This window comes from Panicum hallii, chromosome 6, assembly GCF_002211085.1.
Source record: "Panicum hallii strain FIL2 chromosome 6, PHallii_v3.1, whole genome shotgun sequence".
Taxonomy (NCBI): Eukaryota; Viridiplantae; Streptophyta; class Magnoliopsida; order Poales; family Poaceae; genus Panicum; species Panicum hallii.
Genome location: NC_038047.1, coordinates 43,403,589 through 43,537,450, shown reverse-complemented (window position 1 = coordinate 43,537,450; position 133,862 = coordinate 43,403,589). Strand labels below are relative to the sequence as shown.

General features: G+C 44.9%; 11 protein-coding genes, 4 long non-coding RNA genes, 2 other non-coding genes and 2 pseudogenes across 27 annotated transcripts; 8 read left to right on the top strand and 11 right to left on the bottom strand.

Moving 5' to 3' along the window:
* The first annotated feature begins 13,524 nt into the window (after positions 1–13,524).
* LOC112897533 (transcription factor bHLH137-like) lies at positions 13,525–15,737 on the top strand. Of its 2 annotated transcripts, none has more exons than XM_025965845.1 (8): positions 13,525–13,926; positions 14,037–14,189; positions 14,316–14,381; positions 14,489–14,557; positions 14,659–14,742; positions 14,842–14,985; positions 15,093–15,246; positions 15,411–15,737. In XM_025965845.1, exons 1-7 carry the CDS (start codon positions 13,636–13,638, stop codon positions 15,192–15,194), a joined length of 909 nt encoding a protein of 302 aa, XP_025821630.1. In that variant the 5' UTR covers positions 13,525–13,635; the 3' UTR covers positions 15,195–15,246; positions 15,411–15,737. The 2 variants fall into 2 exon arrangements, with proteins under 2 accessions (XP_025821630.1, XP_025821629.1); XM_025965844.1 differs by having other exon boundaries at positions 14,839–14,985.
* Positions 15,738–22,829: 7,092 nt separating this feature from the next.
* Positions 22,830–24,053, bottom strand: LOC112897843. The gene is made up of 2 exons (XR_003229777.1): positions 23,932–24,053; positions 22,830–23,087 (listed from the first exon to the last, which is right to left on the bottom strand). It is a non-coding gene; the product is annotated as an uncharacterized LOC112897843 (long non-coding RNA).
* A 1,585-nt stretch (positions 24,054–25,638) lies between these two features.
* On the bottom strand, positions 25,639–25,712 carry TRNAV-AAC. The gene has a single exon. It is a non-coding gene; the product is annotated as a tRNA-Val (tRNA).
* Positions 25,713–25,856: 144 nt separating this feature from the next.
* On the bottom strand, positions 25,857–27,835 carry LOC112898541 (annotated as a pseudogene).
* An 83-nt stretch (positions 27,836–27,918) lies between these two features.
* Positions 27,919–27,992, top strand: TRNAN-GUU. Its single transcript has one exon. It is a non-coding gene; the product is annotated as a tRNA-Asn (tRNA).
* A 6,655-nt stretch (positions 27,993–34,647) lies between these two features.
* Positions 34,648–40,239, top strand: LOC112896560. Its single transcript, XR_003229501.1, has 4 exons — positions 34,648–35,018; positions 36,931–36,998; positions 37,982–39,952; positions 40,080–40,239. It is a non-coding gene; the product is annotated as an uncharacterized LOC112896560 (long non-coding RNA).
* A 7,710-nt stretch (positions 40,240–47,949) lies between these two features.
* LOC112896557 (zinc finger protein CONSTANS-LIKE 14) lies at positions 47,950–52,111 on the top strand. The gene is made up of 4 exons (XM_025964573.1): positions 47,950–49,073; positions 50,080–50,307; positions 51,289–51,533; positions 51,652–52,111. The coding sequence occupies exons 1-4, from the start codon at positions 48,189–48,191 to the stop codon at positions 51,764–51,766; spliced, it is 1,473 nt and encodes a 490-aa protein (XP_025820358.1). The 5' UTR covers positions 47,950–48,188; the 3' UTR covers positions 51,767–52,111.
* Positions 52,112–52,227: 116 nt separating this feature from the next.
* On the bottom strand, positions 52,228–53,168 carry LOC112896559 (CASP-like protein UU-1). Its single transcript, XM_025964574.1, has 2 exons — positions 52,763–53,168; positions 52,228–52,600 (listed from the first exon to the last, which is right to left on the bottom strand). The coding sequence occupies exons 1-2, from the start codon at positions 52,966–52,968 to the stop codon at positions 52,261–52,263; spliced, it is 546 nt and encodes a 181-aa protein (XP_025820359.1). The 5' UTR covers positions 52,969–53,168; the 3' UTR covers positions 52,228–52,260.
* Positions 53,169–54,191: 1,023 nt separating this feature from the next.
* On the bottom strand, positions 54,192–59,345 carry LOC112896537. Of its 2 annotated transcripts, none has more exons than XM_025964550.1 (7): positions 58,932–59,345; positions 56,938–58,412; positions 56,603–56,854; positions 55,808–55,888; positions 55,094–55,265; positions 54,575–55,011; positions 54,192–54,417 (listed from the first exon to the last, which is right to left on the bottom strand). In XM_025964550.1, exons 2-7 carry the CDS (start codon positions 58,087–58,089, stop codon positions 54,361–54,363), a joined length of 2,151 nt encoding a protein of 716 aa, XP_025820335.1. In that variant the 5' UTR covers positions 58,090–58,412; positions 58,932–59,345; the 3' UTR covers positions 54,192–54,360. The 2 variants fall into 2 exon arrangements, with proteins under 2 accessions (XP_025820335.1, XP_025820336.1); XM_025964551.1 differs by having other exon boundaries at positions 55,106–55,265.
* A 7,248-nt stretch (positions 59,346–66,593) lies between these two features.
* Positions 66,594–67,254, bottom strand: LOC112897895. The gene is made up of 2 exons (XR_003229785.1): positions 66,933–67,254; positions 66,594–66,838 (listed from the first exon to the last, which is right to left on the bottom strand). It is a non-coding gene; the product is annotated as an uncharacterized LOC112897895 (long non-coding RNA).
* A 1,435-nt stretch (positions 67,255–68,689) lies between these two features.
* Positions 68,690–74,236, bottom strand: LOC112897218 (pyruvate dehydrogenase E1 component subunit beta-1, mitochondrial). 2 transcript variants are annotated; one of them, XM_025965465.1, is made up of 15 exons: positions 74,040–74,236; positions 73,849–73,920; positions 72,774–72,854; positions 72,670–72,696; positions 72,502–72,564; positions 72,324–72,410; positions 71,519–71,644; positions 71,072–71,205; positions 70,913–70,985; positions 70,740–70,805; positions 70,066–70,104; positions 69,836–69,960; positions 69,646–69,760; positions 68,995–69,101; positions 68,690–68,911 (listed from the first exon to the last, which is right to left on the bottom strand). In XM_025965465.1, the coding sequence occupies exons 1-14, from the start codon at positions 74,076–74,078 to the stop codon at positions 69,033–69,035; spliced, it is 1,116 nt and encodes a 371-aa protein (XP_025821250.1). In that variant the 5' UTR covers positions 74,079–74,236; the 3' UTR covers positions 68,690–68,911; positions 68,995–69,032. The 2 variants fall into 2 exon arrangements, with proteins under 2 accessions (XP_025821250.1, XP_025821249.1); XM_025965464.1 differs by having other exon boundaries at positions 68,690–69,101; positions 74,040–74,233.
* A 2,725-nt stretch (positions 74,237–76,961) lies between these two features.
* Positions 76,962–80,500, bottom strand: LOC112897374. 5 transcript variants are annotated; one of them, XR_003229650.1, is made up of 5 exons: positions 80,240–80,489; positions 80,078–80,141; positions 79,404–80,017; positions 77,422–77,639; positions 76,962–77,345 (listed from the first exon to the last, which is right to left on the bottom strand). It is a non-coding gene; the product is annotated as an uncharacterized LOC112897374 (long non-coding RNA). The 5 variants fall into 5 exon arrangements; XR_003229651.1 differs by having other exon boundaries at positions 79,340–80,141; positions 80,240–80,500; XR_003229653.1 differs by having other exon boundaries at positions 79,365–80,141; positions 80,240–80,499.
* A 792-nt stretch (positions 80,501–81,292) lies between these two features.
* Positions 81,293–83,029, bottom strand: LOC112897372 (annotated as a pseudogene).
* Positions 83,030–87,398: 4,369 nt separating this feature from the next.
* On the bottom strand, positions 87,399–90,827 carry LOC112896601 (NAC domain-containing protein 18-like). Of its 2 annotated transcripts, none has more exons than XM_025964621.1 (3): positions 90,283–90,827; positions 89,847–90,145; positions 87,399–88,094 (listed from the first exon to the last, which is right to left on the bottom strand). In XM_025964621.1, the coding sequence occupies exons 1-3, from the start codon at positions 90,488–90,490 to the stop codon at positions 87,909–87,911; spliced, it is 693 nt and encodes a 230-aa protein (XP_025820406.1). In that variant the 5' UTR covers positions 90,491–90,827; the 3' UTR covers positions 87,399–87,908. The 2 variants fall into 2 exon arrangements, with proteins under 2 accessions (XP_025820406.1, XP_025820407.1); XM_025964622.1 differs by having other exon boundaries at positions 89,847–90,142.
* On the top strand, positions 88,795–107,906 carry LOC112896603 (mitochondrial import inner membrane translocase subunit TIM8-like). Of its 3 annotated transcripts, none has more exons than XM_025964625.1 (3): positions 88,795–88,813; positions 105,576–105,630; positions 107,465–107,906. In XM_025964625.1, exons 2-3 carry the CDS (start codon positions 105,598–105,600, stop codon positions 107,648–107,650), a joined length of 219 nt encoding a protein of 72 aa, XP_025820410.1. In that variant the 5' UTR covers positions 88,795–88,813; positions 105,576–105,597; the 3' UTR covers positions 107,651–107,906. The 3 variants fall into 3 exon arrangements, with proteins under 3 accessions (XP_025820410.1, XP_025820409.1, XP_025820408.1); XM_025964624.1 differs by lacking the exon at positions 88,795–88,813 and adding an exon at positions 92,771–92,789; XM_025964623.1 differs by lacking the exon at positions 88,795–88,813 and adding an exon at positions 92,775–92,793.
* On the bottom strand, positions 101,828–105,194 carry LOC112896599 (glycerophosphodiester phosphodiesterase GDPD1, chloroplastic-like). The gene is made up of 7 exons (XM_025964619.1): positions 104,805–105,194; positions 103,923–103,982; positions 103,732–103,812; positions 103,434–103,634; positions 103,205–103,300; positions 102,483–102,679; positions 101,828–102,373 (listed from the first exon to the last, which is right to left on the bottom strand). Exons 1-7 carry the CDS (start codon positions 105,105–105,107, stop codon positions 102,154–102,156), a joined length of 1,158 nt encoding a protein of 385 aa, XP_025820404.1. The 5' UTR covers positions 105,108–105,194; the 3' UTR covers positions 101,828–102,153.
* Positions 107,907–108,177: 271 nt separating the features above from the next.
* Positions 108,178–111,053, top strand: LOC112896600 (multiple organellar RNA editing factor 8, chloroplastic/mitochondrial-like). The gene is made up of 4 exons (XM_025964620.1): positions 108,178–108,660; positions 109,199–109,296; positions 109,393–109,458; positions 110,235–111,053. The coding sequence occupies exons 1-4, from the start codon at positions 108,272–108,274 to the stop codon at positions 110,804–110,806; spliced, it is 1,125 nt and encodes a 374-aa protein (XP_025820405.1). The 5' UTR covers positions 108,178–108,271; the 3' UTR covers positions 110,807–111,053.
* A 404-nt stretch (positions 111,054–111,457) lies between these two features.
* Positions 111,458–115,143, top strand: LOC112896598 (probable protein S-acyltransferase 7). The gene is made up of 5 exons (XM_025964618.1): positions 111,458–111,785; positions 113,121–113,303; positions 113,519–113,815; positions 113,994–114,227; positions 114,318–115,143. The coding sequence occupies exons 1-5, from the start codon at positions 111,690–111,692 to the stop codon at positions 114,834–114,836; spliced, it is 1,329 nt and encodes a 442-aa protein (XP_025820403.1). The 5' UTR covers positions 111,458–111,689; the 3' UTR covers positions 114,837–115,143.
* A 15,823-nt stretch (positions 115,144–130,966) lies between these two features.
* On the top strand, positions 130,967–133,419 carry LOC112897632 (bidirectional sugar transporter SWEET11-like). Its single transcript, XM_025965979.1, has 4 exons — positions 130,967–131,293; positions 132,149–132,185; positions 132,352–132,844; positions 132,947–133,419. The coding sequence occupies exons 1-4, from the start codon at positions 131,236–131,238 to the stop codon at positions 133,283–133,285; spliced, it is 927 nt and encodes a 308-aa protein (XP_025821764.1). The 5' UTR covers positions 130,967–131,235; the 3' UTR covers positions 133,286–133,419.
* The last annotated feature ends 443 nt before the right edge of the window (positions 133,420–133,862 follow it).

Sequence of the window (133,862 nt, the reverse complement as noted above, 5' to 3'; positions counted from 1 at the left end):
GGAATCTCAATACTTCAATATGCCGATGACACGATTCTATTCATGAAAAATGACTTAGAGGAAGCTAAAAACCTGAAGCTAGTACAATGTGCTTTTGAGAAGTTGTCAGGCATAAGAGTGAGTTGTTCTGCTTCGGCGAAGCATCAGAGGTAGCGCAAGAGTATGTGGAACTTTTTGGGTGTAAGGAAGGCTCCACTCCTTTTAAATACTTGCGTGTGCCAATGAGCCCTCGAAAACTTTCAAACAAGGACTGGAGTGAAGTTTGAAGAAAGGTTTCAAAAAAAGCTAAGTTGCTGGAAAGGTAAACTGCTTTCGGTGGGAGGAAGACTAGTTATAATAAACTCTGTACTATCCAGTTTACCAATATTTATGATGTCAATCTTCCGAACACCTAAAGGTGTGCTGGAAAAACTTGATTATTATAGATCAAGATTTTTCTGGCAGGGGGATGGACATAAGAAGAGGTATAGGCTAGTTAAATGGAGTATTTTGTGCAAGCCAAAGAGTTTGGGTGGTATGGGCATAACTCACCTTGAAACTCAGAACATATGCTTGTTAAGTAAATGGCTGTTTAAGTTAATGAATGAAGATAGGCTTAGGCAGGATATTTTAAGAAAGAAGTACTTAAATAACAAGAGACTGGCTCAGGTAGAAAAGAAACCTGGAGACTCTCAATTTTGGTCGGGTTTAATGGGAGTTAAAATCGATTTTCAAGCAAGGGGCAGATTCTTGGTGCAAGATGGGAACCAGATCAGGTTTTGGGAGGATTTATGGGTAGGGGATAAACCTCTGATGCGAAAATACCCTACTTTATACAACATTGTAAGAAAGAAAAATGTTACAGTGGCTCATGTGCTAAGCACGACACCACTGAACATATCTTTTAAACGTGCTATTGTAGGGAGAAACTTAACTCAATGGCTTGAGCTGGTAGGTAGAGTGGTGCTATTTCAATTTACATAACTCAAGGATGAGTTTGTGTGGACTCTGAATAAGGATTTTTTCTCAGTTAGCTCACTCTACAAGGATCTGATGCAGGAAGTAAATATCTTGGACAATTGCGCCTCCTGGAAGCTAAAACTTCTTTTGAAAATTAAAATTTTCTTGTGGTACTTAAAAAAGGGGGTCATTTTGACTAAGGATAACTTGATTAAATGTAATGGGAAGGGCTGCACTAAATGTTGTTTCTTCAGTTCAGAAGAATCTATGTTTCTTCAGTTCAGAAGAATCTATCCAACACCTATTTTTTGACTGCCATGTGGCTAGGTTTGTTTGGAACATTGTCTCCATTTCTTTTGGTATTCAGACTCCTTCTAGTGTATCTGACATGCTTGGATCTTGGAGAAGCAGCTTTCCCTGTAAATAGATAAGTACCATTCTAATCGGACTGCTCTTTGCTAGGCTTCATGGCTTAGTAGGAATGATGTCATCTTCATAAATTCTATTTCTAACTCTCCTTTGCAGGTAATTTTCAGGGGGGACTATTGGGTCAGGAGCTGGGCAATACTATCTAAAGAGGAAGAGAGGCTCAACCTCATGAAAGGCAGCAAAAGTTTGAAGGTGATAGCAATAGAAGTCTTTAATAACTTTTGCTGGAATATTAGAAGCAGAATCAAGAACTAATCTTTAGGCTTGTCTTGAGTCTTGATTTTGCTCTTTGTGTTTTGTCTGAACTTTAGTCTGTATGGCGTGTTGCAGCCTCAGTACTGCCTTCTTTTGTGCTCTTTGGCTGTGAGCATTCAACCTGTGAATGCAGAGGCCGGAACTATCCTTAATCTAAAACGTAGTACTCCTACTCCACAAGCTCTAGCTGGCTTCTTCATGCCTCCCTATCACACTCGATTGTTCGCATAGTATACGCATGACCGTACTTTCTCCGGATACTATCTTACTATTAATGATTGGAGGCTCCTTTTGAAGCCACCTAGGATACTAGGTGGACACATTTTTTAGAGACATCCTAGAAATTCTTAAAAAAATCAGAAACTTCTGGTCATCAATCCGACAAATCTAATCATAGTAGCCATTGGATTTGTTAATTTTTTTATTAAATTACCCACCTGTCGGTGTTTTACCACCTACGCACCGAGGGGCATACCCGAGGTGGTGAGTTTTAGGTAGGGTGTCGCCGAGATCAGGAACTCGAAGGTGCAAGCAACACAAGGTTTAGACAGGTTCGGGCCACGATGTGCGTAATACCCTACGTCCTGTTTGTTGGTTTGTATTGCCTTAGGTGTTGATGTTTTGAAGGGTCTCTGCCCGCCCTTATATATCCGGGATGACAAGGTTACATGAATCCTAGTTTGACCCTAGCCTAGGAATCGTACTCGAGCACAACTCGAGTAGCTTCCTTCTGTATCGGCCAGATCTACTTCGCATGCGAGTAGAGTATAACATAGATAAGATATAGGATATGTGCTATCCCCTATTCCTTTATGAACTATATTATGTACGTAGTCCCGTAGTCCCGGGTCTGACAAGCCCCTAAGGTCTTCGTAGCTGAGTACTGCAGGCTTCTCGAGTACTTCCGAAGTAGTCTTCGGCTTCTTTTGAAGCTCCTTCTTGAAGTTCTTTTTCGAGTACTTCCTTGGCTGCATCGAAACTATGAGGTGTTCATGCTCCAAATTACTTCTTTGGTATGGGGCGCGACGGAAAATCGCACTCCATATGGAGTAGCCCCCGAGCCTTGAATCGAAGAATCAGACAGAGGGTCACATTAGTCTAGAATCTTCCTTGCTTACTCTTCGAATATATTCGAAAAATAAGTAGTCGATGCCACGTATCCCGCAGCCCCCCGAGCCTTGAATTCAAATCTCTCAGACTTGGAAAAAAGGATCCAATGGTCGTGGCATGCAGTGAAAAAATGTTCCCTTCAAAAATAATTGGTGTGATGGTACAGATGATAGAAGTTAGATTTGGAATTCGAAAAATCCCTTTTTTCGGGACAATTAACCCTGAAAAAATGGTTAATCGAATAAATTATCTAAAAGTCCACCAAATAACCCCCCATCTTTTGAATATTCCCTATGACGACTCTTCAACTTCGAAACAGTAAATCTGTATCCGGCCGCTGGTTATTTAACCCCGCAGTAACTTAGGGTAAAATCCGTTCTTCCAATCTTCAATCCGCCGAGTAATTTCCGAATCCCCAATCAGATCCGTGCTCCGCCTTCACCTCCTTTGACAAGCCCCAAGCTAGCCGAATCTCTCCGCCCCTTCTCTGCAGCCCCCGAGCGCATCCGAGTGAAGCGGCTCGTGACAAACAGATCTGAAATGGCATCCGAGAGATCCAACAAGAAGGATGGGAAGGGGAAGGAATCGCATCGCCTTCTGGGGAGTGGACTTACATTAAGTGCTCCAATAGCGACCTCCTGAATCTTGTTTCTGAGGTTTTGCTTTAGGGGAAAAATCTCGTCAACTGGCGCTCTTCTTTTCGCCAATCTCTTCCCATGGAGAATGTAGATAAAATCGTCTCATTCTACCATTTCTCTGAATGGGGTTTGGCTCTCCCCACCTGTTCCTTCTTCCGTGGCCTTCTTTATTTCTACGGGCTTAAGCTCCATCATCTCAACCCAAACTCGATCTGCCACATTGCTATTTTTATCCACTTTTATGAAGCTTTCCTTGGAATTGAACCCCATTGGAATCTTTTCCGCTATCTCTTCCGTGTAAAACCGCAACCTACCTCTAAAAATCCATCCATTGTAGGGGTGCCGGCATCTAGCTTAGGCAACAGGCCGGTGATAAATATCTTTCCTACAAATTCCCCTCCAACATCCCTGGATGGAAAAACCATTGGTTCTACATCAGAAACCATACCCCCCAACTCCCTGAAAGATCGGGTAAGCCCCCTGTCCTGCGGCCGGAGTGGAACACCAAGCTCTCCAAGGGGGACATGGACCAAGTCGATGAGTTGCTAACTCTCATAGCAGCCTATAAGGAAATGGGGGTGACCGGCGCGTCTGTAATGTTGTCATTCTTCAAATGCTGAATCCAACCCATCCAGCAACGCCATACGCTAGGCTTCGAGTACATGGGTGCTGAAGACCCGTCTCAGATGTGCACAGAGGAATTGATCGACGATGCCGTGCTCATCCGGGTCAAGCGGGTGTTGCTGGATGTGAACACGGTTCACTACGTCCTGGAGCTGTTCTCTGCACAAAATCCTCCAGAGCCGGTAAGTTTTTGACTACTTGGAATAATTTCTGTTGTTCTGGAACTTCCGCTGACTGAGAATCCTCTGCAGGGACACACGGCGTTGTACCGGAGTTATCCGCCACAATCCGACATCCCCCGACCGTACCACCTTCTCCCCAGCACCGCAGCTGAAGCGAAAAGGACACAATCGTCCGATGCTCTGCCCAGCGGCGAAACAACCGAGAGCGAGAGCCTAGCGGGGAAGGTAGCTGACGGGAAGGCGAACAAAAACAACTCCTCCGGATCATCCGTGGAGTTGGTAGAAGCCTTGCCATCGGTCCCTCGGGGTCGTCGGGTGGTACGCAAGCGCAAATCGAACGTAGTCGAATCCACCAGGTATGGGACCGCCGTCTTGTAGAATTATCAATTTTTGTGGTTATTGGATGCTTACTTTGTCTGCGTTGCAGTCCTTCTTCTTCTCCTCCCGACCCTAAGCGCTGAAAGGTGGTTGGGACCGTATTTGCTGGGAATGATGTTCCAGCAGGTGGTTCTGCAGAAATTGCTGGAACGGACCCGTCGACTAGTTCTGCAGGGGTCGTGACCATTGCCGTGGCGGGTACCTCGCCAGGGCATCTCGCGCCCTTGGCTGGTGTGACCCCACCACCGGTAAAGCCATGGGTACTGAGACTTAAGAAGTCCAGCATGGAGAAATCCTCTCTGTGAGTGCAACTCCTTGTTCATAATGTAAATTCTGTTCTTTCAACTTGTTTGATGATATATCTGATTCTGCTTTGTTAGGACTTCGTCTGTTTTGGGGTTGGATGAGCCAGAGCCTATCTCGGCTACTCCAGCCCCCGAGCCGCCAGTCAGACAACCTGAAGCGAAAAGCGCACAACTGCCGCCCGGGAATGAGGACGCGACTCTGCCCGACCCACCACCTCTCGAGCGCCAGCAAATCGAATCCAGCGCTGGTGGTGGTGAACAAGTCAAGGCCACCAATGCCGCTCCTACGGATGGCACAGGTAAGTGTCTGACCCCCTGCGGATAACTGCTTAGATCGCAAGCTTCGTGTACTGAACGCTTTTTCGACTTGCAGGTGCCCCGCAGCCATCAACTGAAGAGGCTGTGGGTACTTCTGGCAGCTCTGGAGCTCTGTTGATGTCTGGGAGAGGATTCAAGAACATCATCACCAACGATCTGTTAGATGATCCTCTCCTCTCGGTCGACAAAATGAGGTATTTCCGGAAGATCTCCAAGGAGATGTACAGGTTTACCCTGGTAAGACACGACTGCTCTTCTGCCATTATGCTTTGTCAAGTTGTTTTGTCTTCTCAGTCTTCCCCCTTGTACAAGATGTGGCCAAATGCTCTCAAGAAAAATCTGAGAAGCTGAAAGCAGTCGAGAGTGGCCAACGTGCAGTGGCTTCGGATTTTCCAATTTGGAGTAAAAGGTTAAGTCCTTTTCCAATGCAGAGAGAGACTCAGAATTGTTGGCCTCCTGAAATTCAGTGGCCGAATTGCGTAGACCGAGCCGTGATCGACTACGCAAGTCCTCAGATTGGAGCGAGTCCGATCCGAGCGTGGTCGTTGCAGCACGGGGTGGAGTCGCGTTGACAACGAACTCCTCCTCGATCTTCATGACAGAGCCGTGGGTCAAAAAGTCGTCGAGATTGTCGACAAACTCGTTGAGCTCGTTGTGGAAACTCGCTGCGAGAGTTTTCGGCTTCATGACGTCGATGGTGAATCGACGGAAATCGCCCGCGCCGTCTGCGATGCAGACCCATGAGCCGAAAACGAGCGTCGTGCCCTCGGGGAGCACAACACTGGTGAACCTGAATGATGCCATCGAGTTCACCGGTGGATCTTCGATGCGCACCCCTATCTGATGCGCCAGCTGTCGGTGTTTTACCGTCTGCCCACCGAGGGGCATACCCGAGGTGGTGAGTTTTAGGTAGGGTGTCGTCGAGATTAGGAACTCGAAGGTGCAAGCAACACAAGGTTTAGACAGGTTCGGATCGCGATGTGCGTAATACCCTACGTCCTGTTTGGTGGTTTGTATTGCCTTGGGTGTTGATATGTTTTGAAGGGGTATACCCTACGTCCTATGCGTAATACCCTACATCCTGTGTATGTTTGGGTAGGTGTATACGTATATCAGGATCCAGAATTATATTCCAGAATACATGCACGTACCAGTACAACCAATTACGTAATTTTATCTTGATGATGTTAGTTTCATTGTGAAAAATATAGATACTTTCATATAGTAGTAGAAGTACAGTACTTTATAACGTCTTTCAATATCACTTTGTTCATGAAAAACATAGCAATCAGTGTTACCTATATGCAGAAACTGTGTCAATATCCAAGATGTCATAAATTTTATTACGAGCGGAGAGAGTATATATTTGTGCAAGGACAATAGAAGGATTAATACATGATCCGATCCAGCAAAGGTCTGGTTTACTTAGGCCGTGTTCGGTTCTATCGGAACGACTAGGAACGAAGTCTATTCCACACCGATTAATTTCATCCGGTTTAAATCTAGCCTAACACAAAATAGTCGTATGTTCGGTTTGGATCGGCATAGAGCCGGCCTTGGTTTTATTCCAACCCCTTTTGACTATTCCGGCCTCTTAGGGTGTGTTCGTTTTCTGGGGTCTAAATTTTAGAGGGGTCACATCAAAGAGAATTTTATCATTTAGAAGCATTAAATAAAGTCTAATTATAAAACTAATTGCAGAACTCCAGTGCTAATTCGCGAGACGAATCTAATAAGATATATTAGTCCATAATTAGCGGATGATTACTGTAGCATCACTATGGCAGATTATGGATTAATTAGGCTCATTAAATTTGTCTCGCGAATTAGCACCCAGCTGTGCAAAAAATTTTATAAACAGATTTTATTTAATACTTCTAAATAGCAAGATTCCCTTTGTGATGGGTCTAAAGTTTAGAGAGTAGGAAACGAACAGGACCTTAGCTACCCAGAATCAATCCCCACGTCTTAACCTCGGGAACGAAACCGTCCTGGATCGAGTGATACAACCGGATCCACTTAGTCCCCTCCAAGAATAAATCCGTTCCATGATTCAATCCGGAACAACCGAACAAGGCCTTAGGGGCCTTAGGGTGGACGCAGTGCTATTTGTGTGCGATTTATGATTCATACGGTACTTGTCATCTATAAGCTGTTAACCTGGTTCCTCCCTAAACTTCTGTCCTGCGTACTGTTTGCAGCATGCCGTATATCGCAATGGTAATAAATTATTCAGCATAAGTACCAGAAACACCCTATCGTGTGCTTTTTCAGATTCAGACTTTTAAGGGCATTTGGCTTTCGAACATCCAAAAATCATCTGTCTAAAAGTGTGGAGAAGCTGGAACAATCACTACCATAGCCCGTTCATAATACGAAACCCCACCTCTAACAGGCAACACGCTATTATTTCCTTTGCTTTGCCCAAACCCTAGATGTGCCTAGCTTAATATTAATATAGACGTACGACGAGCCCATCTATCTTGCTTTACACCCTGCACACGATCCATCCATGATCCATCGATCTCGGCCGGCCAGATGCCTGCCTTCGACTGAGACACGCTGGATCAGATAGATAGATAGATAGATAGATAGATAGATAGATAGATAGGTAGGTCGATCTGCCAGCAGCTCCATGGTGCCATAGTTTATTACACGCAGCAAGCGTGCTCGTCGATGCAAGAGGGTGCGCGTGGCCTCAGCTCGGCCGGCCAGTTTGATGATCCATGCATGGTAATAGAACGTACAAATCTGGCCTGACCTTTTCTTTCAAAAAAAAAATCTGTCCTGGCCTGGACACTGGTCTAGCTACTAGCTCGGCCGAGTGGGAGCTCGCAGCTAGCTGTCTGACACAGTGTGTGTAGGTCTTGGCCGGAAGCAGGAGGTAGCTGCGTGCTACCTAAAAAGAGGCCGGAAAAGGCCTGGCAATGCTGCGTCGTAGTAGATGCCCAGGATCCGCCAAGCGTACGTACGATGACAGGACCTCACACTGATCTCGTCCATGCACGCATGTGAATGATCTCCTCAAACTGAGCTGCGAGCTGATTTGATCAACATCGATCGTCGTTTAACCTGACGAAAGAACCCCTTTCTTCCCATGACATGTACGTACTGCTACGAGTAATGTAAATATGCATGTGTGTATATATATTTTTTGGACCGGCCAGTCCTGTATTTTTTTTGTTACGATTTTAAGTGCTGGGCGTTTCAAAAATCATGGCTCGAATAATGCATGCAAACAGAACGTAGACGAATTGTCTTCTAAAAAAATTAAAAAATTAAAAAATTTCAACGTACATTAGGAGTTGGGTTTATTTCAGGATTTGCACGGAATCTGACAACACAAAGTATAGAAGCAGCAGATGGGCGCCCTTCCTGTAAATTTCTCTTCTCTCAGGCAGCATGCACATGCAGCACCTAGCAGGCTACGTACGCACGTACGTGCACGAGGGAACTCGTGGGTTTAAGTGAAAACTAGCCGTGGCCAGCCTGCACGCATGGCTGCGGATCGGAGATACATTATTAGATCTGTACTACTATATATAGCATCTTGACTCGGAACAACAGTATACGGTAGATAGATATATACACATATATATGGATACATATACGGATATAGTATATACTATACATATATAGAAAAAATCTATTCTACACGCGCTTGTATCTACTCCTATATGTGATGTAAGACGTATCTGACCCAATGAAAGGTATGTACAAGATGTATGTGATTATACTAGACCATCTGTGATGGTGTGTGTGTATATATGAAAAATCTATTCTACATACGCTTGTAGCTACTCCTACATGTGTGCCTCATGATGTAGAGCGTATCTGACCCAATGAAAGGTATATAGGAGGTGTATATCATCATACTAGACCATCTGTCATGTTATATACGTTGGGTATGTGACTATACATAGAGTATGTGGACATACTCAAATTTATATACTAATGCTAAGATATAATAATATATATTTAAAAAATAGGAATGCTTTTGAAATTTTTCGTATATATCCCTTTGAAGTATCTTATTATATAAATATACTCAAAGTGATAAATAAGTATGTGAACATACGCATGATGGTATACTAATGATGAGAGTAGCTACACGCGAGTCTATATATATACATATATATATATATATAAATAAATAAATAAGTATGTCCATATACTCTATGTATGATCACATACCTAATATACATATCATCATAGATGTTCTAGTTTGATCACCTTCCGCTACACCCCCACTGCATATATATACGTATATAACAATGGATGTATTCGGATGGGGTCCAAATTATTGTTCTATTTAATTTTATCCTAAGTTAAATTTCTTTAAACTTGGCCAAGCTTATAGAAACAAAAGCATGAATATCTACATTATCAAATTGGTTTTCATTGCATCCACTATAGTGTATTAATTTGGTATTATAGAACTTATTTTATTTTTAATTTTTTATGTAAACTTGAATAAAGTTAAACAGATTTGACTAGTGACGAAATTAAAGTGAACTATTATTTTGGAAAGGAGGAAATCATGAGACCTAACCTCGTCTCTCCCTACGGCCTACACACCTCGCACACCAGCTATATGATTCCTTTTCTTCTCTGCGAGGAAAGCTACTAGCTATATGGACATATAGCTCTGACAGTATAGCATGTATAGGTGAGTGCCTAATTGGCAATGTATATGTGCATCGGACTTTGCTCGATCGATCCATCAGCGTCGTCAGACACGCACAGATCATTCCTAGCTCCTGCACAGCTACACACATTTGGCCATAGCGGCCTACTGCTGCATGCTATCTACTGATCCATGGTTGGGACTTGGATGCATCGATCTCATCTCGAGGTGTGCAGTGTAAGGTTTATTGATTACTCCATACTCACTGATCCGTGTGTATGTCTGAGAGCTAGCTACACACTGGCCGGCTGCTCAGCTAGCTCTCTCTGAACTTTCTGAAACTGAAATGAGATTTACTGACCCTTCACTGCCATAACCTAGCTTTCTTCTGTGCTGTGCTCTAGCATTCTAGCAATATGTATCTGCGTTGAATCAACATCTTTTTTTAATAACAATTGAATTCTGCACTTGATTGATTAGGATTTGATTAATTTCTGGGAGAAATGATGATAGATATGTCCAGTTTGATCGATCGATCGCATCTAGCTAGCTTGCTCCAGCCGGCCTCCATGGTGGTTGGTGGCTTGGTGGTGGGGAGAAGTTATTGATCCATTAGGTGATGAGGAGCACACTGGCGACCACCAGCCTACTGCATCGGTGGTACATGTACAGTTGCCAGTGTCTCGAAGTCTTGCACTCCCTAGCGTACGGCTGCCGCCCCAGCAGAATCAGCAACAGCTCAGCATTTTTGTGGTTTAAATTACAAACTGTAGCTTTGAACTTAATCTCTACGCACTACAGTTTTAATCCTGTGTGTGTACATTGTTTCATCTGTAAGGTGATTCAGGAACGTTCAAAAGAATAAGCACTGAATTTAATTGCAAACCATGCATGGAATTGGAAGTTTGCATACGTGCTTGTTTTTTCATATGCATGCATGGTTCAGAATCTTCAGAACATGATAGCAGGCACTTGAGTCTTTTGGCGTCTGTTTTGGTCTCTCACCCCCCCCCCCCCCCCCCCCGATCTCTGGTAAAAAACTGATATGCTGCTGCTGCTCTTCTTCAAAAAAATTGAAAGGAAACGAGAGAAAGAAATGCAGTTGGCTATTCATATCACACCATCATCAGCCTTTGGTCGTCTTTGCCCTACCACTGCAACAGAAACCGTCCCACAGACTGGCATGTCTGTGGCTCTGCCTGCAGCTGCAACAACACGTCACAGAAGGCCCACTCCTCAGTGACCACTGGCAATAAATTTGTTAGCACTTTAGTTGGATTAATACCTTACACCGTAATTGCCATCCACTGCCGGGGCCTTGATTTGTTTCAGAAGATATCTGATAGATGAGCCCTGAACTATAAGCTAGCCTGCTCATTTTTCTTTCCATTTTTTTTCACCGACATAATGTTTGTTTCGTATACTCATTATTTCAAGTACTAGTTAGCAACAGCTGCAAAAAGTCTCTCTGTGTAATATACACATTTCCTTACAAAATTCTGTACAGGCAAATTGATTTATTCGCGCACCCGTCGTACGCACCGATGTCGTAAACTGAATTTTTGTACATAGAACAGTGTTAATTAAGTCAGGATGTTGATTTAGGTTTTTCCCAGCAGCTTCTCTGAGGAAAGTTAAAGGCTCTGGGATCAATCAGATTCATAATTCTGCATTGACGCATGCGGCTATCCTTGAGAAACTTCCAAACCACTGTGCAGCGGTTCAGTACCCGTTTTAACTGCTCCACATGGCAAACAATTGCTAGCTACTTGCATGCATTGCTGTCAAGTGATGAACGGCCGGCCTCTTGAGGAAATGATTGTCGTAGCAGCACCATTTTTTCCCAGTGTACTGGTGCTCCCCATCAAAGAAATTTGCATTGGCTCCTGCATGCCCTTCAGCCTTCAGGGCTCAGTACTTGAGAGTTTTGATGCGCTGGCCTGAATATAGAGCTTTTTTTTCTACTGTTGCAGTGCCGTAACAAGGGGCAAATAGTTACTTCAGAGAGGCTGTACGCATGCATTCAGAGTGTTACCGGCCGGCCTTGCAACAATAAGTTGGCAAAGACTTCGCCACTGATGCCGTGGCACACAGTGAAGAGCATTACGCCCTTTGTTGACTAATGATCGGCGATGTTGGCGTTTACTTGTTCCGTGGTACCTGCAGGCACGCTCTAAGCTGACGCTTGTATGCAATGAGAATTCTGAGATGATGGATCCTTGCTGGCACCGTCGTACGCTCTACTAAGTCGACGCTGGGGTATTTGATCGACACTTAATCTCAGTGTCGGCAAAGTAAGCCCCCTGATCAGATGCCTAGATTTTGTAGATGTCTTACTTGTCTACAACAGACGCATGAACGTTTAGTTTCATTGTAGATGATCGTTTAGTCTTATATGCAAAAGGTATCATATTTTTTCTTAACTTTGCAGAAGATATATTTCCATCATATCATCTCACCAGAATTCATAGGCACCCTGTGACAGATCATTCCATTGTAGATTGGGGCTATTCCTGACCAGACTACCAGAGGTCAGCACGTTGCCGCTACTGGGCTTGCAAGAACTCACATGGGATTGTTTACAAACTAAAAAGTCCTAACTAAGGTCTCTTTTATAGCGTATGATACTACCACTTGGTAGTATGTAGTAGATCCAACCGTTCATTAGAAGGTGTAAGATTATCATTAATAACTTAATATAAATTAAAAATAATTTTTATATTTTTTAAAAATTTTATCTATTGCAAGCATTTTTTGCATATTGCAACACTTTTAGCCGTTGCATCAGGTGAATCCTTATAGTGAAATGAATTTTCCCATATTACCCTTATACTACTTATATTACCTAGATATACTACCTCATACTACTAATCAATGTTTCAGTAGTATAGAAAAATCTCGATCGTCCGATGTTTACATACGAGTCTTTTTCACACGGTAGTATATGGTCGTATTGTGCGCAATAAAAATCCTAACTAAAAAAGATTCAACAGAACAAATCAAGTCCCAAATTAAACTGGGCGTCTAAATTTTTTTGATTGCACATTATATTTCTTAAGATAAGTTTTTTTAAAATATGACCACATTTACTTGTGTTTTGCGATATTTTCTCAACGAACATTTTTTTTATAAAAACGAACCTTCTTTTGTATGAAGCTAGAAAAAATGTCCGAGTTTAGAAGAAAAATGTTACGGCTAAGAATTATTCTACCTTCACCAAAAAAATATTCCAACATTTAAAAAATATCCACATTGGATCTTATTTTGTTGAATTAACCATAAGGAGCACAAAGGTTCAAATGGGTTAAAAAGGATACACAGTACATGAGTACATGAGAAGATTAAATTGAAGTTTAAAAAGTGCTAATATGTATCAACAATGTATATGTCGATGCCCCTTCAGTGACTTATGCGCTTCTAGTCACGGCGAGGTGAATAATATTTCATTGTAGATTATACGATTTCTTATATTAGTTTCTCTCTCATCAATATCAATACAAAGACGCGTATTGTATTTTTTTTAAGGAAAAGGGAAACTGGACCTAAAAATGATTACCACATGCAGGCCCTCGACAGTCGACACAGGGTCCCTCTCTTAACACTGCTCACTGCCAACTTATCCATCAATGGAGATTAATGATTTGCTCTTATCATATCTCTCTCTCCGTCGCCCATCTCTCTCACTGTCTTCTCAGCTTTATATAACCCACCATGAGCAGCACGAATGAGCAGCCAGCCTTTCTCTCGTCCACTTCCTGCCAACGACAGAGGTCCTCTTCTCCAAAGAAACCAAACGCCACAGCAAACAGTTGCAGGCACAGAGATCTTCAATGGCGGACTTCTCATCGCACCACTCTCTCCACCTCAAGATGCCTGCAGCTTTGACCAATGGCCACTCCCCCAACCTCTCAAGCCTCTTGTTCTACGGCCAAAACCATGGCCAAGGAGCAACGGCGAACGCAAATGCAGCGTCAGGAACAGCAGCGGCCATGGCGGAGGACGCTTCGCTTGAGAGCTCCTCTGCAGTGGTCGACACCTCCCCGCAGGGAAGTGCATCTCCAATGGACAGGAAGAGGAAGGCCACAGAGGACAGTGCCACACTGAGCTCTGCTCACTCCAAGGTATAATAGCAGCCAGCACACGCAAACAACATTGCCATTTTCTTTGCAACATTGTTTCATGTATACAAGCGTTCATCCTTTTTTTTAAAAAAATGCATTTTGGTCGACAGGATTGCAAGCAGGAGGGAAAGAGCAAGAGGGGGAAGAGGTCCAACAAGGAGGCTGAGGATAAGAGCACCACTGATGACGAGGCCCCCAAGGGGTACATCCATGTGAGGGCAAGGAGGGGTCAGGCAACAGACAGCCACAGCCTTGCAGAAAGGGTACACACCACTCTAATCCAATCCTTGTAGCATTAATTTGACACCTGTTGATGTGGGTATTTTGGTCTCAATTTCTGCACCCTTTCTCTTACATGAGCAGTTCTTGATTTTTTTTTTTCGACTTAGGTGAGGAGAGAGAGGATCAGTGAGAGGATGAGGATGCTGCAAGCACTGGTCCCTGGTTGTGATAAGGTCAGATTAGTTACTTGATAATGCTTCGGTTAGTTATATACAGCATCTGCTAAATGATGTGTCTAAGTACTAATTTGAGAAGGGAAAAAAATGTGTTTTCTGGGCAGGTTACTGGAAAGGCCCTGATTTTGGATGAGATCATCAATTATGTGCAGTCCTTGCAGAACCAAGTTGAGGTAAACCACAAATCAAGAATCCTTATAGTGGTGCTAAAATGTTGCGCTTCAGACAGTTCCAGGCCATAATGTGCAAATTATATTCCGACCTGTTTTTTCAGTTCCTTTCCATGAGGATTGCCTCCATGAGCCCAGTTTTGTATGGGTTTGGACTGGACAGTGATGGCCTTCATGACCATGCACAAGTATGAAACAACAAACTCATTTTCAACAACTGCAATTATGGTTAAATTAATCCTTTGATGCTTAAAATGCTTTGTGTGAAAATGGTGCTGTTTCAGAAGATGGGAGGCATGTTCCAAGAAGCCCTTGCAATGCCTGGTCCAGTGCTGAGCCAAGCTAGCCCAGCTCCATCTCAAGCCATCATAGAGACCACCTCCACCACACCCTTCTCACTCCAGGGCCAGGGTGCCATCTCTTTCTCTCAGGTTGGCATGTTTTTCTCCCGCATATTGTTGAATCATACTACATGCTGCAAATACCCAAACATATCAGCATCCAGCATTTTTTACGCACCTGGGGCCACTCTTTCCAGGACAATGGCAGCACTTACCTGATGCAACAAGCAGTGGGGGAGCCTACAAGGCAGGAGCTGCTCAACCAGTTGGTGTTCAACAACATGTGCTCTTTCCAGTAGGGGAAGAGTGAGAGATTGAGAGAGAGAGAGAGGGGCCCCACATTGACAATAGGTACTATTGCAAGCTAAGTTCATTGATTGAGAGGCCTACTAAAAGTTGCCTCTGGCACCTCTAGCCTCATGTCTGAAAATTACACTTCACCTACTTTGATTCAATTAGTATGTAATTATGCTAATATCCTCTTAATAATGTTTTTTTTTTTGGTCTCTGGACAGGAGGAAATAATGCTGCAAGATTTGGTAGGCGCACCAGATGAGTTTGAGATGTTGGATCTAGTCCATCCCCTTGTCTGGATTTGGAGAGAGCAGCAAGTAGAGTCTGCTGTTCACACATTTTCAGAGACTTTGTAGTATTTCTAGCTCCTTTATTAGGCATTGTCCATGAGGATTTTCTCAGCGGCTGCATCTGTCATCATCGCCATTGTAGACGACCTTGAGCAATCAGTTGTTAATACATAAGAGAGCTATCTTTGTACTCTGAACTGTGATTAACAGAGTCACTCGGTCCCATTTTTAAAAAACAAAGCTTACATTGTTTTTTTTAAAACCAAGAATCTTTACAAAGTGAGGATGTGAGTTCCTACAGCTGTAGTTCAATCATTCCAAATCCAAAGAGTGATGGACGATCAGTTTGCTCCCATGCTCTCTTGCATCAGGTATGGGCAGAGCTGTCGACTGACTTCGTGTCCATGGCTCTCTTTGACTGGCTGGAGATGGTCTTTGTACTGTAGGCTCTTGTCAGAATGAAAAATTCAGCCACACAAATATCATCTCAGGCCTTGTTTAGATCCCTTCCAACTTCCAACTTTTTACACTCTCTCTCCATCACATCAATTTTGGGACACATGCATGGAGCAGTAAATGTATGTAAAAAAAATAACTAATTGCATAGTTTAATTGTACATCACGAGACGAATCTTTTAAGCCTAGTTAGTCTATGATTAGATAAAATTTGTCAAATACAAACGAAAACGCTACAGTAGCAAAAAGTTCCAAAAGTTATAAAAATTTGCGATCTAAACAGGGCCTCATTGGCACCTGGGTTCTTATCAAGTACATTTTTTATGCATATATTTTTGGTAGACCGTGTATAATATCGTGTGCCTTGAGTTGCGGCGATGTTTTCTCCAGCCTAGATGCACAAGATGTGGCGATCTAGAAAAAAAATGTAACAGTGGACTAGGCTATATGCATCACGGGATGCGAAGGCCAGAACACTTTTCTGCTTTTATCTAGAAAAAAATACCATATATACCATAAAATTCGAGTGAAATGAAAAGCGGCAACAATGCCACAAATAAACTGATCATCACGAACAGAAAAAAATAATTAAACTCGATGATACTAGACGATGGACTCTGAACATTAGGCAATGCATGCACGATCCATATATTCAGACTTTGTGTTTTGTACCATGGAAACAGCTTGTTTCTTCCTAAATGCCTGGACAGGAGCTTGATTCAACAATGGAGTGTGGTTCTTGGTGCCATTGAATGTGATTGTCCGCAAAAGCGAGCACACGCCACCAACCATGATGTTGGTTGCACCTGCCAATTGACAAACTGTACTTCAGGAATCAGCTAGGAACCATATGCCAATATGTCCGTTGTCCAAAACATGAGCCTTCAAATTCAAGATACACACAAATTTTCTTTCCAATAAGTTCAAGGATGAATCTAGCTAGGTCTTTTTTATTGTTATGGAGAAAACAGCTAGCTAGGCACTTTAAATTTACACAATTCAGGTCGAAGAGGACTCCAACTTCGATGGCATGGTGAAGTGCACACCACAACTCTAGAGGACTTTCACAGTGCCTTCAAATTGAAGAAAGAAGAGTAAAAATATGTACACATGATTCTTCCTTTTATTGAATTAATGAAATATGTGCTCACACACGTTCACAAAAAAAATTGTACACATCATCAATGAAACCATCCAATTCAATCTAGGCAGCTAATTTGGCTGATCATGTACTGTGAAAGTCTGAAAGATAGATCGACCATGAACAGGACATGCAGGAAATTGAAGTTCGTGGGGGCGATCGAGCTGAGGTCCTGGAGCTAGCTATTACTGTTTTTGTTCTTGCTGCATACGACACAACACTAGTGCATGCAGCATCGATCGACCTGTGGTCCTAGCTCGGTGATGATAGCTGAAAAGACGATGCGTGCATGTTGGGTTGGGTTCCCTCTAGAATTTCAAGCTGCCTTTAACCACGATGCATGTGGCCTTACTGAGCATTTGCCGTGCCCCAGGAAACATCGTTCCTTCTCGGACCTGATCATTCTGTATGTAGCGACGTACATGGAGCTCGATCACATACATACAGGGGTCCCCGTCATCCTTGAATGACGATGTTCTGACAGACGATCCCAATTAATGATAATTTTTACCCTCTTTTTTTTATGTAACTTTGAGACACCACAAAATTGCACATATGTAAAATATTTGGTACCTGTTTAGTTATAATATGATGGTAACTTTTCATCGTACCTCCAAGCACTGTAAAAGCAATTTATCCTAATAACTAATCTGGCCCTCCATTCTAAAATATAAGGTATTGATTTTGTTATAATTCAAACTATTTTAACTTCAATTAAACTTATAAAAGATAATAATATCTACAATATCAAATGAGCATAATTAGATCCATTATAAAACATGTTTTTATAGTTTCACATTTTTCATGTGGTAAATATTAATACTCTTGTCTGGTCAAATTTAGAATACTTTGCTTGACTTAGGTCAGGATTCCTTATACTTTACTAGGATGGAAAGATTATCTTCTACCCCAATAATTCCTATATGAAGATACATTTTAGCTCACACCACTGTATATTAGAACTATACATGCAGTGTAAGGTAATCTGACTAATATGCACACATGCGGATATAGCTCAACGCAATCACTTTCTTTTTTTTGAGATTAACGCAATCACTTTCTAGTGTGATGATAACTTTTGTCATCTTATTGTACGACATCTATAGATCGATTGATTGAGATGAGAATAACGCGCGTGTCAGCGTGAAGAACGGAACCATAAACTGGCCCTGATAATCCTAGCCTGAAGCTTCGAGGAAAAAGGAAGAATCTTTAAGGCGACCGTGTGAGCCCTCAGCAGCCAGCACAAACTGCAATGAATGGAGCGGCCGGCCGATCGATCGACGACGACGACGGGGCGACGGCCAATCAGCCACCGCCATCCGCTACCCAGCACGAACCATCAAGGCGCCAGGAGCGAAGCTCCCGGCCTTCAGACACGGCGCCTTTGCCGGAGACGAAACGGTCACCCGCCACGCGGGCCCACATGCCAGCGACTGTCCCGGCCGTGGAGGTCGCTGACGTGCGTGCGTGCTACTGGCTGCTGCTGATCGACGAGCTTGTGCTGGCCTGCCATTGGATAAGGAGGAGGGAGAATGGAATGCATGGAGGCATGCGTGTGGTGGTTGCCCGTGAAGGCCGCCGCGCGCGAGTGACAAGGATGGCGGCATCCGGGCGGTGCCGCCGTGTAGGGCCAGCCGCCGGTGGGCCGGCCGACCGAGCGCCGGAGCCGGGCCCGGGCCCCGGCAGCGGCGGGGCAGGGCCGCATGGGGCCAACGAGCGGCCATGCATATGCTTGCCCACAAGGATATAATTAGGGGCAAATCAAGCCGCGCGCCTTAACGATAGTGGGGTTTGCAGGCTCAGCAAGCGAGCAAATGGTGTCAGTGATCTGCGCTTAATGCAAGCTGTCCAATAATAGCTCGATGGAACAGTGGCCTTAGCTTCTAAGATACTGAGCCTGCCTGGTCATGTGTTGCTCACATGCGCGTATAGCTGTTGGTGTCTTGCATTGCTGCTGCAGCATGCCACCCCCCCCCCCCCCTCTCTCTCTCTCTGCTCATGATGATGAATGGATGGGTGAACTGATTGATGAGAATATGGGTTAATTATTCCACAATGAAATAGATGAGGATTGGGTTCAGGAATATGGTGATCATTGATCAACCTCCTTCTTGGACCCGGGCCTCTCGCTCATGAATGGATTGTCTCTCAACTCTGAATGCCAGATGAAGATGGGAGGCATGAGTCCATGACAGCTTTTACAACTAATCTGAAGCCTATACCACCTGCAGGTAGCTAGGAGGTCATGTCGATCCTGATACCTCTCATCTTTTCGCAAGCATGCATTGGCCACTGCAGCAACCCAACCTCTGCGTGCATCTTTTAAATAAGGCCAGGGTTGTTCATCTCTCTGGTAGGCAAATGCACGCCCTCGATCTCCATCTATCAATCGTTTTCACACTCACACATTGTTTCCCTGCAGATGAGATCAGAGCCCCCCATCTATCTCCACTACTGGCCACCTGCAACCGCGTTCTTCCCAAGGTCTCACCACCAGCGAAAAATGCTGTTCAACTCAGAAATCTACTCTCATGATAGTACTAGCTCATACAGTGACAGTGACTGAGCGACAGCGTCAAGAGCCGAAGGATTGGCATGGAGCGGCCTGCCTTTTCAGCGCTACTGAAGTTTGCATGGACTTGGCCTGCACCGGCACAGTAAACTGAATGGATCCAGCAGCATTTATGCAAAAGCTGTGAGGCACTCACCCATCAACAGACCTCACCAATTCACCATCCATCTCAGTCTCACCTTGAGATCAGAGAGAGAGAGAGAGAGAGAGAGAGAGAGAGAGAGAGAGAGTGGTCCAGTCAGATGTGGCAATTCAATGTGAGAAAGAAAGCGAGCGAGAGAGAGATGCTACTCCTAGCTAACGGTACCACACTGAAGCTAGCTATGGTGATAGATAGATACTACAATCAAGCCTATGCCGGTGCCCCTGCAGCTAGCTGACGATGTTCGCAATTGGCAAATCATTTGAGTGTGACCAGCTGATGTGACCATCTCCGAAGAGCAGACAGGAGCACTGAAAACCTAATGGCCATGGATCCTCACGATCTCATCATGATCTAGCTAACCACATGGCTAGTGACATCATCAAGCTAAGTCAGGGCTTGTGCTTGCTAATGCCAATCCGATCCATCAGGACCCACAACCTTTCCAATGCACAGGGCCAAGACGACACCGGTACATGGGTGCAAGCAAAGCAAAGCAACAGTCCCCAGCTGCTCGCTGCTGTAGGCTTTCACTTCAGAACAGCTCGACGGTTGCAGGAAGGAAAAAAAAAAAGCTAGCAGAAAAACGCATCCAAATCTCACGATAGATTGGCGTCCGAGACATGTACCAAACAGTCCGCGCTTTGTGGCTGTCGACGGATCTCCCTGCCCATGCGTGTGTGCACGTACACTGCATTTGGCACGAAGATAGGGTTTGGGAGCTAGCTGCCATGCGTAAAAGCAGGAAGGAATGGGAGGTGGAGATCTCGCGGCAGGGGGGACGAAGGGCTGGTGCCCCGGTGGGGCTCGGCCTGCCGGCGACCTGCCGGCCGGCGGGGACCCAGCTGTAGCTGCCATTGTGTGCGGGATTGAAGGCATGGCTTCTTTAGGCCCATGTTGGGACATGGCTTTTGTTTTTTGATTGTTCATTCAAAGGCAGCAATTGCATAATGCAGATCAAGATTGGGTGTGAATGCAAAAAAAAAAAAGAGAGAACGAAAAAACTTATATTTAGTGTGTTCTTTAAAAGAAAGGAACAGTAATTCGTGGTGCATACTCGATGATCCATTTCATGCATGCATGATCATGGAAGGCACATGCATTCCAAGATTCAAACTCTTTATGGTTTTGACCAATAAGGTAACGACTAGATTATCATGTTTTTAGAGTTTGTGTAAAGAAATGGTGGAACCATATTTAAAAGTCCGATCCCATGATGCTCATAGGTATGAGTGCAGGACTTGTCCATAAAGTAGCTAATCCTTACAAACATCTGCCTGATCTTTAGAGCTACTTCTTCCATTTCAGATTATTAGTCGTTTTAACTTTTATAAATTATACATTTATATATATATATTATATCTAGATATTCTAGCAAAATTTACATTTATAGAAAAATTAAAATAATTAATAATAATTTAGAACGGAAGGAGCGAGCAGTACAGGCTAAGGCCGCCGGCACAGAGTCGACAAGTTTCCATCGTCGTCAGTCCGATTCAGACAGAAGAACGCAGTCGGAGGGAAGCCGCCGCCCTCCGACCACCCCCAAGATTCTTCAGCAGCAGCAGGCGGCTGCCGGAGCCTGGCTTCTACGCGGCCCAACCGTGGGTCAGCTGAAGCCCCTCGTAGCGATGGCCCATCCTCTTGATCCAATTGGTTTAGCGGCCCATACGCGGATACCCTCCCTCAGTGCAGGTGTGTTTTTCAGCCCGTTAACAAACAAGCTTGGCCCATGTGCTTAAACCAATTTCATTCTTCTTATTGCTTCACCACGAGTAAAAGGAGAAATTTCGCCATTTTAAAGTTCAAAATCCATTACGGTCATATGTACATTTAGATTTGTTACATGCAAGTTCTAGGAAATTCCAGACAGTAACAGCGATCTGCCAACCTACTACATTTGTTGTCTAGAAAAATCCGTCTTGGGCAGCTAGCTCAACCGATAGGCTTTTTTTTTCTGAAGACGTTTGCTTGCTGCCTATAGATGGACGATATGGTTTTCAGGGGTCTTTTGACTGAATATGGTGCTTGGTAGTGCTGTAAGATTCGTGTCCCTTTTGAAATCAAGCAAGTTCCAGGAAGATTTTTAATAGCTAGAATGATCAAGCGGCGCTGCTGCCTGGCCTGGAGCCCTGCTGGAGCACACAGCATCCAGTACCAACTACAACTACCTGGCCGAACTACTCATCAACAAGATCAACTTCGATTGTTACATGAAAGATCTGAAACATCTAACACCACCCAGCCCAGGAGTCCGGCTACTCGTCAGGCCACCTCCCGCCACCTCACTGACTCCAGTAGCAACAGACTCGCACCGTAATGTTTGCATACTTTGCCCATGGTGATCATTCGACCTGGCTAGTCTGAATCACCGGCAGGCTCTGAACAGGAGATGCCGCCGATTCCTGGTGTGAGTAGAAGAATTCTGCATCCCCTCTGAATTCCTCCTTATTTATCCTCTAGTGTGAGTAGAAGATAGTGTTGCTCTCTCCATGCTCATATATATGCACTCCCTGCTACTAACACTATCAGAAATATCTATGAGTTTGAGTTTCAGTGGTAAAGATGATATGCTGGTTCGAGGTTTGGTATGCTGAAGGGAGGAACTGGTGAAATTAATGCACAAGTGTAGTAATAGCACAGTACTGGATACCAAATGCAATGCAGGTATCGTGTACAAATGCGGTTCAAAGTAAAATGCTCTGATGGTTGTTGGTGCAGTATATATCACTTTTTTCTGAGAATCAAATTATATGCAACTACTTCTTGATTCTGCGTGTTCAACCACCGTGGCATGGCAAATCAATTGATCGCTTTTCTTTCTTTATTTAGATGTTAATAACGGAGCAGAGACTGCCACGGTTTTGTACAAATTGTAAAAGTGGGTAGCAGGGGGAATAGGGACGAACTGGTTTTATTAGTCCATGCAAACTTGATTTGTTACCACCCTGGATCATCCAATCCGTGCCTCAGCTAGTGGTTACTCAGACCTTCAGTATGTTAGACTGACGTGATAACCAACTACACCACAAAACCTTTGATGTTGGGAAATAATTATGAAACATTCAAGCTGGAAAGACAGAAGGATCTGGCGTCCAAATTGTACGCATATACACCTTTATTTTTTTTTATGAAAAACACAAACACTGTCTGGAAGCTTATCAACACTCTTCTCTTATTATTACATCAATTTGAAAACGATAGCTTGGAACTGGATGCCAGTTTGATCACACATCTCAGAATAAGAAGCCGCAGCATTCCTCCAGCACGCAGCAGCAGCAGAGAGCGGCCAAACTGCAGGAGGGAAACAGCAAAACGAGACCATGCATGAGATCGGAGCATTAGGCAAGCAAATGGTGACTGAATAACATGTTTGACTTGTAGAAGTTCTTGGTACTTTGTTTGATCTATCCTAACTCCAACTTTCCTAGCACAAATTAAAGCCACTACAAGCTTCGATTCAGTCAGGCTGGCATGTACAAAGTACTACTCTATTGACTCTCATGAGTCATGAGCAGTCTGATTTGTCAAAAAAATAAAGGATTTACCGGAGTTTGCTCTCTCAAGTGATGTGCATTTCCATATACTGAATCTCCTTATAATAACTGAACCAAAGCCTACTACCATTAGATAATATGTGTGGCTGTTTATTTCTAATGCTATAGCTTTTCATCCAAATGGTAACACCACTGCCTAACTCTTATACTTTAAGGATTGCTAAAATTTGAATCTGTACTACATGATGCAAAATATTGTATTTAGAACAAGCAATGCATCGCCTGAATCGCTAAAACTGAATTTTACTTCAAACCCCACTAATAAGCATCTTCAGCTGATGAGCTCTTTATCAGCCCAAGATGACATTCAACTCGTGCAGACCGTGTTATATATCAACCAGAGATCAGCAGTAAAATCTACTGTCTAGTAGTAGTATTTTAAGTAAAGACTGACCTTGTCTTGCATTCAACACATTCCCGATGCTCAAATAGACCAAAATATAGTTCCACAAATTAATGACCAAAAAATATCCTACCTTAATTCTAACTAGAATTTAGGCAATTATGCTTAGTTAGTACAGTACAGTGCGCACATAAAACAAAAACATAAAAATAATATCCTGATGAGCAGCATATCTTACCATCCTCTGAAGAACCCAGAGCAGCGGCAGCCGCAGCAGCCACAGCAGTGGTCCTCCTCTTCGTAGGGCGGTGGGGATGACGGGTAGTAAGGACCATCGTCATCATCACAGCAATGCCCTGAAATTCCACAAGGAAGCAGCCAAATAGGCATCAACTTGACAGAATCCAGTGGCTTGGCAGCATCCAAATTCAGATAAATTTTTTAGCTTTCTACAATCTTTGGAAAGGTGTGAAGAGGCATCACCAATTGTAACATGAGATTTACTTGAATATCGGCACAACCAAATTTGGTATGTCTAATACTAAAACGGATTATAATTTTGGTATCTCTTGACACAGTCCCAAATAACTAAAGAACCATCATAGCAAAATTCTTGAGAGCACGTAAGAAATAGCAAAAAATGGCAATCTCGGTACGCTTGGCTAGAAGCAGTCGTTGGATTTTAGGCAAAGAATAAGCCTAACATTTACTCCATCCATCCTAAATTATTAGTCGTTTTGACTTTTCTAGATACATAGTTTTTCTATACATTAGGCAGAGGGAGTAACAAAGAGGAGCGAGCTTGCCTACTTTACCGTTTGATCTATACATTAAAGATGACAGCGAAACCACAATCTTGTAACTCCAACACAAATTTGCAAAAGAAGTTGATGATTAGCAAGAGGAGAAGAAGAAATTGCCTGGTGGGGGGTAGTAGGGATCGTGCCGGTCGTAGCTCATGATTCCCCTTTTGCCTTCCCCTTCCTTGCTTGCTGGTTTGTTGTGGGGAGAGGTGCCTGCTGACTTTGGGAACTAGCCATGGCAGACGGCTTTTAATCCGTGATGAGAAGAGAGACTAGCATTTAAAATAATAGGTGTTGAAGAAAACTAAGACCTCGATTTCGCACTAATTACGGAGCGATGCGTTTACATGTCAATGGCTTCATGTTCGACATGTTTCTAGGGATGCTACTTGCATATAATCAAGTAGCATTATTATTTCGGATATGCATAACTCGTAGAACGCATTGGCATCCTACAAGTCGCTTGTACATGTGATTAGAATAATTTAGAATGAAAGAGTACTTTTTTTTTTACTCCATCCGTTCTAAATATAGGTCATTGTGGCTATTCTAGATATATGATCTTTACTACGTATCTAAACATATCGTATATCTAGTTGTATAGTAAAGGTTTTGTATTTAGAAAAGCTAAAAATCTACCAACTTTATATTTGAGATGAAGGGAATACTTGCTTGCTGTCATTCCTTGAGCAAATTAAATTTTGTCGAGGTAAGTAGTACTACTACTACATGCAGGCCACTCTCGCATCAAAGGGGAATATCGTAACGTGGCCGGGGAACAATCTTGCTGACCTGGGAAGAAGCCTCTGTGGAGCTCCAAACAGTGCCAAATCCTTATTATACCCAATCCAGAGGGGAAAGCCACGAGCTGCAGCGTTGACTGCAGCTGGATGGAGCGGCAAGCTCTAGGGCCGGCCCGATTATTGTTGCGCTTGGTCAACGCTCCGCTGCCTTGGTTGGCGAGGCAGCCCGGCAAGGAACACTTGCACATGCAGATTTTCACGTGCTGCGATCAAGGAAGGAGATCGGATCGACTAGCTTGTTTGCGCAGTGCTAATAGAGTAATCAACTGATATAATACTGCAGCAGCCACAGGCAAAAAGGAAAAAAAAAGTATAGGGAAAAAATGAGACAAAAAAGGATGGCTTCGCCCGGACTCGAACCGGAGACCTTCAGTGTGTTAGACTGACGTGATAACCAACTACACCACGAAACCTTTTTGACCATGGTGCTACTATACAACGTGAAATAATTTGAATAATGGTGAATCAAACGAGAGTAGCGGGCTATCTCTGATCATCAGGTGCTAAATTAAACGCAGGGAACCAGTATGTTCTTCCAAAAATCTGGCCTCCGATCCAAATATGAATATCCATGAAGGCTTTATTGTTTTCTAATGGGAAGCATACACAAAGGCGCTGGCGCACGGCGCAATACTGGCCGGTTCTAACACTGATACAATGGCTGAAAGCTCTTGAACACCCTCCTCCAATTAACGCGATGATTTACAAAGACAATTTAGGATATCTCGATACCCTGATGCCCCAGAATGCTAGTAACAATAGTTTGGGACTGAATACCAAGTACTAAGACTAGTAGCAGCTAGATAAGAGGTAACATCTCAGAAGAGGCCGCAGCATTCCTCCAGCACGCAGCAGCAGCAGAGAGCGGCCAAACTGCAGGCAAAACACAGAGCAAAATGAGATCGCGTAACTAAGCAGGGATACATGAGATCAGGCAAACAAATGATGTCTCAAGTATTGCTCGGAAAAAAAAAAGATGTCTCAAGTGATGTACATTAAAGTATGCTGAAACTCCTTACCATAACTGAAAGAACGTCTGTGATTAAAGAGTATATGTCACTGCTTGTTTCCTATGATATAATTTTTAATCTATATGTCAATACCGCTGCCTATCTTACTGCATCATGCAAAATATTACATTTAGATATGTGCCGCATCTTTGAAATTTTCTCATCATAGCCTGAGTTCTACAGATATAGCAACAGCTCCTGATACTACTATTTGAGAAAAAAAAGACTTTCCTTGACAGAAAATGTAAACTTGCAGCACGTCTTACAACAATCTCCATATTAGCACTTAACAAATACGCCAACAATGGTACAGTTAGGGACCAAAAGATAAATAATGTTACAAGGATCTCGCAACTCGCTCTCCTCTACAAAAACACTAGAAATAACTAACTTTAAACCAGACTAAGCTATAAGCATCACCTGATGAGCTCTCTATTAGCTGCCTAGACCAACTTCTCATCCAACTCAGGGTGAATCACAATATGAACCAGAATCAACAGTAACATCGTCTACTATTTCAAGTAAAGATTGACCTCCGCTTCTATTCAACAACATACTATAATCATGCATTCCAAGACTCAGACAGACCAAAACAAAAGTTAAAGAAATCCTACCTTAATTCTAACCAGAAATGTGATTTTTTTTTCTTACTACTATAGCACAGTGCACACTAACACACAAAATGAGATGCCTGACAATAAAATTAATTAACATCAAGCAGTTGTTGCATATATTACCATCCTTTGAGGAACCCGGAGGAGCTGTCCTCTCCATTGTGGTGTTGTTGCTGATATCCCCCATACGGCGGTGGAGGCTGATGCGATGGCGGCGGGTAGTAAGGGCGCTGCTGGTCGTTGAAGTAGCCCTGGTACCCCGGCGGAGGGTAAGGCCCCTGAGGTGGAGGGTACACATCTTGGGGCGGATGGCCATGGCCATGGCCCTGAGGGGGAGGAGGGTACACATCTGGCGGTGGTGGGTACGGATATTGCTGAGACGGACGATACCCTGAAATTGCAGAGGAACCATAATCAATTGTCATGCATCAACTTAACAGAATCCATGCCCTCATCAGAACTTCAGAAACAAATCTGATGAAATCTTTATCATGGCGTAGCATCTTCTCAGCTCGCAAGAACTGGAACCTCTCGAGAAAGTGAGCCCAGAGCAACTAGGAAAACAGGATTAACAGGGACGATGAGTATCCCAGCAGGCTTGGCAAGAAGATAGTCGTAGGATTCACAAACAAGAAGAGCTGACTATCATAGTTGCCGGATTTGTTCCCGACTTAAAATAGCAGAAGGGCCAATCTAGTCAATCAGATGGTAAGTTACGGATTCACAAAGAAGAAGACGAGGAGCAGAAGAATTGCATGCCTGGTGGAGGGTAGGGTTCCTCGTGGGGGGCTCTCTGGTAGCTCATCTAGACTCTTCCTCTTTTCCCTGCAAGCTTGTGGTTGTGGAGATGGCTGTTTCTTGAAACTCTGGAACTGGTACTTGACTGGACAGCGACGACATCATTTGACAGGAAAATCAGGAAGCCATCAAAAAAAATCAGGAACCCAGGTACATATTAGTATATATAAGGGTCCGTATTAACAAAGGCATCATTCGCTGGAATAGCTCAGTTGGTTAGAGCGTGTGGCTGTTAACCACAAGGTCGGAGGTTCAAGCCCTCCTTCTAGCGCTTTATTCGTCATTTTTTCTTCTTCTTGCTCTCCTCGCATCCGCAGCCCAAACCTTCTCCTTTTCCGGCCCAAATTAGCGCTCTCCTCCTCGCAGCCCAATCCGCGCCGGAAACGGGCCCATCCCACCTTCCGATGACCGTTATTACCTGACCGTTTCCGCATCCGGGCCCGTTCCCGTTTCTGTTTCTCCTGCGGTCTCATTTTAACGGCTGCGGCGGGCGGCCAGGCGAGGTAAATTTTTAATCAGGTGCCCTTTGGTGAATTGAATCTCCTGTGAGGTGACTTCTTGTTCATTGATAATTTGGGGAGGTTTGGAACGAAGCAGAAGAGGAACTTCGCCGTCACTAGATATAACGAGCAGTGAAGGTACTCGGGCTGATGCTTGTTTCTGAAAATTGGTGAAACACACACATGTTAGTTGTCTCTACTTTGTTTTCTCTATCCCACAGGGTAAGAGTTCAATTGGACGCTCTTTTGTCCATCTTCTCAGTTGCCAGGTTGCTGATCCCATCTTTCTCTAGGATGAACCGAGGCGTACGTGATGCAGGTAATCTAGCTACATTTTGGTGATCTTGTTCTTGAAAGAACTTATAGTACTGCCACTGGACCATTTTGACAGATCAATGTGCTGAAAGATTAGAAAACTCGCGTGGCTGAAATAGCCAAGCTGAGAACCGAGCTCAGTTCGTAGGGTTTTTCTTTTGAGGAGATCACAGCCACGGGGCACCCACCCAGGCTCAAACCTAGGTGCTCGCAAAATGTGTAGGTTTCGCTATTACCCTTGAAGACAAAGCCACTTATTTTTAAAAAAACAACAACAAAGCCAAAATAGTTTAAGTTGTGACCCAAGCTTTGATGTCTGGGTTCCTTTGTTGTCTTTTGGTAGCCAGCAGAGACCTTACCTAATTTTCAAAGAACATGTTCTCATGAATCTGAAGAAAAAAAAAGGGAGGACTAAATCAAAGTGTATATATAGATGCAAATTGTCACAAGGTTATAAGACGAAGTGGCAGATGTCAGATGTGACGATTAGTACCATGCACTAGTGAAGTTCTGCCTACCGTTGCACTGCACTGCTACTAAATGATAACTAATCAAATCATACTTCAAAAAACTCGACCGGAGGCAGGAGCAGGTCCAGGATTTTGAGTTTGGGTATTTAAAATTTTCAAAGGGTGATTTTTGTCAGCCTAAAGTACAGATTCATAGCACATAATTAAAAAAATTGGCAGCCTAGCATTATCATAAATTAACAAGCAATCTCTAATCGAAATTACAAATTACTCATCATCAATGCTCTGTGCTCACCTTTCTTTCTTTTTTCAGAATCGTAGAGGCCAGAGGAAAAGGAAGAGCCGAAGAGGGCCGCCGGTCGCAGCTGTGGCGCAGCAGCCGCAGCTGCGCTTGGCGCCCGGCCGGTAGCCACCCTACGCTGCACGCGCCGCGCTGGCCCTGTCGTTTGCCGCCGCCACTAGGCCGCCCGGCGCCCCTGCTGGCCTGCCCTTGCCTGCCCACCACACCACTAGGCGCTGGCGCTGGTCCCTGCTGCCCGCCCGCTAGCGCTAGGGTTCGCCCCCGCCGTTGGCCCCTGCTGCGGGAGCCAGGATGGGTCACGGCAGGCTTGGGCAGGGGAAGGGAAGGGAATCGGGAGGGGGCAGCAGTTTGGGCCGTCTGCGCCTGTTGAGGGTCTGCGCCTGTTGAGGGGAGGGGAGCATTTGGGCCGCCGCAACTGGGCCGAGAGGAGGGGGAGTAGTGGGTCATTTGAGCTCAAGACGTAATATAAGATTGGGAAGCTGGTGCAATTTTCTATTTTTCAATACATATATGTTGTATACTATGTATATAAATTTTTTTACCAAGAGTTTTGGTATTCAACTCTAAATACCCATGCATACATATGGGCCTGCCCCTAACCAGAGGGGTATGCATGACGGCCCAAACCGTATTTCATTAAGAGGAAGCAACTGGCTTTCTGGTCGAGAAAATCTCTCGAACCCTGAACGCGCTAGCGAGGGGATTTTTTTTAACCCTAACTTGAAATTCGCTCCCACGAGGAGTTGAGCTTAATTCGTTCCTACGAGAAGTCAAACTCAGAGACCGAGAAGTGCTGCTACTAGAGCCATCTAACCAATATGGCTTGACAATCATATTTGTCAATGGATCATGCACACTGAAACACTGCTAGATATGAGAAGATGATATGTGCAGGTCTGGCACTCTGACCTATCTTATGATACTATCGAAACATAAGAGGCTCGATTATGCCTAGCATGAGCGATAGGGGCCGCTCAGGCTAGCCTAGGAGACTGCCTATGAACCATCTCAAAGGCTCACACACTGCTGACCCTTCAGTACAAAGGACCTAGGCAAGTCATCCTTGGCTATCAGAGCCAGGCCCTTATCGCCATGTAAGGCTTCTCCTCTGCGCACCACCTAACTGGATGCTTCTGTAATTGGCTTGAGGTCCTTCAATTCTTCCATCCAACATCTATTTATACATACTACGTTGCAGAGGGAACCGGATCAAGTTCTTGCTGTACCAGAATATCTCTTTTCCCTCTATTTATTTGGATTGCAGAATATATTCTAACGTTGTCAATATACGGGATCGGAAACTTTATGGCCCTCGCTCGAAACAAGAGTAGATGTCAAAGAATAGCAATCATTGAGTACGTCCTGATGAACTGATCATCACCGTGCATACAACTTTACTTTACACGTATAGAAGGTTTCCTTGGATCGGATCCTGTGATGATATGAGGACATTTTGACCCTCCGAAAGGAAGATGCCTAGCTAAAGCTACTGTGATCGACGTCTTCTCTCTGCAAAACGACGGAAAGTCCAGATGCTTTTGGATCATTGGCTGCGGCGAGTAGTACTTATCATGCATGGTTGACAAACTTATTTGCATATCTTGCTGGATACTAGCAGCAGTTGACGATAAGTTTGGTTCTGATCTTCTACTACCTGGTAGTAATTCCTTTTGGTGAAAGCGAATTATATATGCATGCAGGAGAAGCTTTGCACAGGCTGTGGTCCAATGTTTTCAGATCGTAAAGTGTCTAGTCTTAAGGGTACCGATAAAAAAATTAGTCGTGATTAGTCGTCGATCAGCCCAATTAGTCGAGCCTAGTCAGTCCTAGTCGTAATCTTAATATAATAGTATTGAAAGAAGCCACCACGTTCGCTAATTTTTACCTATTTCTAAAGCACGTAATGTTTCCATCTAATTTTCTAATTTGATCCGGCTTAAATCAATTACGGGTGGACCTGCTGGTTCATCAACTAGAGTTCGTTTCTTTTTCCGCATCCGAGCCCAGGCACCGCTCGGCGTTCCACTTCTCCGTTTGATCCCCTGGGCGCTACATCCCCACAGAGAGAGGCCGCAGCCGCGTCGCAGGGAGGGAGATGGGACGGGAGCGCCAAGGGGACGGCGGAGTGCAGCAACGTTGAATGGCTGAGTGGAAGGGCGGCAAGCCGGCAAGTGAGGCAGCGAGCGAGCTTGCGAGCGGCACGCGTGCGAACTGCGAAGCTACAAGCGGCATGGAGTGTGCGAGGTCGCGGCCGCGAGGATAAGGTTGGCGTATGAGAGAGAGAGAAGGATATGGCCGGGGTGATGATACAATGGGGCCGGCCGTTTCTGTCGTAAAAAACCCTCATTTCTGTTATGGAATTTTGATATTATTAGATGCTAAATTTTTGTTAAGAAAAGTGCATGTGGTCTTTTCATAACTGATAAGTACTAATTTCATGTCTAAATTAACTTTGCTGCATCATCTGTTCAAAAAAGGGCACATTAGGGCAGGCAAAATCATCACATCACCGGAACACTGATGCTGTCCTCAGGTTTCATTGATCCTCTAACATGCTAGCATCCTCATCGTGTGTTTGTCTAAATATTTTCATGGTACACATCATAACACAAATTCATTTGAGTTTGTACGAGCACTAGGGTCATTTTCTATGGAACAAATTTTTGGATGTTTGCAGGCGACCTCCGCTCGTGGCAACGCACGTGCATATTTGCCTATAAACATATAAATTTAGAAAAAAGACACACAACGAGTATTATTGTAGAGCTAAGTTGCAACCCTGTAGATCAATTTGATATTTGATGATCAGAATACGATTTCAAATGGAAGACAATACCTGCCTAGCTTTTATATAAAACATGATTCTACATATTTGGAAAGTCACTGCTACTTTAGTTGTAGAAAATATGAATCGTAGCCACATCGAGACCCAAGACGTTCACCATATATATGTATTCTATATTTCTACACATACAGGCTAAGGCTATCCATATACACATGCCCTGGTGGAAGAGTCTTCCGTTTCGTCCATCGTAGGGGTTGCATGCAGATCGATCTCCACTGCCTATGATTTTCAATTATTTAAGACAATAAGCACAATTATAATAAGATAAAACACCCATCCATCAATCTTAACACGCTGACAAGCACAGATTCTAGCGTGACCATAGCTAGCCGGACGCTAACAAGCACAAACTCTAACATGACCATGGGAAGCCCCCTCAAAGATCAGCAGCATTTGAAACGCAACATGTATGGTCTTCATCGGCAACAGAAGCTACTAAAGATTAGCATCCAGTTTGTTTTCGTCACTGTAGCACAACGCCCCATGCTTACCAGAAAAGAAGAAGAATGTAATACAGTAATAAAGGCTACCTACCTCTAACCAGGTTCGGGTTTCCAATTTTTTGAATCGGCTGGGACACGGCAAGAATTAATAACCAGCGTATGAAAACTATGGACACGGCAGTGAGAGAACGAACGATACATGATGCAATCACGGTGGAGTGTTGATGCGATCTAGAACAAACTTACTAGGAAAAATTGATGTTTAACATGCATGCCTATCCATATATAGCAAGCCGCAGGTAGAGTTTAACATGCGTGCCTAGGAAACAATGCACACCATTAGGGATTAGGGATGCATCTTCGATAACTACGATATTAGTACAGGCATTGATCCTTGGGAGCAAAAGTAGGAGAGAGGGGATAAGCATGCATTTATTGGGTCATTTCAATGCAAGATCGGAAGGTGGATTATTACTTCCAGTGGCATACATTGAAGCACTCACCTAAATCTTTTTCTAAAAGTCTAAAAATAATTTGTCATGCACTGCAACTAAGACCCTCAAACAACAATGTAATATCCCGCAATTTTTTTTGGAAAAAATAATATTTATGTTAAAAATATATAAATCTTTATATTACTTTCAGTAAATACCCGAATTAAAGATATATTTCTATATAAGGTATCCGTTTTTCTTCCAAATTCATGTTTCAGAAAAGATACTCCATAGAATACAACGATAAAAAATAGATGACACCTAAGTCTGGGCAGTTAGGGCGAAAAAAGATAACAATAACATGATGGGACAAAACTATTTGCATCTATTTCTTGAAACAATTCGAAAGTTGGAAAGAAAAACTAGCTGCCCACGCTATTTGGGCGGGCCGGCTGACTAGTATTGTTTAAAGCAAAGATTAGGATAATATTGATGGTTAGATGGTCACTAACTTAGTAATTTGTGAGTTTTGATTTGTAAAGTAGACTACACGAGCACTAGCTTAGAGCTAAAACAACAGCAGGATAGAGGAGATACACTGGCCCTTAGGGGAAACTTCAGAATCCAAATTCCAAACTCAAGAAGTCCCCAGAAGTCACCCAGAGCTTGCTGTAAGCTAATGTCCCCACACTAATCGGACGACTAAAATCATAGTTAGTCGACGATTAGTCGAACGACTAGGCTTCTAGTCGAGATAGTTGCCTTGGTGGGTATGATCGGTACCGGCGGACTGATAATAAGCGCGATTAATCATGATTAATCAGATGAGTTAAGACTTAAAAACATTGCTGTGGTCTCGATCCTTGAAGATATTTGTTCTCCATAAAGCATCCAGGAAAGAAACAAACAGACGATGGGATAGACATGGCAGGAGTAGTACGTACACAGAGGTTCTTTGATCACCAAAGACTTTGATCTGATTAAGTTTTTTTATGTTCATAGGGCCCTAACACTATATGCTGCTTCGATGGATCAGTAACTGATGGAGGGCGCAAGAGCTTGAGGGTGATCCGATGGTTTCAGAGTTGACTAATTTTTGGTATATAAGTAAAACAAGAGATCGTGGTTTAGTAGCATATCTTCTTGTCAAATTTAGCCGTAACACGCTGAGAATGGGTATGCCAACAAATAGACGCTTGCATGGTCGAGATAACGTTTTAAAGAAATTTTAGAGGCGGCTGTTTTTTTAAGAAAAGAAGGGGAGGCAGGTGCAAAGTGCCAACCGGCTGCCTGTTATCTCATTTATACGAGGGCAATGGCTGGTTTTTAGTAAATTTCTGAAATATGTTTCATTACGAGAGCCTCGCAAAAAAAAAAGTTTCATTGTTATACAACAAGAGATGGAAGCACGTATCATATGTTTGAGTTGGACGCCGGGTTATTTCTTTGGTATGCATTTGAATATTTTGACTCTATATGATCCGTTTCGGACACGGACGAGAAGCGGTTGCGCAAATGTGGGCGGTGGGCCAAAACAAAAGCAGATCCCGCCGCGACATGGGTCGGTTGCGACCGATATCCAAATCCGGGCCGGTTGGTATTCGGCCCAGCACACACATTCTCGGCCAGGTTCCGGATCCCGAAGCCCCTGCGCGGGCTCGCCGCCACCGCCGCATCGCCGGCCGGACGGTGGTCGGCCTGTCCCCCCAGCCGCTTGCCCGCTTCCCTCTCCTCTTCCAGCTTCCTCTATCCGCCGGCCTCCTCTTTCCTGGCATGGGTGGCGACGGCGGACGGTTGCCACAGGCACTTGTGATGTGTGTCGGCGCCTTCGCTGTTCGTTTTCGCGGCGGCGCGGGCGGGACACCATGGCTGTGCGCCTGCGGTGGCCTGGGGCTCTGGCTGGGTGCCGCCGGGCAGAATGGCTTGGCTTTTGACGGCTGCGGCAGGAGAGGTTGCGGAGACCGGCGGCAGCAGCACTACTGTATTTCTGTAAGTTAATAATGTCATCAGTTTTCTTCGTGTAACAATCGACAGGAGCACTAGATGATTATAGATGGGAGTAGAATTCGTCTACCTGGAAGTGGTGACCCATGTCAATATTCTATACTTGAAGCTCATTTGTTTTCTCTGTTACTAAGAGGAAAAATACAATGTTGGCACCCATAATTCATTATCCTCACTGTTCACTGACCTAATCATCATTGCTAAGATGAAAACTAGACACGAATACAGCACAAGTACTCAACTGCTGCTCGATGTTACCCATGAGAAAAACTCAAGTGAAGTGACTGAAGATAATCAAATCCAAAAGTATAATGTAAGCTATTTCTTATTCTCGTGCTGCAGTCTACTAAATCAGAACTCATCGATCCTTACCGTGCCCATATAGTGAGGAATAAAGTCAGAAGATTTTACGCCGATTGTTCTAAAAGAGCAGAAGTAATGCCTTGATATCAGTGTAGCATACACACTGAAACACAATGTGCAGATGAGAGCTACCGTTTTGATTATTAAGTGCATGCATTAGTTGTGAAAGAGACTCAATTGAGCCTGGTATGGACAATATGGGCTACTCAGTCTAGCCAAGGAGACTGCCTATGAACCATCTCAAAGGCTCACATTTCTGATCCTTCAGCACAAAGGACATAGGCAAGTCATCCTTGGCTATCAGAGGCAGCCCTTATCGCCATGCGAGGCTTCTCCTCTGCTTATCACCAAGCCTGATTGCTTCTTGCTTATCCTGCAGCACTTCTTCCATTCAACACTATTTATACACACCTTGCGGAGAGAACCAGATCATATCTTTGCTCTACCAGAATATCTTATTCTTCTATTTGGGTAGCAGAATATATTCTAACTTTACCAATATATGCCAAAACCCTTTAGGCTTCACTGCGGACACGTGTATATGTCAAAGATAGTGAGCACATCCTGAGCTGATCTCCATGCACATATAGAAAATGAAGGTTTCCTTGGTTCCTATGAATTGAGAACATTTTGGCTCTCCAAAAAAGATTTTGTGATGCTGAAATATGACTAAAGCTAGTTCGGTCAACATCATCTTTGCAAAACAATGAAAGTTCGCCTTTTGATCATTGGCTATGCTAGTACACATCATACATAGTTGACAAATTAAGATACCAATCAATCTGAGGATGAGGATATCTTGCTGGATGCTAATAATTGTGGTTCTGATCTTCCACTTGGTATTTCTTGGTGTAACAAGAATTGGGCATATAGAGGAAACCTTGAAAGCACAAACTTCTTCAGTTATTATCTTCTCTGCACTAATATAGTAAATCGTGCACAAGTTATAAGTTTTTCATAATGCATCCGTGAGAAGCCAACAGACAATTGATACACAAAGGCTCATGCACAGAATATTTGGTTCATTTCCATATGTTCAGAAGGCCCTGACCATATACTTGTTTCAATGGAGCAGTAATGGGAGGGCACAGCAAAATCGCCACCTAAATTCTGGGGATTATTTCCTATCATGACAGTCAACCTTTTCTTGTTTCTATCAGCCATATCATGACCGTGTTTTACAGGCATTCTAAATCCTAGAAATTGTTGAATAATTAGCGTTGCATCTTTTGGCCCAAGAATGGGCTTGATTGCATGCAAGGTAATACCAAGCACAAATGGTAGTCAGTATAACTGGCTGGTCTGCTTTTACCAGTGGATACCGGTAGGGGACATGTTGCTTGTGGCCCTGACTGGCCCGGCAGATTAAAAAGGTTTTACAACATTTGTTTGTCACAAAAGATTACAGTGGTTCCAGTACTTGTCTTGCAGTGCTTCTTCTATTCAACATCTTTTTATATATACCTCATAGAGAGAACTGGTTCTGATCTTTACTTGGCGCATGCCATCTCATTTTTTTTTCTCTAACACGCAGGAGAGCTGCGTGTCTTTGTATTAATAGGGAGAAAAGGCGGTCAAGTACACGCCGAATCCACGGCTTGGGTTAGTCGCACTTGCCATCTCTACCAGAATATTTTCCAACTTCGCCAAATATTCCGAAGTCCAAACTTGTATGGCTTTGCTGCAAAGATGAGTAGATGCCAAAGATATTGAGCACATCGTGACCTGATCGCCTTGCATGTAATTTTATGTACATATATAGGAAATAAGGATTTTCTTGGATCTTGCGAATGAGAACATTTTGACCTTGCGAAAGGGATTTTCTGGTGCTGAAATATGCCGAAAGCTTGCATAACGACAAAAATTTTGATTGCCTTTTGATCATTAGCTACGCCAGTAGTTATCACGCATGATTGACAAATTAAGATACGAATCGGCAAAAAGTTCTCCGATATTCTACTTGTATTTCCTTTTGGTGGAAAAGAAATAGAATATTGGATAAGATTAGTGTGCGTAAACTTGTATTCATTATCATGCATGCATGAGGAACCAGCAGACAAGGGGTAGACTCAAAGTAGGAGAACCTTAGAGTGTTCAATTCATAGAAGACTTTGACTAATGTGATCAACATTGTGGGTTAACATATTGGGACCTGATCATGTGCTCCTATCGTCCACAAATATAAGGTGTAACTTGCTTTGGGAAAAAGTCAAACTTTGCAACTTTTGTCTAACAATTACTCAAATTATATTCATGTTTATTGTACAAAGTTACGTTGATATATCCACATTCAAAGTAATTTTAAGATGGTATTGTTTTTGTAGCAATTGGAAATACTATATGATAAATTAAAGGTAAAAACCTACATTTATGGATTTTTCCCCTACCAAAATGTGCCTTACATTTATGGCTGGAGGGAGTATTATGGTGGCTCAGTAATGGAAGGGCAAAAAGCTTAAAAATGATCCAGCAGATCAAAACTGACCAATCTTGACAAATATATTTGCTTATGGGCCAGCTAAATAGCTTCATGTTATATTTGTCACCCAAGAGGTTGATCAGTGCATATCTATGATCTCATGCAGGTACTTTGAGTTACAGAATAGTGTACGGTAAATCATCTCATATAGGAGTATCTTTATCAAGGGGGTGCATGAGCTAACTACCACGTTCTTATGTGGTGGTCGACCTCATTTTTGCCCTTGTTACCCGGCTCATTATGATTGGTACTTGGTAGCATTACATAGATGTGCCTTCATTTACAGTACCTATGGATTATTGTCTGTGCTAGTGTGCTTCGGTTTCGTGGATCTAATATGTGACTGTGCTTGTGTAGTTATTTCTTCTTAAGTTAAGATGAGACACGACTCATTGACAGTGGATCCGTCTGGAAGAGAGGTGAGAGTGACCATACATTTAATCTGAAAGAGGGATAAAACAGCAGCAGGAACTGGTTGGTTACTGTTATTAGGTATTTTTCCCTTTTATTTGGCAGGTATGTCTTGTTTTATAGTTGGTACCAGTAGCATTATATTGTAGCTAGCAGTGGCGGCATGTTTACATAGTGAGTGAAAATTCTTAGAGATGTTAAATGGTTTATATAGTTTCAGAGAAATTTGGGAGGAGATTGGAAATCGGACAGGTGTCAGCCTTGTTAATTATTTTGTGCCACTGCTGCTAGTTTGTTTCTGTCTTTAGATCGTACTACGGTTAACAGGGAGAGAGGAGAGAGAGCATAAGTTAGCATCATGTGGGAAACTTGAGAGGAACTAACTTCCATTTGTTCTCAATGGAGCTTCAGAAATCACACAGAACATGTAAATATGCATGTAAGGTAGGTGGATATAGCCCAATTAATGATACACATATATGTTGATGTACATTAACTTGAATTGTACAGGTCATACACAAAGCTGGTACTCATGAAACATTGTAGAAACTTCAAAATGCTAGGGTGGTAATTACTGCAGATGGTACAGTAGAGCAAACAACTGAAAATAGACTTCTCTCCTTGTGTGTCGTAGTTGAGCTGTGCAAGCGTTACCAAGAAAATGAGGAAGCAATATCAGTGTTAGTAGTACTGGTGTCAGTTAATAAATTAGCAAACATAACAGAACACCCAGAAAGTCCTCCATTTCACATTTTCCGTCTTAGACTGAGAAGCTAGATGCAAACTGAAGTCTTCATACCTGTACTGACCACTGCATTTCAGAGATGTGCATGTTGTGTCTCTGAACTTGTATGGAGATCAAGTGAGTCAAAATCAAAACCATACATCACAGGTTTCTCTTTTTGGTGGTATCTTGATTCACCTGCAAATCAAAGATGCACAGCTTCCCTGCGCATTCCTTTAAAAGAAACAGGGTCTGAACAACGAGGTAAAGGCCTGGCATGAAGGATAAGAGCTGTCCAGGCTAGCCAAGGAGACTGCCTATGACATCAGTCACCTGCCTGCTTAACAGTACGCAAGCAGGCGAGCAAGCAACGCCTCAGGCAAGTCATCCTTGGCTATCAGGACCAGACACTTATCACCATGCAAGGCCTCACCTCGTCCTCTATAGGCACTTGGTTGGCTTGTGTACTGCCATGAATACAACATGGCACTGCATGCCTATTTATAGTCTGATACTCTGATGCCATCAGTGAAGGGCATGTTTCGCTTCCTCTCCTCCTTTTTGCCTGATCAGAAATATGCATGCAAACAGGACATGTTCCTTTAAATGGTTGGGGGTCCCTCATGGCCCGTCTTTTTTGGTGACATTTGTTTCTGCAAAGCTGCCTTGGAATATTTCCAATTGGCAGCAACGATGATGACCTATACACACATAGGTTGACCTTGGCTACATAACACAGTTATACGGATGCAGACATCACATGTGGTTAGGTAACTGACCTGAAATCAAGTAAATACAGAGAGAATCTGATGACCAGCGAATGATATCAGATTAGCATTTGTCCTGCGACCAAATATATGCCTTTGATAGATTTGGCAATGGGAATAGTTCCTGCCTATCTTCCACGTCAAAAAGGTGTCAGTGCTGACCTTCAATCCCAAGGTAAGATTGATTGTGATTCAGAATCGTTATATTTGGATTTTAGTATGACATTTTCTGTGTATACCCAATATGAGAAGGGACAGAGAAAATTATAGTTTGATGAACGCTACTTTAATTTGTATCTCAGGGTGTATATCTCTCCTAAAACTCACCGATGACGCTCACGGCCACAGGTCACAGCCTAGGGCCTCCACACTCCACACCAAGAACAATGCGCGGTGCAGAACCAGAATGGTGATGCAGACAAAAGATGTCATGAAGAAGATGAGACCAGCAGCATTTTTCTATCTACAATGGCTTCTGGTAGGCAGAGAAGTTCTGCGCTGTGTCTGTCAACCAGGGGACGCCAAGATGGATATGTTTGCCGAGTTGCTGTGACAAGGGTAACTTTATCTGCTCCCAGTTTGGGAAATAACAACAATCAAGAAGTGAATAACAATGTACCTGCAAGTAATGTTGGCATTGCTGTGAATGCTACATATGGACTTACTATTAGCTGGATCATGCATGATAGGTTGCATTACAAACTTGTTTGCAATTACAGTATAACCATATTACTATTGTGGAACTCCAGTACTAAGTAGTTCTGATATATGTGACTACATTTGTGTAGATGTCTTCTGGAGTAAAGAGCCATAAAACATCCAAGTATATCCATCTGCTAGAAAGGTGAGATGCTCCCACACATTTAAGTTTGATACTGGGTTAAAAAAAATTCCAGCAATAATTGGTCAAATAGTTTACTGCTCTCTAGTTTTCTTATCGCTTTTTTAGGTGAGTAGTACTGCATTTCTAGTTGGGACAGGTACCATTGTAGCTAATGGTGTGACATGTTGTTTTCAGTCATTTTTATTTAATCAATATTTATATAGCTGCTGAAAAACTCTTAGAGATGTCGTCTGGTGAAGAATAGTTCCAAAACAAATATTGACACCTAACTGGTAATCAGTTATAAGCTGAAGCCAGCTTATTAATTGTCTTTGCTACTCTGCTGGCTGATGCAAGTGTGTTTCTGCATTTCAGATCGCACAATATTAACTACAAGAGAACATAAAAGCTGGGATCGCATGAGAACATGAGAAACTTTCAGAAAGGAACTAACTTCCATTGAGTTGTCACAGGAACTGCAGAAATCATACATTGTATATATGCATGTAATCTTGTCTCGCATAGCCGGACTAATACTACTTAATACATTAATATACAGAACTCGTTTAAGGTCAGATAAGTGTAGGGTACACAGTGATCACATGATGAACAGTTAATGCTTTCTCCTTCAATCAGTGTAGTCTGGATATATAGGCACCGAGCTGAGCTGTGCGTTACCAAGAAAATGTGCATGCAGTAGCATTATTAGCAGTACTAGTGTCAGTTCATCAATTAGCAAATACCAAGGCCTCAAACTCTTCCATTTTCACCTTTCCCTCTCAGGCTGAGAAGCTAGATGCGATCCAAGGTCTTCATGAATGTAGTGAACACCCAATATGGAGATCAAGGGAGTTAAAATCAAAAGTCAAATCAAAACCATATATGAGGCTCTCTTTTGTGTCAGAACCTTAATTCACATGTCAAAGACAGAGTTCTCCTGGATATTATTTTTGAAAAAGAAAAGGTACCCAAGCGATGAAGGCCTGGCATGAAGATAAGAACCGTCCGGGCTAGCCAAGGATACTGCCTATGAGATCAGTCCCCTGCCTGCTCCAACAAAATACAAGCAAGCGAGCGAGTCCACAGGCAAGTCATCCTTGGCTACCAGGATGGTCAGCTCTTATCACCATGCAAGGCCTCCCCTCTCCTTCCTCTATCTATCATCAGCCTTTAGCCCTTAACATTCTCATCATCTAGCTAAACTTCAATTCACTTTGCTTGGGTTGTGAACTGCCATGCATACATCGAGCTGCATGCCTTATATATAGCTGCATACCTCCTGCGTGCAAAGGACATGTGCGGCTGATCAGAAACATGCATGCATTTGCATGCAAGGAGAATATGTTCTTGCAAATGATTGGGGGTCCCTTTTCGGCGCCGTTTGTGGTTGCAAAGTTACATGGGAATCTTCCTGCTCATCATGTATGTAAATTGGAAGCAATGACTATGACCTATGTACAAAGACAGGTACGTTGACCTTGGCCACATAGCAGAAATGAACACTCACTTATGGATCAAAGCTAGATATCGGTCGATTGAGAAGAAGATGCATTGAGAATTTTTTTTCTTCTTCATAGTCAGTGAAATGGCCTGATATTGACTAAATGCAGAGAACATGGTATTGGCCTACGATTGATATCAGATCTTTATTTGCCCGCCGACCAAATATTCGCTATATGCCTTAACAGATTTGGCAATGGGAATAGTTCCTGCTTATCTTCATGTCAAAAAGGCAGCAATGCTGACCTTTGAACACAAGTGAATATTGATTGTAGATGTGTTCATGTGTGGTAAAGAGCCCTTTTTTACAGATTTTCTTGAAAGCTTATGAGTCCAGATTTTCTTGACAGGTAGGACGCTATTCTGTCGACCGGATTGCTCAACCAGCTAACTACTTGCATACTGTGAATATCTGTGGGTGCTATAATCCTGTGGGTGCAGGTAATACACTAATACCTGTTCAGGAGCTGAATGCTCGATAGTGATGCACGTTCGGCGGGTTTTAACTTCATATCTGGAAATTAAGTAAACCACTTTTTTCTGTTATTTTGGTTTGGTTACATTCAATAGTTAATCTTGTAGAACTGGTGCAAATCTGTAGAAAAATTCACTTTTCGAATTCGCAAAGCTTCTCCCTGTTAGGTGGTGTCTGTTGACTGATTAATGCCTATATGTATTGTGAAATTACTTATAAACCTAGTGGTGCCAACCTTATGTTGCAAGACTATTTAGCAATCGATGGTCAACGCTAAACACGTTTGGCTTAGGACAAACCTAAATGTCTAAAACTACTTTATATTTGTGGTCAGAGGGGGTATTAGATAGTGGTAGGCCAACTCATGTTATTCTTCAAATTAAACTAAGATCTACTCCATGTCTGACTATGCACCTGGACACGTACTTGTCCAGGTACACAGTGAGAATGTTGTTAGCACCTTGAGCTGACTAGGGCCTAGAGAAACTGCTGCAAGGCAGAGGGCTGAAAGTTCGGGGTTATTTTTTAGTACAAATCTGACACAGGCACGCACTCACACCATACAAATTGAGTCATTGTTATTGGTTATATATCGATATCTTGGCCATCAGTGGCCCTCCATACCCCGGCCATTACTGGCCCTGATAGAAGATCAAATTTGAATGTATAGTACTTTTGTAGCCTGTATTCATTAGGCTAGATACTACCTATATATCCTATGGGTTGTAGAGTATAATTTCTATATATATATATATATGTATATATATATATATGTTGGCAACTCTTACAAAGTGTGTTTACTCAAAAACATTTTTATGGCCAATATGGCAGTAATAAATTTTCTGTGTGTCAAAAATCTGAATGATTTTGAGAGAATAAAAATAGTTTATCTTTAAAGTATGTCTGTACAGATTCCTTTATTAAAATGAAATTTATTTGAGAACGGAGTATATATGCTGGAACAAAATATTTGCATGCATGTGCCTTAATGTAGATAATATTCTGTTCTCAGAATTCATCCATGACTTCAAGAAAATAACAGTAGTACATCTCGTTAATATTCTTTATTGAGAGGCTAAGCATAATTAGATGCACAAAAGTTTGGCCCATGTGGGCTAAGGTACTATCTAGATTAGCTTGCTTCTCGATCTTCATTTCTTTTATTAAGGCACACATACATTACAAAGTTTAAACTTGTTGACATTTTGCCAGCTATTTATCTAGATCATATTATGCAATTTTCTTCTGGTAGAAAATTAGCTATTAATTATATTCCTCTGAAAGTCGAAGTGTTAAATTATTCCCTTTTGCCAGCATATATATATCTGCAGTGTGCTTTCCTCCTCCAGCCGTGATAGAACTGAGCCCTAACGGTTCTCGCACGTAGTGCAGAAGTCTGTTCCATCTGAAGAACTTCTGATTGGTCACATCTTCTAGCTAAGCTAGGTCTCGCCTATGCACAGCCGGCCGTTGGTTGCTGACCTGCAAATTAAAGAAGATGCCAGCCGCAGCAAGCCTGAGCTACCATTCCAGACAAGTACATACATACACGCATGCATCTACTCAAAGTGAAAGCCTCAAAGTTCTGGGCGCCCAGCATGCATGCATGAATAAAATGCTAAGCTATGAGTAGCTGCCATTTTCTTCATTTTTTTCGCTCGCATTATTGTCTGCATTATTCTTGCATGCATATCCGTTGGAATGCACTGGCGCCTACATCATTATCTTCATCTACCGCTTTGCGGCTCCGTTGGAGCGTGTCCATGCATATGCATGCATCTTCTCAAGCCTTTTCGTGTTCGACGGAATACTTATCTTTTCTGGAAAAGAAAAATGTATATTATTGTTCCCTGCTACTTTTTTCATTTGTTTCATTCCCTTCGCTTCTTTGTTTTAATGTGTTTAATTTGTGAAGGGTCTGGAATTAATTCATTAAACCACCAGCATGCATGGTTAATAGTGCATAGAAACAGCAGAGGACGTTGCGATTGCTGAGCTGAGATACAGTTGAACATCCAAAGTTCAGAAACCTAGGGCTAGCTAGTTTCTCGATCGGTCTGGATATGTAGCAGCAGCAGCAGATCAGAATTCAGAAGAGAAGAGATATTTCCGGATCAGAATTGCGGCTTGCAAAGTATCGGGCGACTCGAATGTATCCGTCTTCTCACCGTTATCGCATTTCTCATTGGTTGCATCAGATTTGACATTATTTCTCCCTCACTCCGCGCCAACAAGAAGAGCCAGCACGCAGCCGGAGAGAGCATTCACACTGGTCAAAAATGTCCAGCCCAAGTGCGGGCCCATACCTGAATCAGGCCCAATCCCAAGTACGGGCCCATGCACGCACTCATCAACCCCTCGAAAAAAAAACCACCACTCCTTTCTCTGTCGCTCCATCCTCTCTCTCCCTCTCCCTCTCCCTAAACCCCCACTAATCTAGTAATCTCCGTCAGCTGGAGCATACTAAAAGCGTAGCCGGCAGCCGACAAGGGGGCTTTATTTCTGGTAAGATTGAGGCACTAGAATACTCGGATCCGTAGACGCTTCCGGACTCGGCCGCAACTAACTGTCACGGCATCTTTGTAAACCAATTAACTAAAAGAGGCAGCTAATCCTAATACTATACTCCCCCAGTCTAATCATGGCGATGGCCCCCCACTCGCCCAGCCAGGACAGGCAAGGGTTAGTCGAATCTAACCGCCACTTGCTAAATCCAGCTAAAACGGCGTACGTGTCAGAGCGCCCGGTTCCAACGTCCGGACAATTATAGGGGTTTGTTTATTCAGCTTCGCGTGCAACCGTGGTGTTACGTCACGGGTGACCTCAATTCGGAGGAGCATCATAGCATTTTTTTTCTTGTTTACGTATAGCATGGGGTCTCGGTGGGGCCCAACTCACATGAGGGCATATGCATCTGTCCTCAGCTTGCCTGATAGTTTGTACATAGAGTACAGTGTAAGATTGTAAACTTATTTGCAAGTTTGGTCTCCAAGTATAGGATAAAACGCCTTTAAATTTCTTGCTTGCTTCTAGGCACTACTACAAAAGTGATTTGTAGCAGCATCTTATTTTTTCTAGAGCCGGATCAAAAGGTAACCGGCTCCTACAAATAGAGCGTTGTTACCGTAGCAACCGACCCGTCTCTAGAAAAATATTTTTAGAGGCGGGTGATGGCGTCACCCGCCTCTAGAAATGCCATCATTTTCAGGGACGGGTGATGGCGTCACCTGCCTCTACAGATGGTTACACGCAAAAAAAATTCACAATTTTTTCATATGATCTTGGATGAAGTTGAACTTTATATCAAAATTGTAGAGGTTGATAAGATCTAAAACTTTGTAGTTGGTAACTTTTTATTTAAAATTATTTAATAGTTTAAAAAGTTATTATAAATTCTCATATGGCTATGAGTATATAGTATCTCATACAACTCAAGTCATACTTTCAGCTTTCCACAATCTTAATATTTATATATGATAAAATATACATGGTATATTTTTATCTATAGTTCACAATAACCATAATGTAAAAAGTTTCACCTTTTTTATTTGTTTTGCTATATGTAAATATTTAAATAAATTTTTGGAATAAAATAGAAAAATATTTTTAGGGGCGGGTGGTGGCGTCACCTGCCCCTATTTCTATATACGGATGATGGCATAATCCGTCTCTAAAAATCAATTTCAGAGCTAATATAAAAGAATAGCACAGTGACTATATAATGTGGTGGAGAGGAGGGTAAGCGGTTCGAACCTCAGATTACGCAAGTGTGCATATTTCGTCAAAAAATTATACCTCGGTATTAGAGGGGTGGTGGTGGTGGATGGTTGGCGGGGATTTTTTTTCTTTTTAATTTTTCTATTTTTGAGTTTTTCTATATTCTAGATATTAATTTGCAGGGGCGGGTCATGTCCTAACCTGTCCCTACAAATCGATTTCTTGAGGTGGGTGGTGCTTTGATCCGTCTCTAAAATTTGATTTTCAGAGGCGGATGCGCCCGCCCCTAAGAATACTATTTTACCCGCCAATGGGACCACAACAATTTTCATGGACCCACTCGCAATGACCTATATAAAATTACAAGTGCCGAGCAAATGAGATTGGAGTTGTATTAATGGTGGAATTAGAGGATGAATGCCAGTGTTTCTTAAGCTTTTGAGGGTGCTGGATTAGTTTATAATTAATAGCTTGATTGTGTCAATCTTTAGGGGAGATATAGATGTACTATTGTATTGTCGTCGTCGCTGTCCCGATGTGTTTAAAAGATATGGTTAGAAAGATGGTGTACGGACGCGAGTCCAGATGCTTCGAGAGGGCACGTGCCAGGTCAGCACGATCCACGTGGTGCCCGTAGTTGCAGAGTGCAGTAATCTTTACAGATTCAATGATAGGCTGACCGTCTATGGTTTGTTAGCTGCAGCTTAGTATCGGCGTATGCTAGGATCTGTTAGTTGCACATAATCAGAAAGGTGCGCTCCTGGAAGATACTTCTTCATTCTAAAAAAATACAACTCTCGCTACCAAGAAGTCAAATAATTTTAAATTTAACTAAATTTCTACAAAAATTTACTAACATTTATGTCTCTAGATAAGCTTTTCTCTAAAACGAGGTCAAGGGTTTTGTACCGGTATATAAACTACTAAATTTTAAAATTTTATTCTTACACAAAGAAACGAAGGACAAAACCCTCACCTATATTGACTTGTATTATATATCTTTTTTCATAGGATGTTTCTGTGTAATCTTCTTTTCACAAATTTGAAACCATCCCCTTTCGGTGAAAAGAAAATAATAAGACAGCGCCATCCAACTTTGTCGGAGCTTTTTCTTAGAAATCTTTGTCACGTGTTTAAAAGCAAAGTGAAATCATGCCGGCACCAAAAGCACCTTGCTGGCGAAAGCGATCAACAGTTGAAAGCTGATGACTTGATCCTTTTGCATTTGCATTATTGCCCTCGTCTAACCTCACGTGTCATGTGCACAGATCACTTGCCCATCCTTGATGCCCTGCACGAGTCGTGACAAATGACCAGTATCTTGGGTCAAATTTGACACTGCATAGCTGCTGCCATTTCAGTCTCTCAGAGCAAGAGGAGATTAACCACGTTGATGGATCACCCGCTCGGCCCAAGCTGGAGGTGCCCATGATGCCGCCGTGGGCCCTCACCACGAAGCCTTGTACGAACCGTGGCCCACCGCGTCAGCGACGGCGGCCCCGGTCGCGCCTTGCCAGCTCGGCGAGGCCCAGCGGCAGGGCCACCTCACCGCGCCCGCGGCGTGGACGCGTGGGGAGGCGCGGAGCTGTGCGCTGTTCGGCGCCGCGTGGCGGATCTCGGCCGCCTCCTCTTCCGTCCCCGCGCTCCCTCCCACTTGCCCGTGCTTATTGCGTCGCGCGCGGGCACCGGCAAGGGCGCAAGCGAAGTCGCGAGCGACGCAAACCTTCCTTCCCTTGGTTCCCCTCTCCTCGTCTTCTCGCCAGGCCAGCCATTTTATCCGGCGTCGGCTCGGCTGGTCCCCAGTTGCTGGCTCGCTTGAGGCGGGCTCGTGGTTCACGTGCGCGAGGGGTTGGCTCATTTGGGTGCGTTGCGTTCGGGTTGGTGGCGGCGCGGGAGATGAAGAGCGGCGCCGGGGGAGCCGGAGGAGGAGGCGGGGCAGGGGGTGGGGGCAGGCAGCAGTGGCCGTGCGACTACTGCGGGGAGGCGGCGGCGGCGCTGCACTGCCGCGCGGACGCGGCGCGGCTCTGCGTGGCGTGCGACCGCCACGTGCACGCCGCCAACGCGCTCTCGCGGAAGCACGTGCGGGCGCCGCTCTGCGCGGGGTGCGCGGCGCGACCGGCCGCCGCGCGCGTCGCCGCTGCGGCGGGGGCCGGGGGCGAGGCGGCGTTCCTGTGCGCGGACTGCCGCGAGGGCCGCGGCGACGGCGTGGCGGTCGAGGGGTTCTCTGGCTGCCCCTCGGCGGCCGAGCTCGCCGCGTCGTGGGGGCTCGACCTCCGCGGCGCGGGAGGCGGGTGCGGCGAGGGCGACGCCGAGGCGGAGGCGGAGGACGACGCCTTCTTCTCGGTGCTCGACTACTCCATGCTGGGGGCCGATCCGGACCTGCGCGACCTCTACGTGCCGTGCGACCCGCCGGAGGTGGCCGCCGCCGGCGCCCGCCGGCTCAAGGGGGAGGCGCTGTGCGACCAGCTCGCCGAGATGGCGCGGCGCGAGGCCGACACCTCCTCGCACCCGCACCAGCCGCACTCGGATCTGAGCCCCCGCACGCCGCGCCGGAACTCCGCGGCCTCCAGCGGCCGCCTGCCGGGCAAGATGGCGGCGCCCCCCACGCTGCCTCCGCACCCTCCGCCTGCGGCCGTTCAGGAGGTGCCCTTGCCGTACACGTCCCTGCTCATGATGGCGTCGGCCAGCTCCACTGAGCTCATTGGCGGCAGCGGCAGGATGGCTGACGACGACGAGCAACTGCTATGGGATTGCGCAGCGCCCTCAGTGCCGCCCACACAGGTGAAGTTCCCATCAAGTGAAAAAGGAAAAAAAAATGGCGACAGTAGTAACCTCTACTATTTCCGTTCAATCTGCATGGTGATTGTATTGCTAACGCTTTATCCTAATCAGAAATCTATTGGTTGTGTTGTGAAGTTGAGCTGTAAATTCAGTGGCCTCACACAAGTTAAGATGACACGGTAATGAGAAATATTAGGGTCTTAATGTACAAAGCTAACAATAGAAATCAACTTGGCTGCAGTTTGTAGTCCGTTATGCATATCAACTAGATTGAGTAATGCGGTCAAGATCTCTGGTACCAGTTGGTAGATGGAAACAATTAGTTTTACACGAATCTTTATATTTCTAGTTTCATCCGGTCTGTTATTTTACAGGTCTGTGCCTTTTAGACATCTCCAGGTAGTAATCTGTGGCTCTGAACTTGTCATGGCTCTTCCTTTAGTTTCCTAGGTTTTGTCAGCCAGGAAAACAGGATGATCACAGTAGCTTTCAGTAGAGAACCAGAGATAAATTTGATCTTCAGAACGCTTTCACCATTTATGATTCAGTTTTTTCACATAGAGCTTGTAGTTGGGATAAAGGTTCACGGACAAGTTGTTTTAGTGACATTTAATACACAAATTGAGCTGGTGAAGAAAGATGCATTTCCTTTAGAAAGGATGGAAATTAGACATACTTTTCTCAAGAGGCGTTGCTATCGTGATGTGGAAAAGTGCGTTGAATGTGATTTCTCAGTTCGCACACCACTGACTATTATTCAGAATTTCAGACTGTATTTGACTTTTCAGATATGGTATGAATCATACTTTTCACGTAAATCTGTTCAAACGTGCACCAGTGGCAATAATAATTGTTTGAACTTCTGATTGCACGTTTCATTGTCAACAAGTTACACCCTCACACTACCGATGCTCCAGAATCCTCAACTTTAGTTCGAACTTCATGTTTGAGTGTGTTTATTGCCAAGTTATGCAAGGCAGTTCATTGCTTGTTATTTGCATGCCAGATATGGGACTTCAATTTAGGAAGGTCCAGGGATCACGATGAGAAGTCTGCTATTGAAGTTGGATTTGGTTCGAACCATGGAGGCTTTATGATTAAGAGTTATAGTGACATGCTCAAGGAAATTTCTTCAGGGACAACGAAAGATCTGGAAGATATTTATGACTCAAGATACTGCTCAACTGCCGAAGATATCATGTCCTCTAATATCTGTCAGTTGTCATCGAAAAATGTAAGTCTTCTTCCCCTTTTTCCATACGTTAAAGGATGCTTGGTGTGCAGCTGTGCCTATCCAGCACATGTGGCATGTTCCCTTAGTAACAGTGTCAACTATGTATTCTTCTCATGTAGGCCATGTGATAGAAATAAATTATTATTGATCATGGATGTGAAGGCGTAACTTATCTCATACTGAATGCAGTTTTTTTTTTTACTTTTCTTCATATCGTTATAGCCCTAAATGCAGAGGAGCCAAGTCAAAGGAAACATATTTTTCTGATTAAAATATGTCATTCTTATAGATGAGCATCATCCTCTAATTTGTACCATGACTTTGCCCCTCTCAAGAAACTGTTAGCTAGCTTCTATGATAAAATCCTACGGGTTGAGTTGAGGATATTTTTGTTTGGGAAAATAAACTTGTTGATCAAGCTTCAAGATGTACTGAAAATCAGCTGTTTGAAGAACTCACCAAGCTTCTAAAAAACAAGTTTATGTGTACAGGACACAACATATTGCACATGTTTGATTGCTTGATGCACCACTTACTGCTTCAATTGACTTCATAACCGAGCTTTTGCTGATGTTGATGCGCTACTTACTGTTGAATGTGTTCAGGCAGTCATGTGCATAATTAGATATAGATCTTATCTTGTAAAGGGCTATTCATGAAAAAGTGGGCTCAGTGGTCCCATATGGTATGAACATGCCGAGCTGTTTTCAGTCACCAGGATAGTTATGGGCCACCATCCATATCCTTGTTGTGTCCCCCTCTGGTCCACATGTCATGGGAGGCATCTTGTTTCTTTATGAAACATTAAAGGCCGATTTTGTCACCGCCAAAAAATCCCTATAGAATGCCCCACCACGTGTTCTTGGTTTAGCATCGTTGTAGAGAAGTACCAAGTCTCTATGGCTATATATGGCTACGCAGTAAAACTTTCAGCATTGCCAAGCTGCTGATATGTATCTGAATTTTCTTTCTTGTTCTCAGGTGAGCACTGGGAGCAACAAACGGAAGGTGAGCTCTTGCGCCTCGACAATTGACGGACCGACAACCTCTGGGAACCATGTGCCCACTTCAGGACCAGCACTCACAAGGGAGATCTCCTTCGGGGATCAAACCGTCTCCCCCGCTGCAGCTGATAGGCCTGCTGCCATGAGGATCGACAGCGAGACGCTTGCACAGAACAGGGACAGCGCGATGCAGCGGTACAGGGAGAAGAGGAAGAATCGCAGGCATGTATCGATGAAAGCTGACCTTGGCCCTTTCCTGCCTGCTGCTGACAGCAACTTCTTCTGCGTTATTAGGAGGCAGCTACAGTTTACTCACAGCTCTATCCATTATCCTTCTTAGGTATGAGAAGCACATCCGCTACGAATCGAGGAAGCTGAGGGCGGACACGAGGAAGCGGGTGAAAGGGCGGTTCGTCAAGTCGACCGAACCACTGAATGCCGTCAATGGCGGATGAGCCAAGGGCCTGTGAAGATTGAGCTCGGTGCGTTGCGTGTAGTAGTATGGAGCTACTTACATCCGAAGGTGGTTGTACGGTGCGCTACACCTATGCACGATGCTATCGCTGGATCGTCGCCACGCAGCCGAGCCAAATTTTGCGTTGGAGCAATCGTGGTCATTGGTCAGTCAACGCCAGAGACTGCACGGTATGCTTGTAAGATGTAACATGTAAGAAACGACACCCCTTCTGCTGCTGCATCAGAACAGAAATAGGTAGCTCACGGTACTTGTTCACCATGTGGTTTTACTAGCTCATATGGGTTTGCAGTGATGTGTTTCATACCCGTTTTGTTTCTACCATCATGATGAACCCCTAATTATTGTGTTAACCACATTTAATATCCTAGTAAAGACATCTATACAATTCTAGTTTGTAAAAAGCAAATTAGACTAGCAAACATATATGAAGAGTGAGTTGCATCTTGCAACCAAGAGAAGTAATTGCATTCTCTATCTGGAGGCCGGTGGTGGAGGTGGCGGCCTGGCCGGGAAGCGGGAGAGCGTGGCGGCGGCGCCGAGGGCGACGAAGGAGACGAACGCCAGCGCGAGGGAGACGGCGCCCTTGTCGCAGTAGAGGCGGTAGAGGCGGCACACGGCGAACCACCCGCTGGGCTGGTTCCCCCACATGGCCACCGACCCTATCGCCCCGGCGCCGGCCGTCGACGCCGCCTGCAGGTTCACCGCGAGCTGGTCGGCGTGGTGCAGCCAGTGCTTGCTGACGAGCCTCTTCACGAAGACCGCCGTGACCGCCGAGTAGGCGGCGCAGGCGAGGCTGACGGCCGCGAACGCCCTGCAAGTTTTCGCGTTGCAGATCGCCGGCCGGCCGGTCAGTCGGCGGCCGAGAGACCACAAAGCGGTCGCCGGCGAGCTAATAGCTAGCTAGATCCGAACGACGCTGATGATGTGCGTGTTGATGGATGTTATAGATGGATAGATAGATGTATATACGTACTCCCAGACGGCGAACATCCTGAAGGTGACGGTGATGCCCCAGCGGTCCTGCCGGTTGGTGGCCACGACCACCGCGGCGGCGAGCGACGCCGCCAAGGCCAGCAGCCGGAGCGCCGCGCTGGTTCTCACGTCGGCAGCGGAGGCGGTCTTCATCGTCGTCTCCACCGTCACCGCCGCCGCCTGCGACTCCAGCCGCTCGATCGTCATCGTAGCCGCCGGCTGCCCTCCTCTCTCCTCTGTCTATCTGATCCGGCGGCGATCGCGAACAGCAGCGCAGCGCAGCTATGTCGGAGCCTCGGGCACTTTATTAGTACACGATAAGTAGACGTGCTCTATCTGTAAGATGAAAGGGTTTAAAGAACGGAATGCCCTTGAGAACGTTGTCGGACTCTACCTGTCTCGTGCGTACACCCATCTCCGCCATGTACACGATAAGTGTGTATGCAGATCAAACAGATCATGCTTCAGAGTGTGGGACTCTCTTCGAAAATGTTTGCCTTTTTCTCGGGAAAATTGTGAGAGATGTCTCATTTGCTAAGGAAAAAGGGAATACGGAAGTAGTATGTCATGGCGCACCCAATTTGCGTCACGGCCCACCAAAACCTGCAAACCGTCATTACGCGGCCCATAACATGGGCTTCCGGAGACTGCCCCACGTACCGCAAAAGTGAAAAGCAAAAAAATACTTTTTTACCTTCCTGAATTTTAGGCCGAATCTGGATTTCCTCCCCAGATAGAAAGTATATATCTAAATATATAACTAAATATTTTTACTACATTATATCATATAATATTAGAAGTTCAATAAAATTAGATTTTTCATTTTATAATTTTTTGATTTACTATTATTTTTTAAAAATTCAGCCAAAAATACATATAAAAGAAAAGGTGAAAATACACTGAAAGAAACCAATTAGAAAGGTTATTTGTCCGATATTGTAAGTTCAAAAAATCTAGATGGACGGTTTTATTATTTATGGAGGAAATTCGGATTCATCTAAGTTCGAAGAGGTAAAAAGATTTTTTTTTTCCAAAAGAGAACGCTGACATGGTCCAAATGTAACTTCACCATAGCGGAAATGGCCCATACTACCTGAAACAAACATGGGCACGTACGTTCGGGGCCACCACCAACAGCACCAGCGCCGCGCTGCCTCCAGCGGATTCAGGCCCATACAAGCATTCCAGGAAAAAGGAAGAGATTCAGGCCCGAATTCTGCCAATTGCGTCACATAATTTCTAAACACTTCAGCATTTCAGCTGCCAGATGATCATGAAACTATGATAATAAAATTTCTGAACACTTCATCATTTCAGCTGCCAGATGATCATGAAACTATGTGACCACAAGCCTGAATTCTCACGGTTGCTGTTCAGAAACATGATTGCACAGCCTCCAACGGTTTCAAAATCAGGAGGAAAAACGCATATAGATGGAATATTTGAGGACATGCACTTTATTGTAAGATTAAACCTGTACAGTTTGCTGGCGAAAGATGAAACGGCTGGTGACCGAGTTAGTCATGGTAAAATATTTACAGATTCATTTTATGCGCAGGAGCGCAAGCTATACAAGAGAGATCAGAGCACAGGTAAACATCAGTTGCTTATGTCGAAGTACTTTGGATCAGCGGGAAAGTCATGCTCCACTCGCAGCTGCAACAAAGATGAAACCTGTCGTGTTAAAATCTATGGATTCAACAGAACAATAAACAAAGTATGTGCATTTTATGCAACCAACTATACTGTAAATCAACCTGGTTTCAGACTGGTGATGGAAAGAAGTGGAAAATGCCAAGATCGGTTTGCATACCTCGCCTTCATCTGAATCTGAGTGCCTTTGAGGAAATACAACTCTAAGATCGTTGTAGAGATAGAATCTACGCTCTTCCTCGGCCACTGTATTACTGTTGTATGGCGCTGATGATGGATCAGATTTGCACCGTAACATTGATTTCGAGGATTTCTTGGAGGAGGGGCACAGAAAACGTAGGTGAAGAGCATAACGAAGCACACCTCCGCCTGAACTATCATTGATCTTAGAAGATGAGCAGCACGGTTTCTTTCCAACTAAGCCAACCTTATCCACTTGACAGCAGCAATCATCAGAATCAGAATTGTTTTTCTTATTCCCAGGAGAGCTAGATTTAGTAGATTCTTTAGAACCACTCTCCGATGAACGACATCTCGCGTTCAGATCTCCTTTTTCTGATTCGTCATTTGACTTGCAGTTCTGTCCACAGCTGCAGCCTGCAAAGACAAACAGAAAAATTAGCATTGCCCCAAAATCAACCAGTTTGGATTCAACCATTATTTGGTATTATCAGGCTACCAGCTCCATTACATTTACAACATAGAGTTCCCCATTCTCTAGGTTCACTTCCACATGAGACTGACTGAGAAGATTTGGGCCCAACATTAACATCACCGGCCCTGTTTCCTTCTTCCGCAGGATTAGAGGGTAAGACAGAGGGGGACAATGTGACCTTTTGCCGCATGAAAGTCTGTCTCGTTACACAAGAAGAGAACAAGATGAGAACGGCAGATAGAAAAAACAAAAACAGGCCACTACGATTGATAAAGCATCCCTCAGAAAAAAGTGTAGCATTCAGTCCCTCTGAGAAAATGTAAAGCATTTTCATTGCAGGTGTCAAAACTTTCAGGCATGCACTAAACAATAGATTACCTGCACTGCCCAATTTCCAAATTAGTTCATCTTTCCAGTACATAGTTGATGGCAAACCACTTTGGCAGATCTAATATAGAGGATCAGTGCATTGTAATATATGTGATCTCTTATGCACATGATTAACATCAAACTAAGCCTACACAAAAGGATTCAGGCTAGCAAGCAACCTGATAGATGAAACTCAGCTCGGTCAATAAGGAAAACAATGTCTGAACATATTGACACAGGTAAACAGGAAATTAGGTAAACATGCAACCACCAACCATATGATGAACATTCAGTTCTCTTCAGTATGCAACGAAAAATATTAGTCCAAGGTCGCAGATAATAATAATTGTCCATTAGTCATTCTGGTACCTTGGTTCCAGAAGGCATGTCACTCAAATCATAGTTGCAGAAGAAAGTATGAAGTGGAGTCTTCTCCGGGTTGCTCACGACCTGTCAAATTTATACTTTTTATTATTTCAATAATATGGAGACACAGTATACAACTTCCAAACGTACGAGATGCAAACTGTTCCTGCACACTTTTGCCTTTATTGACTGCTGTGGGGGAACTCGCCAACAACAAACAACAAAGAATTTTTCAGCCGACTTGGCTAGAGATCCCAGTATTAAGAAAATATATGCAAAAGATATTAAGTCCAAATATTTGGAACAATTTCAAACATAAAATGAATAGTCCAAGGTAAAGGTGCAAACAACGGGAGGATTGAAAATAAAATGCCAGTCAGAGAAATATCAACCCTGTGTAATGCAGTAAGGTATAAATTTTTTTAAAAAAATATATACGGAGACTTCGGTGATGCCTATGAAAAACCTATAGACTTATCAACGATGCGAGGATATTTATTAAAAAGTGCTCAGTATTATGCATGAACTCAGCAGGATTGATCATATCAATTTCAAGCAGCAAGGAAGATGAAAGTTAATTATGTTTTATCTCAGCCATAACCAATTCTATCAAAGCAGAATGCAGACAGCTCCATCCTCAAGAAAGTTCCTAATCATAGAAATATCTGATTATGAATGAGTTCAAATAGGGAAAAACAACATAGACCAGTGTACGATACAGAACGACGATTTCACAAAGAATAAACTGGGAAAAGGCTGGACTGATATTAATCTTAAGGATACAAAACAATTCAGTACCAGTTGTATGCGACCCTTAACAGGGATGCGTAGACGACTCTTTGCTGATCGCGAATCATTATTACTATAGCTTCTTTGGAGCTTCGGGCTTTTGCTGTTATTAGCAGGCAACCTCCCCGCAAGATCAATAGAAGAATAGTACAATAAGGAGCTATCCTCATGGATGCTTGTTACTGAGAATGGAAGTTTCTGAGTTGTGGGGAAGAAACTACCACCAGTGATATTTAGAACAGCTAAAAAACCATCAATTGTCTGCATTGAGAGAGGAAAATGGAATCAAGTTCAACAATAAGTAACCCTGTATGCTAGTACGCAAGTAAACAGAAATTAGAGACCTGATTGTCTTTTCCATTTGAGTATCGACCAGATAAAAGGGACTCCTCAAAGGAGCCAACTAGTGACCTCCTCACAAGCAAACTCGAACTCCGACCATAACTGATTCGAGGAGATGTAGGGGAAAATTCAGGGCCCCAATTTCGGTATCTTCTCAGTGAACTCCATTTAGGTGTCATAACATCAAGTTCATCATGTAAGAAGTTAGTTTCTTCTGATATCTCCTGCATCCTAGTTCCATCAGAACCTCCAGTTTCCTTTAAATCAAGGAAGTCATTTTCAAGATCTCTCATTATATATCTTTGAGATCCTGTAACCTTAATTTTGTTCATATATTTAGGGCTAAGAGGAGATAGAGAAAGCGGAGAGTGTGCTAATTTCGCACTAGCTGCTAGATGGTCATAATACGATATAGAATCCTTGCTTCCAAGTAAAGGACCATCAGTGAATGAATTAGAATTGCTCCTAGTAACATCCCATTCTGGGCTCCAATTAGAGCACCTAGAGGTTGGAGTGTCCTGTGTTTCAAAAGAATTGAGGCATCTGGTGTTGGCTTTTTTATTATCTTGGAAGCCAGAACTGTATAGTTTACCGGTTAAATCAGAATGCCTAAATCTAGAATCACCAGAAGAAATGTTGAGCATATCACCATGGAACTGTTTAGGGAGCACATTTTTCAATGGGGAGAGCAGTCTCTTCCTTGCCTGAAGCTCATGCTGATCAAATGGCCAATGACAATTGCTGTGGACCAAAGATGAATTGACTGTATCTGTTTCTGTTCCATCAGAAGCCCCAATACAACTAGATTCAAAGCCCACAACCCTCCTTGCTGGCATATGGACAGAAGGCACCAGTTTAGGACAAAGCCTAGAATTTGCATCTCTCGAGTCGATTTTTGGTCCATGAAGGTCTGCAGGTTCGTCAAACACATGACCGTCTTTGGAATACCCATTTGATTCGTTCGGAGCATCTAATGCAGTTTTTCTGTTAAAATCACCAATCAATGGGTATGATAACACCCTGCTACTTGAGCTTCCTGCAAGGCCATCCAAATCACAGGCACCAACACCTCCACAATGTGGAGGGCACGAAAAGGATGTGTGCAGTGCCGTTGGCGCATCATCCTTGACTGAAGAAAGTTGAGGTAAACCCATCGCAACCAATCTTTCTTATCCTCGCTGAAAGATTTTGTTTCCTAATTTAGATTTGCACCTAAAATGAATTTATTCAACTTCTTTTGATGTCCTTCAGAATCTGTATTTCAGTCACCAGAACAGCAAACTGATGCTCCAAGAATCATCAACTGAAATCAATCAATACTGGAAGGGTAGAACCACACTCTGATATCCGACTCAAATGCATCTGAAGCAAGGATATCATCATCTTTCCACTGCTACTACAGCAACCGGAGATGAAGCATAACTTGGAGCCTGAGCAAGCAACCAGAAACCTGGGATGAGCCATGCCCATCACAATCCTGCAGTAGCAAATCGAAAGGCATTACATACTTCACCATACTGCTGAGCTCACTATGAGCTAGTATACTTTATTGAGTTCATAGAAGGAAAGTGTCAGCCTGTAAAGCTTCTTCCACTTATGCATCAGAAATAGCAAGTGAAAGCCAACTCAATCACCGAATAGCTTGAAATACAGACAATATTATGCCATTCCATTTCCAGACTATACATAAATTAAAAAAGTAGAGGCCCATCACGCATATATATCAGTACTCTGGAACGAAAATTAAAAATGAACCAAAAGTAAAATTAAGAGTTCAGGCTAGGGAACCCCAATCTAATTAAAGAAGGGTCTTAGCATCAGCTAAGCGTAAGAAAGCGAGAAGCACAAATTTGGGGCAAACTTTAGAGCATTCGCCGTGTTATTGATCGGGACCAGCAAATCAAATTATCAAAAACAACTGAACAGAGCCCAACATGATAGAGAAATTGCGGAAATCCAAAGCAAAAACACTTGATAAATCAAGAAACCAGCCTACCAGACAAACCAAACAGAGGAATCAACCGCATGGCCGACTTCAAGGATTGGATTGCTTCGATCCGATCGCTAGGAATTCGCCCAAGAATTCCGATCTATTCCGGCCAATTCCTCCAGGGTTCCTTCCCCTCGATTTCTCTCCCTCCCCTTCCTAACCTTTTCTCCAGTCCTCCCCACCCTTTCTTGTGTCTTGGCTGCTCTCCCCTTCCTACCTTCTTCTCTAATGGTGGCTATATAATTCTTCAAGTGGCTGAGGCCTACGGGTCGTTAATACAGGCGCTAATCGGATATTTTTAAGGTGGAAAGCGTTGGATTAGCAGCGCTGGTAGCATCTGGTAGTTTCCAATCCGGCGGAAGGCAGCTTTGGTTTGGCTTGTGTTTTTGTTGTTCGGTTGTTCAATTCCACGCCCATGGATAAATGTTTCCAGATGACTTATCTTCCATTTCGGTCCCTAAGGTCCTCCAATTTTTAAAGGAAAAAAAATACTCGAATCATAGCGTCACATGATTTTTGGCCTTAGCCAAGGAAGTAACGAGAGTGCAAAGGCATTTAAATGTAATTAAGAGCTAATAATCGTGTGATGTTTAAGGTGGATAGGAGACGCCAATATTGATGCGCTTCCATAAAGTGTTAACCTTTTCTTTTTATTAAATATGTTATATATACTACTTTGAGAAGAAAAATACAAAATATTTATCTATATATCAAAATGTCAGACATGAAATATCTTCATTTGATAAAAGATACTATCTCCATCCTAGAATATATCTAGTTTTAGACTTTTTCAAAGTTAAACCTTGTAAGTGCGAGGAATGAGAATGGAACCCATAAAACCATTCATTTGGAAGATGACTTATCTTTTATTCAAAGAAAGAACGAGGGCTTATTTGTAAGTGCGAGGAAAAAAAGTTGAAGCGCGTGGGGACCACTGCCGGCGCCGCTCAGATCCGTACTTTCTACTTTCGCATCAATCTAAAGGACGATAATAATTGGAGCTCGCGTTTCGCTTCCGCTTCGTTCCATTTTCTTCCCTCCGCTTCCTTCTCCTGCTTCGTGCTTCCTTGCCATGGCTTGCATTTTTCTTTGATATCTTTTCTGGGACTGTTGTTGGCTCAAGATACTTTGTTTTTTTAAAAAAAAAAACAGATTTGCTCCTTGTCAACCAATTGAAATTTCGTTTGTCCATCAATCGAACGCTGTGGCTCGTTGGATGATAATCAACGCACGAGGGCGCCCCAACGGACGTTTGTGGGCCTGTTAATTGTTACCCAGGGTCGTCGGTGTTTCCCTGGGTGGCGGGCGAGCGGCGAGCGGCGAGCGCGGCCGCCAGGCGCGGCTTCCTGCTCGGCGCGACGCGAGCGCACGGCTCCCCGCCCGGCGAGCCGGCCACCAGGCGCGCGACTTCCTGCTCGGCGCGACGCAGGCGCGTGGCCTCCTGGATCTGTGCGATTGCATGGATGTAAGTGATAGGACTTCTAGGGTTAAGCTAGGGGCGTGGAATGATAGGATTAGTCAGTAAATCCCGTGAGTGGTACAGTTCGTGTTCGAATGTGGAATGCCAAATTGCTTTCTCCATGAGTGTGTTTCTGTGTGTGTTTGTGATATTTTACATCTTTTTTGTGATGCAATTTTGCAGTTTATGCCGTGGATTGTGTTCCCTAGGTGCTCAGATTAACTTTTGTAGTTATGCTGTTGAGTTCGTCTATCTCATGTAGCACCCTATAGAGCTCAGCGGCAGTTGTGATGTTCAGAGTATGGTTCAACACTTGCTGATTTAATGTAGCTCGTGCAGCCTCCTACAGAGCTATGTGTATGAGAATTTTGCAATGTGCAGCTAGGATTTTTTTTTTTACTCTGCTTGGGTCACATGTGTGCAAGTAATCGAGTAGAACCACTACTTCCTCTTTTTGATTCGATTGGGTGGATTAAGAAATTTTGGCTCTGTCAAAAAAAAATTCCGGAAATGTTGTCTATTGATGATCCTTTCTCTTTCTGATTAGAAGATTCTCCTTTTTGCAATTAGCATGTCTAGCAGTAGGCTAGTTATCGAATGCAAATATATGCAGGAAGCAGCTAGTCAGTTTGTGTCATGGAAAGCTTGCATGATCGTTGTACTATATTCTACAGCAAGAAAATTTTAAAGTGGAATAACATTCTTATATATATTTTTCTGCATTTAATAGATTTATGTGTCTGTGAGTTATTTTGTCAACTAAAGTCATCTAGTTCAATGACATGAGCTTTTCCAGTTTACAAAGAACAAGTGTTCAGTATAACTGTACAATGTTTGTTTCAACAAATACATTTACTATTCGCTGGTTGTTTCTTATCAATTTGTTTCTGGGAGCTTATTACACTACTATAATTCTATGATTCAGTATAAGAAATTATCTTTTCAATCTAGATTGTTATATTTAACTTGTATGGAAATGTTTTGTTTTTTTCCATATATTTGAAATGGTCTTCCTAGCTTACTCTATCTACTAGATATTTTATTGGTAATTTCAAAACTATGGATATCAATCCTTTTTTTTTGTATAGATGTCTAGCCTTTTTGATCTAGATGTGTTCAACTCAGCTTATAAATTTTTAGTGCTTCAGTTGAATTTGGCCTGTTTGGGATCCACTTTTGGCTTGTGATATTTGTGAAATAAAGCTGCACTCTATGACTAGATACTGCCACACTAGGCAACTTGGCTGTCGTGCTTTTCTCTAAGCTTTTTTTTTTTGTTTCAGAATTTCATGTGGTTTTGGTTATGTTTGCCTTGCCTGCAGGACCAAGATAAAGGAAAAGCTCGAAAAATTAAACAAGGAGAAGTTGCTAGACTTTCGTGAAATACTGGATATTTGTGTTCCAAAATCAACAAGGAAGGTTAGTCAGCTAAGCCCTGTGTATTGTTAGCAGGAGCAGTGATCTATTTAGTAATGGATTGTGCTTTGCTGATCCAGGAATATGTTTCTGCCAAAGTCTTAGAATTTTTGGAGTCCACTTGAGTTACTAGGGATGTTTTTCTCAGTGATAAAAAGTTATAACTTCTGATGGAATTGATATGTGCTCAAATCCTTTCCACATGATGCACCTTTGATTAGGCAGAGTACATGAATTTTTTTAATCTACCTGGTGCCACAAAAACCTATGTAAATGGGTGGTTATGGTCTTAGATGTGTTGTAATGGTAGTGTTGTATATTTAGCAGTATTAAACCTCTTATTGGGGCTGAGCTTGCTTTTCTTGGACTTGCAGTGTGGAAGCCCTTGGCACCATGACCTGAACAACTGTAGTGTCTGTCCTTTTCTCCAGCATTGCAGAAAGGGAAGACGCGTGGGAGGAGTCCTAAGGCTGAGTCCAGCGGACCCCCGACGCGGAAGCGTATTCTGCGCGCCCCCAACCGCGGGTCCCACCAGCGAAACGCAGGAGCCCGCGCATCCTCTCCAGCAACAACTCGCATATGCCCGCGCATCCTCTCCGGCGGCGCGCAGCCGTTGGCTCCCGCCGCTCCGCGGAACCGGAGAAATCAAGGTTTGCTCCCGCCCCCATTCTCGTCGGTGTGAATGCTGGGTAGCTCACTGGGGTAGCTTCTGTTTTCCGCTCGGCTGCTGGGCTCCCTTTGGATCTGCGGACAACCCTAGCTCGGCGGCGGGGTCGGCGCTTCCTTCACCGGCAAGAAGTGACCGGCCAGTTCAAGACCGATTGGTCTGCTGCCTCTTCTGCGCTTCCTATTGGAGGTAATCGTCCTGTTGACTTGGTTCTACAACAGGTGCAGCTCCTTGCGGGCTTGGTTCCGCAGTCCTCTTTGTGGACGATGTTGCAAGATACTCATTCCACTTTTGTTCTCTTCGTAGAATGAACCAACAGTGGAGGAACCTGAATTGCTTCTTGCGTGTCCCTTCAAATAGTTGTAGAGCGTCCTTGATCTACATAAGAAGTTTCAGCTTATTATTGCGGTGCAAGCATGCGACATAGAAATGCATTTAATAGGCGAGAAGAAGGCTGCAAGACTAAAGTATTGCTCAATGATCAATATCTAAAACATCAGTCATTCCTAGCAGGAGGGAGTGCAATAGTATTTTGTAGTAGCCTTTTATTTTAAGATACATGGTATATTAAAGAGCTAGCTAATCAGAACTTTGTCCCATCCCATGATAGTTGAAGTAAGGAATATCCAAACACAAGTGAGAAAAAGGTGACCCTAATTGTGGCAGGCAACGATGTAGTTTCAGTTTTCCTTCAAAAAAGGTTGCAGGTCCACGCAAAAAAGGGTTGCAGGTCCAGGCAGTTAAGAGTGATAATCAATTGACATCCACAAAATTTCTGATTAGCTAGCCACAAAAACAAATCACATATAAATGAGCAGCAAAACAAAAACTGGCATCACATACAGGAGCAGATGTAGACAGTTACTGAAAAAAAAGTCGAGCAGTAACCCTAATCCTAGCCCAAAATTGTAGCAAACAAACCACTAGGCTGCAGTGAATGTGTACATGAAGGGATAATTAAGTGTGTTACCATGTCATCTTCATTCTTCCCGCTTTCATTCCTTCTCATAATCTCAGAGAAGGCTCCACAATCTTGATGTGTCCTTCTGAATGTCACCCCAACGGTGCTGCAGTGAACTTAGTGATCGCTGGATTGGAGTCTTCCTCATCTCATTGAAATATATTGTGATCCTTGTCCAGTATGCTTGCCCTTGCTGCGATGCACCAACAATCGGATCCTTGGACACGTTTAGGTAGGCAGAACATAAGGTTTCGTCTTCTGCATTTAGATAATTCTTATCACGCTTCCTCTTTTCCGCATCCTCCGCAACATTGTCGACAGGAGTCTGCAAAGTCTCATTTCCCTGAGGAACAACACCCCCTTTAAGTTGTGTACATTACAAAATAAATGACAATTACAACACTTTTTCATACCTGTTCATATGGTTGCTGAGAATGGATGTCTGTTGTGCCATCTAATGGTCCAGTGAGGTCAATACCCGGGGTGTAGCTCACATCATGGCAATAAGACTGGCTACCGGATGCATTTCCGTGATAGTAGTTATCCATCCGAAATAACCTGATAAACATTTAAACCCATGCGTATGAATAGCGGTGTTTAGGCAGAGAGAAATTTGTAGATTGTGTCAATTTGAGAGACTGTCTACATGTCTTAGACCGGGGAGCATGTGCAAGAGGGGAAAATGTAGCTCAGTTTTGTGTTGATCAGAACTGATCAAATTCATTGTAACAGTTCTTGTCCATGTATTTAGCACACTACAATTGTACACTTGATTTGGCACCGACAAAATGTAATTTAGGGGTAATGTAAATGTGAAGAAAGTGGAAACAGTACTGCTGATTGTTCCTGCAATGTGTTATTATGTTTTTTACAATTCTCACACTTCATTGAGAGAGGTGTTTAGGCGGGGAAAAGACTGTGAATTAGGGGTAGTTCAAAGGGAAGTAGAGTCGTTTGAGATAGATGTGTCTGATTGTGAAATGTACCCCTAGTTTCCAGAGATAAAGAGAAATGCAGCTCAAATTTGTGTTGATCATATATATTCATGTATCCGATTTGGACATGTGTAAGATGGAGAAAAAAAATCTAGGCGTACGAGTGCTCATTTATGTGCATCCTCAGTTATCTGAAAAGGGGAAGTAAAATGCAGTTCATACTGCCTGTTTCATTAATATCAGTAGCTTGATGAGAGCAAATTACAGCAATGTTTGGTTACAAGATATCACTAGCTCTCATTTATACTGAACACTCACTCAATTCAAATTAACAGAATATAATAGGCAATGGCAGATTGCACAAAACAAGATTCTGTTCACATCGAACACATAGAAAATATATCAGTATTAACCCTAAATCGGAGAAATTGATGAACATTATCATTTTAGTCATCCTCACATTGTGCAAGCAGCTAAACAGAAATATGCATCTCACTCGACAAGTGTACTGCCTATTCCCCAAATCCGTAGGGTATATCCACTACCAAAATCCACAAGAAACCAAGATCCAGAGGGCGATTGAAATCTTACCTCGTTGAACACAGGGCTGGCGTCGAAGATGACTCTGCGCTGGGTGGAGAGACTGCCCGACGCGTTGCGGAGCTCTCCCCGCCGCGCCGCTGCACCTGTGCCCTTGAATCAACTTCGGCGTCCAGATCCAGCTCCCCGGTGACCGTGGTAGGGCCCTGGAGGAGCTTGTGTGGGAGATCCTGCGGAGGATGGGGCAGACGACGGAGAATGGTTGGCCGGCGTCGAGGAGGCGGAAGCGGCGGCGCAGGAGCCCGACGGGAAGGATGGGGTGGTTGGCCGGCGTCGAGGAGGCGGAAGCGGCGCCGCAGCAGACCGACGGAAGGATGGGGTGGTTGGCCGGCGTCGAGGAGGCGGAAGCGGCGATGCAGGAGCCCGAAGGAAGGATGGGGATAGGGCCGAAACGGTTGCGAGGATGTGGAATACGAAGAGGAGAGAGAACCCGTGGCTATACGCGCCCACAGGAGCAGATCGCAAAATAGGAGGGCGCTTGCGGTACCTGCTGGAAGCTGCTACAGTCGCGTCCGATGGCCTTTTTACACATGCGAGGCCATTTACGGTACCCGCTGGACTCAGCCTAAAGGAAGAGGTGAGGCAAGTTCTGAAGGTGCTTCTGCAGAGAAGGTAATCATGTCTGGTGCTGATGTACTAAAATTTTGCAGTGCTTTTTAGTACCTGTCAAATCCAAAACAACCATTCTTGTGTCGTTTGCTTGCTTACTTTCCACTGAAAAACTTTCATGCAGCGTACAGAAATAATAGACTACTGTCACTTATAAAATTTCAATGTAATTGTGCCATAGTTTTGTTATCTTGTTCAAATTTTACATAGAAAACCTCTGGTCGATTTAGGATTCCACTTCAATTTTTCTTTTTGTTACTGTCCACTTAATCATTGATTAGGGTTGCATTTTTGTTTTATCATGCCGGCTGGCTGTATTTGCATCAATGGCAAGGCTTCTACCATTGTGATTTCTGCTCCATGTAATTTTTTATTTGTTTGTAAAAATTTACCGATATTATCAATTCCGTTTGTATTGATGTAGTGTCAAAATAAATCAAGCATGAGTTGTGAGCCTTTATTTTGTAGAGTTTACTAAATTATTGTATGTGCCATATAGAATCAGATTATAACAATTTTAGTTGTTCAATTTCAAAAAAAAGCATTGGTAAGTTAAGCTTTGCAGTGGGCTAAAAAAAGGTTTGTATCCCCAAACTGTTATACATTGATGTACTATCTGTTTTTGTCAATCCTCAAGTTTCTTGAGCCTCTTTTTACCAAGAAAACCCTCATCTAGTCTGCATGTATGGTCAATGTTCTACCTCTTTTCATTGCTTAGTTTTGTAATCTTGAATTTTTTCTTTTCATAATAAATTGTTCTCTTCTCCATAGTATATCCGTCTTTTTTTATTGCTTAGATTGCAAGTTTGCAACATGCTCATATCTGTATATTTTATCAAAGATCAAACTGAACAAAATATTTACTTTTATTACGATATTTTTATATAGACAACATATGTTATAATTTATTTTCGTATTGGTTAAAATTTTAATAGTAGATAATATGTCTTTGAATAAAGATTTCTTTGTATGTGAAGTTGTAATTGGAATAGTTATGTGTAACTTTTAGAAGATTTTAGTATAATTATACTTCAGTACTGCTTCCAATTTTATAAATTATAGACCAACTATACAAAAATTTTGTATGTAACTTTATTGTCAGCCAAAAAATTTACATATAACTTTTTTATTTTAAGTGTAACTTGATACTTCTTTCTCCGACTATCCATTATCGTCCAGTGTATCCTCCATGTATCGTGTGCTTTGAGTTGCTCATAGAAATGACTGTTCCTATTGCACCTCCATGCTCTGTTGCACTTGTTGCTGCTATAAAAAACAGAACCCCATGACTCATGTAAGTTTTTCAATACAATGCAGTGTAATACTTTCATGTAACAATGCATAAAAACCAGAATCATACCAGGATATTTGATTTGTCTATGCAAATGTAATCACCATATTTTTGAAATATGCCAAACCATGCTGATGGATGCTCTATTGCCTAAACATCTGCTCCTGGCACTCCTAGAAATTTTTTTGAATTTCTTATCAGTTTTTTACTGCTTTTTTTTGTCATCAGAAATATAGCAATGGCAAAGGTTTGCTCTTTGGTAGATAGCCTTTATAGTTTTTCCTGAAGCTCTACACTAGGACTCACAGCAGAGATTTTTCTCTTCTACTAGTATGAAACTGCATATCTAAGGTCATCTCAAAGTACTGTGTGCTGAAACTTGCATCTACATATTTTTAGCAGGTTTTTTTTTTGTGTGTGGGGGATATGGACTATGGAGGGAATGGATCTCGCAGAAAAAAGCAGAGGATGAAGGATAACTCACCTTAGTTACCACTTACCACAGCTTGGTGATTGGTATTATGCTGTTCTTCCCGAATGCAGAGATTTTCCTTCAATGTTTACACGTTTGAACATATCCTTTTTTCCTAGGGGGGTTTCTATGTTGGAGTCGACTTGTCTGATGTTTTTATTGATCGGGAAAACAGCCCGGGTACCTTTTGTCTTGGCAGCTAGGAGGATGTATACTCCCACCACTTGTATGTGTGTCAGTGTAATGTAACATGGGCTGCTTCTCTTCGTACATGGTTTGAAAAAAATTGTCTATAATTTTATTTGCAGTCAAGTTGGGAAAAAGAAAAATACATACTAGCTAGCTAGAGAAATAACGGGTACAGTAGAAAACATCACGCCCGACAAGACTTTCCTAACCGGAGCGCAGAATCGTTGGGTGGAGATTTAAGGGTGATTGACAAATAACGAAATAGCAATCAGTTGATGAGGAGATAGTAAAAAAAGGAAGGTATGCGAGGGTCTGTTTAGTTCCCAGCGCATAAACGCAAAAAAGCCGTAAACGTAAAATTTTTGAAGGAATCCTGCTAATTTGAAGTACTAAATGAAGTCTATTTACAAAACTTTTTACATGGATGGGCTGTAAATCGCGAGACGAATCTAATGAGGCTACTTAATCCATGTTTTGCAACAGTGATGTTACAGTAACCATCCGCTAATTATTTCTTAATTATGGATTAATTAGCATCATTAGATTCATCTCGCGATTTACAACCCATCTGTGCAAAAAGTTTTATTTAATAGATTTTATTTAGTACTTCAAATTGACAAGATTCTTTTGGAAAAAAAAACTTCAAGCCCTGATTCGGCAGATCGCCTCTTTTTCTGCACCACCAGCGTGCTACGGAAAGCTTGAATAGTCTCCTGCTGTGATGTGATGGGAGGCAGGGGGCTGTCCACTATTGCAGATAGCAGGCATCGAAGCTAGCATCAGCTATCCATCCACAACGCCGTCCGGTGGTGGTGATGGGTCGGGAATGGCACGCGACATCCCTTTCCCATACGCGTCCGTGTATCTTTCGAAAGCGAGGAGTTGGGCCCATCCGTGGCCCCCACAAGCCTGCAAGTTGCCGGGCACATGTGTTGCTCTCCCTGGATATACCACCACCACCCGTACATGGAAGATAGAAGAATCTTCCGCCGGACCCTTTGCTTCTCTGATGGCCCGCGGCCTCAGCTTCACGGCACTCGAACGCGTCACCACAGGCGAGTGGGCGTGCCAAACCCGTCACTATCGGACGCCAGATTCTTTGGTGTTTCTAGTTCAGGCATATTGCCTGAACCTGGGAACCATGCTTCTCACAGAGGCTGGCAGCGGCAGGGGAAACAGAGATTTTAAACAAGGCGCAACCAGAATTTCTATTCGAGAACCTCTTGGAGCTCCCTTTAAAATACATGTTATTGACACCATCTCCCTCATGTAAATCCTGCACGGCTCGCGAACCCAAGTTGAGAACCGTAAAGTGATGCAGAGTCAGGCAGCCATCCGGCTGCTGCGGCGGCGCAGAGAACGGAACTGGACAGACCTCTTGGTTGCTCTACAAAATCAGCGCACGCTAGTTGAGTTGGAGCGGTAGTGGGCACTTGTACCATTATGCGACACATCTTTCTGGACACAGACAATGAAATGGAAGATTGAGAAGCCATTGGGTCTGTGAATTAGGCTGCTGCCGCCATTGGTACTGCTCTGTAGCAAGCCCGCTTCGCTGCTCGAACAATGTCCTCGACCTGCAAGTGCATAAGGATAGTCAGAAAGTGAACAGGTCAATCACAATAACAGTCAATACCGTAGACGAATACCACAGCCATACTCTCTTATAACAGCCAAGTTCCGTAATTCTATCCCAACAAATGTTTCTGAAATTTGACCTCTCAACATCTTGCAGCTATTTGCTCACGCGCCTACCAGGGATTATGGGTTCCTAGTAGTTCTTTTCTTCAGGATGTGGTAGATGATTGTACAATTTTCTCATGCACCTCAGAACCTACCAGCTTATGTCATGTGCCTTACACACCTAGGGATCCTGTCTTGCAATACAGCTATTATATACAATAAAAAAAAAGCTATAGTTTTGTCAAAAGGCTGCACGTCAATAATCAATTGTACAAGATGCAGGACAAAATAAATGTTGTAGGCAAGAAAACTGAAAGTTCAGCATACTAAACGTGTTATTTCGGGTGCTACTATTCAAACTGCTATGCCATTACTTTTGTAGAACCACAAATCCCTATGCAAACTTGGAATGAAAGCGAAAGGACAGTCAGTATAGACCTGTGGAACAGCCATCCTCTCTAGGTTGGCAGCGTAAGGCATGGGCACATCAGCTCCAGCGATCCTCTCAACTGGCGCATCTAGATACTCAAAGCTGTCCTCGACAACAGCCATGCTGCAAACAACACACATTTCAACCATTAAGCGAGATGAAGACCATGCAATTTGGGGGTGGGGAGCGGAGACGGACCATATTTCAGCTCCTATCCCGTGTTGTGGGAAGCCTTCTTCTACTGTTACCAATCTGTTGGTTTTCCTCACAGATGCATTAATAGCAGCTCTATCCAGCGGTCTAATTGAACGAAGATTGATTACCTGAACAAAGAATTACTAAACCATAAGGAAATTATGATGGCCTCCATGAGAAAAGAGAGGTATCTGGTAGAGTAAGACTGTACTAATAATTGCCAAAAGAAATACCTCAGCACTGATACCCTCCTTGGCTAGTATATCTGCAGCCTGAAAAATGACAGCACGGGAGAATGCAATCAGAACATCAACTGGGTATATTTTATATATAGCTATTACGTTGGTCGTTGAAATATATGGTCAATTAAGTAGAACTCAATTTCCCCAAAACAAATTGTTTTCGGTCATCAATAGAATAGATCTTAGTTTTTAAAAGGAGATGGCCCATAGTACAGATATTCAAGCAGAGTTGAATACTATCTTGTATTCAAGGTGGTACTATGGGCATGTTTGGTTTCTTTGCTCAACTTTGTTGCTAGTGGGCAAGGTTGGGCAGGAAAACCTTACTAGTGGGGAAAGCCAACCTCAAAAGCAAGGAAATGGAAATCATTGCTCACCATTCCCAAAAGCAAGGTAAGGAAAGAAACCAATATATGCATCATCCCTCCTAGCCTTTTTAAGCAAGGTTAGGTAAATGATTCTGAACATGTGTTACATATGGGTCCAGTTAGCAATTCTTGCACGAAATATGATCTTTCATAAACAGATACAAACTAGAATCACATTCTCAATCAATAGCAAGTTGAACTCCCAAAAAAAGCTATAAGACATGATGGACAAAATATCTTTCTTTAAAAAAGCATAGTTCAATACAATTAGCTTAAAAAAATCTGGTATTCACACACCTGAAGGGCATACCCAACCATCTTGGAGAATGCAGTGATTGTAACATCTTTTCCTTGTCTCTCTATCTACACCAAAAACAAAGAAAAAAAATAAGATTCTTCCAGACAATCCATCAAGAGAAGTCTGATGGAATTGAACATTTCACTACCACTGTGTAAATATAAAGACATACCTTAGCCTTGCCAATTGGAAGGCAGAAGCTAGAATCGAGTACCTCATCAGAAACAGGAAATGATTCACCATAACTGCAGAAAAATGAAAAAAAACATTATATAATAAGATGTCAACTCAAGCATAGAGAAAACAGATGTGCAGGGCAAGTATTGCATACAGAAGTTCATTTTCCAGGAAAACAACAGGATCTGGATCCCTGATTGCTGCTTTCAGCAAACCTCGAGCATCTTCTGCAGAATATGGTGCTAGAACTTTCAATCCAGGAACATGCGCATACCAAGCTGCATAGCACTGCATACAACCAATGCCCATAAAATATCATGCACTGCAAGAAATTAGACTATAGCTTACACCTTACACCTCTTGTGCCATTCAACACATTTACATTTTTATTCTGAGGAGAGCATTTAAACACAATATTCAAGTGTGGGAGACAAACAACTCATGTAACGAACAATTTGGTTGTACAACTTATTCAATACCCTGTAAATATTTCTGACAGAATCAGATATTCACAACACTAAATGATATCCCGTAATAGTTTGTATTCTAAGGAATCAACAGCAGTGAAACAACCAAATAGAGGCAAGTTTCTGCAAATAACCTGCGAGTGTTGAGCACCAACTCCAGCAGCAGCTCCATTTGGACCTCTGAAGACAATAGGAACAGATATCTGACCGGCTGACATGTAGTTTGACTTGGCAGCTGAATTAATGATATGATCAATTGCCTGAATAAGCAAAAGGGTACAGTTAAGGAATTTTCATTTTAAGCACGTGAAATTTGTAATATGTACTCATTCTCAAAGATTCAGAATATGGGAATAAGTCAAGAACATGGGCATTATGGCACAAAGGTATACGAAAAACAAATAAATACAACAAGGTGACAGCAGATGGAGAACATTATCAGAACCATGAACAATATTCTTGCAGGAAAAGAAATGTAAACACAAAGGAATTGCCATGCAAGGATTTCATATAAGATTATACCAAGTGTCTGATTCAGTAACCGGATCAATATAGATCATAACTGTTCCAATGATTTTATTATAAACTGATGCATGGGGATCATGTAAGTTTTGCTAAAGAGAAGAATGTCTCTGAACAATTTAACATATTGTTAAATTACACATAGATGCACTTTCCTGCATAAGGTGCTACTTAAAACTTAAAAGACGCCATCAGTAGCAATTCTAATTTATGCAACAAATGCAGCTTAGAGACAGGAAAAGAGAAACCTATATGAAATAAGGTACTTCAGAAAACATGAATTTTCTCAAATTCAGGAACATGTGGAGCAAATGGGGATATGAACAAAGAAGAAGGAATATATCACATTCCAAATCAAGTAAATAAAAAACTAATTCAATGCGCACAATGATTTGCAGAAATAATTAAATAAGTAACCTGCATTGAAAAGTTAAATGTCATGAACTCTACTATAGGTCGAAGACCATGGTAAGCAGCACCAACACCAATGCCAGTAAAGCCAGCCTGTACAGGAACAAAGCAGATCAGTATTAGTATGTGATTAAATCAACCTGACAGCTTATGAATGGTGAATTTTTTTTTTCAGGTTTATAACCTCGGTGATTGGTGTATCAAGAACCCTATCAGGGCCATACTTGTCGAGCAGTCCCTTGGATATCTGCAAAGAACACCAACAAAGAGAAGCTCAACACTAATAGCATTCATATATTAGTTCAATTGCCACAGGGAGATAAACAAAAATCTTCTTAGAAATACAACTGACCTTGTATGCACCTTGGTACTCCCCAACCTACCACAAGTGAAAATTATTAAACCAAAAGAAGCAAAGGAGAGAACAAAACAAACAAGTTCGGTTACTGGCGGCACCTCTTCTCCCATCAAGAAAACAGAAGGATCTGCAGACATTTCTTCATCTAGTGAGGAATTCAATGCTTCCCGCACAGTTATCTAAAAACAAAAGGAGTAGTTGTGTAAACTTTCTTGCCAAATCTCAAGGTCACGACATAGAAGACTACTGTAGACAAGCATGGAATTTTCTTAAGTAACGACCTAGCAAGATGTATAAAGGTACAATACCAACTGTCCCTGAGACATTCATGATTCAGAGAAGCAAAGATCACAACGGACACTAAATAATACTATTTAACTATCTATAGGAACTTTTCAATCACCAAAATCAACTTAATTATGCCACAGTTTGGTTCAGTTTTTCCTACTCGATCATTTTCTTTTCAGCCTCCACCTGTGTGATGATGATGCCACCTACTCAGGAGCAGGCATTGGAACAAGTAACAGGTAACAGCATCTGATAAGATGATCAAGCAAACTAGATCATCAAATCATATAATGCACCACCACCATGGCACCATCTACTCATAATACTGTTCAACCCGCCAAGGAGTGCTACCACTCAGATTCCCTTGGTGCCAGATACTCAGAACATTTAAATATCTTAATAGCTAAACAATATCTGTGCTGAAATGTCCATAATCTACAATCGCACCAGTTTGAACCGCAAACAAACTAATTGTCTGCATTATACACAGCTGCTCCATCACCCAACCACTTGATGCCTGCCACCTACCCGTCTCCCTTTACAGCTACTATCATCCAAAACCCATCAAGCTCGACAACAAACACCAGCCACCAACACGAAGTTTCCTGCCGTTTGCATGCAAAACGAAAACTAAAAGTGCTCCTACCATCTAGGGAGAGACTGTCCACAGCAAAACGAAGCATCTGGCAAACACCGCGGGGTACGAGTACGGCACGGCGCGCGATAGTCCCCACCGGAGCGCGAACATTGGCAGCAGGGAAGGCGGTGACCGGCAGCGAGACGATTCCCATTCCCCCCCATCGGGGCAAAAAAGGAAGGGAAAAAAAGAGCACAGTAGTTCCGAAACGGGAACAAGGAATGGGCTGCGGGGCGCAGGGCGCTCACCTCCTTGGCGGCGGCGGAGTAGCTCCTCGCGGCGGCCGCCGGGCGGAGGGCCTGCGCCAGCTGGCCGAGCACCTGCGCCACGAGGGGGAACGGATCACGGTGAGACTTGAGACCAAACCGGAAACGGGGAAACCGAGCCCCGCGACGAGGAGAGCGCGGTGTCGGGGGGGGGGGGGGGGGGGAGCACTCACGCATCCGGATCCGAGGCGCCTCCGCGCGACGCCCAGCATCTCCGGCGCGGTTGGAGGCTGGCGACAACCGGGGGAGGAGCTGGGGACCGGAGGTGAGAAGGGGGCGAGGGGATGATGAGATGGATAGGTGTCTCTGTATCCGGGGAGGGAACCCAAAGGGCGGCGGCGGGGGGGTGTGTCTGTTCTGGCAGGACAGCCGCGACCTGGAAAAATGGCCCGCGTGTACCGGTGACTAGACGATTGTTTTATAATTTATTTATAGAGCAACTGCCAGCTGCGGCAGAATTAGGCGATCATTGGAGTAGTTTGAAAGAAAAAAAACTGGTGAGATTAAAAAAGGAGGCAGGAGCACGGGGCCCACATTTCGGGCAGGACCCGTGCGTGCGTCTCCTTGATACGGAAAGCCCTCGTTGGTATCCAATCTTATCGACGTTGCTGATCGCTCCAGTTGACTTGATGGTGGCCCGGGGCCGGTGGGACGGCGGCGGCGTCTGGCCGACGGCGCGTCCGAGGGCCAGCGAGCCCGCAGTCTCCCCCGGCCGTTGGGGCGTCCAGGAGCCGTCCTATCCACGCTCGGCGGCGTGGTCCGTCAACTGGCAACTGCCCCCGCCATGGATCGATCAGCCTCCCGGTGGTGCGAGTTGGGGACGGCCGCGTGCACTGCACTTGTCGCTCGCCGCAGCTGGCCACGATCACCAATACACCTCCGCGCGTGCGCGCTAGTGCCAGTGTGCCACCTCCCCTGATGTGATGTGTTCCGGTGTCTGCGCCCGGTTTGGGGGAGCTAGCTAGCTTATCTGACTTGGGCATTTGGCCTACCCAACCCCGACCATTATTTGATCCATCGTTGATTAATTTATGTACGGGATCATTGCATGATGACGCGACTGCGGCTTATTTACGGTGCGTTTGGGCTTTCCAACCTCCTTTTATTTTTTAAAAGTTAAAAGTCAACTAAAGAGTTCAAAACTCTATGTGCTTTTGTTTAAAAGCAGCTTTTACTGCAGTACAAATGCAAAAGCACATCTCCCCTACTTTTAGTGGCTGTTGGAGAAAAAAATTATCAACCTGTCACTGTCACTGGTTATGAAAAAATTATCAACCCCCGACTTCCACCCGTCCAACCCCTCGCGTTCGCTCGTCGCCTCCACCCGCAGCTAGGTTGGGCCGCCGCCGCCCCCAGCGCCGGTCCGCTGGCTGGCCGCTGCTCCAGCCCGGTCGGCGTCCCTGCGCCACCGTCCCAGTCTGGACGGCCCCCTTCAGGCCGGATGGCCCCCAGTTGGAGCCCCAGCGCTGCATCCAGGCCGATCGCCACCCTTGCTCGCCTCCTGCCCAACCGCCGCCTCTGCGCCACCTCTACCCCGGCTACTGCCCCTGCTCCGGCCTCTGTTCAGCCCGCCGGCCTCCATCCCAGTCCGCCCGCCGTCCGCTTCAGATTCATCCCGCCGGCAGTACACTACAGGTAGTCTTTCCTCCTCTGTATTTTTTCCCTTTATCCAAAATTGTTGCTTTGTCCATTGGAGAATAGGAGAGAACATTTAATTCAAGAATGTACGATTGTTTGGTGAATGGGAGGATGAGTGATGAGTACTTGTTGCATTCAAATTGATTGGAAATTTTTTTGTTTCGCTCAAGAATGGGTGACAAGGCAGATTGGATGATGTTTTTTTAGGCATTTGTATGCTGCATGCAAAAAAGAGATAGAAGCTGGGAACAGGTCGTTGGGAATTTTCACCACTAACGGTTGGAAGAATCTTGTATTCAAGTGGCACGGCACAAACACAAGGAAATAGGAGTGAAGACATAGAAAATAAGGATACCATGAATACCATTCGTAATAAGATCGCTGATGATTTAGTTAGTGCGAGAGGAGGATAGTTATGTTGAGATATATCATAATTGTACGAGCCCTTTAGCTTGTATAACTGCTATAGTTCTATTTATGCGGACCATATGGATGAAAAATTTAAAAAATTTAATATTTTTCTTTCCAAAAAATATATTTACATGCCAAACAGTGAACATATTAGGTTTGTACGAGTATTTTGTATGTAGACAGTCCCACAAATCTTCAAGGGTATTACAGGTATTTTACCCACAGCACACAGTTTTCCACAGCTCACAGCTGTTCTGACCAAACGGTCTTCTGCTTTTCCCACAATAATTTTTTCATAGCAGATTTTTCACATTCCATAGCTCACAGCAGCTTTTCCAAAAGTCACAGCCCAACTAAACACGTCCTTAATTATCGCTTGGACTTTGGAGAATCTGACTCTACTTTGCCTTCTTAATTAAAATGGGGCCACGAATCAGCAGCCTTTAATTTGTCTATTCACTGCTACGGGGATAAGTATAGTTGTACGGGCATAAAGATTCCATGAAACTCAACTAGAAGCACGTATACTAGTATGTAAGCCATCTGTATACACTACTCTTCTCCCGTTGGTCAAATCGGCGATCATTTTCCCATGCTTTCTTTTTTCGCCCTCCTCTTTCTCCTCGTGCCATGGAAAATGGATGGCGTACCATGACCTTCAGCGTGAACATTAATTATTTGAATGGGGCCCGTCCGTGCCCAAGTGCCAGCTTGCCAAGAACAATAACAAACATTATGCGGCAGGCGTGTCAATAACAAACCATTTACACGTTTGATGATGAATCCGGCAGCGACATGAGAAGGAAGGTGATGCCGGCTAAAGCGTTGGAATTGATTTCATTCATTCATGTGCCGTGCATCATATATATATATATATATAGACACACACACACACTTTCCTACGACATGAGAGCTGCGGCAAGCATGAATTCAGCTGATTCTCCTCTTCTCCGGTACTCTCTCCATATTGAAATATTTGTCGCTGATAATTTTTTCTCGCAACGTTCGTCCATTCGTCTTATTCAAAAATTTATTGCAAATATACGAAAAGTTAAATCAGGCTTAAAATACCTTTAATAATAAAGGAAGTCACAAACAAAATAAATTAGAAGTCACAAACAAAATAAAAACAGCAAGGACAACTTTTCAATCTGTTCTCTTTCAAGCATTAGAAGTTTCTCAATGAATCAAATTTCCATACCACAATGCAGATAATCCTACGAATGTATCCTGTTGAGAAATTGCCTTCTGGAGCTGCCTAAGCTTGCAAAATCCTTTTGTGAAACTGCTCCCAAAACAAGCTCTGGCAATCACATCCGCTGAAAAGTTCCTCAGGTATCCATCAACATAGATCTCCTTACTACTTCCTGTGCCATCAAGAATATTCTCCCATGCTTGTAACAGTGGAACTGTTGCATCCACAATTAGCCCTATCATTGTTGCAACAGCAGTCAGTCAGGTGAATACAGCTGAATCCTGAATGTGCTTTTAAGTAAAATTTATAACCTTAATTTTTTCCATGAAGAACTCTGGTGCAAGGATCTTCTTCTCATAGGCCCAAGCCATTTGCTGACAATATACCTTCTCCAAAGACAGGCTTACGTGATCTCATAAGATAATGTGGCTTCGGAAGCTCTGATGGAGTCCAGCGGCCCATGTCACCATTTCTGGCTGAGCAACATGCAATATCTCCACAGCTCCTGTTGAGTAAAGGAATATAGGCCCTGTTCCAATTTCCAAACACCATGCAATCACATAATAAATTAAACTGAAATAATGAAGATTGAAGGAGAGGTTGCAGCAGGAAACGGTAAAGCTCATCTTAAAAAGAATAAATCAGCCAACAACAGAACCAACGAAAGCTGTTATTGCAGAATACTTAGCACTCGAATGTAAATTTCACAGTATGTAAGTGAATAAGAAATAGAGATACGCTATAGTGATACACAATAGTACATTCTACTCCAAATATAAAAATATTAAATCGGTTTCAATTTGGCACATGAGTTAAGGAATAAGAGAAGATGGCCTTGGTAACCATCATTTATCCCACACTTTAGTGGTTCTGGTTTCGCTATGAAGCATACTGGGAAAGAGAGAGATATGGGAGGTAGTCCTTGTCTATGAATGAGTATGAGTATTCAATAATGTTACAGGAGGAAGACAAATGGGATAAATTTATCTGAGAGTTATAGAAAGACTTAATATATTTAGAGAAACATCCGCAGGCTAAATGACTTTGAATTTTGATATTGATTGAGCAATATATAATAAAAAAATAAATCAAAAGTCAACATCTTATTACTTCATTCATTGATTGTGAAAGTTAAACAGAATGTCCGTAGAACAGGACAACAGAAGAAATAAGCATCTTCTGGCTACAAGATTCCATATTACGAGGAGAGCTATACTATCATTAAGCAAACTATTTCTTTAATGATAGACCATGGTTTCTACAGTACCTACTTTGTCACTCATGGACAAACTTGCAGTACTGAACTCCAGAGAGTGCCCATTCTTTTTTTCTTGCTCCACGTGAAAACAAAGCGTTTATGGTCTCTGTCTTCTCTGAGGTTACTAAAGGTTATGATTTAAGAACTATCTGATCATATGAGAAATTATTTTAGATACAAAATTTAGTTATAAATTCAGAATATGTGGCTCAGTAAACTTCAGCATTTTTTTCTGGAATAAACTAAAAGGGATAATATAGTTAAAATTGTATTCTGGCTCGTGATCCTGAAACAAGAAAACATAATATTCATACTAGCAAAGACTGTATGACCTTCCATCAACCTCTACCATCCTATTGGTTTTCTGGGTATTAAAATTATGCTCAAACAAGATGACTGACATCACAAGAGGCATCAAAGACCTACTTAAATACTACCTTTATGATATCTATGGTATGAAAAATTAGTTACTGTCTTGGGTAAAGGACACTATTCTGACATTCCCCATATTTGGGAAACCCACATGGAGTAGTTTTCAAGCATAGTTAATGAACCTTACTGTCTAGCCTCAACGCTATGGGTGTGTTTGGTTACATGGCTAAGTCTAGCATGGCTAGATTCCTAAGCCTGTTCACTCTAAACCTGGCTCCAGTAGTACATTGGTTCCCATTTGGTTGGCTGGTTTGAGATAGCCTGCATTGGCCATGCTTATGTTTGGTTGGCTGCATAACATAATATGGTGACCCTTGTATTTGTTGAAGGTGAAGTTACCACCCACCCATCGTCTCTCTTCCTCTCCTCTCGTTCACAACGAATTGACAAGTCTAGTAAGAAATTTTTGTCTGTAATTTTTGTGAGAAAGCAAAAAATATAAGATCTCTGCAGCTCTACTTAACTAGCAACTAACAGCAATGAATATCTGTCTAACCCATCATCAAACCATATGGAACATCGTGGATTGGAAGCATCACCATCGAGTGGCAACATGCTAATTACTTTAGCAAACAGCCAAGATCACGCGAGCACAGCAACCACCTGTACTGAACGCCCAGCTTGACGCCGAGGGAGATGTGAGGCACCGCTGGCAGGAGCAGAGCTGCCGGTGCGCGGCGCGCGCGTGCGGGAGCCGCGCGAGCCGGCCGCCGGCGGAGCTCCCCCGGCCGCGCACGGGCGAGCTCCCCGGCGCGTGCTGGCGGGAGCCGCCGAGCAGATCACCGACGGAGCTCCCCTGGCTGCGCGCGGGCGAACTCAGCTGCCGTGAACGCGCCCGCAAAAGCTCCTCCCCGCTGCAATAACTTGGCCGCACCGAGCGTGCTCCGCCGCCGGGGGCGAGCTTCAAAGGAGCTTCGCGGCAGCCTCGGGCGGGCGAGCGAGCTGCGGCTTCGCGGGCCGCGGGCGGGCTCCGGCAAGCTCCGCGGTCGCGTGCCGAGCTCGACTCGAGAGAGCGCCGTGAGAGAGACCCGGGAGGTGAGCTAACTCGAGAAGATGCATCAGCGGAGCTAGGCTCCGTGGAAACGCTCGATCTCCACGTTCCCAGCGAGCCTGGCTAAAGGCCCCTCCTTGTATTGGTTGCCCCTCCTTGTATTGGTAGAGCCTGGCTGAAGTGCTTGAACAGGCAACCGAACGTTCGCTGGTTGGCTCTGGGGAGCCTGGCCAGGAGTTAGCCAGGCAACCAAACAGAACAGCAAAAACAAGGATTCTGTACATACCATAGTCTTCCTCTCTAGGTTTGTTCGTGGAAAGTTGTACATACAGGGTATGGACCAGATATCACTGTGATTCCAGAATGAAGTAAACAGTCATGACCATGCTATCAGTTTCATTGCAGCCACCCTCAAACAGACAAGCAAAAACAAGAATTCTGTACATACCATAAGTCTTCCTCCAATGAAGGAAATGAGGGAATTTGATGGAGATGTAGCTGTTCATGTTGGATTCTCTTCATCTCCTGGGTGTTGCCATAGAGTACAGTAGGCTTGGGTCCATTTATGCCTTGCCTCCTCAACTTATTCCTTATCTTCTCCAGCCTCAGCCATAGGATGTCATATACGTATGATCGGAAGAACTAGAACTATCTCAAGTAGTCTCTTAATGAGAGAGGGGAAAGTATGGGAGGAGCAAAAATGAGAGTCTAATGTCAGATGTACAAGGCAATCAGTGCTTGTGTAGTGCTAGCTTAGGGTGTGTTCGTTTCACCCCTCTAAAATTCGAAACATCTAAACTTTAGAGGTCCAGCACCGAACAGCCCTCTAATTCGACCTCTTATAAGACTGCGATTCTTTAGATGGGGGGAGCACTCTAAAGAGTTTAGAGGACTCTAATGGCAAACGAACACACCCTAGAATACTTAGTACGGAACACGTAAGTGATGGTTTGAATATACGAGTGATGTTTGTCCTTTTCCTGACCTACTGACCTTGTCCTTTTACTAAACTACTGACCCTTTCTCATTGTTTACACTTTCAGATCCTGAGTGCAGGACAGGTGCCACCTTGAAAATGCAGCAAGTATTCATAGGACAGATACCACCTTGAAAATGCAGCAAGTATTCATCAGTAGACTAGTAGCACCTTGATATCTGGTCCTCTGCCAGCAAAATTTTCCCTTCCTGTTTTACCTCGTGAAAACATACAGCCTACACACAGTAGTATATATAACTCCTGCAATCTTAGTTTAGAAGAATGAAGCAAACATAGCAAGGATCATGCACATCAATTCTTCAAGACAATTGATTTTTTGAGGCACTTACTGAAGAATGCATGGGCAAAATTTCATGTAGAGTATAAGCAACCAGATATAAGAAGATTACCAAACACAAGGTAACAGTTGAACATAAGGAAGCATCAGTATGCACTTTGCTGAACTGAGAAAAGTTATATAAAAAAAAGAATGTTCCTACACTGGTTACAATAACACCTCGATCATCAGCAAACACAAAGTTTGAACTTTAAATTAAACTTGAATTTTTTTCACACAAAAGTGACACAACACTGGCAACAATCACATAGCAATTTGGATCAACAGGTATGTACTGGATATTTAGATCATAGACCACCAACTTCTTCTTGTATCTACATGTGTCCTAGTTGTACACTGGGATCTATGGCACAGTTGTCTTGTAACATTGCCAGAAGTATTGGTGAAGCACAGAACTAGAGCTAAACTGAGAAGACTTACAACTGGAGCTGCTGCAATAAACAGCCATCTATGACTCCCACGTGCTCCAATTGGATGCTGAGCAGAATAAACAGCATTTTCATGTGTATGTCTTCCATTGTACCACCAACTGTATTAGAACTTCCTTCAACCTCAGGTTCATAAGAAGTTTCTTCAGCAGTTTCCTGTGGATGGTTACGCTCCACCCCATGGATGCCTCCCTCGTTGGCTGTGGCACGTTTGGACCTCTCATATTCCGTGTCATCTGTTGGAAGCTCATATCGACAGACTGGACATGTATTCCTTGAACTAAGCCATGGCAAGATGCACGATGAATGATATAGATGCATGCACGATAGCTGTTACAGTTTCGAAAGGCATGTCATCTTTGCAGACTGGACAGGTTACACCACCGTTTATCTCACTGCTTGTGGAGATGACCACAGATGGAAGATTTTCAATGGAAGATGCCGCTGCAGGTGGAGCTCCTCTTGTGGTATTATTATCCTCAGCAAACTGTTCAAGAAGCATTTCGAACTGTCTTGCATCAACATAATCACCAGGATTCGCAATAAAAGGTCTCCTGATTTCTCCCCCTTCTGTGCCTGTCCTCAAATTAGTCCTGTTTACTCCTTGACTTCCAGCTGTTCTCCAAGTCCACACAGTATCTTCAGATTCCTGCTCATTCAATCCACGTGGGGCGATATCATGGCATTGCTGCTGGCGTGCCTGCATGGTGTCACCTGCTTCATCCAAATCAGACTCTTCTGACAGCTCATCTTCATCATCTTCTGGATCATCTAAATCCCAATGGTCTATTCCAGCATTCATGGGATCAATATCTGTATCTGTATTCATGTAGTTCTCACTGTCAAGTTGAATCACCATCTCTCTTCCCATAGTGGTTTGATGCTCAAGAGAAGCATCCGATTCCCCACCATCATCACCGAAACTGATGTTTGATTCAATTTCACCAAACACGGAATCAGCGTAATTGAGACCATCACTCTCATCATCTGAACTGTGCCATCTTTGGGATCGATTTGGCGTAGAACTATATGATGTGTGCTGACGTGGGACTGTCGGTGAATCAACATCTGCTTCGTGACCTTGTTTAGCTAAGTTGATCAACCTGGGAGAACGGCTGTGAGAAAGCATACTCCATGGGTTCACGCCTTGTGACCGACCTTTGCTTTGTCTTCGCCTTTGTTGATTAGTTCTGGTAGTATCATCCCTGTTGCTGTCAGTGAGCACAGTCATCTTGCACTCCCTGCATATGGCTAAAGCTTCAAAGCTATCGGCAATCTCGGTATCCAGAGTAAAAGGTCGTGTGCAAACTAGGCATTGCACATCTGGCTGAGTGGCAAGGAACCCATAGCTGCCGGAGTGCCTATGCTGATCAGACATGGATAGCTAGTTCTGTCAAATGGGAGGCACTTTTTTTATAGCAATGCGCTAGGGAAAAGAGCAAATATGAACTCAACTTGAGACATGAACTGAACTCGAAGCAAGCAGGATAATGCTCTGCTGGATAGCTGGATCGGGTGCTCATGCTATGCATCGCTAAACACATGGCAATAGTTTTGCTTCGACGTGTCCCTCCTCCACGGCCACCTCGAGCAGATCGAGTAGCGCGAGGCGGGCGCACCGGCAGGATCCTCATGGCGCCACCTCCATTTCCCGCTACGGGTTGGAGGATCTGCTGGTATTGATCCATGTTAGGGAAATCCGTCTGGGAGTTGAGATCCAGCGCCGTCATGCCTCTCCGCGGACCATGGACGGCCGGATCTAAGGAAGCCGCCTGAGAGAACAAATCGAAGCCGGCGGCGGGACCAGACTGCGAGGGGTAGTCCGGGTAGCCGTCGTTCCCATCTCTGTCCATCTCCCGACGAGGTTGAAGACGACAAGCAGGGGTGGGGACGGGGGCGTGTAGTGGCGGGGACCATGGCGGCGAGGGAGCTTTAAAGCGGCGCGCAGGGATGGGTGCGTGCGGCGGCGGTTGGAGCGCGGTGACGAGGGCCGCTGGAAGGGGGATGGGGGAGCGCGCGCGAGCGGTGGACGGACCGCGGTGGCCACGGCGGAGGATCTGAAAGCGCGAGGGATGGACAGGCTGTGAACACGGGTTTGCGGGGTGAGGAGTGCGGGGTAGGTGCGGGGTGCGGGAGAGGAGAAATTTTGATGGGATCAACGGAAAATAAACCCCATAAGCATCTCTTGGAGAGGCTTATGGGGCTTATGGTCATAAACCTCACCTGTAAACCCTCATATTTAAAAGTTTATTAGGGATTTATTGGAAATTTATAAATCTCTCCAAACCAAACACCCTCGGGTCGATGGCTCCATAAGGCTGTCTCCAACGGTGCCCTCTAAACGGTTCTGTACCCTATATATAGAGAAGATTCCGTTCTCTATACGCTCCATCAGCGTTCTCTAAATGGTCCTCTAAAATAGAGAACGCTACAGGTTTCCTCTATATATAGATATTCTCTCTCCTCTTCTCTATTTTTTCTTTACGTTTTAAACACTGAATTAAATAAAAATAAAATATGTCCATAGCATTTGAGGTATGATAAATACGTACGTACAAAAATTTAGAACAAAATACGTTTCTAATATAGGGTTTAATGTATAGAGAATGAGATTTAGAGAACGTTGTTGGAGAGAAATGAGATATAGAGAAGAGAATCTTGTAGAGAACTCTGTAAATGAAGAATATAGAGAAGGATATAAAGAACGACGGTTGGAGATAGCCTGAGCCGGGTCGAGCAGTTACCTGCCCGGTGTGGCCCAGCGAGTTGCCGAAACTCCCGGCAACCCAGCAGCCAGCCATGGCGGTGCGCGGCAGCTGGCCGGGCAACTGCAGGTCGACGCTGACTGTCCAGCTCCGACCAGCAGCGGCGTCAATTCCCTCTTGCCATCTGAAAGTGAAAGCAACCCGTCGACGGACGACCGGAGGAGGAGACAGAATGAATCGGGCTGGAGTGGGAGACCGGAGCACCTCCACTCTTTCAATTCCTCCGAGCTGGACGGATGGATGGGTAGCTTCTGGATTGTGAGTGTCGCTGTGCGCGTGCCCCCGTTTTCCACGCGAGTCAGAGCGGAGTGCCGCGCGCGCACGCTCGCAGTCTCCTCCTCACCTCCTGGCTCCTGCATCTGCCAGCATCTCCCTCAGCAGTGACCTTGCATGTTCATCGCACTGTCGGAGCCTCAGAGGACTCTCGGAGCAGCTAACCGATCGAGCAGAAACTGATGCGTCGTCTGGCGACACATCACACACTAAGTGCTCCCACTGTAGCACCCAGCTGCGAAGTACAGGATTACATTGATTACACATGCCCGATGAGCACGACCACCGTTCCGATCAACCGACCGACGGTGGAAGAAGAGGGATTGATCAGTAGTGAGTGGTCGTCGGCCATGGAGTATTGGACCCCCGGCCGAACCGGCTGTGCATTCAAGCGCTAGAGACGGCGGCGTACGCCCAGGCTACGGGCTACGGCTATCGACCGATCCGCGGCCCCCGCACTGTACCTGCAGGCTGAAATGTACAGGTCATGGATCCATCCATGGCGTGTCGCCATCCATGCGCGCCTGGTCAGGTCACTGACAGCGCCGCCAGCCACCCAACTACTCCCCGCTTCCCGATCCGACGACCCCCGGCCGGCCTGTTGCTTCCGGCTTCGTCCCTCCCTCCCGCCCCCGCCTTGTCGCCATCCGCCCGCGTCGCCGTCGGCGGAACCCAACTCCGAGCGGCCATCCTCCCGCCCGCTGCTTCCTCGGCCGTGTACGCCCGCCCCCGTGGGCCGAGCGAGGTCGACCCGACCGCGGCCGCAAAGGCCGGGGCAGCCCTGGAAACGGCGGAACGGACCGGTCGCCGTCCGGCCCCGAGCGAGCGAGTTTTCTTTCCTGCAGCGGATCGCGAGGCAAGATCGCGGGGTCGCTGTCGGTGCGGGACGAACGCCACCGATAGCAGTAGAGTTCAGGGAGCCGAAGCAAGCAAGCGCCGCCGGGCGCGCTGCGGCGACGGGAGCCGTCGCGCTCGCCTGAGGTGAGCAGCTCGGAGCGGGACGGGCGGCCAAAGATGCAGTTTTTAGGATCCCGGGAACCGGGGAGCAAGTGGCCGGCTGGCGTGCGGAACTCGAGCAGTGCTCGTCTGCTGGTGCCCGGGAGTCAGGTTCGGAGTTCAGAAAACGACCGCCATCAGCAGCTCGATCAGGTCAGAGTAGTGATGAATCGGCAACCAAGCCATGCATGCTGCGCTGATTCGCTCGGCGCGTCGCTGCTGGCGATGCGACGTACGGCGCCTGGAATTCAAGGCGAGATCTAGCGTAGATACGCGCGGGGTAAAGGCCGCGCCTGTCGCGGGGCCCACCCCCGGCCGCAAGCATTTTTGGCACGTTGGAAAGCAGGGCAGGCAGGGGCATGGAATCTGATCTCTAATCGCCGCCTCCACTCCAACCACCCGCTCGCCTTATCCGCTCTGCTGTGTGTGATGGCTGCTTAGCCTCCTCTGTCCCTCCATCAGCTATTCAGCTCCGTCTCGTCTTCTTCAGCCTTCAGGATCTGAGCTGAACATGCTAGCTTTGATCTCAAGAACATGTCTTAGCTATCTAGTGTGCCAGCTGGCAGTCTCATCTCATCCAAATTATGACTTTGTGATTCGTAGTCTTGTGTGCTCCCAAAAACAGGAGGTGATCTACTTTGAGCACCTAACCTATAACGTGTCTGGACAATATAGTACGGTTGAAACCAATGTAATTCGTTAGATCATGCCAGATCATCACAAGGCGAATGGGTAGTTAACTGCTTGGCCGGCTGAGCGCGCGATCTACGCTAATGCGCTAGTAACCACACGTGACACGTGGAATTTGATCTTTTTTTTTAGACGGATGCGAAAGCGATCCTTAGATGATTTATAATCTGGATCAACATCATGAATGAGCTAGCTGTTTAATGGCCTTACTTCATCATGCATCAGCACAACACTTCGTATACAAATATTCTATCCTCGTTAGAACCGACTAAACTGAAACCAAGGTTTCCTCTTTTTTAGAGGAAATTGAGTAAGCGAACATAGAGCAAGCTACCTATTGTTTAGTTTACCAATTTTTTTTATCCAGTAAGTAACTCTTGTACATCATGGTTCTCAGAGTTTCGGCGTCTAAAATGGGGAAAGCTTTTTGGGATCCTCATCCGCAGCCGTAATTGTGATGCAATGGTTTTCCTATTCTGGGGATTGAGTAGGCGCACATAGAGCAACTGTCCCACTGTTTAGTTTTTATATTTCTCTCGTGCTTAGAAGCGCTTGTTCATCACAATTCCTAGATTCTGGGAGCGTGAAATTATGAAAAATCCAACCGATGCTTGCCTTTGGTCACCATTGCTAGGGAGATGGGATTTCGAGGGTGTTTGCCAATCTCACACGAGGTCATTTGTAGTAAGGATAGGTGGAGGCCGGAAGAGGAGGGAGGAGGACCGGTGGTCGGGGACAAAGGCAACAGGGGAGCCAAATGAAATGATCTAAACTTTGTTATTGGCCGTTGGATTGCAATCAATAAAATATTTAACCATCTTCCCCCTTGTTCATCTGATCTCAATTTATCTTACCTTTGTATTTTCAAGTAACCTAATCCTCCAAAATAGTTGTATAAATTAAATTAGTCTGCCTACAAATCTAAGAAGACCTATTAATGGAAAACGACGGGGGCCGCCAAACCCCAGTCGCGTTTCTACAAATCTAAGAGATGAAAAGGGGACAATTGCACGTACAACTGTCGTACAACCAAGTGTTCAAGCCATTCATTTCGCATGGATAAAGACAAATGCCTTCAATGGGTCGTGGCTGAAAATAATGTAATAATCATGACAGAAATATATAGCTAGCACGGCCGAACGTAGCGATTGCTGTTACGGCTTTCAGATTCCTCTTCCATGAAGAAACATTACAAAGACCTTAAGGACAACTTGCGAGTTACAAATCGGCCACATGCAGAGGCCACTCCTGCAGCTGCTACCTGCATATACATGTACTCCATGCGTAGTTGCATACGAGATACGACACATCTGGCTTCTGAAAACCTCAACTAGAAGCTTCCTGAACCTGATTAACTTGCCTGTTAATGATCCGGTACTGCCTGCTTCCTCTCACTAGATTACACTGCATTACATCATACAGAGGGAAAGAGAGAGAGAAGGAACTAAAAGGTGACAAGAAATGTTGGAGCAAGCAAGAAAAGTAAGGGCCGCAGGTCGTTTTCGTTTCCTGGTTTCAGCCTAAGGCTATAGGCTAATAACTCAGCTCCGATCCAGCCTCTCTTTGAGAGGCACAGCTAGCTAGCAGCAGACCTTGCGATTCTTGTGGCCGGCCGGCCGGCCGCGAGGTAGCTAGCTGCTGACCTCCTCCTGGTCCGAGCCGTCCGTGACGCAGCTGGCGGTCGACGACGACGGCGACGCGGCGGCGGCGGCGTGGCCGGCCGGCGTCCCTCGCCGCCTCGGCCTGTTGCTGCTCCTCTGGGTCTGGAAGACCCGGCACACGACCCACTCCCCTTCGGCCTGCGCCAGGCTGCAGCCCTGCATCGGGATCACCAAACGGAACTGTCAGCGTCGCCATCAACAGGCCGGAACGGAGCACGGGCATGCATCTTGCTACTAATATTGATCAAGCAGATTGCCGCGAACTGAAGAGTGAAGCTGTAGCAGGAGTGACACTGATCATATATACTACTGCTCGAGCACAAGTTGCCAATCAGACACAGCTACAGCTCGTGAATTAAAGTGCCCGATCCCACTGTACTGTGTGGCCATCAATCAATGCAATTTACTCGGAACAGTCGGCAGGATTCTGCCATCAAGACGCACGATGATCGGTGACCGCCGGGTACCGATCGTGCAGCCGCGCTGTACGTCAGGACTGCAGGCATGGCTAGCGATGAGTGAGCAGGAGCAGTTCTTGCACATCTCCTGCATGCGACAGCGGCCATGAAATGGACACCACCGAGACCACATCACGGTTGTTCTAGGCTTTCTAGATCCAGTAAGTCAGTAACCCAGCGAATTGATAGTCAGAGACAAGCATGTGAGGCAGGTAGCCAGATACAGGATTCAATACGCTCATCATCGACTGTTCAGATACTGCTAATTAATCATGGCGTTAAGTGCCAGTAGTTCAGGCACTGCTGGTTGGTTGGTAGGTTGGTATGGAGGGGAGGCAGGATGATCGATTACGGAGAAGAAATCCCATCGATCTGATCGATGAGCTCTCTCTAGATCTTGAGAGAGAGAGAGAGAGAGAGAGAGTACTGAGTAAGTACAGCTACCACTCGGTGTCGGCATAAATCTGCAACCACCGGTTATCGCAGGGGATGGATGGATCGATCGTCTTAGACCAGCGGGTTTATGGCTGATCGCGACAGGCAATTAAGCGGCGACAGTTCCGCGAGAGATGCAGATCGATGCTAGCTGCTCTCCTTCATTGCTACGCGGATGCGCCGCCGGCCGGCCGGCCTACTAGCTCAACTGGCCACTGGTGTAGTTGTATGAAATAGGAACGCACATGTTGGACTCTGGAAAACATTCATCACTCAAATAAAACAAGTTTTATTTTTTTTTCTTGAAATAAACCAAGCATAAATTATTTTTTTTGTAAATGTCCTTTCCTATATGAAGTTTTTTTTCTCAAATTTGATGAACTTTTTTCTATTTCGGAGATCAATTTTGAAGCTGAATTTGTTGTAATAACTTGGCTGTGTGCGATCACAGAGGCCGGAAATATTTCCATTTTCTAAAAAAAATATGAAGTTTATAGCTTAACAGCCTTGCTAGTTTATTGGTCGAGGTTAAATTATATTAGGGCTAATGGAGGGCTTGAACATGCTGTGATTAGGTTATGCATAAGATAATAATGCATGCCAGACTGCTGCCGGCTTGATGATTAGGTAGAGGAAAACAACAAGATGGATGTGCCGGAACCACTTTACACTGGGTGCGTGCTCCACCATCTATCTCCATCTACTCGGCCTATATGCATATGGGTAAACCTACCTAGTTCTTCATGCCTCACTATCCATCTACTATACATGTTGGCCGTGTTGGATTCGTGAGTTCGTCTCGTATTCTCTTTAGTCTTTGCTACATGCCTACAGTTACTAATGACCTAACTTTTAGTGGCCAATTATATAGATCACGCTACCAATTTCATGCACTTTTGCCACTTGCACAGATGCAGCAAGCAATCAGATTAGTAGAACATGAAGAAGAGAAAAAACAAAGCATGATTGGGGATGTGCATGAACAAGCTGCAGGCGGAAGAGCTGAGCTACTCACGTTCTTGTGCAGCGGCGCGGCGAGGCGGTACTCGTGCATGACCCAGCCGGCGGCCAGGGCGGCCGACGGCGCCGATGCCTTCTTCTTCCGCCGGGGAGCGAACGTCATCGCCCGCTTCACGCCGACGAGGAGGCTCCCGCCGCCGCACGGCCGAGGCAGGACCACCGGCTTCTCCTTCCCCGCCGGCTTCCACCGCCCGCTCGCGGTCGCCGGCGACCTAGCGCCGCTCTTGCGGCACCCGCCGCCGACGGACGCCGGCCGGACCGCGAAGAAGTACTTCTCCCCCTCGCTCGCATCTGCTGCCATCGATCAGAGGGCAAAAAAAATTGCAACTTTAATTGTTAGCGGCACGATGCGAAGGCACACGATGTGCCGCTGCTCAGAGTACACAGTTTGTTGGGAACACGATGCTCCAAGTCCGAGTGCTGTGGCGTACCAGCGGCAGGGATGTCCCAGGGGTCCAGGCTGTAGAGGTCGCGCACGACGGGGATGACGGCGGCGGGGAGCGGGACGCCGAAGGCCTTACGGCGGAGGTACTGCACCACCAGCTCCTCGTCCGTGGGGCGGAACCGGAACCCCGGCGGCAGCTGCCGCAGCGCCGCTACGCCGCCGGCGTGCCTCACCAGCACCGGCGCGCTCTCCATGTCCAAAACTGAAGCTACCAGCTACCTAACGCTACCACCGCTACGCCGCTAGCCAATCAATCAAGCTACGCGCAGCTAACGAGAGCTACCTCGCTTAGCTAGCTAGCACACCTGCTCGTGCACTTCTCGCTCGCTAGCTGCTGCTGCTGCTACCCAGAGCTAGCAAGCAGCTAGCTCCTGTTTGGTTCAGGGTCAACTGGTAAAGCTTGGCGGCAGCTTCTCTGATCACTTAGCGTGCAGGAGGCGTGCAGCTTCTTGGAGCGTCCATGGAGAGCGAGCGAGCGAGCAAGGGGAGAGAGAGAGAGAGAGAGTTGGGGGGGGGGGGGGTGCTAGGGGCTGGGGGCGTGTGAGAGCCTGAGGCTTTGAGGAGAGGGGGAAAAGGGGCGCCGGGCTTTATAGGGTGTGTCCTGTTGCGTCAAGCTTACTCCATCTCCCCTGCTGCTCCCTCGGCGTCTCAGCCTGTGGCTCAGCTTAGCTTGACGCCATCGATGCCTTCTCTGATCTGGCAAAGCCCGGCCGGACGGCATCGCCCGCCTCGCCGGTGCCGTGAACTCCTTCCGGAATCTCCCCTGGAAGTTACTTGCTCGCTCCCGCTACAGCGATGTGAAATTGCCGCTGCCCTTTGATTTGGTTTCTTTCATTTTTTCCTTCAATCCTGCAGCTGGTGATAAATCATTCATCCCCCAATTTTGACTGTGGATTATATATTTTTTTATGGTTACGGGGGAAGAGAATCCCCAACAATATATTGATGGAACCTTTTGCAGGTTCAGTAAAACCAGTTTTTCAGCAGATTACAAAGCTTGGTAAAGCATCGTTGAGATGGATTACAAATTTAAATATATTTGAGAGCTGGATGTGCATCGTTTTCGTGAAATAATAAATCGGCTGTGATCCAACTGGCACACTTTGGTCTGCACAGTAAGGCTGTTCTAGTTTTGAGGCAGAGTGGCTTCTCAAACCCAGCAAGTGAACGAAATTACATTACTGTATTTCTATCTGGCACGCACTTTGCCTGAATTTCAGACAAGACACAGTTCATTTCTTGTGGGTATCGACAAAAGTCCCCGCGTCCCAGACAGAGCCTTGTTCATCTGAATTTCTCCTACATACGCTAGCTTCAAACAAGCTCGTCAGAAAGAAGCCAAGAGAAAAACATTTGTTCCTGCTTGAACCCAGCTATGCCGAGCACTGCAGAAGAATGTTACGAAAACTGAACCGCAGCGAATCAGGTGCCACTCTACCCCGAATCCGACCTTGCTTAATCCACATGGTTTTCGCCAATCTGTCCGGCAGATTTGGCGGCAGCCCGGCCGGTGTCCTTCCTGCTGTCCTCAGCCACGCGGAGAAGAACCAGCCAACTGCCCTCGATCCATCCATCCATCCATCCATCACCACCCCACTAGCCAATGCCCGGGGTTTCTTAACACGAGCGATGGACAGACACACTGCATCTACGCAAGTAAAGCAGCAGCAGCATCTCGTCGATCTCTGAATAATTTACAGATCAACCGATGACCCCTCCGCCATTAGAGTATCCAATCGACGCCGTGCAAGCCAGTGCCGATCAGTGGCGCGCGTGTGGCGATGATCGAGCGAGCACTCGCGCTTACGTTTGCTTGCAGGGCATCTCGATTGGTTGGTTGCCCTTCGCTTTTGTTCTTCCTCTCTCTCTCTCTCTGTCTCTTTTCTTGCTGCTGCTCATGATCTCCTCCTCTTGCGCGCGCCTTTGTCTAGGAGCTGGCTAGCTGCACGCCCTCTCTCTTCGTCCTCCTCTTCCTTCCCTCTTTTGAGCACCTGCCTTTTTGCAGCCGGAAATCCTTTTAGGGTGGGGGGAGAGGTCGGTGGGGCCCACAGAGGGCGTGTGTGTGGGCCCCTGCCGTGGTACTGTGCACGGCTATGCATGCCGCAGCGCATGGCATCATCTTTGGGGTATGTGTGAATTAAAATAGCCCGCAAATAGCTATCGGGGGTCGACAGGTTGGTTGCTGCTCTCGAGGGGTTACATGTAGAAAACCCCCCATCAGTGTGGTGTTTAGTTGTTGGTGTGTCAAACATGCACATGTCAGAATATAGGAAGGAACGGTCAAGAAACCTTGCCACCTTGGCTAGTAAACTCTAGATTTTGTCACTGATTGCCTGTTCGCGTTAATTTATCCACTAATTTATAAGCCATGTAGATATCAGCCATCTTATAAAAAAAGTAGATGATAGAGCGAGGTTTAGTTAATCGTATATCACCATGTACTGCATCAAGCAATACCTACATATTAGAGAGAGAGAGAGAGAGAGAGAGAGAGAGAGAGAGAGAGAAATATGATGCCAGAAAAATGATACTATGTTTTGATAGAATTATTTGACGTGTAATGCATCCAAAATGACCTGCCATGAGTAGCATCTGGCCATCAAAAATCTCACATAATCCTAATCAAAAGGGGTACGCGATTCAAAATATACGAGGGAGTTCATGTTGAGTATGGTATCATAGCCATATGATGGATGTAGAAATCTATTCAGTAGCAATTATACTATGGGGGCTACAATCGTAATGATATCCCTCGAAAATAAAAATGTTTGATTCCTAACATCATTACCCCCACATCACAAAAAATAAACGTGCAAAGAACCCGTGGCTACATATCACAGGCTCTTGATGAATGATGACAACCCTCTTGGAACTCCAAAAGGCCTAATGGTTGCACACATGAACAATGACGTCAACCGTATGTCACGCTGCTTGCATATGCAGAGGAAGCTTGCATGCAAACAAGCAAGATGGTCGCATTGGTCCAAATCTCATCGTTAACGTGACAGGTTAATACCAATCTCGGAGTAACTCCAACAAAGCCAACCCGGACTTGGAGCCGTGTCGGTACGTACAGACAGGGGTACCTCCTACTAGTGTGTCCAGCCCGAGGACCGCGAGATTATCCATAACCACACGCTAAGCTTCTGGGCAACAAGGCGTACGGCCCGGGTCTGATGACTGGGGGCACGGTCTCCGGAACTCCCTCCACGCCCTGGCAGGTCCGGTGCCTCCGCGTGCCCGCAAGGACAATATGCTCGGGAACGGCTGTCACGAGGCTGGGCCACCGCGGGGTGGTCCTGGGCTCCCACGTGCAGAGGCCGGACCCCCAGGGCTTGAGCGCCTGGGCCTGCCAGGGGGCCGGACCTCCTATCCCTCCGGGGAGGAGGTCCGGTGCCGCCACGTGTCCTTGCGGGAGCGCCTACTAAACCAGCGCCGCCTTGTGTCCGGAGGGTTCCAGTCTTTGCGAGAAGCCAACCCAACTACCGCATTAAATGTGGGTGGTTGGGGTGAGCGTGCTCGAGACAGGGCATGGGCTGCCCTCTGACACGGCGAGCAAGTATGGCCGACATCACAGTAAGCCCGCCAGTTACCGAGGCGGCGCGTCATGTCATCACGCCGCGTGCGTGGCGAGGGACGAATAGTCACATCACAGCACCGCGCGCGTGAGCAAGGAATCATTATGACCTGCTACAGGAAGGCCACGGCGTGCACAGCTAGTGTGAAAAGGCTGCAGCATGGCAGGTCAGTGTAGCACCATCACCTGTGAGCAGGAGCTGACTCTACAACAACAGCACGACCCCCACTATGCTGACAGGACGGCACAAGACCAAATCTAGACGGAGGACACGCACGGAGGCTGATGAGGAAGATCTCCGGATCTGAGATATTTTAGGCTCCAATGTGTACATTATTTAATATATCGCCGGGTCCACCTGTCGGGACCCTGCTCAGTGTATGCGCTCCTCTTGAACCTATAAAAAGGAGAGCGCGCACGTTAGAACACATGCTCTCTCAAGCTCGCTCAGGTGCTCTCTCAAGCTTAGGCACACCCGCACGGGCTTACTAAGGTTCTCTCAAGTTCTCTCAAGCCTTACAGACACTCACAAGCTTCCACAAGCTCTCACAAGCAATACAACACACAGTAGACGTAGACGTAGGGTTTTACGTTCCGGCGGTCTGAACCACTCAAAATCCTTGTGTACTTTATATGTTCTTACGTCTCTTGATCAAGCAATTCTAGACTCTCCCTAAACCTATTCTAAAAGGCAACATATCAGGTGCAAACCAGGTGGTTCGTGCAAACTCCGTGCAAACCAACTAACAAAAGTCGCAAAAAATTCTCAAAAAAACTATGTATATACTTCATAGACTACTCTACCACTGTATAAAATTTCAAGTTCGCACGGACACCCTGGTTTGCACGTGATATGTTCCCATTCTAAAATTAGGATTAGGCGGGTGCATTCCGCCACCCGGCTGAAGATTTTCTCCGACACGCCGTGTTTTGGATTAGAACGGCAATGCATGACATCAATTGCTTTAACATGTTAATTACCCACACCAAAGCAGAAACGCTACACGTACAATCGAAATCTACAATCACTTAGTCGCTGCACAAATAATCACTGCAACATTAGTCTGACATGTGGGACCCGTTGCCAAAAATATGCAAATCCAACTAGTATCATCTGGCAGTGACTGACAGAAACTGTTGGCAAGGGATTTTTTTTGACAGATGTGGCTTCTTTTGTACGCGAAGTGTATTCGCCACAAAAGTGACACCTTCAATTGTGTGCGGTCAAGATCGATTTTTTCTCTGCATGGGTAACTTGTTCCATGCGACTTCTTTGATATAGGAGTTCTTTTTCGCCTGTATGATTTTCACAGCATACTTTAACCAACTTGTCGTGGAAACAACCACAAAATCTTCGCCCACTGTCAACGAATTATCCTCTGTTGACAAGCGCCACTATAAATATGCACAATTGTGTCTTTTTCACTTTTATATATACATGTGAAGTGACAATAGTTTTTTTTTGAAAGTTGACAATAGTTCTTAGAGAATTCACTTGAAGGAAGTTATCTCAAGTGGCAGAGAAGTGTATCCCAGATAGGGGGGACAATGGCCCAATAACATAACCCAGAAAAATAATAGATAACCAAGCTCCAACAATCCAAGATTCATTATAGGGAATAGCTGCTTCATTTTTACCTGGAGATGAATTACTTTTAAAAATTCCACATATTCAAATAAATGAGCCATACAGTTGGGGGAAAAACTAGCAAAATAGTACTATCAGTTACAACAGACACGCCGTTAGCCTACAAATAAAATCTTTTTGCCTACTCTTAGAATCGAAAAAGAAAAATAGAACCACAAGCTAAAGAAGGGAGAGAGACAGAAAATAGGAAGAAAAAAAAGGGGGGTGATGGCATGCTTACACCAGATCCAGCTCAACACCACCCCTGCCCTACAAAAGGCTATAAAAAGAATCAAATAGAAGAGGCCAAGACGTTTTAGCAGTTTTCTTGCACTCACTCGCTAGCAAGCGTGATGCGAAATGTCTGTACGCCGGCCGGAGGTGCCCAGCAATGCAGGACAGCGACGCTAAACAAACCGCTAGTGGCACACTAGTGCCGGGTGGGGCCCACATCCGCTCCCCCCCCTTTTTTTTTATTCTGCTTGGTGCAAAGAGGTTTTTTATTGTGCCCCTGATTGGAGGAAAAGAAGGGACAATCATTGGGTGCTTATCCCCTTTGGCCCTGCTCACTGGAAAGCCGGATCATTGGGTTGCCACTGCCTCAATCAAACTAGGGAATCCAAGTCTCCAGCACAATTGTGAGCTTTCATTTTTTTTTCTTAAGGGATCAGTCTAAAGGAAATCACCTTTGAAATCACATACGAAAATTGATCAGAAAGACCTAAGTCTTGCCTTCGATGCTCATTCCATTTGTGCATCATTACCATGACACAACCTTGAAATCTAACAGTGCACCCTCCCTATTCTTAAGTACATGACATTTCTAAAAAGCCAGTAAGGTCAAAAGTAAACTAGTTATTTTATCCTAAACATAATATACTCCCCCATCCTCAAAATTTATAGGGAATAATATTAATATCTAAAACATCAAATAAGTAAATTATGAAAATATATTTCATAATATCTCTACTTATTATAATCTAATATTCAAAATATTATTACTCTTTTCTACAAAGTTGGTCAAACATAGAACAGTTTGATTTAGGATAAATCAAAGTGCTTGCATTTCAGGACGGAGAGAGTATTTAAGGATGGAGGATTTATTTTTTTCCTGACCAGTGACCATGTGTAACCATGCATTCGTAGCGTCCACGTTACACTATGAGTCCACAAGGAATTGTATATATTTTTTAAGTGATCATGCATGGATATTTAGCAAGAGTCCCCCCAAAATTGACCGTACAAAACCCCTGCAAACAAAATGATTGAGATGAACAAACTACAATTCTATCAGCGTAAGCCACTTGTTGCTAAAAGTGATTACATAAAATGGTCAGACAGGCAATAGACAGATCAAGGACAAATTGACCAAAAAAAAAGGGACGTGCTGTCCTAATTAAACAGTACTTTGCGTGGTTGGAACTTTTTCTGTAAATTTGATGGACCGGAAAAAAATGTAAAGGAAAAAAAATCCAAGTCTTTTTCATGTCTCCCTTTTCACCTTTGCGTTACTTTTCCACAAAACACGCTCCATTGGACCTTTGGCCCCTTTCTGGTCCGTCCCAATGGTACCATGAAAAAGACTCCCCATTACTTCGAATTTGCCGGTAAAACCTTAAGTATGTAATTTTTTCTAGATTGACCTTCTAGTGATCAACTGAACCTGCAGTAGTGCCCCCATCAAATTTGCCGGATGTATGCTTATATATGCTAGGCCATCAGACAAACTTGATCGTTCTATTTAATTACACCATCAAGACGAACTAATTGGTAGAATTAGCCACACATACATGTATGAAATTCTAGTGCTACTTTTTTTTCTTGAGAAACAGTGCTACTTTTGATAGACAAATCATGGTACAAGTCTCATACTTGGACTTGCTTAGAACGGAGGAATTTCGTCGCAACCGTAACAAATTGGTGCCCTGAATCCTGCTATAATCCAAACAGGCAAGCATGCATGTGGTGCATTTTACTCTGATACGATTAAGGAACTTGCAGATGAATCGGTTTTTTCTGATGAATGGTCGAGAACATGTCACGCTGCCATGAAAGTAACTCTGAATTGTCCCCGTCGATTTTTTTTTGGTTTTCCTCTGAAATGGATGCATGATGGAGAAAAGTAATTCAAACATTCTGTTCACATCGATTTCAGTTGCTCCAACCCTTACGCTTCCCAGTGCTGAATTCTCATCCCCAGCCCAGGCCGGTTCCAAACACATTCCACCACGCAAATGACGAAACAACAGATCGATTAAATATAGCATCACCCAGCACAAGGAATCCATGGAACACACTGGATCTATGGATCGTTTTCAGTTTCACACCCCCACAAAGAGCACTCGCCTTTTTTGGGAAGTTGCCGTGTTGCCAAGCTTTCTTTCTTCAGCTACCCTCTCTCATCACCTCATATCTTCACTTATCTGAACCTCATGCCGTCCAGCGTGGAAGCTGATAGCTCCACACGACACTGACGTTTGTATTTTAGTTTAATTCAAATCAAATGTCATGTGGACGAGACATACTCTGCATTTTGATTCTGAAAACATGAAACGGCCTGGATGATGAATTCCAGAGCAAGCAACGCGTATAAACTACAGCCGAGTTACCTGTCACCCTGTATGTCTTTCTATACCAATAGCATCATTGCATGCTATGAAAATGACTGGAATCCTTTTTGTAGTACTCGATCTACGCAAGAGTTGTATACAAACAGATTATACCCTGTTCACCTGCGTATGCCTCCCAGGGTTCTAGATCCAGCACTAAAGATTCTAGAACGAAGATGCAATGCAAGTCAAGCAAGAAAAGTACAACAACGGCAAGTACGCGCGTACACGATTCCAGGAGTACAGAATACAAACTCCGGCCATAACCCATGCATGACTGAAATTGCGGCTACTTTTTGCTCATCCTATGTTCATACATGGAGGCAAGGAAACGACAGAAAAAAAGTTCTTTCCTTCATTTTTTTCATGTAAAAGTTAGGCTATCTGATCTAGAGAGTAGAGACGACAGTGCAGGCCAACGCGCCTAGTTTGGTTATTGGATTGGTCAAAGGGATTGCTTCCGGCTGGAAGTAGAATATACGGTGGCGACAAGTAGAGCTGGAGAAAGTTCAGTTATCTTTTCAGCAGGGCTTTTTGAAGCCCTTTCTCGGTTTCTCTGATGCCAGTTGCCACATTCCTTGCCCTGCTCTAGAGTCCAAGACCTGTTCAATCTCCTTACCTGTCACTACACTTTTGATCCTCCCTAGCTAAACAATTAGAGAAGCATATGCAGCCACAAAGAGGCGAGCTTTTTATATTTATATGGAGGCTGAATTTATGCTAAGATCCTAGGAGACTGACTTATCAATCTTGTTTTGTAGAGTATACTATAATAGTTTATGTCACTGCTCAGGATGGAGTCTAGGACAGTTGTAAAGTATGAACAGATTGTGATTCTCTCCCTGCTGATTGTGATTCTCGTTGGCCTTACAAAGTAGACCAAAGTAACCAGGTTTTCTTGTGCTAACACGGTTTCAGTAGAAAACTGAAGATCTTCTCTAACTAATCGATCACAATTGTTGAACTATTAGCCTCTCGGAGTCTTAAACATTGTGGTAGAGTCAATTGTGCAACACCGGAAGCTATTACCTATCTGATGCATCATAAAGTAAGCTTCTAGTAGCTAGTTCTATGCTCTATCAGTGTGCTTGAAGAAGCAAAGTTTGCATTTAGTGCCTAACAACTACTCATCTTAGGAGCTAGGACTTAGGGTATAATTTTGTTTTGTTTTTCTAGAAGTGTTTTTAAATATGAGAAGAGATACTTGTCAAGTTGTCCTAGAGGGTCAACATGGAGCTTAACAAATTAGGGAGAAAGATTTGGTAAGGGATCCTTTTCCTTCACGCAGGAGATGAGCTCCTGAAGCTGCCCCTGCCAAATACGTCGCATTTGATTTCAGCGCATAGTTGAAAAACATGGGTCAAATGTTTTAAAATGCTGTTTCAGCTTCCATACCTAGAAAGATACTCTGTTGTCAGGTCGTACTACTTAAAATATGCTCAAGATAACGTAGCCTTCTTACCCACCTTATCTGAAATGTTATTCTTAGAATGCATAAGGAACAATCTTAATTCTCATGGTAACTAAACCATATATTATTTGTGGTCCCTTACCATATGCACCGTTTCCTCATCAATCTTTGAAATTTCAAAGAAACACAGACATGGACATCTTTTGGATACCTGTATGATATGCAATCTGAAATTTGATTTCAGAAGCTAAACTATTTAATCGTACGAGAGAACAGTTTGAATATTACTATGTGCCTAATCATAAAATAAATGGGGATAGGGTTAGGCAGAAGTTGGACTGCCCAAGCAACATATCACCTTCAGCACTTGAGGCAAGCACTAATACTAGGCAGTATTGTTGACAGAACCAACAAATTGACCATGGTTGACAGCACCAGCAGGGAGGCGCCTGAAAAACCCGCGATCCACGGCATTTCTTTCCGGCGATCTGCTGTCACCGGAATCGGATCAACAACACGCGACCCAGCTCATGGATGGCCAGGGCGATTCTCATCTGGCATGTTTCGGATGAACTTGAGGAGATTTTGTGGGGCTAATGGGATCAGGAGGGGTTCGTTTCAGAAAGTCTTTCAGATCGACTTAGTGTGATGTGATGTCATTTGTTCCTTGAACAAAAAGCAAAACTTCAAATCTCGCGGAGAATAGGCGAGCAAGCAAGCAAGCTACCTATCAGCGGTTAGGTGAAGATCAGTTCTTGTGGAGGATAGCTGGGAAATGCTCAGCGTTTCCTCCATGGGAAGCCACCTCCGGTCACCGAACCCTCGCTCGCAGTGTGACGTAGCGGCTCGGCATGACAAGTCTGCAAGGGTTTCACCCACAAACACCACTGCCAATGTGAACATCAGAATTGAGCACCAGCCATCAGTGAAAGCAAAAGCCTGACTGAAAATGCCCTTTTTTTTCGTCCAAAGCGTGATGCATCGCTTTTGCACCGAGCCATGACCGATTGATCCCCTTTCCATGTTGCTTTCGCAGCCAGTCCCCACACAAACGCAGCGCAGTGCAGCCCACTGTCAATGCCTTTGGAGTGGGGTTTTGCATGCCTCTGAAGACTAATGCGTGTGGCGATCTTGGTCATGAAGCAAGTCTGCGACTAGATCTTGGTCACCTCTGATCCATCCAACAATCCACAAGGGGAAGATCAGCCAGTAGAAATGCCCATCACAGCTACCGGTAAATCGTTGTGAGCTAATAAAAGAACTCCAATTATTCAAAAGCTGACTGCCTTTTAAAGAAGGGAAAGAACACATCATGCAAGAGTCCAGCCAATGCCTAATGGGAGGACAAACTAGGCCAGGCAGGGGCGACAAAATTAGGGCTGGTGCCTTTGTCCCAAGGGCAGCCAGAGCGAGGGGGACCCTGCCATGGATTGCCCTGCGACCCGATTCGCTCTTCTCTAGCCATCTATCCATCTGCGGCACCGACATGGCGGTCGCGCAGCATTGTTCGGCACGGATCAGGAAGATCAGGGAGGAGAGATTCAGGCAGTGACTGGCTGCTTGATCTTTTTCAGGTGTTGTTAGGCCTGTCCTAGAGATCTTTTGGTCCTTGGATCGATGGTCATCAGAATGAGATGAGAGCTGGAGGAGCCTCTCGGAGTGCCAAGTGCAGTGTCACTTGCTTTCCCTCGTGCTGACCAGGCATCCATGAGGAGTGAGTCATCTGCAAATAACTTTGGTGCCCTGGGGATGGATGGCCGGGTGGATGGGCCACATGGAGGTGGAGCACTGAACGGTGGCGCACCAATGATTCGGTTCAGGTCGGCAGCAGGGGGAGCTCACGGGCACGGAGCAGTGTTCACATGTGCTAAAATATGCTGTGCTTTTGCAGCGCCAATGCCTGTGATCGTGCAGAGGCTCCAGGCTCCAGTTCCTTAGTACTTAAGAGAAAGCTAATGTGATTCAGGGCTGCAAATACCTTTTGCTTTAGAGAACACTATGGCCTAGTATGCATGTCCTTGCTTTGTTTGCATTTTTCAAGTCTGATTGGGTTAAATCTGGAAAACCCGTTGGCTCTGGCTGTAACCTACACCGTGCAATGTTGGGCGAGCAGCCATAGTACCATCCACACAGACAACCACCACTTGAACCCAAGACTTTGACCGCAATGGATGTGCCGCCACCACGGCCGGGGCCATCGGATTCGGATTCTGCTAACATACTATGCACATCAGGTCAGGTGAGTCTTTACGACATGCAGAATGATGCAGGTAGGAATGCAATGGAGAAGCACCCCAGCTACCAACATGAAACGCAAGCAAGAATTGGATTTGGAAATTGTTATCCTGTAAGTTTCAAACAGTACATTGTTGTACCTGTAGTTGACAACACTTTCTGTTTCTGTGAACGTATTTGCAACAAGACCATGGTCCACGGTCGGCTCTGTACTTGGACTATACGGAGTCATCTATGCACTTACAGTCAACTACACACAAAGTATACCACCTAAACTGTCAAACTGATGTCAGACTAGTCCTATCTGAACAACCCTTCGATTGAAGATGAATGGCCGTCATACGCTTCGACGGTCAAAACTGAGATGTCACTTTGGTAGTATGATAAATGATGTATCTTCAATGTTGCTGCTCAATCAGTTCAGGTATAAACCGGAGCAAGAACCCAAGCTGCTGCTGTGAGAAGGCCTGATGCTTTGCTCCGTCCTCACCAGCACCACCCCCGCTATAGTCTGGTTTACTGAAAGCTGCAACAGCATTTGAGATCTCCTCCACCCGATCAACAATGACGCCGTTGACGCCCATCAAGTACTGGAAGTAGACTGCCTCCCACACATTACTGCATGTGTATGTAACAAAGATACACACGAAGGCTGTAAGATGACTGATAGTCGTGAACAGACAATGGTGGATTGACACAAGAAACATGATGCGGATATATTGCTTACTTGAGCTGCCCATAAGTGAGAAGTGCAAGGTTGGATTCTTGTGCTCTGACAACTGCAGCGGGGTTCTTGAGAACACCTCTCACTTCTGACACGATCCCATGCAAATCGTACTCTAAGCATACCCGAATGGCATCGTTAAGTGAGTTCCTTCGTGCATCATGGTGTTCGGATGTCCCTCCTTCTGTTAAGAAAAGTACCTAATGCAAAATGTGGAAAAAGATGGCGATGATTATCCTGAATGTTGAGATGTATCTAGTATGATGCGGCGCCTAGCAAAATTTTATCAAGTCGATCAGACAGTAATCCTATCGTACACTAGAACTGGATGTAAATATACAATTAAATATCAGCAGAGAATTTTTCATTTTCACACTTTAGATATAGTATTATCCAATTTGCAGCTATCTAATGATTTTAATTCCAAGTGAAAAAATCTGACTAATGATTTTATATGTTAAACCACACCTGCTTGTTTGCACTTACTGATCTCATGGGCCTATTTTCTAATCAAGTAAAACGATGAGCCCAAGGCATTCCTACATAATGTAACTTGTGTACTCAGAATGCTCTGATGGAAGTGAATCACAATCAGACAGTTCTGCAATGTAGAAATTTCACAACCAGTGCAAGATGCAAGTAAGCTAGGCCTAGTCTGACAGATTGAGGAAACCTGACAAACAATTAAGACATAAACCACAAAAGAAGTTTCAAAGCATACATACAGGATATAAACTTTGGAGTTCCCGCGTCATCCGAGCCGCATCAGGATGGAAAGATGAGAAGAAGACTGGTCTATCCCTAGCATTATGAGAAACAACCTGCCAAGATGATTCACCACCCTTATTGAAATCAGTCATCACCTCTTACTGCTGAAATGAATGTCAATAGAATGGAGTGCAAATCACTTGACATTGTACCAAGTTCCATACGAAGAAAATAAAAATGCCTTACTTGCAATATAGCTTGAAGAGCACACTCAAGGTCTTTCCTATGATAGATAATGTTGTCATCAAACTTCAGCTCAATGTTAAATCCCACACGAGGACTGACACGTTCAAAGACCTCTTGCAATGTGCAAAGAGAATCATCTTCTTCTGTACTCCAGTTAAGGACTCTACCATCTCCTGTCCGTCTAAGTAAAGGCTTGGAGACCTGAAAGACCAGCGCAAAGAACAGTGAGTCTATTAGCACCCTTAGCATGTATTCATGGATTTTGCACGGAAAATTCAATAGAAAAAAGGTATGTCACCTTGCGAGATTCTTTTTGTGGCCCATACGAGAGAAATTCTTCCAAGAGAAGATCAGTAACACGCCTTTCATATACAGTGTCCTACACACCATGCACAACAATCAGTTTAAATAAAGAGTTTTTCTAACAACAGATGAATATTATAGTACAGAAATAAAACGAAATGAACAGGATTGGTAAAGAGAACATACGGCCCCTTGTGTTAAGATGAAGTCATCATGGAAGATTATTGGGCAACCATCTTTAGTGACCTGTAAACGAAGTGGCGTGATTAATTGTTCCTTCAACAGATCAGTCTGATCATCGTAAAAATCAGAGACAACATTCAAGAGAATTCAATCAGGTGAACTAAACCGAAAATCTTAAAACAAAGAATAGCACATAATCATAATACACATGCTTCCATCGACCAGTGAAAATTATTGTAAGATCTTGTTGTTGAGAATGCTCTAACTAATCATATTTTCGACAACAGATTAGTGGTCAAAGGAGAAGTATCTAAAGGTAAATGCCTCTAGTGATTAGCATTAACACATTGAAATCCTGAATTCCTGACACGAACCTCATGCAGAACTTTAGCATAAGAGAACATTTACAATCAGTCTATCACCATCGTCTTCGTACAATTGAGAACCATGTTATACTACCAGGACTCGGCCAGAAGTTGAAATGCTCGCACCGTCACATAATGCTAGCATTGGGGGCATAAACCAATCAACTTCATAATTCAGTCCACACGCATGGTTGCTTGCTTTTATTTGGCCGGCCAGAAACCTAGCATAGTATGTGAGTAACGCACTGCAACCATATACACTACATCCAATTCCAAACGGAGATTGGTCACGAAGGTCGCAACGAATTTAGCTGGCTGTTGCATCCACTAGCGCACGCGTCTCCATTATTGCGATGAAGAGGCCCAGCCGCCTGCATTTTTGATCGACCGCACCGCACTACCTACCAGGCAGTCAGGCACCAGTCTCGCATCGCAAATTCGCAATGCTGTGGTGTACTCCAGCTCCAGCCCAAAGCTAAACAAGCTCAACAAAAAACAAGAGCGGGCCAGCTACACGTACCTGGACGTCGAACTCGACGAAGGTGACGGCGGCGTGCGCGGCGGCGCGGCCGAGGGAGAGCAGCGTGTTCTCTCGCTCTCTCGCGGCCCCGACGCGGGCCCCCGGCGGCGCCCCCACCGCGTTCATCCCCATCCCGCGGTGCCCCCCCACCACCATCCCACGCTCCGCCAGCGCGAACGGCAGTTCCCGCTCCCGCTCCCTCCTCCTCCCGCCGGCCGCCGGAGACGCCGGCGGCGGAGCGGACGCGCTCGCCGCGATCCGGCAGAGCCCCACCGCCGCACGAGTCGCCGCCGGGAGCGCCATTTCAGCTTCCGAGCCCGAGCCCGAGCGCGTGCGCGTCGCTCTCGTTTGCTGATCTGGCACGGGTGGCGTCCGGATACTTACTTTTGAATATTTTTAGACCCGCACCCGCCGCCGCCGGGCTGAGCGACGTGACGGTGACGCCTCGCCGAAGGTTCCGCCGCGGCGCGGGTTTATTCGCAAGCATATTCCGTTCGCCTCGGCCTGCCCTGGAGGTCGGTTGCTCCGTGGCGGTCCAATTTGATAACGGGCCGCAAAGCCCAAACAAACCTGGGCCGTTTTGCTCGATCAGGTCAAGGCGCAAGGCGATCAGTTCCGCCCAATGGAGGAGTGGAGACCTGCTTCATCAGCCCATCAACTACTCATCACGACTTCACGAATCACGAGTATGATAATACTTGCCGGCGGCCGCCGCATTCCCCCATCCCCCTTCTTCTGCAAGCAAAGACACAGCTAGGGTTTTAGGGGGGGGAGAGAGAGAGAGAGAGGCGCCATGGATAACCCCGAGATGCAGCGATTCCTCCAGGTGAGAACTTGCTTCTCCTGCTCGTGATCCGCTGTTGGCAGGCGTGCGCCGCTGTTGACCTGGAAGGCGCGAGTTCTGCTGTATCCGGGCATGCCGCTGTTGATTTCGCCGGACAATTCATTAGATTCTGATGTAGCGGTCGGGCGTTGGTTCGTTAGGTACTGATCCTGGTGGTAATTGTTCTGCGTTAAGGTCTCGTGTGTAGGGGATGCTAAATTTCTTCGTATGCTCACGCTTTCCCGATGTAATTGGTTGGGGATCTGAAGTCTCTTAAGAGACAGGACGATAGAGCGGTGCGATTTCCCTGGCTCCTTTGCTATTTGTTTGGTTGGCGATGCCTAGTTCTTAATTTTTTTTTCAGCTGTGCTAGATTATGAATGCCGAGTTCTGGCTTTGTTCAGCTCTTTTGCTAGCCTGCTAGGTGATGACTAGTTTTGAGGTTTTACTTTTTGATTGGAGGCGGAATAGGTGCATCATCAGATACATGGTTTTGTTAGAGTTTGTTGTTAATTTCATAATCATATGATCAGTGTCTGTATACTGCAAGTAGTGGTAAATTGCTTGATTGGTTACTGTGTTAGGTATGAGGTGCTCACCACCCCTAAATTCGATGTGATTAGTTTTGCATTTATAATAGTACATTAGACAGGCACTTAGTTAGAGCAAACATTGAAAATGGCTAACGTGTTATGATAGTACTGTGGGGAGAGTTTCACTGGTTCCCTTAGTTTTCATGGTTGTCCTACCTAAAAATCTGAAAAATTAGGTTCCCTGGCATAGGGCACCTAAGTAAACTTTTGACCAACCTAAATTGCTCATGTAAGTTTTGAGGCTTACTGCGAAAATTTTTAGCCGTACTCCAGGTTTGTTTGCAGAGAGTGGTTTTCTGGAGCTAGATTAATATCACACTCAAGATGTGTAACTTAAATAATGATTTTTAGGTGTTACTTTAAGATGGATGTTGTGGCCACTTCTGTTTGAGGATAATTTTAGGCCTTCTTTTGGCATTTAATTTTGTGCCCTCCTTGCTGGTCTTTCAAGATGCTGTTGCAGATGAAGAAACATACTTTGTATTAAGCTTTCACCTACTTGACATGCTTGCTGCCTGCTTCACTCTGGCCTTGCTAGCCCAGTTGCTGTATCACCTTTTTGGTCGTTTGATTCCTCTCTTTTTTTTGGTTTCCTTCACGAGCAATCAACCTGTAAAATATTGGTATATCTTGCATGATATAGCTATAAGAACAATACCACAGCATAGTACAGTATATCATTTCTTCTATCTGCTTATGGGAATGCCATTTCTGTTCATGATGCCTATTATTGTATTCAGTATTCATTATTGGCATACATGGTTTGCTTGGTTTGCTGCTCAAGGTTACAAATTCGTGCTGTTAGGTACTGCTAATATTTATGCCAACATTATATTACTGCTTCTCCAAGTGCATGTAGATGTTTTTCAACTAAATATGTTAGAGCATTACTTTCCGACAATGCACGCTTAATGTATCTGTTGTGCTTCACATTTCACAGTCAGGGCTCAGAGGTTAAAATAAACTGTATTTGCACGCTTGATTGCATTGCATGTGTATTAGAGAAATCCAGACGTTCAGATTTCACACTGTACCTATTTTTTTCTTATGGCACATACTCCAACTTTGCATAGCAAGAATCAAGACCATTCTTTTCATGATTCTATCCCATTTTGCGTTCTTTTAACCTAACCTCCATCTCCTGTGCAAGAATGCATGATGGTTCTTTGAACTAGCATATACATGTTTGTTATCTTCTTTAGTTGAGTGGAAAATTCTTAAACATAATTTCTGTAACACTGCAGCAAGAGCAGCAGAAGGCGCTGATGGGCGAGATGGTTGGCAAGCTGACAAGCGTGTGCTGGGACAAATGCATCACCGGCACCCCAGGAAGCAAGTTCAGCTCCGGGGAATCAACCTGCCTGACCAACTGTGCCCAGAGATTTCTCGACATGAGCGTGCTGATTGCCAAACGGTTTGAGATGCAGTGAGGCGTCGGCGCGCAACACCATTGCTTAGTCAAATGCCATAAGTTTCTTCTCTGAGCTTTGTACGAACCCTTTGAACGATGCTGGGTTTTTTAATTGTTACAACAGAGAAAGTCTGATGTGCTTCCAATATCTGTTGCCTCGATGGGAAATGTATTAGAGTGTGATTGATCCGTTTGAAACTCAACACTCCCTGCCCTGAGTTTAACTGAACATTGTGCTCCTGCGCCCCTAGTTCTGAGCGACTGTTATATGCTTACATATATAAATCCACTCTTCTGGCTGTAGCATCATAAGGATTTATACTACAAAATATTTTTTTTTGACAACCGATCACACCGCTCCAGGCTCGAGCTGATCTGTCTGAAGATTAACAGAATAATTTTTTTTTGAGACTACACAGAATAAATAAAAAAGGAGAAAGCTACATAGGCCAAAAAAAGGAGAGACAGGGCCTTGTAGAAAAGGAAAGCCCACAAAGCCCGAGTCTCCAGATATTTCGGCCCCAGCCCCATTCGCCGCTATATCACCTCACCTGCGGCTTAAACCCTTATCACCTCCCAACCGCCGCGTGCTCTCCCGCATCTCCGCCGACTCGTCTCATCCTAGGGTTTTGCTGCCGCCATGGCGACGGCGTCGCGCGCGCTCCTCCTCTCCCGCGCGGCGCTCTCGCCGCTCCCCGCCGCGGCCGCGGCCGCGTCCGCGTCCCGCCGCCTCCCCGCACTCCTCCGCCCGCTCGCCGCGGCCGCGAGCCTCCTCCCGGCGTCGGCGGCGCCGTCGCCCGGTGCCGGGGTGCGGTGCTTCGCGACCCAGCCGGCGACGTCCTCGCTGCGGGATTCGTCCCCCAACTGGAGCAACCGCCCGCCCAAGGAGACCATCCTCCTCGACGGGTGCGACTTCGAGCACTGGCTCGTCGTCATGGAGCCGCCCCCGGGCGATGCCGGGAATCCCGACATCACGCGCGACGAGATCATCGATGGCTACATCAAGACCCTCGCCCAGGTCGTCGGGAGGTATCTATCGCCGGATCCATTTCTCTGTTAAGTTGCTGTACTATATTTCTGTTTGTACATACAAGATTGAGGCGATATTTCCATATTAATGGTTGTGTGGAATTAGGGCTGGTTGGATCCTCTATTGCTTGAATCTGAATGAATCTCTGGTATTATTGATTCTCGCAGCAGGCGCTATTGGGTCCACGTTAAATGTAAATTTCTGTGGGAAAAAGTTGTTTGGTTTTTAGTGTCTGTACGAAGTATGATTGACCTATTAGCTGTTCTCTGCCTGGTGTGAGCTTGTGTAGTTGGCCTGCAGCCCATACCTTCTGGTTGATATTTTTTTTAATAAGTCAATTTTTTGAAGTGTGGATATGGCATATTGGCATGTAATTTCGTCCAGTTGTTATTCTGTGTGATTAAGTCACAGGACTACAGGAGTCTTAGTATGGTATACCAGCATAATATCTCTGCAAGTTTCAGTTCCTAAAATTGCAGGGCTTCCTGTTCATTTTGTCTCCACTGTGCCTCATCTAAAACTAATTCCATGTTTCAGTGAGGAAGAAGCTAGGCAAAAGATATACTCGGTGTCAACTCGTCATTACTTTGCTTTCGGTGCCCTTGTATCCGAGGAACTTTCTTACAAACTAAAAGGTATTTGTGATCTCATGAAGTAATATGTAGGAAATTTCATCATTAAATACCGTCGAATGTTCTGCCTTGAATCTTACAACTTCTCATCATTTGCAGAGTTGCCCAAGGTCCGCTGGGTTCTTCCTGATTCATACTTGGATGTGAAAAATAAGGACTATGGGGGTAATGATTACATGTTTCCTATCTTAATATACATCTATCATCACAAGGTTTTTCGTTCAGCTAATTTTATTATGGACTATATTCTATTTTTGCATTCTCTTGTTGCTTGTTGATAGTATTGTTGCTTGCTTGCTTGCTTGTTGGATATAAATATACAATAATAGAATTTTGAAATTGATCTGTTCAAATCCTCATGATTTGTATGAGATGTAAATGACACGCCAAGTTATTTGATAGAATCCAAACTCCAGTATTTTATGAAATTTTGATTGCCTCCCCTTAATTGAGCTGCCTGTTATGTTCCCACTGCTTGCTTCCCATATCCTTAAGTGATTTAAGGATAATGTTGCCCCTGAGGGTGCACAAAATGAGGTCATGAACTCCTGGAGCTGTGTCCAATCAGGTTAAGTGATTGTTTAGTTGGCATCTTGTATGTGTTCCTTACTGTCTTGTTGAAAAACACCAAGACAATTTAAGAGGCTTACCTGTAATAGCAGTTCATTGTATAACCTTAGCTTGAGATGGAATTGTTGGAGTTCATTTTTTTTTGCATCCTCTGTTTGTTTCAGCATATGTTTCAGGAGCATATGTAATAGTGTGTGTAAATCGTTTCAACACTTGTAATAGCAGCATATGTTATTACCTTTGTATAACACCAAGACAATTGATTGTACAAGTTTCAGGATATTTATTATTTTTACATATGTTCGTTTCTATGATGAATGAATGAACTGACCGGTCCCAAATTGTTTCGACACCTTCCATTTCTGTTTCAGGAGAACCATTCATAAATGGGGAAGCTGTTCCTTATGATCCCAAATACCACGAGGAGTGGGTCAGGAACAATGCTCGTGCAAATGAAAGATCTCGGCGCAATGATAGGCCCCGCCACTTCGATAGGTCAAGGAACTTTGAGAGGAGAAGGGACAACATGCAGAACTTCCAGAACCAAATGCCACCCCCTGATTTCCCTCCGCAACATGCTCAGGGCAACATGCCTCCGCCTCCACCGCGTGGCGGCCTGCCAAACTACCAGCAAGGTGGTGCTCCTGGCTACCCACAGGCGAGCTATACCCCTGGTGGTGCCCCTGGCTACCAGCAAGGTGGTGCTCCTGGCTACCAAGGTGGACCTCCTGGGTATCAAGGTGGTAACCAAGGTTACCAAGGGAGCCCAGGCCCAGCTTACCAAGGTGGTAACCCTGGCTACCAAGGTGGCAACCCACCACCACCTCCTTACCAGGGTGGTAACCCCAACGCGCCTCCTCCATACCAAGGTGGTGGCAATCCTGGCTACGGTGGTGGTGGCCCAGGCTACCCAGGCCAAGGAGGCAACTCGAACTACCAATGAGCATGACAACGTGCGTATGCAGGCATCCCCTTTCCAGAGTACTCTTTTGGAAGAGATGGTGTGCAGTAGTATAAATCAGACACTTGTTGCTGTCTGATTTTCATGGTTTTTCATCGCTGTACTGTATTCACCTAATTATTCCATAATACTCGGAACTTGTGCTTGGTGTCGAATGATGTTTCTGGAAGTCTGATAGTATGTAATAGCTGCTCTTTATGCACTTTTGTTGCCCTTGTTTGCTGAACTAGGTAGTAATCTCATTAGTTACAATAAGCTTCATCTGTCGGCTATGTGTGCCAACTGTCACTGGGATGTTTGGTTTGATGAACTAGTTGATTGTTTAATCGCAACTTGTTACCGGTGATTTTCTGTTCAGGGAAGTTACGCTTGTAGATGCAGCATAGCCGGCCATCGGCTAGATACTTTGCAATTTCTTTTCGGCCCAGGCCCAAGTGCCGTGGACCTCGGTCCGCGACCCGAAAAAAACATCCGGGCCCTCCTCCCCAGCTGCACACTGCCCCCGCCAAACTGCTAGCGGACGCAGGCGGCAGGCCAGACGCGAGACGACACGCGCGCACGTCCCAACGCCAGCCAACTCGAGAGGAGAGCCCACCCCGACCTAACCCGGAGACCCCCCTCCTCCGCCTCCCCACCCACCTTTCCCCTCCTCCCTCCCGCGGCTCGCGTCCGGCCCGACGCCGCCGCACGCCTCCACGCCAGGGCCCCGCCTCCTCCTCGCCAGGGGGACGTCGCGCCGCGCCGGGGAGGCCTCGCTCGGGGGGAGGGCTGGTCGGTCGGTCGCCCGTCGGCGCTGCGGCCCGTACAGGCGGAGGCCGGGGGGAGCTTGATCTAGGGCTCTTGCCTGCCCCCCTGCGGCGGCGGGATGTACGTGCCGCCGCTGCCCGGCGGCGCCGGCGGCCGCGACGATGCGCCCGCCGGCGAGCAGCCTAGGGTTTACCAGGTCTGGCGGGGAAGCAACGTAAGAAAGCTCTACCCGCCCATCTCCCTCCCTCACTCTCCATGTGCAGCGATCTGCGAGGCGATGTTGAATTGAATCTGTTGTGTCTGCGCGTCGTGCCTGCGGCTACTGGATGGATTGCTTGAGCAATTGCTTGATTAGGCGAATTTTAATGAGCCCGGTTCGTGTCCCGTGATGCAAATTGGTGGGTGCTGGCTGGAATAGGGGCGATTTGCGTGCCTCACATTATGTTTTGGTGTATTTGATGATTAGGAAATGGTTATTAGTTGAAGTCCTGAACTATTCTGTAGAGCTCATCCATTTTCTGAGATGTGGGCTCCCATTAGAAAAAAAAAGAGACACATAGTTATAACTGATCATTCACATATACTCGACCATTGGATCATTGTGAGAATTTCTCAGCATCATGTTCATTGTTTTCAGTTATATGAGAAGAATACTCCTGTGAGTAGGGCGTTCAAAACATTTCAGTTGGACTTGTTGTTTCATTGATACACTGACTGCAATTTAACGATTATATCACCTGTAATAAATAGTGGATCTTCTTCATGTTGCCCAGTTGTAACTTTGTTTGAAATGATTTATGAGGTTTTTAGGTGAAAATGAAATGGACAATCTCAATTCAGGTTACATTTTCTGAGTTCCATTTGTGAGCCTTTGCTGTACCCTGATCCCTTGTCGGCTTATTGTCAGCAAGGAGAAAACCAGAAAAGTAATAGGCTGTGGCTCTAGGCCGGTAGGAACCACATGAACTCACCAGGTTGGAGCATGGTCCATCAAAATCAGACTTCCATGGATCTACCTGTTCTACTTTATATGCTTCAAGTCCTCTGTTACAGTTTAGTAGTTTTTTCATCAATCATTTGGCATTTTTCAAAACTGACATGCATCTACTCTGGGGATCAGTAATTGTTCTGGCTAACGCTAATATTTTAATGAGCGGTAGCATCAGGGTATTCCCTGTGCATCAGGATGCTTTCATGTGTTTTCACAAGTTGAACTGTAGCAATTATAAGTTGTCATCGTTCAAGGACATTCTTCTGTATCTTTCATAGCTTAATTTCGTCTATGGCAACCCTTATCAATCTGAACTGTAAAGATACTATACTTTTTCTCTATTTTGAGTTCTCAACTTTTATGAGATATTCATCACTCTGGCTTTCTAGATGTCCATTCTGTACTTAGCTAACATAATCAGAGTGAACACAATCTTTTCTAAAAAAAATGTCTAAATCCATGTGCAAACTTGTATTTCATGTTCACTGTGGTTTCTTGCAACTGGGTTTTCTGAACTTCATTGATGGCTTTTCACATTTGTGTCTTTGCTGTCTGCAGGAATTCTTCTTGCAGGGAAGATTCATATTTGGGCCTGATGTGAGATCTGTGTTTCTCACTATGTTCCTCATCATTGCGCCAGTGGTTACCTTCTGTGTGTTTGTTGCAAGGCATCTCATGAATGATTTCCCCGATAGCTGGGGCATCTCAGTGATGGTAGTAGCAGTTGTCTTCACCGTTTATGTAAGCATACTACTGCCATTGCTAAGACACATATTTACTATTTATCATAAGAAGTTGATCCTAGCCATTACTTAGCCCCTATAAGAACACTATTCTTGTGCTTACTAGTCTGTGAGCTAACTTGACTTGGTAATGAGTTTCTACTTGCTCCTTTTTTCTAGGAAATCTGCATCTTACGAAGTGCACAAATAACTGAACTTCTTTTCTTTTACTAGGATTTGACGCTGCTTCTTTGTACCTCTGGTAGAGATCCTGGTATAATACCTCGTAATACTCATCCTCCTGAACCTGAATCCATTGATGGGATCAATGATTCGGGAGGTCAGACTCCACAACAATTTCGTTTGCCTCGCACAAAGGAAGTTATTGTAAATGGAATCAGTGTAAGGGTCAAATACTGTGATACCTGCATGCTGTACCGACCACCTCGATGCTCACACTGTTCTATTTGCAATAACTGTGTGGAAAGATTTGATCATCACTGCCCATGGGTCGGCCAGTGCATAGGACTGGTAAGTTATTCAAGATTACTAGCAGTTCTATAGGCGCCCTTACTATAACAAGCATGTTGTGCACCTGTACTTGAATTGATATTCAGAGCTGCTCTGTCTGAGTATCCTTTTCATTTTTTAAGATTTGCTGACTAATTTTCTATTTTTTCTAAGACTGACCATCAGCTTATTTGTGCAGCGCAATTACCGGTTCTTCTATATGTTTGTATTCTCGACCACATTACTCTGCCTGTATGTATTTGCCTTCTGTTGGGTGTATGTGATCAAGATTAGAAATGCTGAACAATTGTCAATTTGGAAGGCCTTGGCAAAGACACCAGCTTCAATTGTTCTAATTATCTACTGCTTTCTTTGTGTATGGTTTGTCGGTGGTCTGTCTGTCTTCCATTTATATTTGATGAGCACCAACCAGGTAGGTGTTGGTTCATTCCTATTGTTATCTCCATAACTCTGCAACTGCAATTTAATAGCTAATCCTTTAATTTACCCAATTTCCTTGTAGACAACATATGAGAATTTCAGGTATCGCTACGACCGGCGTGATAACCCATATAATAGAGGTATTCTGAACAACTTCCTAGAGATATTCTGCACTGCTATCCCCCCTTCGAAGAACAATTTCCGGGCAAGGGTCACACTAGAGCAAGGGTTGCAACAAACACGCTCGCAGTCTAGAAGTTTCATGAGCCCAAACTTGGGCAAGCCTATTGGAGATCTTGAAATGGGCAGGAAGCCAGTGCCTTGGGATGAGCCAAGGACAGCAGCTGATATCAGGGACTTGGAAGCAGGCCTTGAGGGCATGTTTGACGAGAAAGAGGGCAGAATAGCCCATGCATCCCCAGATCTGAGCAGAGATGAACTTCCAGCGGAGTTTGTGGAAGGCCGAGCTGGCATGCATTCGAGGCAGTCAAGCAGGGTTCACAGAGCATCAGATGAAGTGGAAGCCATGGCTGTGCAAATGGCTACCGCACGCGCAGAAGCTAATGGAGGTAACAACGTTGCCTGGAATGGCCCGCAATAGCCATAAAAAAAAATACTTGCGTGTTTCAATTGTGCATGGAGTGGGTGTCGTGATCATGTCTCAAAGAGAACTGCCATGTGTTTTCCACGTTGTGCCAGGCAACGCCCTGGATTGGTGTAACTGTGAACGCGCTTGGTGTTGTGTCTGCCTGGTAGAGCATCAGAGCCCTGCTGTGTTTTTTGTTTGTTTGGTTGGTTGGTGTTTTAAGGAAGTAGCCGACGAGCTTAAGCTCCCGCCTGGTTTGGATGATGTATTTGTATATAACTAAAATTATCAGGTTGCAACAGATGCTGTGTTTGGTTTGCCACGTCTTTGTGCTTGAGGGTCATTCCGGTGCCATTGAGTAGCCAAGTCCGCCCTTTGGATACGAAGGATCTGAATTTCTTCGCAATTCTGCTGCTGAAGACTTCATAGAGGAATCTTTGCCTGTGTGAGTTCAGGGGAAGATGCCTAGTTGCCTACATTTATCGGTGAACTTTTTACAATGCAAGTGAGGTGTCACACTGTCACCGTGCCCCCCAGTTCCTTTGCTGTGCGGCAGGCAGGCGAGGTGCCACGGCTAGAATTCTAATGCAATGCCGCAAGTTGCCTGAAAACCTCAGAGCTTGCTGGTCACTGACTGCTGCAGTCGCTGCAAACAGAACCAAGAGCTAATGAAATCAATCAAACTCGGAATGGCAGAGCACATTGTTGAGGCACGCGCATCGTCACGAACTCACGATCAGATCCCGAGCGGCCCTGCCCGGACAGTGAGCTGCAACTGTGCTGGGTGGACGCACTCGATCCCTGTGCTCCTCCCAGTGAGATGGACAATAATTGTACTACTAGTAGCCAGTCGACCGCCGCCATTCGCCTGCCCGGCCGGCTCGGCGTGCTTCTCCAATCTCCAGCCTTCCAGCGAGGCCGGCCGCCGGCCGGACGAGCTGCTGCGCCGCCGCGACATGTGGACCGTCCAATTATTGTCGGATCAGATGGGTACATGTGGACGGATCCGTCGACTCGACATGGATGCAGCTCGTCATCGCACTAGCTAGCAACTACGGTACCACGGGGCTCGCTCGCCGTCGTCGTGGCCGTTAGGGACAGGATCACAGGATGGGAGGAGTATTGCGTCATCATCGTCTGCGTGCAGTGTAGTGCGCCGCTCACTGCGGAAACGGCTACTTTGCCGAGTGTCAAAACACTCGGCAAAGGTCCAAAAACACTTGGCAAAAGCTTTGCCGAGGGTTGCACTCGGCAAAAGACACACGGAAGAGAAAATGTCGGAAAAGGGGACTTTGCCGAGTGTATTTCGTCAGGCACTCGGCAAAGTCTTTGCCGAGCGCACAGTCCCACACTCGGCAAAAGTTAAGCGCCGTAACGGAGCAGGGACATAACGGACGGTTTGCCGAGTGCCAGATCCTCGGCACTCGGCAAAGATTGTTACTTTGCCGAGTGCCAAGTACCTGGCACTCGGCAAAGAAGAAATCTTTGCCGAGTGCCATGGACCTGACACTCGGCAAAGATTGCTTCTTTGCCGAGTGCCAGATTCCTAGCACTCAGCAAATATTGTTTCTTTGCCGAGTGCCGTGGACCTGACACTCGGCAAAGATTCTTCAGATTTTGCCTAGTGCAAACACTCGGCAAAGTGACCAGAATTACCCATTTAATCTGTTTTTTCTATTTCATCCACACATATATATTAGAAAAATATATATCATCACAAAGACCACCAACATCACATCTATATTACAAATATCACATCTATATTACAAACACAATCGATTCGCATACATATCCCAAATTGGTTCACAAACATATTATCATTACAGACCACAAATATGTCACAAATATGCATGTCTCACAATATAGTCCATGTAATCATGAGATGTCAAAAAACATGACAAGTCTACAGAAACATGATAAGTGATAAAAATCATGATCAAGACCTCCAACCCGGCGTAGTTGGAGAAGCATGAGGGTCATTTGAGGCCGCCGATTGATTTTGCAAAGAGGAGAAGCGATCGCATGTGTGAGACAAGATAAATGAAGGTCAGACATAGCTAAAACTTATCCATACTCATAGGAGAAGAAAACTCAGCAGGAGGTCGAGGTGAAGCGAACAACGAAGGTGGTGGAGCTACACCCGCTGCGGCACCAAGAGTCTGCATGTAGGCAAACATATCCCTCATCATGTGCTCGTTCTCCACACGTAGCCTCCTCTCTTCTTCTAATTGGGCCTGAAAAAATTTTCACTCCAATGTTATGATAATACAAAGAAATGGTATATAATAATCAATGAACGACGAATAAAGAAGAAATGACCTGGAGTGCCTGTATCCGGTACTGTGAAGTGTCTTGCCGAGGTCGTATGCCTGGGCTCTCACTCGTGCTCCTTGCTCTAATCTGAGATAGAGTAGGAGTAGAGGATGAGTCGATTGCGCCGTCGGCAATCCAATACCGCCCATGATTCTTACCTCCTCCAACCCTCATGACGACTTCTCCGTCAAGGTCCTCGGTGGCCGAATCAAACTCTGGACCATGGACCTCCCTTGCCATCGTTGTGTACGCACTGAGGCGGGTATGGACCATTGGGTTGGTGTATGCCTCGGGCCCGTCCTCCGGATTGTAGTTGACGTCAGACGTCACCTTGCCCTTGTGGGACATAGCATATGCCTCCAAGAGGGAGCAAGGCTGGCCACCATGTGATGACGACTGCAAGAAAACAAGCAAGACGATTAGAAATCATGCATAATTAAGTGTTACCTTAAATAAATTCATTCGCGTACCCATGCTTCTGCGTATCCGCTGAGGCTGCGACTGCCTTGATGGTGTGTTACACCTGGCATCATCAAACGCCGCTCCCGACAAGCGTTGTGCGACTCCTTCCACTCGTCGGAGCACCACTTGTGCACCATCTGTCGCCAGCACTCTTGATGCCCGAGGCACCTACTCTATGTGAATATATTCAATGGTCCAAAATGGTAACTGTCTCTACTGCAATACCATTTCTCGCATTGACATTCACACACATACATTCATTATTGTCCATGCCAAAAAGGTCACAACATATTTTCCCCCCACAGGGACATTCTTCATCGGTGAACAGAAGAAAATGCTAGAGAGTGTATTCAATTTTGGTCAGTGTGGACCGGCCATGTATGTATTCAATTCATGGATGAACCCGTGTTTAAATTATTATAAAACAGTTTAAATTATTATAAAAACTTGATATTGACATACTACATAAATCTTTTTTTAGAGAAACATAAGTTAGCACACATACGTCCTAATTTTCAAAAATGAAGATAAAAAATGCCACAAACCATAGCAAACATAGCACTACCTGCCACAAACCGGGGGCGCGGCGGGGGCGCCGGCCGGGGGCACAGCGTGGACGCGGCCGGTGGCGGGGGCGGGGGCGCGGGCCGGGGGCGTGGCCTGCGGCGGGGGCGGGAGCGCGGCCGGCGGCCGGCGACGGGGCGCGGGCCGGGGGCGAGGCCTGTGGCGGGGGCGGGAGCGCGGCCGGCGGCGGGGGCGGGGCGGCAGTACAGAGTGCAAGTGCGTGTGTGGATAAGGTGGAGGGAGCGGCGGCAGGCGTTAATTCAAAACCTTTGCCGAGTGCCAGATCTGGCACTCGGCAAAGGCACCTCTTTGCCGAGTGCTAAATAAGCGGCACTCGGCAAAGAATTCACATGTTTTTATCAATTTATTGAATTTCCTGTACTTATTGAAATTTGAACTACAAGTCACACGAATAATGGAAAACAATGAATGAAAAAATGATATTCACGTTATTGAAGGATGCGTTGAGACCTTATCGAGAAAAAAATTTAGAAATTTCAAACCTGTTGTCAACGAAACATGACGACGAACTTCTTATCCAGTTGTTTTTAAAATGTATAAAAAGCAAATATGGTCCGAAAATTATAAAACTTGTCGAGATGTAATGATATCACATGGGGAAGCTGTGATAAAAATCTGACGAGGTTTCGTGAAAGTTAAAATATACGATGCTTACAAATTGAAAGTTCTCCGAAGAGATGTATGATTTTATGTGAAATCCGATTAGGTGTTAAGCATCGTAGATGTCAAATTTTCATAAAATCTTATACAAATTTTATTTTAGTGTCCTCACATGATAACATGATATCTCGACAAGTTTCATAATTTTCCGACCAAATTTGCCTTTTATACAACTTAAACACGACTTGAACACAATTTAGTCGCCATGTTTTGTGAATAATAGGTTTGAAATTTCTGGTCCTTTCTTCGATAAGGCCTCAAAGCATGCTCATTAACATGAATAATAATTTTTCATTCGTTTTTTCCACTATTCGAATGACCACGCAGTTCAAATTTGAATTTTTCAAGAAATTCAATAAAATAAAATAAATTGTTAAAATATAGCAAACACTTCGATAAATAAACCTAAATTACATATATTGTTGAGGAGAATGTAGGATGGTAATAGAAAAAATTTTAGACAAAATAAAGAAAAAAATTATGTATATTTTGCCGAGTGTCTTGCCTTGGCACTCGGCAAAATGCATCTTTGCCGAGTGTCTTGGCCTAGACACTCGGCAAAGACTCACGCCGTTAACTACCGTTACGTCCTGGCGCGCGTTTGCTGAGTGTCACCCTTTGCCGAGTGCTCGACACTCGGCAAAAACTTCTTTGCCGAGTGTTTTAAAAGGATGAATTTACCGTATGTTTTTCTTTGCCGAGTGCTGCACGAGAATCTTTGCCGAGTGCCCGATATTTTGCACTCGGCAAAGCTCTGGACACTCGGCAAAGTTCTCGTTTCCGGTAGTGGCTGGTGGTGGGTGGGTGGTCTGAGATCTCCCAGTGGTGGTGCACTCGTCGGTCGCGGTCTGATCGGGTTGGTGCGCGGTGGCCGGTGGGTGAGGTTGCCGGCCTGCAGCTGATGATCAAGCGGCCTAGGCCTCTGTACCTGCACGTACATGCACCGGGCGAGCACGAGCTATGGCCGCTGGTCGCCGGCGGCCGGACGGCGGGCGAGCCGGGAGATTGCACTGCACTGCACCGGATCAACCAACGCCCGGCCGACCACCGCACCCGACGGTCGATCAGGAGGACCCCACATCGTGCATGATGGATGCAACGTATGTAAGTGATGCGGGATAAGATGACCGGGTGATGGTAGCTAAGATCTCCTGGACGCATGCAGACGCGGACACACGCAGATGCCATCGGTCGACCGACCAAGATGCTGCTGCTGCTGCAAATGATGCAGACATGGTCCATCGGCTGGCAAGGGCAATGCTCTCCAGCTCGAGACGTACGGTTGGTCGATCGACCTGGACAGTTTCATTATTGCCGTCTACCAGGTAGGTCTAGCAAGCTCGATCACTAGCAAAACTCGCACGTTTCTTCTTGATCATCGTCCTTTCTCCCGCTTTTGCGTCTGATGTTAGTTCCCCTGCAAGACGCACACACGGGAAGTCGATCGGGAAGATTCACCACGACCGCCGCCGGCCTGCTGGCACTCCAATGGTGCAAATTGCAGTGTAGCACACCTTGGTAGGCTAGTGGCAAGGCGTGCGTAGGGCATGCATGCAAAAGGGTGGAGGCAGCCTAGTCAGGGCCGACGCGTACAAGCACACACAGAGCAGGCCAGAGCAGGCAGCACAACTGAAGCGAAGCGAGGCGAAGCCGGCCGGAGTGAGCAACAGCTAGCTGCCGCTACAGCGCCCAGCAAGCAAAGCCACCACCACCACCACCACCACGCGCGCATGTGCGCGACAGTGCCGCCAGCAACTGGCAAGATACGCGCGGGCGGCGGCGGCAACTTGTTGCCTTGCAGGCGGCGCGCCGGCCGCATCGAGTTGGGCGCCGCGACGCCCGGCCCTGTCATGCGGGGGCGCCGGGTGCTTTGCATGCCTGGAGGCTGGGTGGACACTCACTGGCCGGCCGGCCAGCGTTTCCGCCTGGGTTCCTATACCATACCGCCATACCGTGCACACTGTTTTAACTAGTGTCTGGTGAGTTGCCTTGCCTACACGACCGTACCCCAGCCCACAGGTCACAGGTGTCCACAGCCACATTCTGTTTCCGCCCAGCTCGTAGTGCACTTTCTCGCCTCACATCATTCCCACCCTTGTCTTTTTACGCAGTTTTGGTGCCCGGAGCCCCACCCGGTCGGCACAATCTGTCTCTCGAGTAGTGGGACCTACATGTCAGCCAATCAAAGATCATCTCTACCTCCATGATCTCTTCACTATTTCACCAATCAACAAATAGAGCGGATCGCCAATTACGCAAGGAGAACGAGCCGCCACCACGCACTAGACCGGGGTTTCGAGTGGTGGTGTACACGTAGCAGTGCTCTTAGCGTGAATGAAACATAGACCACATAGTTCATGGTACGCGCACAGCGTGACAATTAACGCCCATGATAATGCAATCCGCCCCCAAAAATGGTACATGTAACTTTATCTGTCGACCAGCTGAGTAAGAAGAAGCTTCCCCTAGCTCCTTGCATTTGCCTTGCCGGGGAGCCAAGATGTTGATGGGGCGGACAACATAGCGTAGTAGTATGGACAAACACACTTGCCTTCGCACTCGACCATGTCTCTACATTTGGGGTTTGATTCTCGAGGCATGCGTGCGCGTCAAAGTCACGAAAGTAGTGAATAGCTAGCTGGAGCCGATGGGACCGAATATTGATCTCCAAAAGCTTGATAGCGAGATTATTAAGCACTATGCATGGGATTCAGTTACAGAATATTCCCTTCAAGACTCTTTTTTTAATTTTTTTTTTACTTTGAGATTGTGGTAGAGGGGCCTAGGGCTGGTACACGCAAGATTTTGCTATGTATGTGACATACCGGTTATTAGGCATCATTAGCTGTAAGATCTGTACAAGTGAAAGGCACTAACCGACCACCAGTTCCCCATGCCGACAAAGACGACATTCTACCTTAACCAGAGTAACCCCTAGATACCCCTATTGAAAAGCACAATCACCGTACCAAGCAAAGACATCTAGTGATAAAGGTGTTCCCAACATTGTTTAGCCACTTCAACAAATTTTCCTCTATGCTTTAATAAGAAAATTAAAAGAGGCCCACATGAACCCTACAGTGCCTTTTTGAAAGAAAATGATGATATGTCATTCTCAAGAACTTTCCTTCGATTTATGCCATTCTTTAGAGTGGCCTAGAATAGAAAATTGGTTCAAAATTTTTTTAATAGGATTTAGTGGCAGCCTTCCTCAACCACTAATTGCGCCACTATAGCTCGCTATTTTTGCTATACTGGTTGTAGCGGCAGTTCACAGAGCCGCTATAGCACGCTATTTAAAATATTAATTTTAAAGACCATAACAAATATGGGCTAGGATGGCCGAATCAAAAGCATGGAAAGGAATCATTCGAGGGATAAAGTAATGCAAAAATCTCCACGGTAGTTTAACACCTTTGTTTACTTCCCATCCAACCTCACTGCATTACTTCCATGTAAACGACATTGGTTTCCTATGTGCTACAAGCATCCACATCACGTGCACCCAATACTTTCCTCCACTAAAGACCGTCTTTTGATCTATAGATATGCTAAATTGCATTAAAAAATAAACTTCTAATAGTTGAATGCGACATAAAGCTGAGCTTTAAGATATGTACAAATAAAAAGTTTAATTGACTTGTTCCCAATGCTGCCAATGGCAGCATGCTAATGTATAGTCACCAGAAAAGTGGCTCGCATACTCTATGTATACATAATGAAAAGCACAACCATCCATATCAAGCGGAGAAGTCTAGTTATAAACACCCGTTAACAATTGTTCGGTTAGAACTTAGAACACGCCTAACCGCAACAATGGCTCTTTGTCGGTGCTCTAAGACAAAGTGGGCCAAAAAACCCTCAATGTGCCATACGAAAAACTTATAGTTTGCCACTCTAAGTAATGCCACTTGGATTCATGTTACCCCTTGTTTTAATGACATGCAGGACCATCTAGGTCAATAGCATGTGGACCAAGGTAGGACCACACAAATGGTTAAAGCGTGTTCCGACACAGCCATATGAAATGGAATTTTGAATATCTCTGCACAATTTTTTTTTTGAATAATCAAGCAAATCAGAATCAAAGAGCTAGTGCTCGTGTGTATATGTATGAATTCCTTTTTTCACCACTATTTTTTTTGGTGGAGTACTGGAGTGGAATAATCCTGTTCCGGTATGATTGGGCACTCCCCGATTGGCAGCAGGCTCGCCTACCCACTGTTGACTAGACGACGCAACTACACTACTGTCCATACACCACACCACCACCTCTGAAACCTCGTACACGCGACAGCAGAATTATTGCTCTGCTCTCTCTTCAATAATGCATGGATCCATTCATCCATCAGCGGTTCAGTCAGTGCCCTCACGCAGCTTGAAGCAACACGAACAATGCCTCGGGTGGCCACATCACGTCGTCGTTTCAGGATAAGATCACAATGCAAGATGGCACGAGCTGAAGCCTGAAAGTAATGGAGTTTTTTTTTTGCGAAATGAAAGTAATGGAGTTGCTCGAGACCTTCTCGATTCTCATCTGGGTGTGATGGCCGCGCGGTGGCCGGGCTCTCGCCCTCCTGTCTGGGTCGATACCTGCAACTGCAATGGCAAGCTCGGGGCTCTCGGAAAGTTCAGAAGAATCAACCGACTAGTGGATGCATCATCGATCATCTTGTCTGAATCTTGTGTAGCGGAGGAACCAGACCACCGGAACGGCGCGTGCCATTCTGCCACTGAGCTTACTCAGAAGGGCCCAAGCTGTGCTGCCCACTGTTGCGCATGATCAGACTGCTGCTAGCTAGATCTATCCGAGTTTCGGCGCCTAATTCGCATGTTCATACAGTAGCTTAAGTGCTCTGAAGTACAGTTTCCTGATCTGATCATGATTGGCTGGTTCAGCAAAAATTTCCAAGCATGCCATGATCATCCTCTCCTCCAAACCAAAGGCTCCCCGATCCGATCCAACCGGTTGCGGTTCATGCACTTAGGTAGCTAGTAGTATAGCTAGGATGATGGCCTGATAGATGCCATGCTAGGCCGGTGACATTGGTCAACTTGTGTTGTGTTGCGTTGCGTTGCTGGGGCGAACATTATCTGATACAGTGGCGTAGCTAGCTAGGTGGATAGGCGGGCCATGGACCACCCTAAAATTAGTAGCTCAAGGCATAAGTATAGTAATTATCCATCAAACAGTCCAACACGTATGCGAAATTCAGAACTAATTATTGATCTTAAGATGTTTAAAGTTGTAAAACACTTCATTAATACAATATTATATACTCTGGACCACCCTAACCAAAAATCCTAGCTACGCCCCTGATCTGATACACTGATCATAGCCTGCATGATGGCTCGGGCTACTACTTCTGCATCTGCGAAAGATACCGAGATGCATCGACGCCCTCTTTTCTTCGAGATACGGTGTGTGCGTGCTCTCCTCACTGGACGATGCTAGCTGTGGTGCTTGCAATGGCAATGGCGCCAATAGGGCCAGGAGGAGGATCGATCGGTTGGGGATTGGGATGAGATGCGATAGAAAGGGGTAAAGGGAAAAGGTGCCCCGATCGATGGCCTCCCAGCTGCTGCATGCGACTCAATTGCAAGCGCCACTAGCTGGTAAAACTGGCTGCAGGCTTCGGCCCAACCACCCAAGTTGCCCGCCGCGCCGAGCATCTCTTATCCCACGCCGGGAACGACCCGATCGCCTCCAACAAGGGTCGCGCACAATGGGCGCAGCATCACCACCCCCACTACCCGTCGACCGATCTGGTCGTCTTCGTCTCCGGCGGGTTACTTGCAACCTGAAGATCTAGTGCTTTCACTGTATCCGTTCATGGTTAATGTAATGCAGGTCAGTTAAGCAACTGTCAGGCGTTCGAGTTGAGAAGAGATCTGTCTAGGCGTCCAGGTTCAATCAAGTTAAAAGTGCTTTGAACATGGGTGGTTGGGATGCGCAACCGCATCTCCCACCCAAACCAATTGAACTTGGCCCACTTGCTATTTCTTCCTATCTCTGGGTTTGGACCTTGGGTTTCCGTGTACTTCAGACTTTCGAGCCATTTTGTCAAAGGACAGGTAGTGCCGGTTCTTCCAGCTCGTGGGTTTTCTGAAACTGATCGCGGTTTAGTCGCCTGATTGGGTCGTGATTACGATGTCCGCGTGAAGTTCAGATGTTATGATTAGACTTTCAGATGGTTTAGCTTGCTAGTGGCCCAGGTGATGATTGAGATGTTCAGACTTCAGATGGATGTTCTATCACCTGGTGGTTATGGACTTGTGGTCTTCTAGGTCTTGATTCTAGGGCTTACAAGTTGGAAGTGGCTGTCTCTGTCGCCTGCAGTCTCATTTCGTAACTGGGCTTAGAATCATCCCCGTGCTAATTCGTACTGCTTCTCATGGAGCATCTTTTTTTTTTCTGGTCAACTAGCTAGCATGCACTGTGTCAAACTGAATAATCACAGCACATCTTTTTCAGTGGTGCTTCTCCACCCAGCAACTGCAATTCCAACTCCAGGATCCGAAAACAAGAGACGGAATGAGCTATGGTTTCAGAGAAGAGACCCCGTACTGAATGTACTGTGAGATGTAGAGTGAATAATGCAGACTGCAATGTCTCTGCAGTGCAACGTACAGTTGCTGTATGTGTATACTGAATTATACACAGATGTTGTAGGCATTATTGTACTACTAAAAGGAGCCAGATGTACTACTCAACATTGCAACCATGGGATGATGGGAGGGAGATCCTGCTTGATCATCATGGCCATGGGAATGCATGCATTATGTATAACAAGTAGTGCTGTTCTCCATATCATGCCAACTGCCAAAAAGTAACTTAACTGGAATGATCACCTCTGCTCCCTTTTCCCGTGCAATGGCATCAAAGTGAAAAGGGTGGCCCTCAAGCTGAGGATATGGGGGCCATGCATGCTGCCGTGGAACTGCCAGGTCAGCGTCTATGCTCATGGCTGTCAAGAGGTGCCTGCTGTCATGTCACTCGGTCAACCCATGCTTTAATTTACTTTACACAAGGCCTTTGGGCACTCTGACATGCCTCTAAAAAGGGTTATTGCCTCACGGAGATCATCTCCATCAACTTGGAATGCTATGCTGACGCTGTGGATGCTTTATTTCTTATAGAAAAATCTGGTTATTTTTTTTAAAAAAATGTAAAAATATGATTCCTTTTTCGACCGACACCTTACAGCGAAGAATCATCAGCGGACCTCTAATTGATCCTCATGTGTGGATACTTATTCACACGGCTGTATGTATCAGCATTGTTTGCACACCCTGATACTATATCAAGCTTGGGATCTCTTTTGCTGTTCTTGAACGAGCAACAGAAGCTGAATTCCGGCCAAGCTGCCTGCACCATTGACCAGATAGCTAGTGGAGTGCTTCTCCTTTGTGTTGTGCGCCTGCTGTCTTTTCCATCCCTCCCAGCCATTATATTGGTAAGAGTACTGTGTAAATCGGCACCACAACTTTCAGTCTCCAGGTTCATGATGGGGGTAAGCTGCACCAGAAAAAAAGTTGGTGAAAGTGAGTACATTGACAGCTTCATCTCAAAATCTTGGTGAAATTCTAATTCATGGGCTCATGCATATATAGGGCTCATTTTTAAGTATGTATGTGTAGTCGTCATTTTGAACTCAAGAAAAATTCCCAATTCCTGTGAGAATGAACCGGCCTATAAATCCCCAAATTTTAGTAGTATCTGTTTATCCTTTTAACAAAATGTAAACATCTGAGGAAGAAAGTTCACCGAAGCCACACTTATCTCTTTGGTAGTTTACACAAGTAAAGTAGGAGCTGCCTAACAGCTTTTTTTTTTCTTTTCTATAGCACCCGTGCAATGCAATAAGGTCAAACTAGGCGCCGTGTCTGAATCTCTAAATCTTTTCCATTTTTAGACAAGATAGGATACTCTGGCATATTTCTAGAATGGGTGTATATTTATGCATGTCTTTTGAATTAGTGGAGGTTAACAATAGCATGATGAGAACTAATTAACTATCCTATCTTGCCTAATTTTGAAATGAAGAACATCCTGATCAACCATCCTGAAACCAGCAAACATTAAATTCACATCCTTTTTTTTTTCTGAAACCTGATGTTGGCATATTAATTGCTATGGGCAAGAAAGCTTCAAGAAAAAAGAAAGACGAGAGATGTCTAAGATATTGCTCATATTCAAGCTTATTAGGCAATATTGCAACAACAATAGCCCCTAATATTATTTACAAAAAATAAAATTGCACCTGGATGCGTGTGTTAAATTCCTCTTGGCCTTGGCTTGCAAGCTACCCAAATTGCTTGAACACCATTGAGGTGTCCCTGAATATTTATTGATGTAGAACATTTTGGTGTCTATATATTTATTGACTATGGAGATACGTGTAGTCATATACTAAGATTGGTTAATGAGTGCAAAATTGGAGGCCAGTTACATGCCTTATTTGATCACTCTGGCCAAATCTATTCTCTTGGGAATTCTGCTTCTGAGACAAGATATTCATAGTAGTTCTACACATTTCCATTGTCCAAAGTTCCCTAGATCAATAATAGCTACTAAAAATACCATTCCATTACTTAAACTTTCAGCATTTCTGTTGTGTGTAAGAAAACGGCATGACATCTTTGCTTCTCTCATATTGCCTCAAGAAAAGTATTTGTTTTCTTTTCGAGGTGGAGCACTGATATTCGTAATCAATCTGAACTTGTTTTCTGTATATGCACGAAACTTGGGAGCAGGGCAATAATTTGATGTACTTTTGCAGGTGCTAGGTAAGCCTGAAGGGGCCCTTACTCTGAATTCCAGGGCTCTTGGGAAGAAAAGATGGGGACAAAAGAGCTTGTTTCTTAACCATCTTCTCTTTCGCGAAAAAAAAAGTTGGTTATCTACTTTGCATGATTTGTCCAGCACTTGGGTATACCTCAGCCGCAAAAAAAAATGTTGAATCCGAAAGGCAAATACAAAGTGTGCAGTTGCATGAAATAAAATATATATTATTCATGGTAAAAATATCTTAACTAGTATAGAAAAATATAAAATATTAAAATATAGAGTCTGGTAAATCCGCGTGATCAAACACTTGGATAGTCTCGACCGCCTTCTAGCCACGCTACCCATACTGTAACAAATAGGCACCAGCGTAGAAGAGAAAAATAGAGAAAACCCAATCTCAGGGTAATTGGAAGAAACCCTAGATGACGGATCCATGCACCGGTAAGACAACATTAATCTATAGGTAATCGGGGATGGCATGATGCGGAAGTGTGGAGGAGGCTACTCGGGAGCGCCAACTCTGTACCATGCAAGAATATGAATACACGGTGATTGGATTGATCTGTATTGAGACTCATGGATTGTTTGTATAGTATATGGTGGCTTGGATATCAAGCAATTAGAGATTTTTTTAGATAATGGAAAAAATTATCCGGCTTCACCCTCCTCGTTGAGGGGGATCAGACAAATATAGAGATAGAGATAGAAATTAATCCTAACCTACCATAACAACCTAGATCATCCTTGTCATATAACTCTAACAGTGTATACTATCTTATTGTCCTACAAATATAGGAAACACTCAAACATGGAAGATCTATCATGTTCCTAAAATGAAGCAATTACATTCCTATTACAGGAAACACACTCAAACACGGAGCATTAATAAGTAGCTCTCATAAATCATTTGCCATGACATTCTAGTACAAAGTAACATTACCAAGTAACTGAAGCTACTGCAAACTCGTCACAAGGTTTTTCAGGCTGGTAGCTTGTGTACGCATGCGAGTACCATTCCACTACATGTTTCCTCCTCCAATCAGATGAAGCCTGATCATGCACATAGCCCATAGCAAGCTAGCTGGTCACTCGGTGGAGGACAGTGTGGCTAGTACTGTCATTGATCAAGCCACCTTTCAGTGTTCGTGAGAAAACTGAACAGATGTTTTCTGTGTGGCCGTTGCTTTATTTGTCGGCGTGTTAAAAAAAATGGTACGAAAATGTTCTGTCGACTAAGCTGTTCATGCTAGCCTATGACTTAGATCATATGACCTTTGGCTATGAGTGCCTTTTGTTTTCCCTTTCCACTGTATCTCTCCCTTTGTGCCGTAAAGATATTGCAGGGGAGGATATTTTTTCACCCTTCAAAATTTTATTATGCTTATGCATTTATTTTGCGGTGCTCATGTAAAAAATGAAAGTTCCTTAGCAATTGGGGGGGGGGGGGGGGGGGTTGACCTGTGAATTTTATATGTTTCAGATAGTTCTGTAAGTCTGTAACCAAATAAATAAATAAATAAATATTGACACACACACAAACCAGTTGTATTAAGAAGGAATGGTACATGAATTGGTGCCTAGATGCTAGTAGGAGAAAATGGAAAGAAACTCTAACAAGAAGCATGGGTTAAGGGAATTACACACAGTCGTATTAAGAAGGATATGGGACTTTATTTAAGAAAAAAGAATAATCTCATTTTATTTATAACTATTTTGTCTTACATGTAGCTATATCAGGTTGGCGTGAGGTAGGTGCTCCAACATACAGTATAGCAGAACAAATATAGGTTACTTTCTTCAATGTTACAGTACGTGATGATTGCTAGCTTTTGAAATTTATTTCTTGTGATACAGTTCCTAACTTATGGTATGGGTGAACTGGTTACTCAAAGTGGCTAAGCTAAGACATAAACACCAGTTATTGATTATGTAACAAGTGGCAGAGGAAGCATTTCTTTTAATATTCATCCTAAGAATAGGCTTACCATGATATAGCTATCAAGGAAAACAATATGTTTGGGGGTTTTAATCATGATAAGTTGATATTAATAGTAAAAGAAATCTTGAAGCAAGCACTTCAATACAAAAAGATGTTAAGAGGATCCATCCTAGCTTCTCTCCAGGAGAACAATGGCCTTGTATAATCTAAAAAGAACTCATTCTACACAATCTCTTCCTTAATTTACTATTTCAATGGCAGTGCGTGATTATAACCAATACGGGCATGTATGTATCCTGTAAAAATGCGTCGAATACGAGGGTTAAGTGGATGCAAGTTTTCAAAATTCTCAAAAGAGAGTGTGGAAGTGGGCATGGACCATGTAAAAATCTTCAAACACTTCAATGGACAACTCGACTTATTTTTGATATAAATTGGTAAGAGTTATTCCATCCATTCTTCAAGCTCGAAACGTTGTACTATTACTTTTCTTAAAGTATGAAGAAATTAATTTCTTCATGATATTTGTGTACTCTGAATTTAGATCTCCACGACATATAGAAAATCATCTCAGAAGAACAACAGAATGATAGATTTGTTACGTTCAGATTGTCGTTGCGCTCCAGTCACGCCGTAGATGCACGTGTACACCGTAGAACACGCTGCCCTCCTTTCAAATCCTCTACCCGGTTTCATCCCCGCCAAAGGATTGTGCTGTGCATGACCGACCCACAAGTGTTCTTCGTTCTTGGCGGCCCCTCCTTGTGCATGGCAAGTCCCCATGCCCTCTCCATCTCTATTTTTGATTACCATGCCAGTTTGGTTCTACTACGTTTTGTTAAATTAAGCATTACATTTCGCTCCACGGGTCTGTCTTTCTACAAATAAACCGCACAACCAAAGTTGTAACAATCCTTTCTTCTTCTGATCGGCAAGTAAAAAAAGTCCATCAAGTGTAGTGCATTGTTTCTGGAAATTAAATTATTGGGTTGTAACTTAGCATCACATTGCCTAGATACACAGTTATATACATTTTTCTACAAATACACCACATAACAGAAGTAGTGATACCCCTTTCTACTTCTGATGCAAGTGAAAATAAACCACATAAACTTAACACATTCAAACTTCACATGTTTCAGATGAACAAAAAAAGGAGAAAATGTTAGTTCGGTGGAGTGCCATCTTATTACCATGGCATACTGCCATGCATAACCTTGGATGGCATCATGTGAACAAATAAATTACTTCCCCAAAACTGTAAGAGAAAAATGTACTGCAAGAAAGGGTAGATTAGATACCCCCATTGTATGACAGAGTAGGACCTGCTGGTACATGCATGCACACCATTTCTCTTCTTTCCAATGCCGTCCAGTGGTTGATGATCACGCGGCCAGGAATGAAGGAGCTGAGTGCACCGAACTGGACAGCACCCATCAGCACGCCAGCCCACCAAAACGGGCTATAAAACCTCGCATGCCCCGGGGGCCAAACCACACACATCAGCAGCCATAGCATCACCACCTAGTAGCAGAGCTCCTCTCGTGGAGGGAAGTAGGAAAGAGAGGCTCCGGTCTCTTGAGCCCTAGCTAGCCGGCCGTCGCGTCGTCTAGCTAGATCTCGCTCCTCTTCCCTTTCCTCCCTCTCCGTCGTCGTCGTCAGCAATGGCTGGGGGGCTCCTCCACATGGCTCACCCGGCGATCACCCTCTCCGGCGTCGCAGGTGAACTCTCCGGAGTCCTGCTTTCTCATGGGATCTTCGCATCACCTTTATTTCTGTGGTTTTCATTCTGATGCCGTACATGCGTTCTGCATGCACGTCCTGCTAGATCTTTTGTGCACCTGCTGGCCGACATGGCGACCTTTTGCATCATGCATGATCTCCTTTCGTTGCGAACATGCTAGTCTTCTTCCTTTTCGTTTGTGCCATTGCACTGTAGAGCAGCACACACCTTTCTGTGTGTTCTAGAGGCCTGCAGCTCACAGGACAGCGGGCACACTTGTTGATCGATTGATCAATAGCTTTCATCCTTTTCAGTTATACTACTCCATCTTCTTTAACTTTCAGCGCACGCCTTTTCTTCTTCAGCTGTGATCACTGGCACAGATCATAGCCCTACTACTGTAACTGCATTAGCTTCTCCAAAAACCTGACACCTTCTGTTTGTAGCTAGAAGCCTAGCTAGAACACACACATGCTTGCATGGCCTATCAACTTTTCAACTGAAGAATGGTAGCTAGGAGGGCACTACTACATGCATGTTTCTTGAAAGTACACTCCAGCAGTGTGCATTCAGCCACGAATTAAGACTGCCAACAGCTCACCAACGCACTATCTCAGGATCAGTTCTATATGCGCTCTTTCCCTTCTTGAAATGGCGATCGGTTGGGCAGTGAGGAAGGCGTGCGCCTTCAACCCTTGCCGTATTAGCATTTTCCTTAACCTAATAACCAACGCACTTTCCAAGTTCCAACTGGACGCTTTGTAACTTGCATTGTGTGCGTCTCTGTCTGAAGAATATTACTGAAAATGTCACTGACGTGTGCTGCCGTTGCTGTTCTTCTTCCTTTTCTGCAGGGAACATCATCTCCTTCATGGTGTTCCTCGCACCAGTGTAAGTGATGATGATCTAGATCTGTTTCAATTCTTTCATTCCTAGATAAAACTTTACCCGTCGTCATCATCGATCGTTTCAGACTTTATTTCATGCGATCTTGGAGTGACTGTCTGAGTCTGACCGACCGATCTTGACTTGTTGCTGGCGTACGACGATCGAGCAGCACGACGTTCCTGCAGGTGTACCGCAAGAAGTCGACGGGCGGGTTCAGCTCAGTGCCGTACGTGGTGGCGCTCTTCAGCTCGGTGCTGTGGATCTTCTACGCGCTGGTGAAGACCAACTCGAGGCCGCTGCTGACCATCAACGCCTTCGGCTGCGGCGTGGAGGCCGCCTACATCGTCTTCTACCTCGTGTACGCGCCGCGGAGGGCGAGGCTCAGGACCCTAGCCTACTTCTTCCTGCTGGACGTGGCGGCGTTCGCGCTCATCGTCGTCGTCACCCTCTGCGGCGTCCCCAGGCACCTCCGGGTCAAGTTCCTCGGCAGCGTCTGCCTCGCCTTCTCCATGGCCGTCTTCGTGGCGCCCCTCAGCATCATCGTCAAGGTGGTCAAGACCAAGAGTGTGGAGTTCCTGCCCATCAGCCTGTCCTTCTGCCTCACCCTCAGCGCCGTCGCCTGGTTCTGCTACGGCCTCTTCACCAAGGACCCCTTCGTCATGGTAACTACATACCACTACTGAATCTGATCGATCAGTTCACTTGAGCTTCAAGCATCGATCACCTGCTCTGATCTACCTACCATGCATGCGCGTACTGTGCAGTACCCGAACGTGGGCGGCTTCTTCTTCAGCTGCGTGCAGATGGGGCTCTACTTCTGGTACCGCAAGCCCCGGGCCACGAACGCCGTGCTGCCGACGACCAACGATGGCGCGGCGCCGCCGCCGCCGTCCGTGCAGGTGCAGGGGCAGGTGATCGAGCTGCCGGCCAACACCATCGCCATCCTGTCCGTGAGCCCCATCCCCATCGTCGGCGTGCACAGGATCGAGGTGGTGGACGGCCAGCACAAGGACGCCGCCGCCGCCGCCGAGGCCTGCAGGATGGCCGCCGCCAACCCCGACGGCCCCCCGCCGCAGGTCATCGAGATCGTCCCCGCCCTCTGACCCACCGTCGATCGGCACCAACAACAAGGCGCGGATAGCAAGCAAGCACAGTATGTATCATGGATCTACTACACGGGTGTGCTCTGGCCGGTGTCGATTAATTAGTTGGTCGTTTTTAGTTGGTTAATTGTTCGTCTTGTACTGTGTGTGTGATTAGTTGCCCTTGGATGTCAGAAGATCATCAGCGTGAGTGAGTGGATTAATGAAGTAGTAGTTTGCATTGGTGATGAATCCCAGTCAGTAATAAAGTCGTGGTAGAGTGTAGCTGCTATGTCTGTGTGTGTGTGCTCTAGCGGCTGTAGGTTGCAGTCTTGTGGCCCTGATCTATCTGGTGTTGGTACAATGCAGTATCGATGCTGGCTTTGCTTGGGAGATGAGATGATCCATGAGATTGTAACAGGGCATTTGTTTTAACTTGACAAATTCTTTTGTGTGCTGTCTCTGGTTTGCCTTGTCCTGGGCAGTTGAAGAAGCCGTCATCAGTCAAGAACATGAAACTGAAGCTTGAAACAGTAGAAAAGAATATACGAATAAATCCCATTAGAGAAAAAATAATGAAAGAACACGACCTGAAGAG

Coding starts and splice junctions, on each gene's coding strand:
- LOC112897533 (XM_025965844.1), top strand. CDS start 13,636: ATGGCGGACTTCTCATCGCACCACTCTCTCCACCTCAAGATGCCTGCA. Junction 14,382..14,488: donor TGGTCCCTGGTTGTGATAAG/GTCAGATTAGTT, acceptor TTTTCTGGGCAG/GTTACTGGAAAGGCCCTGAT. Junction 14,558..14,658: donor CCTTGCAGAACCAAGTTGAG/GTAAACCACAAA, acceptor CTGTTTTTTCAG/TTCCTTTCCATGAGGATTGC.
- LOC112896557 (XM_025964573.1), top strand. CDS start 48,189: ATGAAGAGCGGCGCCGGGGGAGCCGGAGGAGGAGGCGGGGCAGGGGGT. Junction 50,308..51,288: donor GTCAGTTGTCATCGAAAAAT/GTAAGTCTTCTT, acceptor TCTTGTTCTCAG/GTGAGCACTGGGAGCAACAA. Junction 51,534..51,651: donor GAGAAGAGGAAGAATCGCAG/GCATGTATCGAT, acceptor TATCCTTCTTAG/GTATGAGAAGCACATCCGCT.
- LOC112896559 (XM_025964574.1), bottom strand. CDS start 52,968: ATGACGATCGAGCGGCTGGAGTCGCAGGCGGCGGCGGTGACGGTGGAG. Junction 52,601..52,762: donor AGGATGTTCGCCGTCTGGGA/GTACGTATATAC, acceptor GAAAACTTGCAG/GGCGTTCGCGGCCGTCAGCC.
- LOC112896537 (XM_025964550.1), bottom strand. CDS start 58,089: ATGGGTTTACCTCAACTTTCTTCAGTCAAGGATGATGCGCCAACGGCA. Junction 55,889..56,602: donor TTAAGGGTCGCATACAACTG/GTACTGAATTGT, acceptor TAAATTTGACAG/GTCGTGAGCAACCCGGAGAA. Junction 55,012..55,093: donor TTGTAAATGTAATGGAGCTG/GTAGCCTGATAA, acceptor TTGTCTTTGCAG/GCTGCAGCTGTGGACAGAAC.
- LOC112897218 (XM_025965465.1), bottom strand. CDS start 74,078: ATGCTGGGCGTCGCGCGGAGGCGCCTCGGATCCGGATGC. Junction 70,806..70,912: donor TTCCAATTGGCAAGGCTAAG/GTATGTCTTTAT, acceptor TTTTTGGTGTAG/ATAGAGAGACAAGGAAAAGA. Junction 69,961..70,065: donor AGGAGGGTATCAGTGCTGAG/GTATTTCTTTTG, acceptor TTCTTTGTTCAG/GTAATCAATCTTCGTTCAAT.
- LOC112896601 (XM_025964621.1), bottom strand. CDS start 90,490: ATGGAGAGCGCGCCGGTGCTGGTGAGGCACGCCGGCGGCGTAGCGGCG. Junction 90,146..90,282: donor CTGGGACATCCCTGCCGCTG/GTACGCCACAGC, acceptor GATCGATGGCAG/CAGATGCGAGCGAGGGGGAG. Junction 88,095..89,846: donor CCGCGCCGCTGCACAAGAAC/GTGAGTAGCTCA, acceptor ATCCCGATGCAG/GGCTGCAGCCTGGCGCAGGC.
- LOC112896599 (XM_025964619.1), bottom strand. CDS start 105,107: ATGGCGCTCCCGGCGGCGACTCGTGCGGCGGTGGGGCTCTGCCGGATC. Junction 103,983..104,804: donor TCGTCGAGTTCGACGTCCAG/GTACGTGTAGCT, acceptor CTTCGTTTACAG/GTCACTAAAGATGGTTGCCC. Junction 103,635..103,731: donor CACAAAAAGAATCTCGCAAG/GTGACATACCTT, acceptor CTGGTCTTTCAG/GTCTCCAAGCCTTTACTTAG.
- LOC112896603 (XM_025964625.1), top strand. CDS start 105,598: ATGGATAACCCCGAGATGCAGCGATTCCTCCAG. Junction 105,631..107,464: donor AGATGCAGCGATTCCTCCAG/GTGAGAACTTGC, acceptor GTAACACTGCAG/CAAGAGCAGCAGAAGGCGCT.
- LOC112896600 (XM_025964620.1), top strand. CDS start 108,272: ATGGCGACGGCGTCGCGCGCGCTCCTCCTCTCCCGCGCGGCGCTCTCG. Junction 108,661..109,198: donor CTCGCCCAGGTCGTCGGGAG/GTATCTATCGCC, acceptor TCCATGTTTCAG/TGAGGAAGAAGCTAGGCAAA. Junction 109,297..109,392: donor ACTTTCTTACAAACTAAAAG/GTATTTGTGATC, acceptor CATCATTTGCAG/AGTTGCCCAAGGTCCGCTGG.
- LOC112896598 (XM_025964618.1), top strand. CDS start 111,690: ATGTACGTGCCGCCGCTGCCCGGCGGCGCCGGCGGCCGCGACGATGCG. Junction 111,786..113,120: donor AGGTCTGGCGGGGAAGCAAC/GTAAGAAAGCTC, acceptor TGCTGTCTGCAG/GAATTCTTCTTGCAGGGAAG. Junction 113,304..113,518: donor CAGTTGTCTTCACCGTTTAT/GTAAGCATACTA, acceptor TTCTTTTACTAG/GATTTGACGCTGCTTCTTTG.
- LOC112897632 (XM_025965979.1), top strand. CDS start 131,236: ATGGCTGGGGGGCTCCTCCACATGGCTCACCCGGCGATCACCCTCTCC. Junction 131,294..132,148: donor CACCCTCTCCGGCGTCGCAG/GTGAACTCTCCG, acceptor CCTTTTCTGCAG/GGAACATCATCTCCTTCATG. Junction 132,186..132,351: donor ATGGTGTTCCTCGCACCAGT/GTAAGTGATGAT, acceptor ACGATCGAGCAG/CACGACGTTCCTGCAGGTGT.